This window comes from Zootoca vivipara, chromosome 7 (genome assembly GCF_965207765.1).
Source record: "Zootoca vivipara chromosome 7, rZooViv2.hap1.1, whole genome shotgun sequence".
NCBI classification, from domain to species: domain Eukaryota; kingdom Metazoa; phylum Chordata; class Lepidosauria; order Squamata; family Lacertidae; genus Zootoca; species Zootoca vivipara.
The window spans coordinates 88,332,522-88,476,700 of NC_142590.1; the positions used below are offsets into that span (position 1 = coordinate 88,332,522).

A 144,179-nucleotide genomic window follows, 5' to 3' on the forward strand; every position below is an offset into this window, starting at 1 on the left:
GAGATTGATTGTGGCATAAGCTTTCATAAACTGGATAGAATTAAGTTCCTTAGAGGCTCAAAGTATCCTCAGTTGGGGGGGGGGTGCATGTATATTTGGGAGGTGGAGGATTGTAAACCTTGGGATCAAATGACAATGGAATTGGGAGGGAAACATGCATTTCATGCACAGCGGCAATTCTACCTACAGCTGAAGTTAAACTTAGTGACCTGTGACAACAGCAGTAATTGACAGTGATTTAACACCACCATTCTAACAATGCTAAGTTAAGCATCAGGCCTTTCCCAAGAGTATACCCTCTTATCTGTGGCAGAAGCTTGCTCATTTATCCAGTCTGTATCTCGGAATAGCTCTGGTTTCTCAGCAAGGAGCGGAGAGCACTTTATACATGATCAGAAGATCATTTCCCTATTGCTTCATGTAATCCCAGGCTGCATCACCATAGCGCTAAATCGGGTTCTGGAGGAAAGCTTTGCCTTTGCACTTTGTGGTCTGTTAAGCACCAACCTATCCTACCTCTCTGTTATTCTCTTGGTACATAAATTGAGTTCTTGTCTAGGCAAGAATTTGAAACCCAGTCTGATACGTTTGCACCCCCAGTGAGGTCTGATTGGATTGCGGGAGGCTATTAAATTACACAGTGGTCCATGTTTTGCGAGATGCCTGAATTTCCAGAACAAAAAACAAACAAACAAAGTGGTGGTTGAGAGATGGAGTGATTAAAATGGAAGGGGTGTAGAGCATCTGTTTTGCATACACAAGGTCCAACACTCCGTTCCCAGCATCTCCAGGTCCCTTGCCTGAATCCCTGAGAGCAACTGCCAGTTAGCATACCCTCCAAATTATTATAATCACAATTTGGGGCATGGCCTGCCACCATGCACCACCTCCACTGCCCCCATCACCACGGCCGTCTTACCCTTGTCTTTATCTGCTAGCACATCCTCCTCACCTGGCGCGGCTCGACCACCCCTTCTTGGCCGGTGCAGTCAGACCTTCTCTCTTGGTCCTCACCATGTGGGCAGGCCGTCTTGGTGCTCCTTGGCCGACGCAGAGTGGGCCTGGCTCCTAGTTTCGTTGTCTCTGTTCTTCACCACCATTGCTCTGCTGCCAGCCCATCACATCAGTGTTTTTCTGCTCCCCGATGTCCACTCTGATTAGAGGAGAGTGAGGCTTCTCCCAACAGCCACTGCTAAAATTATTAAGACACTGGGAAGAGAGAAAGTCGTGCTCCTCAGCAGCGGCTGCCCAAGAGAGGATGCATGGATCCGGGGACATTCCGGGATTCAATCAGAAGCCAGGGAGTCTTCTTTACATTTGTGATGTCCTGATAAAAAAAATAGGACACTTGGGCCGTATGAGTCTGTGTAGACCATATTGACTCAGCTGCATAAGTTCCTATGATAGCATTAGGGCTGCCATCTTCTTCTACAGCAATGTACAGCAAGCACTAAGATGGCGGTGCTTATGTAGAAAACAGCCTCTGTAGAAAATGGTCTCACTCTGGACTTGTTTTTTTTAACATGCCCAGCAGGAGACGACCAACACAGAGCCAACAATCCAATCCAAGATGGCTGCCCTCATATTTGCATATTCATTAGAAGAGAATAGCTGAGGCAGGGATGTGGAGTTCAACACAGCTGCCTGCTATAATTTCCGCATTGTTCATAGCAAATGACGTCAAGCCAGGAAGTCACGCACTGCCAAGATTAAATCACCAATTTAAAGAAACAGTGGAGACTGTCGGGTAATTTATACTATGCTAATTTATCACCACTAGTAGGTTACTGAGTCACTCTATATTTATCTTGCATATATAGAAATGTGGCAAATGTTATACATTTCAGGGTCTAAAATGATTTACACTTCCCCCCACCCACCGCTCTTTCTTTCCTGAATTCATGCCTTTGTGTGCACAGCGGCAGACGTTGGTTTTTTCAGATTTCAACAATGTCCTGTACAATGCCAAAATATATTATTATTATTTATTGTTATTATTATTAATGCCCACTAACTTGGAAGAGCACTTCATAGCTCCGACCAACTGAACTCCAGCTCATGAAAATGTGTGTTGCAATGTCAGGATCTTCCTCTCCCTTTTTCCACCCCAAACAGATATGGTTGGAAGTTGCAGAGGCTTAAAAGCAGGGGTCAGCAGGGGGCCGGTCCACTGTCCCTCAGACCATGTGGGGGGCTGGACTATGTTTTGAAGAGAGAGAAAAAATGAACAAATTCCTATGCCCCACAAATAACCCAGAGATGCATTTTAAATAAAAGGACACATTCTACTCATGAAAAAACACGCTGATTCCCTGACCATCCACGGGCCAGAATTAGAAGGCGATTGGGCCGCATCCGGCCCCCGGGCCTGTAGTTTGCCTACCCATGCTTTAGAGGAAAGTAAAGGGGCTCACACACACACACGTAGAGACTAGGAATGTTTATGAAATTGTCCCCTGCCCAACTTCTTCCCAGATTTTGAGGCTCTCTGGCTGCAATCCTATGCCCCACAGAACTCAATGGAATTTAGGAACAGACACATGCCGTGCTTTATTCGCAGAGCATCACCACTCGGCCACTCTTACTTACAAACAAATAATAAATAAAAACCAGAAATTTCTAATGGACCACTGTGCCTATTTAGTTGCTTCTCACAGCTTCCAATTCCTTCTCTTGCTTCGTGTTTTGTTTTTGCATGCTATTTGCTAGAACACAGTACAAAACAGAATATGGTTGTGCACATGAATCCTTATTAATATTCCTTTTTCTGTGCTGTGTTGCCATCAGTGAGCACAGGCTGTCCCAGGAAACCGCCACAAACTCTGCAGGCACCAAAATCTGGAAGCAACATTAGAAATTCACCACGTTAAATCAGCACGATGGTGGAACAAACACAGAGAATGACAGCAGAATAATAGAACAGGAGATTTGGGCTTGTCTGTCCTGGAAACTCACACTTCGCAAAAAGTCACCTTCCCTTAAACAGGAATCAACAAATACCCACCTGACCAGCTGTACTCAGTGTGCAGTTTAGGGTGGGATAGAAATTCAGTCCAGTTTGTATCTTTATCTACCTAATTCAAAGTTCTGAAACTTTATATTGTTCGTGGAAGGGTGGTTATTATTTTGTTTTGCTTTGCTTTGTTTTTGTTCTAACTTTTTATTTGTGCTTTTATTTTGTATTTTTATCTTGCAAACAGCCCTGATATCTTTAGATTAAAGGAGGAGGAAGAAGAAGAAGAAGAAGAAGAAGAAGAAGAAGAAGAAGAAGAAGAAGCTTTAAAATGCATACTTATCTGAATTTTGCAATGCAGTTTTTTAAAGTGTTCCAAAAATTATGGAAAGTGGGCATATCGTTGCATGTGTTCATGAAAAAAACAGACAAAAATGAAATATTAGGGAACATTGCTTTCAGAAAATGTGCATAGCCACAACTGTGTACAAAAATGTGCATTTTTAAAAAATAAATGTGCTTTTCAAAATGCTGGTGAATGTTCACAAGGATTTAAGGTTGCCATATTTTGAAGAGCAAAAAAGACTTCTACTTTTATCTCTAGATCGCTATGACGACTCATCTTACATACCCATGAAAAAGAGGACGTGTCCTGGAAAAGGAGGACATATGGCAACTCTGCAAAAAGAAAAAGCAAATATACATGGAATGTCTGAAGACTGGGAGAGAGAGAGAGAGAGAGAGAGAGAGAGAGAGAGAGAGAGAGAGAGAGAGAGAGAGAGAGAGAGAGAGAGAGAGAGAGAGAGAGAGAGAGAGAGAAAGAAAGAAAGAAAGAAACTGAATTTGACAGACCTGCCAGTCCCTTCAGGAAACTATGTCAGGTGTTAGAATTCAAGCAGCACCAGATATTTTGTGGGGAAACTAAATGAATTTACCTCAGAGAGCACTCACTTTTTCCAGGCTACCTGAGAATATTCTGGGGGGGGGGGGGAGCTCAGGTTTTATCCAAGCCTTTTCAAAGTTTGAGAAAATTAAATGCAGCGGGATTATCCCCATTATTCCTGGCAAGACAGAGGTTCTGTGAGTAAGTGGTTCATGGGCTGACCTCCTTTTGAAGACGCAGGTGCATAGTTTGAGGGTGTTCCTGGTTCTACCAGTGAACTTTATGGCCTATTGGGGATTCAAATCCTGGTCTGCCAGCCCCTAAACCAACTCTCTAAACACCTCACCAGGGGTGCCAGGTATAGGGGGCAGAATGGGTTTCAGCCCCCTCTGAATATTTCTGGGCAGGGGGCTGAGTCTCCCAATATTGAGGGATCCACCGTCCCCCACCTCCTAGGTGAGCACTGGTGGGGGCAAGGGGTTCCCTGCTGCTGATGGGCGAAAGCTGGCCCGCTGGGTGGGGGCAGAATGGGTCATGTGACACTGGGACCCCTCAATGTGTGGGGGGGCTAGTCGGCACCCCTGCCCTGCCCCTTACTGCACTGGCTGCCTTGAACTGGTTCCAGATTTTGCACCCAGCGAGGCTCCGATTCCCCTTTGCCTTGCTGCGACTGAACACACTATGAATCACCCCAGAATGTGTGAATTTCAGGATGACTCAGGCAACGGGGAAATGTTATTCATAGTAGGGAGGAAACAACACAATTCCTTTGAGAAGCAAAATGGAAAGATGCAGAGGAATGTAATCTTCTCAAGGACTTTTTTTCACTATGCCTCTCACCTTCAATGGCAAAAAGTTGTTTTCCGACAGTGACAAAGGCATTGCTGGAAATTATAGACGCAGAAACACACACAGATGCTGACATTTTGTTATAAGAATGAAGCATATCAGTTTTGTTAGCCAGTGTCCCCATTAAGGGGCTTTGGTGATTAACTGCATCCTTCCAGGGGGGGGGGAATGTCTAAAGTGGGTCTTTTGATGCTTTAAAGATAAATAAATGTGTTCAGTATTGTGAACCCACTATTATGAAACTCCATTCCAGGAAAGGACAAAAAGGCCTTCTTCCTGCTGAACTTCCAATTCCCATTGAATATTATTATTATTATTATTATTATTAATTATTATTACCTCACCCATCTGGCTACATGCAAGCAACATTGAGATAACGGATGCACGCACAATGCCAGTCATTCTGATTCCATCTGAATTTGTCGGGAAGAAACCTCTGCCTTTTCCTGTCTCAGCCAATCCATCAGCCATTTCCCCATGACTTTTCTTTGTGTGTTGGTCAGCGGTGACAATGTTCTGGGTCTGAATGTGCAAGTGAAATGGAGAACGCTAAATACTTTGCCATGAAAAGGGGAAGGCTCTGCTCTGTACAACCCAATGCAGAAAGAGGGATTTTTAAAATAATATGCTCCCTTGGAAATGGCTTTGACCATCTTCTAGCGCAAATAGTGGAGCAGAAGACAAATTGTGGGGAACTCAGTGTAAAGTAACTTAATCCAGTCCAGTCAGCCAATCAGCCTCAGAGTAGTGGCTCACTGGAGGGCATTCGTACTCAAGCACAAACTCCATCGCCAGATCTGCTTTTTAATCAGTGTGTGAGTTGAGAGTTAGCTAGTGGGGAGCAAAGGTACAGTTGCCTCTTGGAATCGTTCCTCCACCTTTCAAGGGTTCCACAAATATAATCTTGCTTTTTCCAGACACGTATCAGTAAGAGCTGTTCGGCAGTGGAATTTGCTGCCAAGGAGTGTGGTGGAGTCTCCTTCTTTGGAGGTCTTTAAGCAGAGGCTTGACAGCCATCTGTCAGGAATGCTTTGATGGTGTTTCCTGCTTGGCAGGGGGTTGGACTGGATGGCCCTTGTGGTCTCTTCCAACTCTATGATTCTATGATTCTATGATTCTATGATTCTTAGAAACCGACAAACAGCCTTAACTCAATCCAGCAAACCAAGACCGCCAGGGGACCGGCTAATACGTTTGTCATTTGGTTCCAGAAATATAATCACACCAGAGCAGCAGCGTGGTGACTTTGTGGTTTGTTTTTGAAATAGGAAAAAATAATCAATCAATTGGAAAGTTTTGGGAAGAATGAGAAGGAGGGGGGCGGTTCTTGGAAGTGCAACATTCTAGCAACATGGGGAACTGATTTATAATGAGTCAGAATATCACTCCACCTACCGTAGTTAAGAACTTAATTCGTTCTGGAGGTCCATTCTTAACCTGAAACTGTTCTTAACCTGAGGTACCACTTTAGCTAATGGGGCCTCCCACTGCTGCTGTGCTGCCACCGCTGCGCAATTTCTGTTCTCATCCTGAAGCAAAGTTCTTAACCCAAGGTACTATTTCTGGGTTAGCGGAGTCTGTAACCTGAAGCGTCTGTAACCTGAAGTGTCTGTAACCCGAGGTACCACTGTACTGTCTACAATTCTGATTTTAGTTCACTGTGGGTTTAAATTTCTTTTGAATGTTTTAAATGGCTTTTTAAAAACTACTTTACCGATAATGTTATTCTTTATTTTTTTTTATAAAAAAAAACACACACACACACAACCCTGGCAGCTTTTGTCATTTTGCATTTTACAAAAGAAAGACCTTGTGATTCAGATCAGCCTGAAAGCTTGCCTCTTTGGCAGAGTCTTCGTAGAGCACGCTTTGGTTTAAAGAGGGTTTTTAAAAACAAAAAGCAAAACAAACGTAGATTGGAAATTCAAATCGGCCTTTTCCATCAAATCTCTGTGCTGTTTTGTTTTAGAGGGAAAGGAGAGGGACAAAGAGGGACAGCTGGATGGTGCTGTGAGTGTTCAGGTGTTTTTGAGAAAGGGAGGTCTGCTCACCTTCCCCGGTGGGCGGTGTTGTGGCCGGGCATCCAGGACCTCTCAGTGATCCAGCTGGGGGGGGGCAGAGGGTTGCCACCCCCATCACGCTGTCTCCCGGCCGCATCACACCCTGTTGAACAATCGGCACAATGGGGGTGGTGGTTGTGGGTAGCACCACGGCCAGGGGGGTTCCCCCTTTTGCCTCGTGGCCACCTCCACCTGCCCCTCCCTGTTAAAGGGATCCAGGGATGTGGATCCTGTCCGAAGCCTGGATGTGGGTTAGGGCCATGCCACAACCCCAATGGGGACCCCTCGGGGTGCCCCTATTTGATGTAAGTCATAGGGTTCCCTCTACTGGTAGTTTACTGGGCAGGAGTCGGTATATAGCCCGGTTTCACCCCATAGCTGCCAAGTTTTCCCTTTTCTCGCGAGGAAGCCTATTCAGCATAAGGGAATTTCCCTTTAAAAAAAGGGATAACTTGGCAGCTATGTTTCACCCTATGCCTAAGCCAAACCGTTCACATCTGTAACCAATAAAGTTGTGGCCTAATTTATCCTAATTTATGCTCATAGAGGGACCCAGGTGGCACTGTGGTTAAACCACTGAGCCTAGGGCTTGCTGATCAGAAGGTCGGCGGTTCGAATCCCTGTGACGGGGTGAGCTCCCGTTGCTTGGTCCCAGCTCCTGCCAACCTAGCAGTTCGAAAGCACGTCAAAATGCAAGTAGATAAATAGGAACCGCTACAGCGGGAAGGTAAACGGCGTTTCCATGTGCTGCTCTGGTTTACCAGAAGCGGCTTTGTCATGCTGGCCACATGACCTGGAAGCTATACGCCGGCTCCCTCGGCCAATAATGCGAGATGAGCGCGCAACCCCAGAGTCGGTCACGACTGGACCTAATGGTCAGGGGTCCCTTTACCTTTATGCTCATAGTTAGGCTGCTTCTACTGTATAGCTCCGTTTCAGCTTCTTATTACTGGAGGAGGCATGCTGCTGGAAACCAAGAGAAGGGACAGTTCTCTTGTGCTTGAAAAGTGATGGACCTACCTTTGGGGGGCTCTGAAGCTTGAACTGTCATGGGTAACAAGGTCTGGGTAACCGCTGTTATCTTCTTTGATGGCAGATCACCACATAATAATATAAAAACGAACCACTACATCTTAAAATTGTTGTGCGGGATTATCTCACAAGTCAAAGTCACTGGTGTGAATAAATTTTTCCCTATGCCTTACAGTTCTTGAGTTGTGCAACTTAAATTTGGTCTGCTAGACCGCATTTATATATATATATACAGTCGTACCTTGGTTCTCGCACGGGATCCGTTCTGGAAGTCCGTTCGACTTCCGAAAACATTTGAAAACCAAGGCACAGCTTCCGATTGGCTGCTGGAGTTTCCTGCACTCAATCAGAATCTGCGTCAGCCGCGTCGGAGATTCAGCTTCCAAAAAACATTTGCAAACCAGAACACGTACTTCCGGGTTTGCGGCGTTCAGGAGTCAAAACGTTCGAGTCACAAGGAGTTCAAGAACCAAGGTACCGGTATATTCTTTAATGAAAAATGAAAAGTACAAAATTACAGGCGCACAGAGTAAAATAAGACACACACACAAAAAGAAACCAGAAATAGTACCCATACAGAGAACAAAACACAACAACAACAACAACAACAACAACAACAACAACAACAGTATTGAGTACATTACAAAAAGGGAGGGGGGTTGTCTTTGAATTTACCAGACCTTAACCTAATATGGTATTTGCAATGTGGACTAAAACCACTTCTGGGGCCCCTACAGGATTAGGGGCTCTGGAACTTAAGCTTCATTAGTTTCATAATAGATCCACCTCTGTGTTCGAATCCTGCTTGTGGATTTCCCACAGGCACCTGGTTAGCCAGTACGAGAACAGGATGCTGGACTTGATGGGCCATTGGCCTGGTATGGCTGGCTATTCTTATGCTCTTACAACTGCAACCCCAGAGCTCTGTGTTCCCCAGAATACAGCATGATCCCTCCCTTTGCCTTGAATTCCTGTCTTTACCCCTGCCTTGCCTCGCCTTGTATCCTGCCTGAACCTCTTCCCACCTTGCCTTACACCCCAGTGGGACTTTATGCTGCTCAGCATGGAGCGAAAGTCCTTCTTCTCCCCCCACCCCCTGCCTCGCAGAGATCCTGGACAGAGGAGAGAAAGATGTGCAAAGCCCGGGACCTCACCCCGAGCAGCTTGCTGGCACCAGCTCACTTCTGTACCAGATTAAGTTGCGTGAGCAGCCGAAGCTTAGCAGATAAATATAGCAGCTTCGTGGTCATGTAACTAACTTAATGCACTTCCAGAAACAAAGGCAGCTGTGACGTCAGCCAGTGGTCTCCTCAGAGTTCCCACTGCAGATGTTCCAGCAGAGTTCTTTTGATGCAAGCCTCTTTCCTCAGAGGGACAGCATGGAACTGATGCAATGCAGCCTGTTGTGCTGTGATCTTACTTTTTGTGGTGGTGGTTGTTGCTGTTATCACTATATCAAGAAAGCCATCAACCTCCAGTTTTTAATTATCATTTTGATTTTGATTTATATGCTGCCCTTTATCCACAGATGGCAGGGCAGTGCACATCATTAAGAACATAATTTACAGAGCATAATAATAAAAACGTAATACGGAGCATAAGAATAGACAGCAAAATAATAAAATACAGTGGAACCTCATGTTACGGACGGGATCCGTTCTGGAGGCCCGTCCATAACACGGAACTGACACAAGCCGAAGCGTTGCGTCTGCACACGCGCACAGCGCGATTTAGCACTTCTGCGCATGCCACGGGACACAACACAAAAACACGTAACCTGAAACAGACGCAACATGAGGATGACTGTAATCATAATAACAGTCCACTCCCACATCTTCAACAGGCCCTAGATTACAGTGGTACCTCGGTTTATGAACACAATTGGTTCCGGAAGTCTGTTCATAAACTGAAGCATTCATAAACTGAAGCGAACTTTCCCATTGAAAGTAATGGAAAGTGGATTAATCTGTTCTAGACGGTCTGTGTAGTACTTAAACTGAATCTTTTCTGATTCACATAGAGAATGAGTTTAAGCTTGTGTGCATAAGAGGTCTTCTGCTGTGTCTTGGGTGGTGGTGCATGGGAAACTGTTGATGGTTCCCAATACCCTTTGACATTCCAGGTGACGCTTTTCATCTCAGTATCCAATGGATCTCTCTCCTCCGTGTGATTCCTTCCCCCTTCTTTTGGCAACTGCATACAGAAGGAGAATCAGGCAATGGTCACCGGGAGATGTGTCAACACCACCATGCAGGGTTGTGGCTGTAGGCAATTCGTGTAAGAATTCTCTCTCACTCTCTCTCTCAAGCTCTGCTGCGTGGCTGTCAAAGCACACAGCTTCCGTGATTTGTCATGCACGCTCCTTCTGTCTCCCTAGGGATATCCATGGAGACCGTCATGATACATCAGGGGCAGGCATGAGAAGAAGAAAAAAGAGTCTGTCTCCTGTCATTTAGGGTGTGACAAAGTAAGGCTGTTTCACATCAAAGCCTAGAAGTTGTACTGCATCTCAGTGCTGGAGGACAGTCAAAGATGATAATTTTTCACCAGCTGCCAGGTGATATCAGGGTCCCCCGCGGCTGAAATAATGACAGTCTATGATGCCACACAGCTCTCTGCTCATTTAACGGAGATCTCTGTAACAAACAGAAAACATGGAGGCCAGCCTCAGAGAGCACTTGAGAAGATTATGTTGTCGATTTGAAAGCACGCTCCGAACTTTTTGCTATTCCTAGTGCATCTCAAAAATAGCGCACTGTTGACCAGAGATATAGTTCCTTCTTTTCTCCTGAATGAAGATTAGTTTTAATTTTTTTATAGCAGAGCCAAACTCCCCAGAAAACATAAGCGTTGAATTGGAGGTTGGAGGGATCGGGGCCAAATTGCCCCCTTGGTTCCTTTCTGGTCATGACCAACAACAGCCCGTCCTGCCTTTCACCCCATTTTGCTTCCCCCCCTCAGAGGGCAGTATCCAGTGTGCTCATTCCGTTAGAACAAGTATTTATGCTTACACAACAGAATATTTCCCTGCTCCCATGTGCTCTCTCCAATCTGTTCAGTGGGGGGTTTGGGGGGAACCAGAAGAAATTTAGGAGGGTGCCAGAGGAGGAGACAGGATAAAGTTCCATTGTGCAAGTGTACATTCCGTTAGGGTAAATTGCTTGCAAAAATGTGTATATTAAGGCAATGTGTGTATTGGAAGAAACTCGGATTAAAATGCTGATGAATGTTCATAAAGGACTTTTTAAAATGCAAATGGCTGCAGAAATGTGGCAAACTGAACTGAAAAACGAGGAATACCAAATCTACAGATTTATCCATCTCTATGCAACTGATAAATCCTTCTATTCATGTCCATCAAAACATTTTTTTAAAGGTGTATGGATTTTGCACAAAGAAAACCAAAAGAAGCAGAAATCTTGCAGTTGTTTCCCTTTCCAAAGTGAAATGAAGCAGAATCATAGAATCATAGAGTTGGAAGAGACCACAAGGGCCATCTAGTCCAACCCCCTGCCAAGCAGGAAACACCATCAAAGCATTCTTGGCATATGCCTGTCAAGCCTCTGCTTAAAGACCTCCAAAGAAGGAGACTCCACCACACTCATTGGCAGCAAATTCCACTGCCGAACAGCTCTTACTGTCAGGAAGTTCTTCCTAATGTTTAGGTGGAATCTTCTTTCTTGTAGTTTGAATCCATTGCTCCATGTCCGCTTCTCTGGAGCAGCAGAAAACAACCTTTCACCCTCCTCTATATGACATCCTTTTATATATTTGAACATGGCTATCATATCACCCCTTAACCTTCTCTTCTCCAGGCTAAACATACCCAGCTCCCTAAGCCATTCCTCATAAGGCATCGTTTCCAGGCCTTTGACCATTTTGGTTGCCCTCTTCTGGACACGTTCCAGCTTGTCAGTATCCTTCTTGAACTGTGGTGCCCAGAACTGGACACAGTACTCCAGGTGAGGTCTGACCAGAGCAGAATACAGTGGTACTATTACTTCCCTAGATCTAGATGCTATACTCCTATTGATGCAGCCCAGAATTGCATTGGCTTTTTTAGCTGCTGCATCACACTGTTGACTCATGTCAAGTTTGTGGTCTACCAAGACTCCTAGATCCTTTTCACATGTACTGCTCTCAAGCCAGGTGTCACCCATCCTGTATTCGTGCCTTTCATTTTTTCTGCCCAAGTGTAGTACCTTACATTTCTCCTTGTTAAAATTCATCTTGTTTGCTTTGGCCCAGTTGTCTAATCTGTTAAGGTCATTTTGAAGTGTGATCCTGTCCTCTGGGGTATTAGCCACCCCTCCCAATCCCGAACTATCACCCCTACTGGCGGCTACAAAGTATGAGTGTAACCTTCTGAGACGGTTTGCTCATAATAATTGTGCAGCTGATCAATTGCTGGGATAATAAAACTAGCCCTTGTACAGCAGAGCTGCTCTATATCTGCCTCTGTTATCAATAACATACTTCATTGATTTTAGTCCAATCCAGCATAACTCCTCAGATGTAAATCCCGCTTTGTTCAATGGGTCTTAATCCCAAAGGCTGAGGTTTTAATTTATGAATTTGAGTCAGCCTGCTGTTAAAAGAGACAAGCAAATTGGCCTTTGAAAGAGCAAGAAAAGTTTAATCTGACTTAATTTTCAGTACCCGCCCTATTCCCACAAGGCTGTAATTTGTTTGAACCTGCATTCAATTTTGAATATTAAGTTGCTGCAATCTGCCCTAGGACCAGGCAGTGAGAGGTGGGTAAGGAATTGTACAAATCAAAATAATTCCCACCCGTGGGAACAGTCTGGGTGCAACTCAGCTTGCAGAAGAGAGATTTGCGTGGGGTTAGGACAGATAGAGGAAGGGACTTTCAGATTCCCAGACTATCCCTAAACCTGTGACATCTTACTGACTTCTCCATCTCTTTAATGTTTAGACTATCCTCTGAGAACAAAGGAGCAAGCATGGCTGGCTGCCCTGGTCTTTTTCAAGATTAGCTAGTTAGGTTAGAAGCTACCAACATGAGTCTGACCAAACTGCGGGAGGCAGAAGCAGTGGAAGACAGGAGCGCCTGGCATGCTCTGATCCATGGGGTCACGAAGAGTTGGACACGACTAAACAACAACAGCAAAGTTAGGTTAGAACTATAAACTTTTCAACCCAAGTTATGTACTTCCTAAAATAAACTACTTGGTTGCTTTCTTACTCTGCATGTGTCTCTCTGTGTGAGATTGCAAACAGGTAAAGTCTGCTCTCTCTCTCTCTTTCATAATTTTTGTTAAACTTTCTGTTTCACATTTTAGAATATTCATTTGAACAACCTTAGAATATCAGTGACTTCCCTTCTTCCCTTTCCATGGTTCCTTTTGCATAACATAAATCCCTGCATATTTTATATAAACTAAACCATTCAGCATTCCATTATTACATCCATCCAAACTTATTCACACTGTTGTATTTATCTTAATGCTGCCCACATTTTCAGATATACACAGTCCGTCCGTCCCCCCCAATATATTCAATAAACATTTTTCAATCTTCTTTAAACATATGTTCTTCTTGATTCAGGTAGGTTGCTATGTTGGTCTGACGCAGTCAAAATAAATAAAATTAAAAATTAAAAAATTGTCCAGTAGCACCTTAGAGACCAACTAAGTTTGTTCTGGGTATAAGCTTTCGTGTGCATGCACACCTCTTGTTCTCTTATTCTATATGTTACATCCGCAAGCTGCACATATTCCATCAGTTTAAGTTGCCATTCTTCTTTAGTTGAGACTTCGCTGGTTTTCCATTTGGGGGCTAACAAAACATGGCTGCTCTCTAACCAGATTCACAAGCCGTACACTGCACGCTTGGCATCCCAAAGAGCTCCAATACAGGTGCTTTCCTGGAAAGGAAAGCTTCCTGTTGCACAAGATACAGTCCAACTCTCTAGCCACTGAACCGCAGAAATCGGCTACAGAGACAGGCAGCAGTCTGTCTTGCAGGAAGCAGCTTCCCTGTGCAAGATCCACTGTACAGCAGGAAAGGATGCAGCTGAAGGAAGCTTGCAAATGAAAGGCCAAGACAACAGTTTGCATTAAGGATGAGCAGCCCTGAATGGCAAAGAACACGGCTACATCTGTCTCTGTTGGGGTGGTGTGTTCAAATGGAGCAGAGCTGCTATTTCTGGCTTGCTGTTTTGCAAAGAGTAAAAGGTTGAGTGCTATTTTGGGAACCAGCCCCAAAAGCGCTTTAGATTCATTCTGATTTGGGACAGCCGAGGGGGGATAATCTCAGAGATACCTTGCAAAGCAGCAAAGGTGAGCAGGAAAATCACATGAGAGAGATGGGCAAATACCGTAGGTGTTTTGGGCAAGGCCCAAAGCCTGCCCGCTTTAGGATCCAACCAGCCCATCCATGATGCCTCTTCAGGACTCCTGGCACAGAGGAGCTTTCAAGCCTTCAAAAGGTCTCCCCTCCCCATTGTGGAGCTTTGCCCTGTAGCTGTTTTCATTACACAGTTTTAATTGGTGCTTGTTTTAATAGCTCCGTGTGAGCCACTTTGCGAGGTACACCTGAAAAGCCGGATATAAATATCACAAACAAACAAGCAAACAGCTGCTTGGCAAACTGCAGGGTGGCAACTCACATGGGCAATTCAGTGGCAGAGGGAATTTGGTAAGGGAGAGTACGGAGTACAACAGGACAGCTCCCTGCCCCAAGGCGCTTACAGTCTAAATTCAATGAAGGGGGGAAACAGCAGAGGAAGAAGAATGAAATGGAGGCTTGGTACACAGAGAAGCCAAATGTGGTTCTTTCAGTACCTGTCTTAGACTTGGGCTGCATAAAAATGACATTTTATTCTAGAATCAATGGAGATTTGAGTACATGCTTTTCCTACATTGTCTATGCACAGTCTAGATCTGTTGCATATCTTTAATTCCATTGAAAAGCACTTCTTAACAAACTGGTTTCATTCCTAACTCGTTGCAGATTGATTCTGTGGGTGGTTCATTGCAATGGAATTTATATCCACAGCTGCCTAATGCTGTTGTGGGTGGGTGTGTGCCAATATCACAGTTCCCACTTCCTGCTACATTCACCTGGGGCATATGGGGGGAAGGAAAGGTATGGGTAACTTAATCAGGGGGAGGGTTTTCAAATGCATATCAAATAACCACACCCAGCCTTATAGGTGTCCGGAACTAAAATCAATCTAGGTCAAAAGCGTTAATGATTCTGGATTGAGATATAACAAAGCAAAGATGAATTTTAACAGGGAGAAATGTAAAGTACTACACTTGGGCAAAAAAAATATGAAAGGCACAAATACAGGATGGGAGACACCTGGCTTGAGAGCAGTACATGTGAAAAGGATCTAGGAGTCTTGGTAGACCACAAACTTGACATGAGTCAACAGTGTGATGCAGCAGCTTAAAAAGCCAATGCAATTCTGGGCTGCATCAATAGGAGTATAGCATCTAGATCAAGGGAAGTAATAGTACCACTGTATTCTGCTCTGGTTAGACCTCACCTGGAGTACTGTGTCCAGTTCTGGGCACCACAGTTCAAGAAGGATACTGACAAGCTGGAACATGTCCAGAAGAGGGCAACCAAAATGGTCAAAGGCCTGGAAACAATGCCTTATGAGGAACGGCTTAGGGAGCTGGGTATTTTTAGCCTGGAGAAGAGAAGGTTAAGGGGTGATATGATAGCCATGTTCAAATATATAAAAGGATGTCATATAGAAGAGGGAGAAAGGTTGTTTTCTGCTGCTCCAGAGAAGCGGACATGGAGCAATGGATTCAAGCTACAAGAAAGAAGATTCCACCTAAACATTAGGAAGAACTTCCTGACAGTAAGAGCTATTTGACAGTGGAACTTGCTGCCAAGGAGTGTGGTGGAGTCTCCTTCTTTGGAGGTCTTTAAGCGGAGGCTTGACAGCCATCTGTCAGGAATGCTTTGATGGTGTTTCCTGCTTGGCAGGGGGTTGGATGGGATGGCCCTTGTGGTCTCTTCCAACTCTATGATTCTATTCTATGATTCTATGATTGATTGATTGATTGATTGATTGGCGCTTCAAACGGGCTAACATGTGCACAACCTTAGCTGCAGCTCGGATTACAGGAAGGCATAGAACCTAGAGGTTGCAATGACTCTTAGCCACAATGGCTGCATTCTGCCTGCTTTCCATGATGACTCTGAACGCCGGTTGCCGGGAATCACGAGCGGGGAGAATGTTGTTGCACTGATGCCCTTCTTGCAGACTTGCCTTGGACATCTACTAGGCCACTGTGAGAGTGGGTCTTTGGCCTGATGCATCAGGGCTCTCTTTGCATGTTCTTAATAGAAGTGGGGTTAAGAGAGGTGGCAGCATGAATATATTCTGGGAGGCCGTTCCAAGCACATGCGGCAGCACGGCAGAAATGGAGGGGCTATTTGACGGAGCTAGAGACCTCCAGACTGGCTGTCTTAAGGGGAGGGGCATTGCTCTGTGATAGAGCATCTGCTTTGCACGCAAAAGGTCAGAGGTTCAATCCCCAGCGTCTCCAACTGGGCTAGGAGCAGTGCCGGAATTACGTTTAAGCTAAACAAGCTACAGCTTAGGGCCCCACTCTCTTGGGGGCCCCAAAAATAATTAAGGAAAAAAACTGGATGTACATTTCCAAAATATAAGATAAAAAAAGAAATAAAATAAAGCCTACATGCAGCAACAGTGTTTTGTGTTGTGTAGGCTCCTACGATATAATGGCCCTCGCCTGCTAGCCTGCTCCCTTAAAACATCACTGGTTTGCTCATTACTATATATAGGTTTCCTACATTATGCATGGACTGGTTGCAAGGCAACATGGGCAAATGGCTTGAGATACCTATTAGGTCCATAAATGGCTATTTGGATATATTCAACACAAAAAAACAGAGACAATTTGTTGTTGACAAAGGACAGCTGGACATATAAAGGGCCCCAATACCTTCAGTAGCTTAGGGCCTCATCAAACCTCAATCCAGCCCTGGCTAGGAGAGACCTCTGCCTGCAACCCTGGAGAGCGGCTACTAGCCTCTGTGGGCAATGTTGAGCTTATGTAATTGCCAACTTCTCACAGGAACAGAGGAAGATGCCTTATACCATGCCTTAGACCATTGGTACACCTAGCTCCTTATTGCCTATTCTGACTACCAGCAGCTCTCTGCGATTTCAGGCAGGTGTTTCTCCCAACCCTACCTGGAGATGCCATCAGGGGTTGAACCTGGGAACTTCAGGTGCTCTACCACTGAGCTATGGCCCCCTCTCCTGCCATGGGACATGTATCTAATTGGTCCCTGGTAGTTTTTGCAAGCACCTGGGAATTTGCAACTTCCCAACCTTGCAGCTTAAGCAATGCACCTCTCACATCTCCCTCTGCAAAGGGCTGTTTCAAGGCAGGAAAAAACAGGAGCTGTTTTCGAGGGAAATGGGTGCTTATGGTAAAGAGCATCTTTGCACCAAATGGTGGCTTGGCAGACATGTGTCCTTTGCATGTGGCTCTGACGCAAGTCGATCCTGCTGGCAGGAGGACCAGAGCACGCCAGGCACTCCTGTCTTGCATTGCCTCCTGCGGTTTGGTCAAACTCATGTTCGTAGCTTCGAGAACACTGTCCAACCATCTCGTCCTCTGTCGTCCTCTTCTCCTAGTGCCCTCCATCTTTCCCAACATCAGGGTCTTTTCCAAGGATTCTTCTCTTCTCATGAGGTGGCCAAAGTATTGGAGCCTCAGCTTCACGGTCTGTCCTTCCAGGGAGCACTCAGGGCTGATTTCCTTAAGAATGGATAAGTTTGATCTTCTTGCAGTCCATGGGACTGACTATCTATCTATCTATCTATCTATCTATCTATCTATCTATCTATAATTGACCATTGATAGCTTTATCCTCCATGAGAACAGGAGGAGCTGTGATATTGTCACTGCCATTTATCTAAACTTTTTTAAAAAAACTGGTATGCTTGGAAAAGCTTGGGCCAAAAACCATTAAACTGGTACTGCCCCAAGGACATCTTGCTATTTTAAGTCTTTCTCTCTGTGTTTATATTTGTAATTTGCTAGTGTTATGCTTATCAGGCAGTTATACAATCCTGACCGACAGGCTTTTAAATTTGATTGCCGCTGATAAAAGTCTTTCCCGCCTCCCCAAGTGTATTTGTTGTAACATGATTTCTCATAAAATGCAATATGGAAGTGGTAAATGTGGAGAAAATAAACTGTGGCCGCAGGCTAATAATCTTTCATAGGAAACAAGCTGGTGATTTTAAAGCCGTCTGCAAATGTAGTGCAATTCAAATATTACACATATTATGGTGTGATTTAAAATATTTGTATACTGTGAATGGAAGAGAAGTAAACATGGTAGAATACTGTTCCCATATTCTGCCACCAATATGCATCCAATTAAATTGCTTTAATAATATTTTCCAGCGCTATCCTCCTGATCACAGAGGACTAGGCTATCAATGGTGATTATCCATGATGGCTGAGCTCTGTCTACATGGTTCGTAATAGTAATATTGCGTGTGGAGGTCCCCAAAACCACCCCTCAAATAACTCACACCATAGACAGAATTTTAGTTTAATGGTTTTTGGCATGCATTTGGCCACAGCTTTTATTGAAATACAAATCAAACAAGTGAGTGGTTGCGTAGGCATTGGTTCTCCAACTGTCACCTAAGGACAGAAATAAACTCGCCTTGTCAACAAGGGGAAACCCTACAGGGAGAGACAGGGAGTCGGGTCCAATAGGCTCTCCCCTCTCCCCTCAGGCTCCCAGGGGCTCATGCGTGTTGCTGGTCCCCTACCGGGGATATGGACACTGCATAGAGCCCCTGTATTCCTAACCGGAATTTCCCCTAACTCAGGCATTAACACAAGGGGCCAACGAAGTCAACAGACCCCAAATACAACCAATAACCAACGCCTAACCGCCAACCTTACAAGTTGTGACTTATTTGCTGTGCAGTAGGCAAAAAACCAGATGGCACCAGCCAATCAGCCAAATGGGAAAAATTCCTACCAGACCCCTGAATACAGGCGACCCCATGAGAGGCACAGCAATGTCAACACAGAGGCCTAAAAACAGCGGAGGGAGGGTGGGGATCCGAAAACGCAGCCAAAGAGAAAGAGAAACCTCTTTCCTTGGCTTTTAAACCCAGGGGGCTGACCCAACAAAATCGCAACATCGGAATTTGCCCAGCAACAGGAGTGACCACTCATGCCCCCACCTTTGGACTCAGGAGTGGTTTGATTAGCCCCCCACTGCAAATCGTGCTCACCATGATGGTGAACCCGCATTTCTGAATACCAGTTGCTGGAAACCATAGGAGAGGATCGTGTGGGTTCTGCTTGAGGGTTCTTTTATATACAAATAATTTTTATTACCTTTTCTGTTTTACAATTTAGAATATTCATTTAAACAACCTTAAAATACCAGTGACTTCCCTTCTCCTCTTTCCATGGTTCCTTTTGCATAGCATAAATCCCTGCATATTTTATATAAACTAAACCATTCTGTATTCCATTATTGCAGCCATCTAAACTTATTTACACTATTGAAACTATCTTAATGCTGCCAACGTTTTCAAATGCACACAATTCCCCCCAAATATATTCAATAAACGTTTTCCAATCTTCTTTAAACCTATGTTCTTCTCATTCTCTTATTCTGTAAGGTAGATCCGCAAGCTGCACATATTCCATATTCCTTTTTTGACACCTGGGAATTTCCATGTGAATTATCCCCCGCTCGAGGGTTTTCTATAAGCATCCAGTTGGCCAGAACTCTGGAACAAGATGGGTCTAGATGGTTCATTGGCCTGATCCAGCGGGGATCTTATGTTCCTATGTTTTCATTTTGCTGCAAGGGAAAAAAAAGAGGGGAATATTGTGACATTTCAAAGACTATATATCTGGTGAAAACATTCTTCCTCAAAGAAGAACCAGCGTGGAATAATGTCCTCCCAGTGAGAGAGGGAGGGCAGGATCCATGCTGGGGCCTGAGCTCAAGTGGAATAAAAATCGAGATAGGGCTGAAAAGTGAAAACATAGCTGGATGGGACTGTGCTACAGTTAGAAAATTGGGGGGGCAGCAGGGGACAAAGAAGGAGAGTGGTGGATAGGTGGCGAAAGAGTGGGAACAGGGTGAGGAGCAACAATGGGTTATTTTCTGATTGATTAAGATGGTCCGAAACTGGAACGTTTTATGGAGCTGGTTGATACATCTGGGAGATCCGGAGTCCAGGGGAATGGGGGTAGATTTAGATAAAAGTGGTTAAAGGTTATTATGATAGAAGAAATAATATTTGAATGAATGGAAAAAATTGGGGTATAAATTGTGACGCTAAGGGAAGAATTAGAGATGGATGGGAAAATAAATTTAGATTTGGATTAATTAATGAATTATAGGTTGAGGATAGTTGATGTTTTTTTCTTCTTTGTGAAGATTAGAATTGGTTGTGAGATAATGGGGAAAGTGTGTTAGAATGATTTAAATGATAAAGGAAAATTGCTTAATTTAGATTTAAAAATGGACCCAGTGTGGGGGGAATCGAGGAAGTCTACAATGTCAAGTTAATGTAAGAATTGATGTTTTTCTCTTTTTTTCCCTTCTTTTTCTTTTTTGTTTATGTCATATTGTCTTTTTTTTGTTCTTTGTTTCTATTTTTGTGAATTTTTGTATTTTGAAACGTTTCAAAATCAATCAAGATTATTTTTTGGGGGGGGGAATATAATATGAAAACATGTCATAATAAATCTGTGAAGGAGCTATCCCAATAGAGCTCAAAGTGTGGACAGGCAGATCAGGCCCAATGCCATCACGTGAATATATTATCTGAAATCTATTTTACCCCCTGCATTTCTCATTCACCGATATCAAATCATTGTTCAAGGGATTTTTCCAGATCTGCTTGCTCTGTGATCCAAAGGTTTGCATGATCATCCATGCAGGAATCAAATCTCCCATGACCAGGAAAAGAGACTGGAGGATCTCAGAGTGGAAGGGAATGGTGAATGCAGGGATCACTAAGACACTATTTTAAACCTCTGTGATACTGGAATAAGTTAAAATGGACCCTTTAAAACATTGATAGCTTTCCCAGAGGGAGCCAAGCTAGAAAACCTGACCTGACTACAAGCTATTTAAATCTGCACTTGGCACCAGGCCTTTGCTGGAGCAGCATCCAATCTGCTCGCCTTGGGTGCTTGAATCCAGTCTGAATTTTTACCAGCTCCGTTTGGAGCTCTCATGGGCCAAAGGCCAGCTTCACCTGTTGAACAGCAGCCTGAAGCAGGAGAAGGTGGTGTGACTCCACCTGCAGCTGATCAGCCTTCAAGGACACAGAGACGGTGATGAGAACCAGCCTTCTTAAGCAGAGTTTCCAGCAGCAGTCAGATGCTAGTAACGTTTGTCGTTTCTGGCCCTACCTTGCTGCTTCCTGCTCATCTTGACTATTGACCATCAGATTCCCTGATCCCTGGACTGTCTGGCCATGTGGACTGCTGTTCACTCAACCCTAGGACTGGCCCTGACTCTGAATACTGACACTGCCTCCAGGCAAGTATACTTCAGAGACTCTGCTGGTTGGCTGGCCTCCCACTCCTCTGAGCTCTGCATGTTGTTGCTCAGCACGACGACTACGACAGGAGCTGTCTATGGTTCTGCTTCTTTGCTTGAGCTCTTCCCCTACTTCCTTCACGCTGCACATGAGCTCCGTCTGGAACAGGACACCAGAGCAACTCATAAAGGTGGAGGAACAACGTGATTTGAGCAATGAGGAGAAGCTATGGAAAATGGTGCCCCCAAGTGAGATTCTCCCTCTCTGTAATGGGCAGTTCTACTCACCCAGATCATCACATTGTGCACTTCCAGCAGCAGCCAATGATGTGGAGCAGTGAATGAAACACACAGCAAGATTCAGGGGTGGGGAACCCATGGCCTGCCACTTGCTCCTAGACTCCAGCTTCCATCAGCTCCAGCCAGCAAGGTGGGCATTGATGATGGGAGTTGCAGACATGGAAGAATTTCCTGACAGTAAGAGCTGTTCGGCAGTGGAATTTGCTACCAAGGAGTGTGGTGGAGTCTCCTTCTTTGGAGGTCTTTAAGCAGAGGCTTGACAGGCATATGTCAAGAATGCTTTGATGGTGTTTCCTGCTTGGCAGGGGGTTGGACTGGATGGCCCTTGTGGTCTCTTCCAACTCTATGATTCTATGATTCTATGAAATGGAAGCCTACAGATTCTCTCCCCATTAAGAGACCCATAGCATGCTGATTTATGGCAGGGTTTGGGAACCTACAGCCCTCCTAATGTTGTTGGACTACAAATTCCATTATTCCTGACCTTGGGTTGGAACATCTGGAGGACCACAAGTGGCCCATCCCTCGCATAATGATTTCAGAACATGGGTACTTCCATACATTGCAGAGGGGGCAAGAGGAGAATTCAACATGGGGGTGCCACCTTGGGCAAGAACTCCCATGTATGGAGTTGTTTTGCATGTATGGTTCCATCACAGTGTGGGGCACACATTGGGAACTGTTGGCTCAAAGGCCATATGGGGCCTCTCCATTTGGCCTGCAGCCTCCCCTCCTCACCCTTCCCCGCTACCACAGGGTCATCATTTTAAGCTTATTCCAGTGTGCAGGGGTTGGGTTTCTGCAAGGGATCACAGTTGAGAAAGGAAGGGTTAACTCCAATATTACCATTGTATTTTAAAAACAGAAATGGCATCTATATAGGTCTTGGTGCTCAGGCACAGCGGCTCCATTTATTGTTCTGAATATTTCCCGTCCAAAATCAAAGTACAGCTTCTTTATATTGGGAGAATCGATACATAGATTTTGGAGAAGATATCTTGAGCACATGAGTTAATTGCAGAAATACGGGCAATCTGAGATATTCTGAGCTCTGATCAGAGGCACAGACCTGAAACCTTATAATGGGGCCAAGGATTTGCATTCAAACCACATACTCCAAGAGAATCATATTTCATTGTACTAAATGTGTTGCTATAATTGCTGAGGATTATATACATATATATGCCATTTTGTTCCACCAACGTTCTTCAACATGTCCACTTAACCTTTTAACGAGGAATAGAAACTATTTTGGAAATGTCATTTTCCTTTGGGGGTGAAATTTCAGTTTTGGAGAAAAGGCCACAAGCATTTCCACCACGGCATGCGCGATGCAGAACAAAACGGTATGCTACTCTCAGAATCCCTGGTTGGCTGCCTTTAATGTTTTCATTGCCAACTGAAAATGAATGCCTGATTCATTAATGAACAAACTTAGAAGAAGAAGAAACCACCTTTCCAGGAAGCAGCTTTGCATTACAGCTGGAAGCTGGGCATGTGCTTGATTCTGCATATAATAAGAAAAGAGTTGCTGTCTTCCTTTTGTCGCGGGCTTTTACTTTCCTTCTCCAAATATACCTCCCAATCAAAATACATTCAGTGCCAACTTCATTAAGTGCATCTTGGCCGAACTCCTAAGGACACAAAAGTGGTTTTCTCCCAATGGGGAAATAACCAATTTGCTTTGACAATGAGACACACTAGACAGAAACACCCGTCTCTGAACTTACTAATAAAAACTCTAATGGGAACCAGCCTTAAATTCATGTTCAGCACTTGGGGAAAGAATCTTAAGAAGGTAAGAGGGTCCTACTGGATCCGGCTAATGGCCCATCTAATCCAGCATCCTGTTTTCACAGCGGCCACCCATATGTGTCATCAAGACAACACATGTCGCCAAGGGAAAGCAATATATGGGCTCACAATCACTTGGTAAATCGAAATATTTGTGCGTACTTCACTCTGCTTGAAAGAGTCAGACTTTCCAAGATATTTTGTTGTGGCACAGTAGGTGAACACTGAGAAGTAGAAAGGGAGAGTAGGAATGAGGGAGACATTAGAATTTGTTAGCATTTTAGTGAGGAACTACCTAATTTGCATTTCTCGAAGCAATATGTGAACCAAAAACACAACCATTCTTCAAAATTTGCACCTCGCTGAATTTTGCAATGAAATTCTCCAACCAAACAATATGCACAGTAATTCAGAGTAAGGTTTGCATAAACAAACATACATGTTTTTTTTAAAAATAATGATAACATACATAAATGCACACACACGCACACACACACACACACACACACACACACTGCTGCAGAAATGTGGGAACTGAATTTAAGTTTTGGGAAAATGAGAAACAGAGGTTGACTGATTCACCCATCCCTTTTGGAGAGTGTGTGTCCATAGCCGAGATTGCCAACTTTTTTGGGCCCATGTGCAAATTTGCAAACCAGATAAACCAGAGAGGGAGGGGGAGAGAGAAAGGGCAGCCTATTCTATTGGCTAGAACAGAAATCTTTCCTTTAAGTCTAATTTCAATTAGGGGACCTTGCAGTCACTAGGGAAAGTCTCTACAGGCACACATGTGAAGACCCCTGGTCTATATGGTTGCTGCAGGGAAGTGACAGCAAAAGTCTTATTATGCTCTTATGTTTATCCAGCTGAGTGGGAGCCTTGACATTTGTCACAAAGTCCTGCCCTGACTGAATCACTGCCCAGGTCCAGAGTTTGGCCCTTGCTAAGGCCTGAGACTCGTGGCCTTAATTTCAGCCAACACCTGGATTTTTTCTTCCATCCCTCTCCCATGTTAGCAATATAAACCCACACACTCAAACAAAGGCATGTGCCTCTGAAGCAAAAGAGCAGGAGTTTCAAGTTCTTCCTACAAAAGGACTGTGTTGTGACCTTTTAGAAAATAACAAAACCTTTTGAGCAATCATGTCCGTGATGATAGAATCATTGATATTTCTTGCGTGCTTTGAAGCTGGCACTCTGCGGTCCTTGGGGATTTCGACTAAAAACAGCAATAAGGGACCCGTGTCCATCAGTAAATAGTGTGGTGACCCAAAAAGGCATTGGGGGTGGTGGACATAGATGATGGGGGGGGATCAAATGAAGCTGAAGCTAGAGTGGATCCTAATTTTAATCTGGCTCAGAATTTGGGTTGAAATGTGAAGTTCTGATAAAATAAATGTCACACTGTTGAGATACAGATAGCAGATGGGCAGAGGGCAGAGGGACTTGTAGGATGTGGGCATTAAAGGTGGAAGATTGTTGCCAGCCAGAGGCCTCAACAGCACAAAATTATGACTGTTGGTTTTCATTTTATCTCTTTCCTCTTTCCCTCCACCGCATTGAAAATGACAGAAAGGGAAAACCAACAGTACAAACTTTGGTTTTAGAGCTGTATGGCTGTCCTGGGGTATCTCCCATCCCCAGCAATTGGGATCCTGGGAACTCTTTAGCAAGAATACTGCCTGTGGTCTTTTAGAGATTCCCTGGAAATGCACGCCCCCCCCCCTGGAAAAATGCAGTTCCCCAGAAATAGAAATTTCACTTAAATAAGTTTGAAGATGCAATCGTACTTACAGCTAGGACCAAGTAGCAATAGGATGTAACAGGATATAGTAACAGCCATGATGGGTCTCTTGCATTTACGTTTAAAGGGAGGGGGGTGTAGCTATGTGACTCCAATTCGGATCAAGGCACTGCAGGATGGGCTTAACCAATTTCTGAGCCAATTTCCCAATCTGAATTATCCACTCCACCCCACCAGAGCTGCTATATGCACTGCAGATTTAACCCCTCTCCTTCCCCCAGCACCAATCCCCAGTTCAGATCAAGGGACCCTGTGGTTGTATTTATCCTTTTTCATACGAGACCTAGCTCTAGTTGCAACCTTAAACACACACTTCCTCCTGGGGAATATAAGCTCCGTTGAAATCATGGGGATTTATTTGTGAATAGATCTCCACAGAACTGTTTGGCGTGTTGGTAGTGTACATCCATCTCAGGCATTCCGAAAGCTATGAGATGATCAGCCCGTTGCTTATTTTAGGACATGATTGCCCCTAAGACTCACAAGACATTGCAGCACCCGCCAGAAAGAAGACACAGTCATTTCTAGAAATTACAATATTTTCCTGTGAAAATTTACCATCTTGAGTGAGTACAGAGGTCCCTCGTTGCTTCTGCAACATTGCAAAGAGCAATGCTAAAGCACAACACCTTAAAAGTCGGGGGGATCACTTTGGTGGTTTGTTTTTCCTTCTTTTCTTTTCTTTTTTTAAAAAATGAGACGGTGCAATCCCAGTAACTGAGCTGCTCTATAAAGCCCAGAGATTTGGAAGCAGTCTTCTATCCCAATTGCTCCCCTGACATCCACAAAGCCTGCTGCGAGTGTGGGGAAAGTAAAGTTCCCTTGCCAGGCAAGGCAGAACTAGACGTGCAGGTGTTTGGGTCTGTGATGCTGACTCAGCAAGGTAATCAGCTTCCCCATCATGACGGCTGATCATTATAGCGCTCTGCTTTGCCTTGCAGAAGACTTCGCAAATCAAATCCAGCATGCATTTGGAGCGAGCTTATTGCCAAGTCAGCTAAATCTGATTGCACCTTGGAACTGTATACAAAATGCCACACGCAGGTGTGTGTGTGTGTGTGTGTGTGTGTGTGTGTGTGTGTGTGTGTGTAAATAATGTGGATGTCCAGCCCAAAATGGCACCTACGAATCAAAGCCTGCACAACAATAAACAATGCACAATAAACTCGCTAAATGGAATCCACACCCGGGACAAGCTAAAATTGCAATGCCTATTAAAAGCTCACTGGAAGGATAGATCGTGAAGCTGAGGCTCCAATACTTTGGCCACCTCATGAGAATCAGGCTGGCTCCTGGTTTGAAAGGGCCTCAGGCCCTGGCAGGCTGAGGTAATGATAGGCCGCAGAGCTCTGAGCAGCTTCATCCGCCAGAGTCTCTCTGCCATAAAATTTCCCACAATGCACCCACTCCTTCCTTCCCACCAGGCACTGGGCAAGCTGGTGTGTAAGGAGAGAGGAGGGGGAAAAAACCCTTTTCTTTTTGTGTTGCAAAAAGCACTTTGCACATCCTCAGAGGCACATTCGTCTTTGCTATCATGAGGGTGAAAAAATGAAAAGAGGAGAGCATGGGTCCCAGCTGACATGGATCTGGGCAGATAAAATGGAGAAATATTGATTTAAAAAATAATAATAATCAAGATCGCCGAAGAATGGATGCTTTTGAATTATGGTGCTGGAGGAGACTCTTGAGAGTCCCATGGACTGCAAGAAGATCAAACCTATCCATTCTGAAGGAAATCAGCCCTGAGTGCTCACTGGAAGGACAGATCGTGAAGCTGAGGCTCCAATACTTTGGCCACCTCATGAGCAGAGAAGACTCCTTGGAAAAGACCCTGATGTTGGGAAAGATTGAGGGCACTAGGAGAAGGGGATGACAGAGGACGAGATGGTTGGACAGTGTTCTCGAAGCTACGAACATGAGTTTGACCAAACTGCAGGAGGCAGTGGAAGACAGGAGTGCCTGGCGTGCTATGGTCCAGGGGGTCACGAAGAGTCGGACATGACTAAACGACTAAACAACAACAACAACATTAAAAGCTTAGCTTTGACATATAGCAGCGGGGATCTTGCAAAGCCCGGGAAAGAGGCTAAGGCTGCAGCCTTGTGCACAGGGAGGATGGAGCAAGTCCAATTTATTTTAATTGGATTTATTCCTGAATAAACATTCCTGGAATTGCACTGTCAAGCTCTGAGGGTGATAAATCTCCCCTGCGGAAGGGAGGTCCGTGGTTATTAATAAGCCCCTGCGAATGTGTTAGGCTGGGGCTGCTTCCCTAAGAAATAGAAGAAGCAGGCAGTGTGCAAAGTGAGCAGGGAAAAGACCCAGGAAAAGTCAGTTAGGCAAAATGAGGGCAGGGGAAGAATGCTTTGTTATAGCATGTCAAAGAAGAAGAAAAACTACCAGACTTTTATAAGACATCTGAAGGCAGCCCTGTTTAGGGAAGCTTTTAATGTTTGACTATTTTATTTTAACATTTTGTTTGGTTCGAGCTCTATGTTGGGCAAAAGATTCCTGCATTGCAGGGGGTTGGACTAGACGACCCCTCGGGTGCCTCCTAACTCTACAATTCTATGATGCCCAACGTGAGACTCAAACCCACAACACATGCATGCTCACCCTGAGAATCTTGCAAACATTCAGAATTTTGCTGATGGTCAGAGCGGGATGGAAACATTAGTATCATTATTCTTGTGTCATTTGACCCTCTCTTCATCAAATCCGAACCCAAAGAGTGCTCATCAATGGCTCCTCTTCATCCTGCAGAGAAGTGACTAGTGGGGTGCCACAGGGTTCTGTCTTGGGCCCAGTCTTATTCAACATCTCTATCAATGACTTGGATGATGGGCTTGAGGGCATCCTGAGCAAGTTTGCAGACGACACCAAATTGGGAGGGATGGCTAATACCCCAGAGGACAGGATCACACTTCAAAATGACCTTAACAGATTAGACAACTGTGCCAAAGCAAACAAGATGAATTTTAACAGGGAGAAATGTAAAGTACTACACTTGGGCAAAAAAAAAAATGAAAGGCACAAATACAGGATGGGTGACACCTGGCTTGAGAGCAGTACATGTGAAAAGGATCTAGGAGTCTTGGTAAACCACAAACTTGACATGAGTCAACAGTGTGATGCAGCAGCTAAAAAAGCCAATGCAATTCTGGGCTGCATCAATAGGAGTATACAGCATCTAGAATCAAGGGAAGTAATAGTACCACCACTGTATTCTGCTCTGGTCAGACCTCACCTGGAGTACTGTGTCCAGTTCTGGGCACCACAGTTCAAGAAGGATACTGACAAGCTGGAATGTGTCCAGAGGAGGGCAACCAAAATGGTCAAAGGCCTGGAAACAATGCCTTATGAGGAACGGCTTAGGGAGCTGGGTATGCTTAGCCTGGAGAAGAGAAGGTTAAGGGGTGATATGATAGCCATGTTCAAATATATAAAAGGATGTCATATAGAAGAGGGTGAAAGGTTGTTTTCTGCTGCTCCAGAGAAGCGGACACGGAGCAATGGATTCAAACTACAAGAAAGAAGATTCCACCTAAACATTAGGAAGAACTTCCTGACAGTAAGAGCTGTTCGACAGTGGAATTTGCTGCCAAGGAGTGTGGTGGAGTCTCCTTCTTTGGAGGTCTTTAAGCGGAGGCTTGACAGCCATCTGTCAGGAATGCTTTGATGGTGTTTCCTGCTTGGCAGGGGGTTGGACTGGATGGCGCTTGTGGTCTCTTCCAACTCTGATTCTATGATTCTATGAAATCAGAGCACCCTGTATGGGGTTTTTTTTAAAAAAAAAAATGTTGAGGAGATGCACTGACACGAACAACTTCTCAGCCCTGCTTCGTTCAGGCCAAAGCTTGGCACAGCGACTGCTTGAAAGGAGCAGCGGTCAACGGAGAGAGAAAAGGATGCTCTCCAAAACAGCCTCCGAAAGCTTTATTTCCCCGATGTTTTGATTAAATAAAGATACTGCTTATCAGATTTACTATGTGCCGCGACTCTATTATCCTCCAGTCACTTGAGTCAGCAGCCAAATCAAAGTGCACAAAAGGAGACTGAGTTATTGGTCTGACTGCAGGCGAGTTGCTAAAGAGGAGAAGGGTGAAGAATCCCAGCTGCATTCTCCATCTCTCCAGCTCCTGGCAGCGGGTGCCAAGCTTGAGGGGGCACTCGGCATAATGCCCCTCCCCTGATGCAGACCCCCCCCCCCGGCCCCCGCAGTTGATGATCAGTCCCCCTGCTACCCAGTCAGGCCACTGCCGGCAGCAGCACTCTCCTGATGGGAACTGAGAGGCCGGCAGGAAAAATTGCCCACACTGCAATGCTGCTCTGGCCTCCCTTGGAAGAGCACCGCCACCCCAGGTAAGCTTGCTGCTGGATAAATCTACTGGCAGCAGGGGGCCTCCAGGATGCCAGCCCTTTGGCGATAGCTCAGCTCATCTGCTTTGAATGTAGAAGGTCTCTGGTTTAATCCCCAGTGTCTGAAATCTTGGAGAGCCATTGCCGGGATGTAACATGTAGCAGTCAAGTACAACATTTCCTGTTTGCCCAGAGTGGACACACAGGGGGATGTGACTCCAGCCAGGAGGACTTCCTGTCATACATGTCTGGAGCATCCTCCCCCTGTGTGTGACCAGATGGGTGTGACCCTGGCAGACCCTACAAAAGGGCCAGTCGTGCAGCCATCTTCCCTTCTTCTTGACTCTCCATTTTCCTGATGTTATTTTGCTGTTTGCTGGCTCTCAGCCAGCAGCACATGGGCTCAATCCCTATATATGGGATGAGCCCAGCGCTTTCTTCCTGGGGGGGACGGGACGCAGGGGTATGCATACCCCTAAACATTTTGTGAAACTAAGTTTGGCATCATTGAGGGGCAGTATTTCAAGATGAGTAGGAAAATGAGAGTAAGGGAAAGGTAAAGGGACCCCTGACCATTAAGTCCAGTCACGGATGACTCTGGGGTTGCGGCGCTCATCTCACTTTATTGGCCGAGGGAGCCGGCGTACAGCTTCCGGGTCATGTGGCCAGCATGACTAAGCCGCTTCTGGCGAACCAGAGCAGTGCACAGAAACGACGTTTACCTTCCCACTGGAGTGGTACCTATTTATCTACTTGCACTTTGACGTGCTTTTGAACTGCTAGGTTGGCAGGAGCAGGGACCGAGCAATGGGAGCTCACCCCATCGCAAAGATTCAAACGGCCGACCTTCTGATCAGCAAGCCCTAGGCATCATTTAAACCACATCATTTGGCATCCTTGAGGGGCAGTATTTCAATATGAGTAGGAAAATGAGAGTACCTACCCCTAAACATTTTTTAGGGGGAAAAGCACTGAATGAACCCACACTCTCTTCTGTAACCACAAGCTATAGCCTGCCCTCAGGATCATACTGTGAACTGAATGTAAGTAAACTTCTTGTTACTTTTAAGAGAAGACTGCTGTGTCTTTATTCTTTTTTAAGAGGGATTAAAGGGGAATTCACCAGGATCAATCCAATCTGGACAAGCCAGACTGGATTGCTTAATTTAAGAGATTCAAACAAATCTACCAACTAGCTTCCTACAGGTTAATGTACTCTGCTACTGACTAGCGTGAGTGAGAAAGTATAATATTTAATCAATATATCCTCTCCCACTATCCACAGCACTCTCACAAATATAGACAATACTGAACTACACAACCCAGTGAGTTGGGGCAGCTCCCTATGTTAGAAAGGGTTTCATGTTTTTGTGGCCCAGAGGGACTACTTTGTAAGAGCCAAGTAACATAGAGAATCATAGAATTGTAGAGTTCGAAGGGACCCCCAAGTGCCATCCAGTCCAACCCCCTGCAATGCAGGAATCTCAACTAAAGCATCCGCCCAACCTCCAAGGAAGGAGAGTCCACGCAACTTCCCAAGGGAGTCCATTCCACTGTCGCACAGCTCTTACTGTCAGAAAGTTCTTCCTGATATTTAGTCAGAATCTCCTCTCTTGTAATGGGTAGCCATTGGTTCGAGTCCTACCCTCCGAAGCAGGAGAAAACAAGCTTCGATATGAAAGCCCTTGAGATATTTGAAGATGGCTCTCTCTCTCGGTCTCCCCTTTTCCAAACTTAACTTACCCAGCTCCTTCAACCACTCATCATAAGGCTTGGTTTCCAGACCCTTGACCGCACAGCAGGGGTTGGTGAAACCAGAGGCAAAAGTAGGCAGGGCAACAAATGCCTCCCCCCACCCCACCCCTTTGTTCAGTAAGGTAGTTTGTGCACACTCTCTCGCACGCCTCTCTAACCTCCATCCAGGTGAGCAAGAGGCATTCTCGGAGTTCGAGGACCTATCCCAGCCAGGCAAGAACACACAAGGTGGGTGCGAAGCCAAGCCAGTGGCCTGGAAAGAATGGGTGTGGCAAGAGTCCCAAGGGCCAGATGGAGAGGTATTGAGGGCCACATTTGGCCCCTGGGCCTGCGATTCTCCTCCCCAGTCTTACTGTATAGCTGCTCTGTCATAGACACTTCAGCTAAGATTCCTGTATTGGTTGCCTTCCAACTCTACAATTCTATGATTTGATGAAAAGGCTGGGAACTGTGATTCTTTCTTTCTTTCTTTCTTTCTTTCTTTCTTTCTTTCTTTCTTTCTTTCTTTCTTTCTCTTTCAGATATCAAACACTGAAACAGATCTCTCTTCAAAAACGGGCCTGATCTTTGGGAGAGTTGTGGACAGATCTCCTCTTTTCCCCCGGCAGTGTTTGAAATGTAACTAGGCAGACCAGCCAGGGTTCAGAAGGAAGTTTTTAAGTAATACAGCCTGATAAATAAATCATGGGATAAGAGCAAAGTGGTGTTTGCCTACTTCCTTTGCCCTTGATTTGAAGCGAAAGAGGTCAGGCAGGCTCCTCCTGGAGAGGTTAAATTGGAAACAAAGGCTACATGTGAGCAAAGGAAGGGGTCCTTTGATAACATTTCAGGGTGGTGGGAAGGCTGTGGTAGGGCAGAGATTTTCTTGATAATTATTTTTTTTAAAAAATCAATATTTCTCCCTTTTATCTGCCCAGATCCATGTCAGCTGGGACCCAAGCTCTTCTCTTTTCATTTTTTCACCCTCGTGATAGCAAAGACGAATGTTCCTCTGAGGATGTGCAAAGTGCTTTTTGCAACACAAAAAGAAAAGGGGATTTTTCCCCTCCTCTATCCTTACACACCAGCTTGCCCGGTGCCTGGTGGGAAGGAAGGAGTGGGTGCATTGTGGGAAATTTTTATGGCAGTGAGACTCTGGCGGATGAAGCTGCTCAGAGCTCTGCTGCCTATCATCACCTCAGCCTGCCAGGGCCTGAGGCCCTTTCGAACCAGGAGCCAGCCTGGTCTTCACAACGGATTCTTGCATTCCAGGACTTCGCTACTAACCATACCTGCCAAGTTGCTGTCCGAGAAATAAGGGACCGGGCCAGAAGTAGCAGACCGGAAGTAGCAGACCGGAAGTAGCGCTGCCACCATTTTAGAACTGGGCGGAGCATGCTCAGAAGTGACTTTTGATGCTGCTTTGCCCAGTTCCAAAATGGCCACCACGCCAGAAGTCGCACTGCAGCCATTTTGGAACTGGGCAGAGCAGCATCAAAAGTCACTTCTGAGCATGCTCCGCCCAGTTCCAAAATGGCCGTCGCCCCAGAATAAACCGGGGAAAAACAAAAAAATCTGTTTTTTCAGCTAAGAACAGCTGGAAAAACGGGGATTTCCCGGAGAATACGGGAGACTTGGCAGCTATGCTACTAACTTCATGCTGGGAGGCAGGGCTGAGACCCTTCTGATGCTGGCCGAAATTTAACTTTCTGTGGATTGTGGGAATGCATACGGAGTTAGAGGTTTAGGTGTAATCACTTGCTTATGATCTCATCGTTATCTCTGTAGCGAGGAAATTCTTCTGTGGAATTCCCCTTCGCATGCCCACACCCTGAACTGAACACACTGGCAGCAGCTAATGGCCATCCATTCCAGGCAGAAAAAGAAGAGGGGAAGAAAACTTGCATTCAGGTCCTTCATTTGCATTCCTCCTTGCCTTGAGCAATGTCTTATATTTACAGTATAGCTGGCCTGAGGGAAAATCTGTGGGGCAGATCGCATTCATCACCGACAAGCCGCTGGCTTGATTTGGTTGCTTGCGTGAGATGCAAAAAACAAATACCCAAATAAAAGGCACGGTGGGCGCAATTTTGTTTCGTCAACCGTCTCTCTCGACGCCCCCAGCACCCCCCGCAAATTACGGCAGAATGCACCTGTATCCTCCTCTAGCAGAAAGAGATTCCTCTGGCGAAGTGTAGCTCAATTCTCGTGAATCAACTCCGCCATCTAGAGGGCATTCGTGGGCACTGGTTTCTGCCATTGGAATTTGTTTTTTGATCCTGTTTCGAGATTGGAATTGGACTAAATGGGGAGGGGCAGTGCTTTTTTTTAAAAAAAAAATTAAGCGTACTCTCATTTTCCTATTCATATTGAAATGCTGCCCCTCAATGAGGCCAGACTTAGATTCACAAAATGTTTAGGGGTATGGGTACGCCTGTGTCCCACCCCACAAAAAAAAGCACTGGGGCGGGGGGTTTCCTACACACACAAAAGTAAAACATGTGACTCCAGTTATATAAAGAGAGTGCTGAAACAGTCTGACCAGGTTCCTTTGTTAAGTCAACTTTGTAAAGCCCTAGCACAGCCCATAAAATATCTCTTTGTATTGTAGAGTTATGTAAAGGTAAAGGGACCCCTGACCATTAGGTCCAGTCGTGACCGACTCTGGGGTTGCGGCGCTCATCTCACATTATTGGCCGAGGGGAGCCGGCGTATAGCTTCCAGGTCATGTGGCCAGCATGACAAAGCCACTTCTGGCAAACCAGAGCAGCACATGGAAACGCCATTTACCTTCCCGCTGTAGCGGTTCCTATATATCTACTTGCATTTTGACATGCTTTCGAACTGCTAGGTTGGCAGGAGCTGGGACCAAGCAACGAGAGCTCACCCCGTCGCAGGGATTCGAACCGCCGACCTTCTGATCAGCAAGCCCTAGGCTCAGTGGTTTAACCCACCGCACCACCTGGGCCCCTGTAGAGTTATGTAGTTGCCACATAAATCTTTCCCCCCACTTCCCTGCCTGGAGGCAATGTCATCAAGGTGTCTGCATGGGAAAGAGAACGAAAGAGACTGGCCTTCTTGAAATTGAGTCAGAAAGAGAGACAGAGGGTTGCATACTCTCCAAGGCTCCCCATTTTCCAGGAACGGTCCCGGAATTACAAAATCCATCCTGGCTTCTGATTTGATCCTGGAATGTCCCTGTTTCCCCTGCCAGCGCTGCCACCACCAAGTTTGGAGAAGAGGATGAGCTGGCACATATCCCGGGTGGCATATGTTTTTCAAGGAGTGGTGGAAATTGTTAAAGAATGGTGCTTATCAATAGTGTGCAATGTTGGCTCAGCCCGACTGCAAATTCTCCTAGACCAGAAATACCTCCATAATATGTTGCAAACCTCGTGGCAGTAGCAAGAGAGGAACAGTATGATCAAGATTTGTGTTTCTCTGTAATGCGTTTGGAATGCAGCTTCTTAGCTCTTCTCACTCTTTAGCAGCAAATAGCAGGCGGCTCATTTCTCCTTCAATAGAAAACCGTCATCCTATTTTCCGGCAATGATTTATCAAGGTCAGTGGCAGAGCAAGCTGATTTTGATGACTTCTGCATATGTCAGCACCGAAGTTGCTGCGTGATCTGAGTCACTGAATCTTTCACTCTGCTCAAACGGATATATCTCCTCATCCTCAATCATCACACCGTGGTTTTCTCTCACATTTTATTCTGTGTTTCTCCAGTTAGCACTGGCTTGTTAACTGTGTGGTATGAGATGAGGGAACTGAAAAATAAGGCTGCATCCTGGATTCTTCCTACAATGGAATATTAGTTTAGGGTTGCTTTAAATGTCGGGATTTTCTCATGTCACAAATCTAAAAAAATGTAGTATGAACACCAACAATTGGGAAACACTTGCCTGTGAGTGCTGCAGTTGGAGAACAGCCTTTACCAAAGGTGTCAGGGGCTTTGAAGACACTCGAACTCAGGACACAAGGGAGAAATGTGCTAAGAGGGAGGCACGCTTGGCAAATCCACACCGTGATCAACTCCCGCCCGGAAACCAATGTCTCCACTGTGGAAGGACGTGTGGATCCAGAATTGGCCTCCACAGTCACTTACGGACTCGTTGTTAAATCCGTGTTTATGGAAGACAATCTTACTCAGCTACGAGGGAGTGCCAAAGAAGAAGACCAGTGGTGTGATGCGACAACACCAAAAGTCATCAGGCATGACATATCCTTCATGAGGATATGGGCCTCTATTCCCCCATGTTCCAGCTTGTAAGCCATTTCCCCATGTGCATTTTTGCACGCTATTTTCACAATTTTATACATAATATATGCATTTTTGCACACAATGTTTGGTTGGAGAACTGCATTGTGAAATTTGGGGAAGTGCACATTTCAAAGGATAACCATGCTTTGGTTCGAGGGTCAAGTTTGAAAAGTGCAAATTTCTCATTAAAATGCAAACCCAATTGAATTTCTTCTCAGTCCCTTCACAAAGCAATCTGTGTCTCCCACAAGTTTTTGCAGCATGGCGGCTCCAGTTCCATGGAATTGTCTTCCCTTAGAAGTTAAAAAAGCCCCGATGAGGTTATACTTGTGTAACATTCCCAAATTAGACCGCTTTATTGCTGCCATTTTAAATTCCTGATGCTTTTTTATGTTTTAATAATGTCTCAAGATCCGTATTTTGTTTTATGTAATATTTCTGTGCTACTTTTTGTGCTGGTTTATTGTTTAGTTGTACTGCATTTTGCCTTTTTATATTTTATTGTAAGTGGGTCTTGGTTTTTAATGGAGATAGTAAGTCGATTTGTGGAGGAAGTTCATCAAAAAGTGCTGTGTGTGTGTGTGTGTGTGTAATAATAAATAAATGGTGGTTGTTTGGTTCCAGTTAAACTTGAGCTGAAACAGAAGTTAGTCTCCTAACTTCTAGGCTTTTAGGAATGGGTTTTGCTGCCCCCTGCTGTCAGAAACTTTATCTTGCTCCTTGGCAACAAACCTATGTTTACAAAGAGACCATCAGAATCTGAGATACTACAAAGCAGATTCCAACACGGTCTTTCTTTACGTCATCACTGTTTCTGTAATTAAATTGTCCATTTAAACAGATCACTGTGCCTATTGTTTTCTCTCCAACCTTATGATGAGGTGTGTTTTTTTTGCCTACCACATTTTATTTTTGTCTGGTTTTATAAAACAGCCTACTGCTTTTATTTGAGGTGGTTGTTGCACTTGTTTTATATTAATGACTGTTAAGCCAATACTGAAAAAGTAAGAAGGTAAGAAAAATTCAAAAAAAAAATATTTTTGTCTACATAATAAAAAATATCAAATAATCTATTGCTTAATTATTAATAAACTAATTCATTTCAGCTACTCTTGCTGTTGAATTACTATAATCATCCCATAATCACAGACAACTGGGAAACACTGGCCTGTGAGCGCTCCAATTGGAGAACAGCCTTTACCAAAGGTGTCATGGGCTGGGAAGATGCTAAAACTCAGGACGAAAGGGAGAAACGTGCTAAGAGGAAGGCATGCTTGGCAAAGCCACACTGTGATCAACTCCCGCCTGGAAACCTATGTCCCCACTGTGGACGGACGTGTGGATCCAGAATTGGCCTCCACAGTCATTTATAGACTCACGGGTAAGTCCGTGTTCATGGAAGACAATCTTACTCGGCTACGAGGGATCGCCAAAGAAGATCATGTATTTACACACACACACACACACACATTTCTAGCCAATCTTTTGCTGTCATTGTGTGGGGATTTGTAACCCACTGCAAACTCTATGTGCCATAGCACAGTGGCAGAGCATCTGTTTTCCATGCAGAAGGTCCCAGGTTCAATCCCTGGCATCTACAGGTAGGTCTGGGAAAGACTCACAATCTGAAAGCCAAGAGAGCTGCTGCCAGTCAGTGCAGACAATAATGAGCTACAGGGGCCAATGGTCTGTCCTGGCATAAGGCAGTTTCCTATTAGAGGAATTCAGTGCTAAGCAGATTGCTCTGTCAGCTCAAGCATTTCTGCATACCTGATGAAACTATTCCACTCCCCCCCCTATCCTCCTCCTGCATGTTATTCTGGGATTCTCTAATTTGGGGTGCATAGGGGCACATGAGGGGAGAAGGGGAGAAAAGCCCAGTTTTCCTAGTTGAAATCATTGTGTGGGTTTCTGCTAGCATGACCCATTAGCTCAGGCATAGGCAAACTCGGCCCTCCATATGTTTTTGAGACTACAATTCCCATCATCCCTGACCACTGGTCCTGTTAGCTAGGGATGATGGGAGTTGTAGTCCCAAATCATCTGGAGGGCCGAGTTTGCCTATGCCTGCATTAGCTGAATCCAGCCCTACGTTGCTATAAGACAGCTGGAGGTCCAAATACAGAAACATAGCAAATTTGAAAATATCCACTGGGTATTTCCCCCCCCCAACCTGATATATTACAGACTTAAAAAATAATAATAATAACAATTACAGAATTTGAGGAATTGCCTACAGCTGAACTTGAGGGGTTGTAGTATTACATTCAGAAAAAATCAGAGTGGCTTTCCGTTGGGAGTGATCGTACCAAAGAAGGTGCTGGGATGACTGATCAATGATCAATCATGTGATGGGAGAAAGGATTCTTCTCTGTTGCTCTCCAAGCAGAGGTGGGCAACCCTTTTCTATGGAAGGCAGCATTTCCTTAGGGTTAATATATTGGAGGTCACAGTGGGTGGAGCCAGAGCCCGTGATAGGCACAGCCTATCCAGAATAAGAATGGACCTGCTTCAATTTTCACTAAGGCTAACTGTCATAGAATTCCCTGCAAAGGTCCACTCAGACCTAACCCCATTGAGACCTAACCCCATTGGCTACCTACCCATTGAGTTTGACAGGGTTACAGTCATATCCTGCTTGTGGGCTTCCTATAGGCATCTGGTTGGCCACTGTTGGAACAGGATGCTAGAGCAGATGGGCCCTTTGGTCTGATCCAGTACAGCTCTTCATACATTCCTACGGCAGTAACTGTTTGACCTTCTACTGTTTATGAATAAAGCCAAGACCCTTTGGGCTGATCCACATCTCTTAAAACACTTAGCTGTCCATGGTGCTGAAGGGTTTACATTCTGTGGTTATAGAGAAGAGGTGTGAGACCTGCAGTTCTGGCCTCATTTTATGTACCCCCTGGTGTTTCCTTAAGCTGCCCTGTTCTTCCACCCCATCAGAGATCCCTCCTGTTTGTTTCTTCCTTATTTTTCCTGAGTTTTAAACATGATTCTCCATCTTTCTACATAGTATCAGAACAATTGCAAAGGGCAGAGAGAGAGAGAACAACCCTACTGTTTCACGCTCTTCTTGATTTGGTGAAAAGAATGCTTGAGTGCTCCACAAAGTGTACTAGTCTTTAGGGTCTATAGAGTCTATAGGGTGACCTCCATTCCACTCACCGCAGGGTGTTGCAAATATCCTGGATTATCTGTTTCAACTTGACAGACTCATATTGCCTATGTATGTTTGGAAACCAAGCCCTCTATTCCAACTGCCTTGAAACACTACAGACTTATTTAGGCCCAGCGCTCTTGACCTCTCAAAGAGAATTCTCTAGCCTTTATTGCCCATTTCTAACACAAACCTCTGGGAATTTAGCACATTTCTCTGGCACACTGTCAGGACACATGTGAATACGGGATGCTGGAAGCCGAAAAGGAGTGACCGTCTGCACTTTTAAGTTGTTTAGCTCCAATTGCAGCACAGGGGGCTTATCCTCATGCCTATATGTGTGCATGTGTGTATGTGTCTGCGTAGATGCACATAAATGTTTGCATGTGTGTGTATGAGAGAGTGTAGGTGATCTCATCTACACTCTTTGTTGCCTCCATCCATCACTGGCATGTGGCACTCAGAGGTTTATCAATGAGGGAATGTGAGTCTTCAGCTGAAATAGTTTATCAACCAATGCTCTTGGCCAAGGATGGCGAGCCTCAGGGTGGGAACCAAATCTCTCCAGGCCTCTCTGTTTGGCCTTTCCATCACTATTGCCCTTGTGGCTTTCTGACAGGGCCTGAGTTCAACAGCCCCCACTTGGTATTCAGAAGCATTCCTGCCACCAGCAGCAGAGGAAGAACATAGCCATCATCTAGTAGCCTCTGATAACCATCTCCTCCATGAATGAGTCCAATCCTCTTTTAAAGTCATCCAAGTTGGTGGCCATCACTGCTTCTTGTGGGAGAAAATTCCATGCAGCGTGGGAAGACGTCATTTCATTGGAAGTCCATGTGTTCTAGTGTTAAGAGAGTGAAACTTTGCTCTGTCCACTCTTTTCACACCCAAGTGTAATTTTACACACTGCTCTCATGTTTCCTCTTACTTGCCTTTTCTCCAAGCTAAAAAACATTTTTAAAATGTGTGATTTGTATTCCTTTCCCCCATCTGGAGGAGGGAACTACAGGGTACTAGTATCTTGCCCCTTGGTTCCAGTCTTTGCCCTGATTAAATGAAAATGTCCCTACCCCTGGCAGTGAAAACACACACATACCATTCTGCCTTGTTATGCTTGGAGAACGGCCATAGCTTAGTGGGTAAAGGTAAAGGGACCCCTGACCATTAGGTCCAGTCGTGACCGACTCTGGGGTTGCACGCTCATCTCGCATTATTGGCCGAGGGAGCTGGCATACAGCTTCCAGGTCATGTGGCCAGCATGTCAAAGCTGCTTCTGGCAAACCAGAGCAGCACACAGAAACGCATTTACCTTCCCGCTGTAGCGATCTCTATTTATCTACTTGCACCTTGACGTGCTTTCAAACTGCTAGGTTGGCAGGAGCTGGGACTGAGCAACGGGAGCTCACCCCATTATGGAGATTCGAACTGCCGACCTTCTGATCAGCAAGCTCTGGGCTCTGTGGTTTAACCTACAGCGCCACCTGCGTCCCCAGCTTAGTGGGTAGAACAATCCCCAGCTTCTCCCTGAAGAAGTGCTGCCAGACAACACAAAGTTAGATGGACCCATGACTATGTATAAGGCTGCTTCCTTTATCCTTTGTTGTTTGGCCCTAATACTTCCTTGTTTAGGTTGACCTTAACAGTCAGGGTTAAACAAGTGAAAGTTGCATTTTAATTCCATAATGTTTTATTATTTTTTTCCCACTTGTTCTTGTTGGTGTTGGTGTTTACTTGCCCTTCACCCCGAAGCCCCAACATTATTGTACTCTGACTTGAGAAAGGATGGAATAAAACAGAAGGAAATAATCCATACTTTTTTCTTCTTCTTCTTCTTTTGAAATTTACAGTAAAAGTTACACATTCAACCAAGGGAAAATAATAAAAGTTTCCAATTGCTATATAATACAAGATAAAGTGTGTCCCATTCGATACAATACAAAAAAATGTCTTAAAATTGTACATCAGTACCAAAGGCATTATGAAATATTCTTTGGAGCAGGAACGAATGTGCAAGAAAGCCAAGGCAACAGAGCAAACGAAAGGAAGCAGATCAGCCGTCTTCGCTGTCAAAACGGCGACTCCAGATTGGATGCTTGGTTGAGTGTGTGCGGTGAACAGCGTGCAATAGAGAGGGCTGAGGGAACCCCCTTGGTGGGCAAACCTAACAGAACAGCAATTTCACTCTGCTCAGAAACCCATCACAATCCATAAAACATGGTCATTATATTACATCAACCACTGAGCCATCTCACTCACATTGCCTAATAATGCAGGGGTAATTGCCAATGTGTCAAGTTCGAGATGTTGCCGGACTCCAACTCCCAGCCAACTTGGCCAATGGTCAGGGATGATGCGAGTTGTAGGCCAGCAATATCTGGAGGCCACCTTGTTGGATACCCCTGGTAGTAATGGATGGATGCCACTATGGAAAAACGCACCCGATTAGTGTGTGATACATCCTCTGTGCTCCACATGCAAAGGTTTCTGATCATAAGAGACTGGTGGGGAAGTTGTAAATGATGCTGCTATTCAAATAGCATAGGACCCACTTGCCCTGGTCCAGCTATACTCGTGGGCAACCATGGATGTGTTAACAACTGCTGGCAGTATGTATACATACACATCCGATCAACAGACTCAACTGGCCAGTTCAATGCATTTCCATCACAGTGTGGGTGCCCCCTGCCCCACCAGTGCATATTGGCACCTCATGTGGACAGCTGCATAGGCTGCTGTCTTGCTGTAGAATGATAACGGTTTTAGGAGGACTAATATTCAAATGTCACCGCCAAGTGCCGAGAGTCACCTCCAAATTCTCTAGATACGAGGGTGGGTTTCAAAATATGTGCAAATGTTAGCACAGGAAGGCCAACGCAAACATCTCTTTCCCAAACACATCAACCCTCCAAAGCTTTTGCTGAATGGAAGCATGTCCTAGGAAATAGGATAGGCGAGTTCTCCTTGCTATATTCCCCTTGCAAGTTTCTTGTTGGCTCTTGTGTTCTACGCCCCCCCCCCCCGCCACTGCAACTCAGGTTTGTGATAGGCAATGGGCTTAGGCTGAGGGGAAGGGCTGTCAATCAGGAGTAGAGGACATGCATGTAGAAGATCTAGAGTCAAACCCCTGGAAAGGACTGGAAGAGAGTCTGGCCTGAAATCTTGGACAGCTGCTGCCAGTCTTTGTCAGCAGTACTGAGCTAGGTAGACCAGTGGCCTGCCTTGGTATAAGGCCACTTGCAGAACCTGTGGGCTTGACTTCCATCGGTGGAGAAATAAATGGGTTTCTCCTCCTCTCAAAATATGAGCTCCCATCTAAAGACTGAAGTGGTACATCCCAAACCACAGGTGTTACCACCTCAACTCTGCCCATGTGTTTCTGTTGAGGCATATATTAAGACTTGCATCAGATCTCTACAGGTGGTACTGCTTAATTTGGCAGCCAATGCTGTGTTGTCTTTAGGCAGAAACCGCCAGGAAGTTATATGGCACAAACCCTCTGTTAAAGCTATCTAAGTTGGGGGTCATCCCTGCACCTCTTTATAGCTAGAGCAAAAAAAAAAAACATCCAAGGACTATTTGGGCAGGAGCTGTGGAAGAACAACCTCTATCTTCCATTTCACAGAATTATAAATTTAGCTGCTGATGGTTTACTGGGGCTTACCCTTCGGCCAGAATGTGTGGGGAGACGGGGTATTTCTAATAAGCACATTTCAAGGGGGCTTGTATAGGGATTGTCAATGGCCCTCTCCCCGCACAGAGCTGTGAGCACATTTGCAAAGTTGTGCCCAGAGATTTCCACGAGCAGGAGAGCAAGCTGCCTCGTCTTCCTGGATTCTACACTTGTGGGCAATGCCTGGTCTTCTTTCATCATTGCCCCCCGACTGATTTCTCTTATGGCTTCTGTCGCTCCCTCTTCTCTTGCAGAACATCAGAGGGGAAATGCAGACAGATTCTTTCTCATACAATAATTCACAGCCTTGATGAGAAGCAAATTATGCATACACAGAAACACAATATCGACAAGCAGGCTTCTTAACAGTCACTCTTCTGCTTTCCTATCTATTTTCCTATACATTTCCCCCCTTTAAACAGTCCTCCTTTTTTTGCTTCTTGTTAAAAATATCGTTCCATAGGTAAATATAAGCATTCAGATGCAGCATTCCTCATAACAACAACAAAGGGAGATATTCCTCTTTCTGTCCAGCTATGTGGCTTGTACACACAACTGGCAAGTTATGTTTTAATACTGTATACATTATCTGATGGTATCTATCAAATAATTTAATCGGAGGCTTATGACATGTAAAGAAGCACACTGGAGAAGATGCAATCTCTTTTGGAGAAGGGCAACCTCTGATTCTATCCCTAGAATCATTAAACCAGGAGGTTCCTCAAAGATTGCCAGTGCAGGCAACACACTATATGGAATAGCAAAGTTGGAATAATTCCTTTACTAATTTAAATTATTTTATTAAGCCCCGCTCAATGCCTTGTTACTCTTAGGATCAGATCAGAGAGGTCTGCCTTCACTTAAGGTGTTGAACAATGTTACTGGCAATTAGGGTAGGTTTTGCAAGAGCTCAACAGCTAGATTTCAAGGAAACTAGCTGGATTTTTACATAAGAATGAAAGAAATCTGCTTATCAGACAATCTAGTCCACTGTTCCCAACACTGGGCACCTGGATGGTTCTGGAAAGCCCACAAACCAAGCATGAAGACAATAGCCACTCTCTCTGTTCTGTTCTCTCCTCTCCCCACCCCAAAAAACCCTGGTATTCAGAGATGCTAAATGGAGCTTCAGTTTAGCTATCCAGGGCCAAGAAAACCGAGAGATTTTCTATTCCAAAAGTTTGCATAATCTGTTTTAAGTTCATCACCTCATCTTGTGGCATTTCCACAAGTTAAATATGCACCGTGGAAATACGCTCTTATGTCTCTCTCCTGAATCTACTGCTTATCAGGTTTATTGCTTGACTCTGGTTATAAGAGGGTAAAATATTTCTCTCTATTCATTTCTAAAAATAAATAGGGGCATTGGTCAGCATCTACAAGAGAAAGGGGCCCTAATGCACAACACACAAATGTTTCAACAGAGGTCCTTATGCTCTCTAGTCACATGTCAATGAGGTGGCCATGTGTGATTTGTGAATGTTAATTGGAATGCGGATGCTCATTGGAATGACATCTAAAAGTGGATCACATTCAAAACAACAGGGCTGAGGTCCAGAACAGCCCATGTTGCTTGTGCAAGAGAAACCATCTTTATGGCACCTCCCAGTGCTGAATGACAACCATTTTTAAAAAAAACATGGAGTTGAAATAGGGATAAACCAAAGATACCTTACAGGATTTTTGTAAGGCTAACCACAGTAATCTATGCAAAGCACTTTGACCATTCCAAAGTGCTACATGTATACTAACTACTACTACCATTTAGGTATTAGATGTCTCAACTTATCCAACGGAGGTTTATATTTAGACATTTTCTTTCACAATAAAAATCTGATGTGCTGCCATCACAGATGGTCAGTATATCAGTATTGCTTGCCAAACCTACTGAGTTGGTGGATTTGCTTGCTAGCATTTGCATATGAATATTATGTTTTGCAATCTTCTCTTGGCAAAATTTTGGGAGTGCAGAGCTTATACACGAGGCATTGTTTCCTACGTGTCTTGCTTGGCATGCCTTCGCGGGCCAAAGCTGAATGCTAGCCTGAGAAGCACGCACTCATATAAAATGAGTTTTCTAGGGCGTTTCAGCAGTGGGGAGAGTTTATGAGTGGCATTATCTCAGAACTAAAAATATAAGCTTGGTTAATAAGCTATCAAAAGATTGTGTTTGTCTCCCTTTAGACTTACTATAAGGCACATAATATTGTGCCTACAGAGGGTCAACAACTATACTGCAGTGAATAAATACAGCGTATTTATATTCAGTATTGACTCTGCCCAAAAAGCATCCTCCCGGAAACTCAATTATCACAACCAGCTGAAGAAGATTCTAGGATTAAGGAGAAGACTTCTTATTTGACCTTCCTAACATTCTCATAATGAATATGTCTCAGGTTGGATTTCAACTGGAATGCCACCAACACCATAACATTGCACTGTGCTTTTAATGTCATTATTCCTTATGTCAAAAATTCTTGGTAGTTGTAAATTTGCTTCCTCTCTTTCTTCTTTAAGGAAAGTTAACAGACAAACATTGTTATTTAAAAAAATCATTTTGCCAGCCTGTAATAGCACCATGTAATGGATTTGCATTAAACATCAAATTGATTTTTTTTTAAAAAAAAAGTGGCTCAGGGAACGGGAACTCTTGGGATGTGTTTGCACAGACAGGTTTTAGGTTAAGTTCACCATTAGAGGACTGAATAAAACCCCAGGCGCTTGCCATCACTTGCTATCAGCAATGCCCCAGTACGGTTTTCATGGGACAAACAAGACTGTCCCTGTGCAAGGCAGATCAATGAGCTCAAATCATATAGGGCAGCATAGGCAAATCAGTGGGGGGACATTTCCATTTCCAAGAACTTTCCATTTCATACTTTCCATTGCAGATCACTATAAACCAAGCAAAGGAAGTTTAATAGGCAGCTAGAATGTGAGGCTGCTGTAATGGAAGCCTGAATCGCAATCTAAGTTAATTAACTCTCATAATAACTTATGGTTGGTGTCAATCTAATTGAACCCCCCGTTTGTAAGGGATGGCTGTGCTTTGACCAACCTATACCTATGGTTTCATTGTGACAGAAATGTATTTCTTTCAGTCGGTTGACTCGTGTCTACTTTCCATATGTGTTTATTCCTACAGTTTCCAAAACATTTTGTCCTCTCCATCATATTAGTCGCAGGCATGCCTATGTATGTATGTATGTATGTATGTATGTATGTATGTATACACATACCATACTGGTGCAATTTTTAAATAGTGATTACATTTAAATGCCTTAAATGAATAAATATTAGGGTAATGTTTGGGCTTGTGCTGATTTTTTTCTTGCTTTATCCTCTGTATGGTGTGTGTTTATATGCACACTGCTTGGAAATACTAATAAACCAATATTTAAAAGCCCGCCTCCTCTGCACCATGGGAGGTTTTTATAAGTAGGGAAAATGTCTTATTTTAAGGGAAATTACAAATTCTTTCTCTGACAGGTTATTCCTCCTTTTATCTCACCAAAGAGTAACTATAGCTTCTTCTGAGACGGTGATTACTCGTGTATTTGATAGAGTTTTTAATTCTTCAGAACTTCTGTTTTATTTATTTGCGTGCACATTTATGCAGATTAAATCTCAAATGATTAATTGGCTAAGATTTCTCTAACTGAATGTAATTTTGCCTCCCAAAACACATGCGACAATAAATCTATTCATCTTTAAAATGTTCTAAGAGTCTCTTGGCTTTGTTGTAGCAGATTAACATACTGGTAACCCTTTATCTGGGCTGTTCTCATTTGTACATTCACTACATCACTTCCTGTTAGGGTGATCTCATGAAAATCCGCATCATGGGAAATATTAAAAAGCAGAACAAGGGCCTGCCTTTTTATGTTGTGAACCTTCTGGACTACTAAACTGACTTGACTTGCTGGGTGGCCAGATCTGAAAATGTCTATGCTGACCAAGAGAGTATCAGAGCTGTCTTCACATACCTCCAGGATGCTATCTGGAAATGCCAACGGGCATCACACTTGGAAACTGCCAAACTAATCTGTGTTGCGATATTACGCTTTCATCTGCATCATATATATTTGAGAGTGAAGGCTAGCAAAGGAAATGGGAACTGGGGTGTTCCCTCGCTGTTTCCCGCAAAGTGGATTTTGAAACAGCCCAGACCATGCCGAAACTCTGGAAGACAAGTCTTGGGAGAAGCCCGCAATGTGAATCTGCTGCCAGCAGAAAGATAGTGCCCCCCTCAGAACTACACCAAACATTTTGATAAGGCCCCTGGAAATTCTCCCTACTAGCTTTGCACATCTATTCTCCCTCCTAGCCATTCCCTATTTGAACATTTCCAACTTTTAAAATAATCGGGGGAGTGGGGGGGGGGAGCAGGACATTTCAAGTAGCAATGGTCAAAATTAGATCTGGGTTAGAAGCTGAAAGGAAGTCCATCGGGCAAAATCGAGGCAAGCAGCTCTAGACTTGGGACAAGGTTAACAAATGAGAGACATCCATCTATAAATGGGTAGGCTTAGAAAGAAGCAGATTTCTTCTCAAGAAGTGGGGGTGAACGCTGAAGCTTTCCTGCTGATTGCAAAGTGCAGAAGTCACCAGCTTCTTTCAGCTATGGAACCCAGCAGCCCTTAGCTCAGTTTTAATCTTCCCCCTCTCACAACTGGAGTCTTCTTGCTTTCGCAACTCCTGTGGGATTTCTGATCTCGGAGTCGCTGCCACACCTTCTTATGAAATTTCACGCTTCTTATGTGCACTGTGTTGGAGGGCTTGCAAGGCATTATCTTCATGTTGCCCTTAAGCCTGCTTCTGCGAGGAAGACTTGCCTCTTTTTTAAACTCGCAAACGAAGCCACTGTGGCACCTAACATGAGGAGCAGCCACCCTAAACTTGGAACAAGAGACCCTAGAAATGTGGCTATGAAATGTGCATGAGCTGGTGGGCACATCATTCTGGCCCTGTTCTTGCAAACTGACCTAGGACCTTTCCCAGCTTCAAAAACACTTTCTCTACCACAGCAGATGGACTTGTCCTCCCAAGGAGGTGTGTTCTCTCCTGATTAGAAAACAGTATTCCAAAGAGTGCAAAAACATCTAAACCTCTGAGCATGCAGATCAATAACTGTTTTGATACTATCCTGCAGATGTGATTGCTGCTGTTGTTGTTTTTAAAAGGGATGAAAGCATCTCATGTGAAAGCAGTCTCACATCTCACACAGACTGCTGTTCTTTGAGCTCAAGCACACCTCCTAAGGCTGTGGTCCTGTCTCCAATCCAATGCCACAATTTTGTCTCTGAAAATTGGCCCTTTGGACACCAATCGTTCATTATACGGCTCTTCCCGGCTAATTTCTCTGCAATCATAATTAAACTGTCTTTCGTCAATGTACATTACAGCTCTGTTTCTCCCTCCCCACAAGGCATAATTAGTGACACGCTTCTTTTGTAACGCTAGCATGTTTTTTGTGTGCGACCTGATAGCTCAAGTGCCATTGCCTACTCTTAGTAAAAAATAAGAAATTGTCTCACCAATTGCTCAACCACTGTGCCCTCTTAGCTTAAAAGATTACCAAGAGTCTAGGCTACCTAGCCTGGAGTAAGATCACAGTTTCACCTATCTAGTTTAGAAAGATGGTATGAAAGAAATCCAGACATTTCGAATTTATTCACTACAATGCCCCCTCTCTCTTTTTTGGAAAGAACAAGCATAGCTTCTGCTCCCACCACCCCCGGACCAAGCTATGGCAAAACACCCACAATTTTTGGGTTGCAGAACATTAGCTCCCAGTCTCCTGAAGATGTCCGGTATGTGGACAGCATCGTTGCCCCCATGCTCTTGAAGTTGTGTTCAGGTGGCTTTCTTTTCCTTCACTGCCTAGGAGCTGACCAGCCCATGTCACTGAAAGGTCCCTCGCCGGTTGCTGACCTCGGCGGAGGCCCACAGGGTGTGCAGAGGTCAGAATCCGTATCTGACTCCCCTTCTGCTATGTAAGGTCTGATTTTGGCCACAGCGGTGTAGCAACCGTTGTTAAGGACGTCCAAATTTTCTTTGGACTGCGAGATGCTGAACCCGCTGAAGGAACGCTCCAGTTCCTCGTGGTCCACCGATGGGATAGAAATAGAGGTGTCGCTGTCCCTCAGAGCACTCTCTGGGTGCTTAGCTGTAATGTCTTCGTTCTTTGCGTACTCAGCGCTGGCCCTGTTCCCACCACCGTAGGCAGAGAAGGAGCGCTCGTGAGAAGGCGGAGGTGGGATTCTCACCAAAGAACCAGCATCGCCAACCGGGGAGGTCCCGTGGCTTTGCCGTTGATATGTCTGCCAAGAAGTGGAAGGGGGGCATGAGTTGTTTGGCACCGTTGTGGCAGGAGGTGCAGAGAAATTCTTCTGTCCCATCGAACTCGTGGAGCGAATGATCTTGATGATGCAGCCGTTTTTGTCAATGTGCTCCCTGCTGTCTTCCGGGCTGTGGTAGGGTGGTGCGGGGTCGGGTTCCTTCGGCCCAAAGTAGGCTTCTGTTTCGTTTGGTGGAATCCCCATCCGTTGCATGTAGATGTTCACCAGGAAGTCCAGCTTCTTCTCCATGGACTGGACCTGGAAAATGCCACACAGGACCCAATGCATGGGCACCCACAACATTTTAGACCCAAGCAACTTTGGATTCACCCCAAACTTCATCTTTAAAATGTTATTTTGCAGAAAAGTCATCCCCTGATCCATGACCACAAATATGTATACCAGGTGGGGAAAACATTTGACCCTCCAGATGTTGCTGGGCTGAAACTCCAATCATCCTCAGGCATTGACCATGTTTGATGAGGCAGATGGGAGTTGTAGCTCAGCAACATAATAATAATAATAATAATAATAATAATAATAATAATAATAATAATAATAATTTTATTTATACCCTGCCCTCCCCAGTCAAAACCAGGCTCAGGACGGCTAACACCAATAAAATTACAATAAGACATAAAAGAAAAGAAAAGAAATAATTAAAATACAGATTAAAATACAATATTAAAATTTAAAATTTAAAATGCAGCCTCATTTTAAGTAGTCCATAAATCCAAACCATGAGGGAGGGAAAACATATGGGTCAGACTGAATCCAACCCAAAGTCCAGGCGGAACAGCTCTGTCTTGCAGGCCCTGCGGAAAGATGACAAATCCCGCAGGGCCCTGGTCTCCTGTGAAAGAGCGTTCCACCAAGTTGGGGCCAATACTGAAAAGGCCCTGACCCTAGTTGAGGCCAATCTAGCCACTTTATGGCTCGGGATCTCCAGAATATTGTTGTTTGTGGACCTTAAGGTCCTCCGCGGGAGGACAGCTTTTGACAGCTAAAGGTTTTCCACACTTGATGTATATGCTTCCTTATTGCACCTCTTTGGCTTAAGCCTTCCATCTGCATCTTGGCTCATACAAGAGCTAAGTACATGGTAACAGCATTTGCTTAGATTCACGCTTGGGTAATAAGTTTTTAAACTTTTTCCCCCTTTAATGGGCATTCATCAGGACATATATACCAAAGGAAGAGGGAGGTGAGAATCAGAGGAAGAAATCGGACAGAGGCTCCCTCTCTATCAGATCAATTGCCATTTAGCTCCTCCCTTCCTTCATCAGAGACCAGTCTACTTGGCTTCTTTAGAGGGAGAGGTGACACAATGAGGCTTCCTTCCCTCCTTCCTTCCTCCGCCCCCTTTCCCCCACAAATTCACATTAATGAATTTTTAAATTATTATTACAAATTTTCAACATACCTGTTTTTCCACCTTTCCAAGTCTGCCCATCATACTTGGATCTTCAGGAGGCTCCCCTTCACCTGGGCCTTTGGTTCGGTCCTTATCTGTCATTGACGGCCCTCTCCCAACAATCTGGTCAACTCTACCAGGAGCACAAACCCCACCCCAGAAAAAGCCATGAAGTTAGTAAGCTACAATCAAGGATCTAGAACTCTGCTCTATTCTGACTCCTCTGTAGGGGAAAGGAAATGTATTCCCCTTAACTGATACGTATTACACAACTGTTTGCCTAAATAGAGGGAGGCAGTTAAAGATAAACTTGGACACAAAAACATATCTCTATTTCTGTTCGTGACATATATATTGGTTCATAACACGTGGCTCCACTTCTAATCCGGCATATTATGCATAGTAAACTTGCCCTTTGAGAAGAATTTGGTGTCAAGCCTGTTAATTACCAAATAAATTAGGATGTTTTGGGGCAGTTGCTTGTGGATAGATTTTGTCTATATATTTAATCTGAACATTATTTCTGTTCTTCTCTGCCTAAAAAGTTCTGAAGAGTCCTGCAGCACTTATTCATGTTTAAAAGTATCAGTTTGGAAGTTAAATGTTACAGGTTTCCAAAAACTGACACCGACATAATAAATTAAAGGTTTCCAGTTTGCAAGATTTGAACTTTCCATTGCACCATAATTTGGTTCTGGATTTCAGGAGACTTTTGAATTTCAAAATCCCTGAATCCAGATTACATCCTCGAAAGCTGGTACTTGTCTCAGCTGTCCTTGAGATACGGGCAGCTCGTTTTTAATTGCCCCATATTCATATCGTATCTCTTCCTGCAAGAAAACAGCATCACCAATAGCTGTGGTGGTTGGGGCTGATGGAAGTTGCAGTTCAACAACCAACACAATGGACCATATACTTCTAATTCTTGGCATTGATAAAATGGAAGCGTGGCTTAACACAGACAGTTCTGTTTCCTAATATATTGTGTCAGCCCCACCTAATATAGTAGGTCACACACTTCATTCTACCCCAGAATATGGTCATTTATATTAGGCAGGCATTGAATTGCTTTTTATATTTAATAAAAAGCCTATCCAGACAAGTGGTTTTATTATGTACATATGTGTTTTTTAAATTATATATATGAGAGAATGAAACATTTATTATGTCTACTGTTTTCACTCTGTTTTTCCTGCTATTTTAAAATGAATATCTCATACTATTTTGCGTAAACCGCTTAGTTTTTATTATTATCATTATCATTATGTGGTGTATATATTTTGCTGAATAAACAAACCCTGAGCCATTAATTAATCCTGGCCAACTTTACCCTTGCATAATATGCCAGAAGTGCGTAGGTGACATAGAGAAGAAAACAAGAGCAGAAAAACAAGTACGTTAAATTTGTCTGGAACCAAGTTGGTTTTCAGAAAAAGGAACTAAAACAAGGCTTCTTATGCAGTTCTGCAGTGTGGGCAACAGTTCCATGCACATAGAGATGAATGAGAGTTATGAGTTCAAATGCAGACAGGGGAAGGGGAAGAGGGGATTAAGAAGAAAAAGATAGTAAAGCACTTTGCGAAATTAAAAGGTGCTCTCTCGGTTACACATTGTCATGAAAACCAAGGAAAGGGGCAAAACACAAGGCCATTTTCAACCATACAGCCAACCAAGATGCTTTAATCTGACAGAGAAAGGGTTAGAGTTGTATTTGTACCTGTTTTAGGGTGTTCAGAACATGAAGACTGCAAACCAGGAGTGGGGAACCTTTGTGGCCCGGTGGGCCAGATCTCCCCACACTTCGCAGGCCAACTTTGACAAGTAGATGGACTGCTCACCTGTCAATCATCGGACATCACAATGACATCAGGCAGCTGATAGGTAGGCGGCGCTGCCCACCTGTCAGCTGACCCACAGGGCTGAGGGGACGGAGATGCTTCACCAAGGAATTCACTCATGAAGCAGCCCCCAGCAGGATTCAAGTTCAATCCTGCTCCCTGCAGGGGTCTGCACCACCCTGCAGGGGTCTGCACCCCACCCATCGCTCGATGTCACTCATTGAGTGATGTCAGCTGATTGAGTGGCATATTCCCCAGGGTGGCTGAGGAAACCCAGACAGATGGGTGGGGTATAAAGAATAAAATTATTCTTCATTCTATTTATGACAGGTGGGAGCCATTTGGGGAAATGGTCTCATGGGCCAAAGTAGAGCCTGTGATGGGCCAAAATTGGCCCATGGGCCAAATGTTCCCCACCTGTCAGGAGTCCAGCTGGATAACACAGTAAGCATTGATAATTAAAAAGGAGAATTTATTGCAAAAACAGATAGTTCCGGACGGCTCTAACAAAGCCTTTGGCATCATTATTCAAGATGACCCTTCTGAAGACTCCTTCCGGTGTCTATAGAATATATTGAACTTTCGCACCTTAAGTCTCTTGTTTTGCTTCCAGTCTAGCAACCCTCCCATTCGTCGACTCCTTGGACTTATTGGATCATCTCCATCCTCTTCCTTTTCCGAGAGACTCTCTGTGTGTCTGTTCGCTCCTGTTTGATCTCCCTGAGAGCTTTGGCTGTGTTCCAGCCCGCTCTCAGCTACTGCCTTATCAAGGTCAGGAAGAGCCGAAGTCTGCAGCCTGACTAACATCTAAGCCTCTCTGTTGCTGGCTGCTTTCTGCCATCGGCTGCAAACCTTTGCTTGGAGCTGGCTTATTCCTGACACCACCCCTGCTGTAAATAATCACAAGGGAATTTTCCAGTTCGCACAACTCACTGGGCGTCTGTGTTTTTTCAGAGCTGCGTGCCTCCCCACCCTTCCCCATGCATATGAGATGGGTGCTCAATGCTGACACACAAAAGCTCTTCTTCTTCTTTTTTTGAGGGAGAGGAATGACACAAGCGGAACCTCTGTGCAATTAACCATCAAAATGAGGAGCACAGCATGGTGTAAGGGGGCAGGGCATCCTCTTCCCACCAAAAGGAGGCCCATTAAGTTGCATGGATTTGGGCACTGAAAATTCTTCATATATCCAGTGGGTGTTGTGAATTATAGAGCAACACAAAAGTGAACGCTGACAAGACCAGGCTTTGTGCACATTCCCTTGTAAAAGTCAATAGTTGCTACATTTTGTGGATCAACAGGAACATATCCTTTCAAAAAAGTTCTGCTCAGTGGGTCACAAGTTATGTTCTTTTGTGAGAAACCATACATCTAGTATTCTTTCTCTGATAAGGCAGGAAAACCAAATAAATGCATCTAAGAGGTTGGAAGATAAAGGTCATGAGTGTGGGGTCTATATGGAACACCCCTATCTAACGGCATTTATTTAGATGCAAACACATTATGAAAAGAACCATAAATCAATTGTGAACTTTGATTTAGTCGCATCAAAGCCAATGTGTGATCTTGTGCCTTTATACATTGTCCTTTCAGTATGTGATCAGGTATCCCCACATCAATGAAGTGGATTATTTTGGGTGGTGGGGTTAAGAATGCATCTCTGTTACCCAAAGAACAAAAATGGAGAGTGACCACCTTCTCTGCTCCCCTCTGGAAACTGCACATTTGGTTCAAAACAGGAGCTTCAAGCTCCAGTCTAAGGGATCATTTACACATTACAGTGGTACCTTGGTTCTCAAACGCCTTGGTACTCAAACAACTTGGAACCCAAAAGTAAGTGTTCTGGTTTGCGAACATTTTTCGGAGTGTTACGTTTCCAGTTTGAGTGCCGCATATCCGTTATGGGTGTTACTCTGAGGTCTGTCGGTTTTTGCTATTTGTTTTGCGGTTTTGTTTACGCTGCTCTTTTTGTTTTGTTTTTGTGACTGTGTGGAACCCAGTTCAGCTACTGATTGATTGATTGATTGTGTGACTGCAGTACATTGTTTATTGCTTTCATTTTATGGATCAATGGTCTCATTACATAGTAAAATTCATGTTAAATTGCTATTTTAGGGGTTGTTTTAAAAAGTCTGGAACGAATTAATCCATTTTGCATTACTTTCCATGGGACAGCGCGCCTTGGTTTTGGAACACTTTGGTTTTGGAATGGACCTCCAGAACAGATTAAGTTTGAGAACCAAGGTACCATTATATAGTACTCTTCTACATGAAAACATCTCATGAGCACACCTAAAAACAGAATGTGTGAATGCAATGAAAATATTTTTGCAAACGCGTAAAGACAAGGACACTCATCAGGTAGCCAGGATTAATGGCAGCTCCCTGCTGAACTGCACTTGATAGAATACCAGGTTTCTCACTGTGTCTTGATGGTGAAATGTCCCTAAGGAGTGTAGAGTCTTGCTCTCTAATGTGACCTCAAAGTGAATGGAAGGAGACACCATCTGCACAACAGGAATTTTAAACTGCTGCTCTGTCCCAGCTCCTGCCAACCTAGCAGTTTGAAACCATGCCAGTGCAAGTAGATAGATAGGTACCACTGTGGCAAGAAGGTAAATGGCGTTTCCGTGCACTCTGGTTTCTGTCACGGTGTTCCATAGCGCCAGAAATAAGCGCCACACCCCATAGTCACCTTTGACTGGACTTAACCGTCCAGGGGTCCTTTACCTTTTTTTACCTTTATAAACTCTACCAATACTCTATGGATGTTACAATTCCTACTTGTGTATATGAGGTGAGAAGAACTCTTTTAGATCAGAGTAATCGCCCATCTCACCAAGAATTCTGTCCTCCAAAGTGGCCAACCAGGTGGTTGTGGGATGATCACAAGCAAAGCATGGAAACAGCAGCCCCCTTTCCCAGCAGCTGGTACCCAGGGGTATATAGCCTTTGAACCTGAAGTCTGAGTGACGTCCCCCTCTGAGAAGGGGTGCAAAGACCAGTAGTTTCAGTCCTAAGCATATCAGCACCTTCAGTTGGTGCCAAATCTGTGGTCTGTTCATTAAAGTTTAAGTTGATTTCCGCACACCTTAGCTGCACCTATCCAAACAGTGATATATATAGATTGATTGATTGATTGATCATTATGCATTACTTCTAAAGAGCCAGTTACAGGTAGGTAGCCGTATTGGTCTGATGTAGTAGAAACAAAATAAAAAAATTCCTTCCAGTAGCACCTTAGAGACCAACTAAGTTTGTCATTGGTATGAGCTTTCGTGTGCATGTATCTGAAGAAGTGTGCATGCACACGAAAGCTCATACCAATGACAAACTTAGTTGGTCTCTAAGGTGCTACTGCGAGGAATTTATTTATTTTGTTTCTATAGAGCCACTTGCTATTCAGAGACAATACGGAGAAAGTTATCTCGTTGCACCCTGCTCTGTTTTCACTGCTGACTTGGGATGGAAAAATACTTCACTCCATGTTAATCGTTTGTAAGTGACTTTCCTTCTTTGAAACGATGCGGAAAGAAATTATATATATATATATATAAATTCTCAGCTCAGCCAGGCTGCAGGTATCTCTCATGCTTCGTTATGTTCCATGCTTACGGAAACATGCAAATAGGAGTGTTCGTAGGTTTATCCTCTGGCCAAAAGCGGATAGAGCAAAAGTCAAGGCTACTCAAATGAGGCACAAAGAGAGAGAGAGGGGGGGGGAGAGAGAGAGATGAATTTTTAGAATGAAGGTATATTTTTAAAAATTGCCTTCTGAGCACAATCCAGGCACTGGAGCCAACCCTTTTCATCCATGTCACATGACTGGCTGCTTACCCTCAGACTGGTTTGAAATATTTGTTAGGTTATCCCTGGCGACATGATGGTTTATAATGGGGCAAATCCCCATGTTGCATGAAAAACAACCAGTCCGGACACACCTTAATAACTAAACTACACATTCAGAAATACCATGCATGTGGCGATGCCCTCCTGGGACTGTTCCTTTTTCAGAATGGGGGAGGTTGTGCTGATGGCCCCTCACACACACACACACAAAATAATCCCTGAACGGGGAATGCTTGCACATTATGAAGAGGGGTGCACTGGAACTATTCTTCATAGTCTCTGTTTATTGTTACCTTTTAGCAGACTTATTCCATACAGCCACCATTTGATCCTCACAACAAATGGATGGACAAATTGAGGGACAGTGACTGGCTCAGTGTTGCCCAGTGAGCTAGGTGGGGATTTGAACTCAGGTCTCCTCAATCCTAGTCCAATACTCTTCTAGCTTCCCCTGGTAAACAAATAAATAAGCACCAAATTATGTGATTCTCTTCTAAAGCCTGAAGTAGTACTGTGCAAGGGGGACTGTGCCATGTGACTTTTCTGAAAGTGAAGTTCATTCTCTTAATTAATCCCTTTTGGTCCAAAGGGAATACCAGCAGCATACCTTTCTGAATTTTAGTGACAATAAATGAGATTAGGAAATGTGGTTCTCTGTTCCGAACCCTAGAATTAGGATGCACTGTCAAAATAAATTTGACCTGTTTTGTGATCCATAGTAGGCATAAAGGTAAAGGGACCCCTGACCATTAGGTCCAGTCGTGACCGACTCTGGGGTTGCGCGCTCATCTCGCATTATTGGCCGAGGGGAGCCGGCGTATAGCTTCCAGGTCATGTGGCCAGCATGACAAAGCCGTTTCTGGCAAACCAGAGCAGGACATGGAAACACCGTTTACCTTCCCGCTGTAGCGGTTCCTATTTATCTACTTGCATTTTGACGTGCTTTCGAACTGCTAGGTTGGCAGGAGCTGGGACCAAGCAACAGGAGCTCACCCCGCCACAGGGATTCGAACTGCCGACCTTCTGATCAGCAAGCCCTAGGCTCAGTGGTTTAACCACAGCGCCACCTGGGTCCCAGTAGCCATATATATATAAAATATATATCTGTCTTCAAACAACAACCAATAGATTCTTGAGGAATGCCTTTATTACAATAGGACTCACATTCTAATAATCCAAATGACTTATTTAGGGGCACATGACAGCTTATGTGCCCCCACTGGGATCTTTGATCTTGCTACTTAGAATGGGAGGTCCCATCACTTGGGTATCCAAATCTGATTTTCAGACCACCCTCCCATTTCAAAAAGCACTTGGTATGTGGCCAGGGGAAGCGAGCGTGGTGCTTGTTTTGAGAAACACAAATCCAGGCTCCCTTGGCCAAATATAAGATAATTCCTTGGATGCTGGACAATGGCAGCAAGCCAGGGAGGTATAATGGGAGCGCATCCAACTGGGTGTGAATGAATACCTTGTACAGTCATACCTCGGGTTAAGTATGCTTCAGGTTGAGCACTTTAAGGTTTAGTACTCCACGGACCCAGAAGTGTTTACTTCCGGGTTCCACCACGCGTGCAGGCGCAGAAGCATTCTGTGCGCTTCACGCATGCACAGAAGTGATCTATCAGTGCTTCGTGCACGTGCACTATCGCTGTTCGGGTTAAGTACTTTTCGGGGTGCAAATAGCACCCCGGAACCAATTAAGTACTTAACCCAAGGTGCCACTGTAATTTTTTTCATCTACAATACTGTCTTATTTATTTTATAGTACAGTACATTGATTATTGCCTTCATTTTATAGATCAATGGTCTCGTTAGACAGTAAAATTCGTGTTAAATTGCTGTTTTAGGGGGTGTTTTTCATCGTCTGGAATGGATTAATCCACTTTCCATTACTTTCAATGGGAAAGTTTGCTTCAGGTTAAGTACGCTTCAGGTTAAGTACAGACTTTCGGACCCAATTAAGTACTTAACCTGAAGTACCACTGTAATCCATTTTCTTTTCAACAGCAGCCTGCGGAGGATATAAATGACCCTTGGAAGCCATGACTTGGCTACCAACAATTTACAAAGTGATATGGAATGCAATCACTTCTCCCAAAACCTAGCACAGTTAAGCTAGCTGTACTCACTCGGGACTTTGGATTTGCTGTTTTAAACTAATTACAGTGGTGCCTCGCTAGACTAATTTAATTCGTTCCACGGGTCTTTTCTTATAACGAAAAATTCGTTTAGCGAATCCCATAGGAATGCATTGAAATTTTTTTGATTTATTTTTTTTTTTGCCCATAGGAACGCATTAATTGAATTTCAATGCATTCTTATGGGAAACCGCGATTCGCTAGATGAATTTTTCATAAAACGAATTCGTCTAGCGAGGCAACCTCCGCTCGAAAAATCCTTTCGTTAAGCGGAAATTTCGTTAAGCAGGGCATTCGTTAAGCGAGGCACCACTGTAGTTAACCAAGTGACAAACATATTGGCTAGTGAAATACAAGCATCAAGAATCTCTTAAGGCCTTGGTATACACAAACAGTGGCAAGAGGCAGACCACGCAACAGATCACTCACATGCCCTAACTCACTGTATGGGCCCAGTGGATTTCATACTGCAGTATCAGAAGCATATTTTGTTGTTGGCATGCCATGCTAAACAACTGGCCGGAAACCTGTGTTCATGTATATTGTTTTACACCGCTGGGACCTGCTTAGCCACTGAAACAATCCTGTTTCACAATGGATTTCTCTCACTGAGCTCAGATGCCGAGTTAACATATCATCTCGGGTAAGTGGTACCCGATAGTAAATGTCATGGGATGTGAATTCAATTGGTGCGAGCAAGTTGGTGTGGGGGCCTGGATTGTATTGTTTTTCAAAAATCCCATAGTACTACCTACAGTTTAGGAATGCTGAGGTACTTAAGCTGGTTAACTACTGATAGAGTCAGCGATTTAGCTCCTCTGGCGCTGTGACATTCAATCCCTATCCATTTTAGATCTCTCTGGTACGGAGCCAAGCTAAAGCCATGGCTGTGAGATGTAACATGTTCCTTGGTATTAGAAGTCCATTCTACCATAACTCAGAGCAGGAGTTTTATTGTGGCTGCCCATTCTATGAAGCAGCATTCGTGTGTTGACAATCAACTGAAGACATTTTTGTTCCAAGCTAAACAGGTCTCTACAATGGGTGTATTTCAAATTCATCTGACGCTGTTTTTGTGTGTAAATTCTCAACTGTTTTTAGCGCATTCTGCACATCGCCATGAGACATGCATGGAAGGCGACTGATCGATTAACTAATTCATAATTAAACAGCAGTCTACATTGTGGGATGCGGGTGGCGCTGTGGGTTAAACCACTGAGCCTAGGGCTTGCCGATCAGAAGGTCGGCAGTTCAAATCCCTGCAACGGGGTGAGCTCCCGTTGCTCGGTCCCTGCTCCTGCCAACCTAGCAGTTCAAAAGCACATCAAAGTGCAAGTAGATAAATAGGTACCGCTACAGCGGGAAGGTAAACGGCGTTTCCATGTGCTGCTGGTTTGCCAGAAGCGGCTTTGTCATGCTGGCCACAGGACCCGGAAGCTGTACGCCGGCTCCCTTGGCCAATAATGCGAGATAAGCACCGCAACCCCACAGTCGGTAATGACTGGACCTAATGGTCAGGGGTCCCTTTAGCTTTACCTACATTGATGTAATTACAGTTTACAAGTTCTTGGTTGCACTAGATAAAATTACTGTGTTTAAGGCTCTTTAAGCCACAGTTAAATGTTATTAACTAGAAATAAGTGAGAATAAACCAGGGGGTAATTGTAGCCTCTCTAGTATGATGCATTTCAGATTTTATATACAGTAGTACCTCGACTTGCGAATGACTCGGCAACCGAATTTTTCGACTTACGAATGGGGGTAATGGCCGCACGCTTATGAATGTCTTGACATCCGAGGAATAAATGCGGCAGTTTTAGATAGGGATTTTTCGACTTACAAATTTTTAGATAAGGTTGCTTCGACTTACGAATTTTTCCATTTTCAATGCATTCCTATGGGAAATCGCGTTTCCAATGGCGTTTTTCCACTTACGAATTTTTCGACTTACGAAGGTGCCTTCGGAACGGATTAAATTCGTAAGTCGAGGCACCACTGTATATATTCAGGGAACGTTTTCCATATTGACTTGACTGCCCACATACCCTTGTGTGTCTGCCATAAGAATGCTGGGTTATGTTTCATGGAGAATATTCAGTTCTTGCAAGATGCTGTCCAGCATCATTAGAACCACTGCTATTACTCCATGTGCAATGGGACCCCATTCAACACTCCCCTGTAATTCCAGATGAATGGATGCTGTGAGCAAGCTCTCTTTCAGGGAAGCTTCTCTGCCATTTGTAACCTTTTCATTGGAGAACCTTGGATAAGCTTTTAGAGCTTATTGGGGAAGCAATGTTCTACCATTTTGTGCAGGAAGAATGTTGCAAACCAAAGAAACAATGTGATTGGGATTATCCACAGGGCAATGGGCAACGTGGTTTCTCATCTCATCTATCGTAGAAGACACTTTGGGGCACATGGGAATTATTGAGTTTCCCCCTGTTCAAGGAAGAGAATGGGTCCATACTGGATCTCAGCCTGCACATAAGCCTTGAGCCACTAGTTAAAAACCTTCCAAAAGTATTTCGGCATCATTGCAAACCTATCTGGGCAATTTCTCTCCATTAGAAGGAAAGGGCTCTCCTTGTTCTAAAGGAGACTGAAATTCCTGCAACACAAATGCCGTGATTTTTACCATTCTAAGCCTAAGAGCTGAGAGAGCCTCGAATGGCTCCATCGAAGGAAAACGATGGGAAATGATGATGATGATTGGAGAAGTGTCCTTTGGCCATTTCCGGGTTTGCACTGCTGTGAAGGCCCACCTTTGGTGTCTCTAAAAGTAAAAATAAATTAAGCACATCCAGGAGAGCAAGCCATTCGGTGCAATATGCGTCAGCAGCACGTGACAAACGCCGTCATTGAACGTGGCATGAAAAGGGGTTGACAGGAAGCAAATGAAAGAATCAGGGAAAAGAGGCATTTTGGCAAGTCCTAACCTAGGCGAGTATTGGGGTGATCCTTTGGTTGAATACTTCTTATGCCGGGGAGTTGAAGGGGGCGGGGGACCCACAATCATATCTATCCTGGCGAAAATAAATGAGAAGAAAAAAAGACACCAGCAAAACGCATAATGAAGCAACATGTCGGAGGAAAACTTGGTTGGAAAAGTTGCAGAGACAGGAAGAACAACTTAAAAGGAAATCAAAGGGAAAGAGAAGTTGAAAAAATTATAATCCGCTCAGAACAGAAGGCAGGTAATCATAACAACTTGATCATTTGGGAGCACACCAAATTCCGACGATTAATCGAAGGACTTGCAGAATTTCCAGCAACAATGGAATAGCTCTTCTTGTGTCGGAAAGGGAAGCTGCTCCGCGATGGAAAGGCAACACATGCTACACAAGCTTGGAACGATTATGGCAATATTCCATTGGGAATGTAGACTTCTCACCTGTCACATTACATGGAACACATTCTCAGCTGGTTTGAGAAAACAAGCTTTGAAGGAGGCAAACGCACACCCATGGATGGGATGGGGTGAGAGACGGAAACAAGGCGTAGGGGAAATAACAATGTTACAACTTATGGCACACACCTCACAAGAGCAGCAACAAGTATCATGAGTGGTGAAGGAGGAAGTTGATAGGAGCAAACCTCCCACCCCACCCCCCCAAAAAAGCCAAAAATATTGGAACAGTGCCCTTTGGTGAAATGTTCATTTGAAGACAATTCTAAGCATCTCAAGTTCAAATGACACTTTACATGAAGTACAGTGTTTCTCTCCATCACATGTATTAAAATTCAGAATAGGCTAGGGGCAAGTTGAGAACCTGAGCAGAAGCAGCACAGAAAGAAGGTGCTGGGGCCCTCCCCCTTCCATGAATTTGTCAGCTCAAAATTGCCATCCATATACTGTTTTGTTTTGTTTTTAAAGATGAACAAATTATTTATTAACATTTTGAAAAATGAACAATTGGGTTTTTTAAAAATAAAAATAAAAAAATCACCCACAGGGGGGAAAGATAAAGGGCCCCCAGTTCTTTTCCCTGTGGGTAAAAAAAGCAGGGCAGGGCAGGTGACGTTAAGCTTTAAAAAATGAAATGAAGAAGGGTGAAATATTTCCTCCAGCCTTTCTCCAGTCAGGGTGGCAAAACGAAAACACAGCAAAACGAAAACACAGGCCAACCTGTAAAGTGTCGTTTGACACTCTGCTAAACTTTAACCTCGGCTATATCGAGAGGAAACAGATAACCGTTTCTCCAGGGGACAACTTACCACAATGTGAATATCATCCTGCCAAGACGAGAGGGGAATTTTGCCCCCTCTCCTGCTTCCCCCATATTTCAGAAATGTGGTAAATGTCCTCCCTGTTGACCGGGACGAAACAAACGACTGGCCTCCCAGCTTGTTTACCTGGTAAACCATGGCCGTTCACATGGTATGTTGGGTTTGGGGAAACGCTGGTCCTCTAGCTCTTGTTGGACTCCAACTCCCATCAGCCCCAGCCATCGTGGCCAATAGTCAGGGATGATAAGAGCTGTAGTTCAATAACATAGTTGCATTTGCACAATGAATGATGCGTTTCTCTAGTTCTTTTGGGTTCGGTTTTAGAGTCAGATGAAGAGTCGCACAGCCAACAAAGCCAGCAGCAAGAAGCGTGAGGACTTAAGAGTCCTCTTTGGACCCATCAGTCTTCATGGACTGTTCTCCTCTGGCCCATAGAGACACATAGAGCCACTAAGACACATCTCTAAGGGGTTCTTAGATCCATACTGGCAAAGGAAGGCTGAAACATTTTCTCCACGCACTGATGCAACCAAGAGAGTGAACCCTTCACATTAGCAAAAACCTAATTTGTTGGGTGGGGCATCTACTGAGCTTCGGTGTCCACAGAAACAGTCCTAACACGTATCAATTCAGTGAAGGAACTCTTGTTACAGTTCCGATCTGTTTGTAACAACCTTGCAAATGTCTGAAGGTTAAGTTAAAACCTTTCCAAGAACAGATTATTAGACTCCTGGGAGACAATCTTTGTCCGCAAATAGGGGAAAAGGATAAAGCCATGACTTCTCTCAGATATGTGCAAGATATAAAAAGGAAGACCTGTAGAGATATAAAGTCTCATGCTACTAAGGACTGTTGTATATCACAGGTGAATCCTACGTTGTTCCATCTCAAAGTTAACAGTGTGTTTTGAATCAGTAACCATATATTTATATATATTTTTAAAAATCCTTAATTTTCATTGGCCTTTTCTTTGCTTCACTGGCCTGAAATAAAATGTCCTTTCTGCAAAAAATAATTTCGCAGTTGGATAGCAGAAATATATTCAAAATTTCTCTTTCCCCAGTCCCTTTGCCACACACAGGACATAAGGACATCTTCAGACTCCTTAAATTTCAATCTGAAATTTTTTTTACATTACCCTTGGGAACCTTAATGCAGACCAGATTATGCAGTCCCCACCCATCCCGGCATGGCTGCCATTCTGAAAATATTTGGGCATATAGGGATGGGTCTGTGTAGGGACACTCACTGCTTGTCATACCCACTGAGACTCCAAAGAGCCAATCTGAGCCTCGTGCTTTATACAGTAGTACCTTGGTTCTCGAACTTAATCCGTTCCGGGAGTCCATTCGACTTCCGAAACTGTTCGAAAACCAAGCATGGCTTCCGATTGGCTGCAGGAGCTCCTGCACTCGAGCAGAAGCCACGTCGGACATTCGGCTTCCGAAAAACGTTCGCAAACCGGAACACTTACTCCCGGGTTTGCGGCATTCGGGAGCCGATTTGTTTGGCAGCTAAGCCACTCGGGAACCAAGGTTTGACTGTACTACAAATCCAGTCCCTGCAACCCAGATATAAGCAGTCCTTACTCACACACACACAGTCCTTACTCCTGGAGGAAAAGAAAGAAAACGTTAGGTGGGCGACGGTCAAAAAAGGTCACCCTTCCACCATGAGAACACTTGCCCAATGGAGAGCGGGAGGCAGGAGGTTGAAAGAGGGGAGGACTCTTGCCTGGACTGGAGGTTTTTGATCCGGGAGAGCATATCCAAATGTCCGGCTGAGTACTGCTCAATGACGTCCATTACATCGTAGGGCCGCAGGCTCTCCTTGAACTTCCGCTTGGACACCAGAAATCTCATGACACTAGAAGGAAGAGAGTGACAACGGGAGGCCTGCAGCCATGTGGGTGTCCCTTTTTACCATCCCTTCCCCAGCTCCGCCCCCCAACAATGCATTAGTTTCTGCCCCATGCAAATCTATACCAGCCCCACTCTCTATGCTTGTCAGACTTGGAGAGCTCTCCCACCTCGGCAGCAGCTCCCCCTAGTGTGAAAGAAGGTGCTGGAATTTAAAGGAGCTTGCATGTATGCTGCAAAGACCAAGGACCAAGCATGGCTCCCTTGCATTGTATGGACAGTGGACACAGTGTGCAGGGAATCATAGAACTGTGGAGTTGGGAGGGACCTGGGGGGTCATCTAGTCCAACCCCCTGCAATGCAGGAATCTCAACCAAAGCATCCGGGACAGAGGGCCATCCAACCTCTGCTTGAAAACTGCCAATGAAGGAGTCTCCAATAAAGAAGCTGTACAGGCACTATTTCTATAAACTTTGAAGAGGTCAGCATTTATTGTGGTTGGGGCTTCTTAAGTACGAATCAAGGGCACTGAATTAGCTCAGTTGGTTGAACATGAGACCCTTAATCTCAGGGCCATGGGTTCGAGTCCCACCTTGGGTGAAAGATTCCTGTATTGCGGGGGGTTGGACTAGGTGATCCTTGTGGGGTACTTTGAAGTGCACATGAGCTAAAGTCTTATAGATTGCTTCGTAATATTTCAGGGGGGTTGGACTAGGTGACCCTGCGAAACCCTTCCAACTCTACAGTCCTATGATTCTATAACTTGGGCTTTTGGTATTCAAGAGGAGGGCAGGTCACTATGCTGTCATGGCTGGAAGGAAGGAGGGACTATATTCCTTAGCATTGAGCCCAAACCATCATAGGACCTTGATCTACAGATATCTGCTTAACTGCTGAATCTCGTCTCCCCATTTTACTCCTTCCCATGCCAAACTGAAGTCTTCTCTCACCAGAAGTGGCTCATCGGGTGGGCCACTTCCTGGCAGGTGGGTTACGGGGAGGAAGGGTGGGGTGGGGTGGTTGGCATGGTGCAAGCACACCAGTGGAGCCTTCTGGCTTTTCTGCCAGCGCATCTGCACCACACCGACCTCCCTAAACACCTCTCCCTCCCAGTAAGCAACAGAGACCCACCTGCCAGGAAGCGAGCATGGCAGGTCCAACTCACCTGGCCAGCTACTTCTTCCTCCAGCCGTATTTTATGCACGATGGAGAGCCATGCAGAATCCTGCCTGTAGCAACTGAGTCCCTGGCATTGTTCAGCACTCTTTGGACTTCTCATGGTCGCACTTCCACCCACGGCCCTTGTTTGCATGCACATATCGCTCCTCTCCCTCCCTTACCACACTGCCCTGATGCTGACTTTAAGGCCCGGTGTCAGATCCTCAGTCACAAATTCGCAGTTGCAGCTTTTGTTGTCGGCATCAGGCATGTCTTCTCCAGGGAGGCAGGCATCTAGATCAAGGAAGGATAAAGGGATCGTAAGCTATTGCTGCAGAGAGTGACTGATTCCTGGCAAATTGTGCAGGGGATACAAGGCAAGTGTGATTGCAGTTGTTGTTGTTGTTGATGATGATGATGCTAATAATAATAATAATTTATTATTTGTACCCCGTACCCCGTTTTTACTATAACTGTTTTGCGTTGGATCATAATGTTATTAGGTGTGTGATCTTTGCTGTCAATTTAATAATAATAATAATAATAATAATAATAATAATAATAATAATAATAAATTTCTACCCCACCCATCTGGTTGGGTTTCCCCAGCCAATCTGGGTGGCTTCCAACAATGATTAGAATACATTAAAACATCACACATTAAAAACTTCCCTAAACAGGTCTGCCTTTAGATGTTTTCTCAATGTCAGGTAGTTGTTTATCTCTTTGACCTCTGATGGGAGGGCATTCAACAGGGCGGGCGCCACTACTGAGAAGGCCCTCTGCCTGATTCCCTGTAGCTTTGCTTCTCGCAGTAAGGGAACCGCCAGAAGGCCCTCGGCGCTGGATCTCAGTGTCTGGGCAGAATGATGGGGCTGGAGACCACCTTTTCCCTGTCTCTTTAAGCTAGGTTTAGATAGTAGCTTTGGTTAACTGAAATGTATGCTCCCCATCAGCGGATCCAAAAATCTGCAGGCTGGCATACAACATTTTTTAAAAAAATAATACATCCTTTCCAATTAAACCACATTTTAAAACAAGCGTTGCCTCAGGGATAATTAGTCAGGGGCTGCATGCTAGCAGTAATCAGTACCCACTGACTTGCAGAGTATCTTCAGGAGAAGAAAGGGATGAGGAGTAATCTCTACACAAATCTGGAGAGGAGTTCCTAAGACAGTTGGATGGGGCCTTGTATGCCTCCTTCCAGCAAGTCCTGCAGCTAAGCTGGTGCCAAATGTCTTGTTCTGCTTTCCTTTGGACCACATTATTGAGGCCGAAAGTGTTAGTAATTTCATTCTCTCATTGCTGTTGGATCTCGTGATCCACCGTTTACATTCCATAGTGATAGGGGTGTGAGAACGGAACTCAGACACATTGCACTTCCGTTTTGTGTGCTTTTGTACTTCCATGGCTGCTCATACTCAGCCATGTTTGTTGTTTTGATCTGCAAATAAAGAAGCTTTCACAATGCCAAATACCTACAGCCTCGCTTCTTGCTGATACTCTGCTAATGGTAATAGCGTGCCCACAGCTCCACTGGATGTGGGTCGCTGGACACCTGCATACAAGGAAGGTATGTGTGCATAGAGAGAGGGGTCTTGTCATCTGGGCAGCCCAGGACCTCCACACATACTGCCCAGGCTTGCACCACAGAGAGGTCACCGGTCACTGCCTCTCACCCTAACCTACCTCACAGCAGGCATGCCGCTCCTAGGGGCAGGTCTTCGGGCGCCTCAAAATCTGCTGGCACAAGGCCAGGCCCCCTCGATGTTGAGGGGGCAGGGGAGGCCGATCACCCAGCCAAGCATGGCATGGTTCAGGAGCTGGCTCCTCCTGAGCATGAGAGAGGAAGTTGTGCCGTGCTGGGCACCACGCTCGGCCTCCTCCTAATAATGTGATGTTGCACGCATTATGTCACATGCTGACACCTCACATGGGGGCGGGGCAATCTTGGACACAAGATGGCACCTCTGCCGCACAGGGTTGTGGGGATTAAATGAAGCGGGAAAGAACCACGGGCACTGCCTTGAGCTCCTGGGTAGGAGCAGAGAAGGACTCTCAGAGAACTGCCTGCTGAGAGCCTGAAGGGCCCTGCTCTTGCCTCTCTCCACCTGGCTTGGGGGGCGGGGGCTTGTCAGGCTTCACGAGGACTGTGGCTGCTGCTCAGCAGAGAGGGCTCCTCTTTTCAATTGTTTATCATTTTTATCTGTGTCGTTTAAAATGAGACCATCTTGGCCTTACCTTCCAAGTCCCGGACTGCAGAATCCGGGACCGGCAGCCGTGTGACACCGGAAGTTGCGTCGACGTAACTTCCAGTGTCGCTTTGCCCTTCTATGGGCACCAAAAATGGACGCCGCCGGCTTCAAAAGTAGTTTCTATGCATGACCAGAAGTGCGTCGACGCAACTTCCAGTGTCGCCCCGCCCATCTATGGGCACCAAAAATGGCTGCCGCCGACACCGGAAGTCCCACCTACGCACTTCCGGTCATGCGTAGATGCGACTTTTGAAGCCGACGACGGCCATTTTTTGTGCCCATAGAAGGGCAAATCAGAAAGAAAAAAATTGGCCGCCGGCAGGAGAAAATAACGGAGAAAAACGGGAGACGAAGTGATACGGGGGACCACCGGGAAAAGGTAAGTAAAAACAGGGGGTTTCCCGGGGAAAACGGGGTACTTGGCAGCTATTATCTTGGCTGTGAGCCCTGGAAGACCTGCACCCTGCCTGGCTGGCCTTTTCCCACCTGGCCTGGGAGACTGGAGTGCTGACTGACTCCAACTACAAAAGCTGAGGCTGTTGAACAAATTCTTGGGCCAGAGTATTGTTTACCAGGGGTTGAGAGAGCTTGTTGCTGTTATTGATATTACTGTTGTATCTTTAGTGTTAGATCTTAGGATTTATGTAGAAATTGTTTCCATTGGGTTGTGTGCTTTTTGATGTGTTTTATTTATTGCTTATGACTTCTGTTATGTTTGTAATTATGTCAATCTTGTCATGTTGTCAGCTGCCTTGAGCATAATTTCAACTATGGAAAGGCAGCATACAAATAAAATGATGATGAGGATGAGGATGAGGATGATGAAGCATGGGTTATAAATGCAGCGAATCGACTCATAATATATCACCACCACTCTGAGCTGCCTCACCTTCTGAATTTTGACGGGACGTGGCTCCCTTCATGCGGAAAGCCTGCCGGGCTCGGCTCCTGTCTCCAAAGCTCCAGCTCTTGGGCACTTTGCTGGGACTGTCTTCGATGCTCTGGTCCGCACTGGGGGACCTCCGTATCCCCTGGGCCTGAGGAGAACCTTTACCTTTTGTGGCCGCACCTCGAGGGCTGGAGAAGACACGATCTTTCAAGCTGACCTTTTGACTGCGCACAGAGACAAACCAAGACAAGAGACCAAAAAAAAGAAAAAAGGGGAGGGGGGGAGACAAGCAAGGGGAAGTCACTCCAAAAACACCATGGCGGCTCCCCTTCAGCCATTCAATATCGATTGTCTTTCAAAGCAGTGGCAGCTGAAGCGTCGGCAGTGAGATGTGGCTTTTAAGACACTAGGCCGGTCCGGAAAAAAGGCATTTCGGGGAAGGTTTCCATGGCGATGGATGGAGATGAGGTGGGGGTCGTTAATCGATGAGCATCGATGAGGAATGGACATGTAAACAGAAAGTGGTCTTGGGATGTGAGGGTCTGACGAGGGCAAATGGAAAGGCGAGGGGCACAAAGCGGTGGGGTACGGTAGCTGTTGTAGACAGGGGAACGCGAGTAAGGGTCAACTATTCAAAATCTGGACCTTGATCCCTGTCTGAGCGGGATAGTGAAGAAAGACTCTCCTAAGATATACCTGCAGAAACCATTTCTGCCAATAAGAGTCTAGAGAGCCTGGATCAATCAACCAGGCTCACACAATGTGGGTGCAAGACTCGAAACCTTCCTGATTCTCTCACTTGCTTTGTGAAGTGGGAAAAGAAGACCTTAGAAAGTGGGTAACTGGCCTCATTACCCACCATGCAAAGTTCTGTGTCACGGCCAAGAAGGAGGCAGCCATCTTCCATAGCATTTTACGCATGCATTTTGTCAGATGGCTTTGCCTTACCTAGTTCAAAGGTATTTAAGGGCATTTTGTAAGCTTGATCTTTTAGGACAGTTATTGTATTTGTTAGATTTGTATACTGCCCTTCATCATAAGATCTCAGGGCGGCTCACAGAACAAAATACAAGATAAAAACATGAAAATAAGTAAAGCAAAACAGCGAAACGATAACCACCACCCTCCCCACAGACACATTTAAAAGGCTGTAGAATATTAGTCAGCCAAAGGCGTGGTTGAAGAGGAACATTTTCGCCTGGCGCCTAGGATATCCAAAACTTCCTGTACGCCAACTTTTCTGAATGCTGCTTTTTCTTCCTGTCCCCCCACCTCCACCAATACCCGCTAGTCTACTTTACATTGATAACATCTGCTTTCCTGCATATCAAAAGTACCTGCGCACAATCACATCACCGAGGATTTCTGGGTCAGATTCCCCACTTTACGTTACTGAACATTTAATCCCAGAGTTATGTGCATCTGAGGATTAAGCTGTGCTTTTATTTAACCTCCCACCACCACCACCACATTAAGTGCTAAACTGTTCACCAGCATGAAAGCCTTTCCTGGAAAGACAGAATAAATTCACGTAGGATGTTTCCCGGTGGCTGCTAGCCATGATACCCAGAAGGGCCGCCTCTCTGCCCAGAGGCTTGAAGGTGCTAGAGGTTTATCAAGCGTGTGCAGGTGATCCTATAACACTCTCTTTGTCGGGGGCCAGGCTAGAGCCAAAATCCAGAAATCAAAGCTCTCCCGTTTCATTGCTGCTGCTTCATTGCTGACCAGACAAGAGACAAGGCTTTCAATATATATTGATCAGGCTTCTTCCTGACTTCCACCTAGCAGGACCCCCTTCCATAAGCCTGCTGAAGAGGAAGAGGTGAGACCACAGGACCTCTCCGTCAGCTCAGGTGATTGACCAGCAACTCCTCCTGTCCTTGAAATCTCCATTCCAGCTGATTGCTATATAGCAAAGACCTAATCCAGGCATCCCCAAACTGCGGCCCTCCAGATGTTTTGGCCTACAACTCCCATGATCCCTAGCTAAGAGGACCAGTGGTCAGGGATGATGGGAATTGTAGTCCAAAACATCTGGAGGGCCGAAGTTTGGGGATGCCTGACCTAATCCCAGAGTTTGCTTTGTTCCTTCACCCTCCTCCTCCCCTTTTCTTTTTGTGTTGCCTGAAGGCAGGGATGGTCTTTTTAATATCTGCAAGCTGCTCTGTGAGCCTTTCCCCCCCCCCTTCAAGAGTGGGGTAATAAATAAATATGGTATATATTTCTTCACATTTTTAATCAACGCTTTGTTAAAAAAAAAATTAACCCAGGTCTTTCCCGAAGCGACTCTTATAGAGACTTTTATTTCTGCAACTGCCTGCCTTTCCCTTCAGGAATTGTTTAGTAACCTCTCACTGTGCTTGGTTATGCTTTTAAAATAAAATCTTACATTAATTATGGGGAGCTGCTAATGCACTGAAATGCAGCCCCTGAAAGCCCATTACTCATAATGAAAAGGAACTCCCCCCCCCAAAAAAAAACCAACCTCCTGGCGTAATGGAAAACAAACAAGTCTCTAAGGACAGAGGCAGACCCCCGGCTATGTTAAGGTTTTTTCCTTCACCAGGGACCTGTTTTCCAGCTCAAGCAGCTGCAACATGCAGGGAAATTTCTACAGGGAGAACAAGAACCGGAAAGGAGGTGGGGCAATGGCAGGCATTTGCAGCTGATTCAGCAGCATGTCTCCATCTATACAAAGTCACAGAATCATAGAATTGGAAGGGAGCACAGAGGTCATCTAGTCCAACCCCCTGCATTGCAGAAATCTTTTACCCAATGTGTGGCTCAAGCCCACCATGGGTGTAGCCTGGGAGGCAGGGAGCAGCTGCCCACTCCCCCCGCCAAAAAAATCAAGTCAATAAATAAAAATAACTAAAAGCAGAAATAATCAGAATATTTGAAATGCTCGCTGGCGTCACTTGCTTTACGTAATATAAAATGTTGGCTGCTTCCAACTTTCTTGCAAAAACTCTCTCATAGGGCTGCATCTCTCTGCACAACATCTCAGGGAACATTTTTGTTCTCTCTTTACCATCACTCTGCTAAGGATTCCCCTGAAATTTACTTGCATTTTGGAGCAGGGGAAAAGCACATTATCTGACTTTTTTTTTTTTTGCTCTTACCAACTGCTAGTATTGTCAGGAGGACTAATTCCAAATTACCAGCATATAACCATAGTTTATCACAACTCTTAAAAACCACAATTTTATCCTGAACATTCAAAGATACTGTGGGAAATGATTCTAATAATCATACTGCGTGCAAAGTAACCCTAAGCACCATACAAAGTATAAAAGTAGACAAATGCCTGCTAAATCTTTCACCAGTGAGCTCACGGATTGCAAAAGAATGGGGATGAATAAACAAGCCTTCTCTCTCCACAATTCTGAGGAACATTTTTTATGGGCAGCTAAAGACTCACAACTCAAGGAAAGGAGGAATCAGGCAGGTCATATGCTTAAAATCCAAAACCAAAGCACTGGATTTAAGACCAATGCGAACCCAAGCTTATCTTCCTAATGCAGGCTGCAACTCAGTACCTATTTACTTGGGAGTAAGTCCAATGTATTCAATGGGACATACATAGGATTGCGGTGGTAGTCTCTTGCCTCTGAATGGTGGGATACTTAACTGAAAGAAACGAAAAGAAACGAAAGACTGATGGTTTGAGGAGCTGGGTTGGATCCCAAAAACGGACAAACAGATCACATTTTGCAATTGACAAACATCAATCACATTTCGCAAGCATCCTGTGGCATTCTAAATCAGCCTTGCACTGGCAAAGTCCACACTTAAGTGCAAAAAAATAAAAGATGAGTCCACTGTCCAAAGCATGCAGAGGGAAGAATTAGTAGTTTAATAGCCCTAAGAGAAGACACATGGCTGCAAAGTCTTTCAAGCTGATTTAACTGTCGCAGAGACAGACGGATAAGAGATGCTGAATGAACTGGAATCTGGGATCAGTCATCTGAGTTCCCACTCTCCATCAATGCCCAAATCTTGCTCAGTGGTACTTGCAGTTAGGCAGTTAGGGGTCTTGTAGCTACAATGTGCGGAAGATTAGTGGTCTGTGACTGCAAAGCAGAAGTGCTGGAAAAGCCATGTATGTTTTCAAATACCATAATCCAGAGCTATTAAGGAGAAGCCCATTCACATGTATTCAGTCCAGCGGGCTTACGATACAATCAATATACAGTGGTACCTCTACTTACGAATTTAATGCGTTCCAAACACACATTTGTAAGTCGAAAAAAATTGTAAGTCGAATCCCATAGGAATGCATTGGGAGAAAAAATTCATAAGTAGAAGCAACCCTATCTAAAAATTCGTAAGTAGAAAAAAAAATCCTATCTAAACCGCATCCAAGATGGCGGACAGAGCTCCATTCGTAAGTAGAAGCATTCGTAAGAAGTTATTCGTAAGTAGAGGTACCACTGTATGTACTTCCAAATTTGAATTATTTAATAATAAACTAGAAAACCCCAAGTTGCGAGTGATTAGAGCGGGTTTGGTGTTGTTCTTTTTCAGGGTTTATTTTATTTTCCAGGGTAGTGTTTTCCCCGAATACCCTCTCTCTTTTGTCACTATTAACCTTATTAGCTTGCTAAGAAAGACTCTGGCTAAGGCAAGATCACACCTCGCGGTTTCCGCATTTGGTCTCATTGGGAAAACACAGAAGCAGGCAATGTGGGCTGGCCGCCAGAGGACATTCTGGAGGGCCTCCCTTTGCACCTCTATTAAGCAGATGAGTGGTCAGAACAGAAGGCAGCAGGGGAAAGAAAGAGACAGAAAATAGAGAGGATGAGTCGTGCAGCTTTGGATTAGTTCAGTGCAAAGCAATTCCCGTGGTACCTAGAGTTTCCTGAGCAGCATCCACAAAGTGACTTTCTGGACGGATTGCTTTTACTGGAAATGAGGGGAGAGCGGAGAAATTAGACCAGATGGCTCATGCCAAACAGGAAACTTTGATCAACTGCAGAAAGTGATGTGGAGGGGGACACATTCATTGGGGATATTATGGATCCAAGATGGGGTTTTTGGTTTGTTTGTTTTGTTTTCCATCAAATGCAAAGCACAATAAAAATGTGGCTTAGGGACAGCTTTGCAATAAAAAATAACTCTACAAACTGTCCCTTCTGCATCAGAAATGCCTTCCTCGGCCGCAGCCTCTCTAATGGTACACGGAGCCCTTGAAAATGTTTCTCAAATCAATTAGAAAATTTTCATTGTAATTTCCCGCCTCCCAAATATTAATCCTGCCATTTTCCATACTTGCTAAAAACTGGCACATTCCACCTCCCGACACATTGGAGGAAGAAGCAGAGATACTTTCCCATTTCTATATAGTCAGTATTTACTCTCAAGTTACCTTGAATTCTGCAGTTTCTGCCAGATATTAATTATCACCATTTCCCAATGCTTGCAAAGATCTACTTATGCAACTAGCAAAACTTAAAGGGGATAGCTTCCCGCTGAATTCAACTGAATTATATATTCCACCTCTGCTCTTATTTTGTCATTTTTGTTTGTCCCTTCTAAGTATCAATTACTGGCGTTTTTTGTTGGCATTTGGCATCTTTTCTCCAATGTTTTATACCAAGAGAAAAGCACTAGGCCTAAAAGGTGTGAATTTCACCCACAGAAAAGAACAAGGCAGAGGTACACATTGCGCTATCAATCAAATTAGCATTTATGCATGACCCAGAACTGCCAAAGCTCTGCCACTATTGCTCCTTCTCTCTGTGGAAACGTGTGGTTCAAATGTCTGATGTGATGTCACTGAGCTTTACACCTCCCTCCTCTGGGGTCGCAAAGATGCAACATCTCTTACAACATCTGGTTTGGCCCAACGACCCACCTTCCTTTCTCTTCTTGTCCGCCCCAAATGAGCTGTTTTAATAAGTCAAGAGGGCACACCCTGAGAGCCGGCTCAGTACCATTAGCAACCTCTCAGCCAAATTTAAAATGCAGAAGGGGGTAGCCTCTTTGGCTTGCGCTGGGAAGGGGGCAGGGAGAAAGGGAACCTGGCAGCGTAACGCTTCCATTCCAGTACCGGAAGGGATGTTGAGCATCGCTCCTTCTGCTCGGCAGCCTCTGCTGCAAGTTCAAACAGAATCCGCACTCTCTTTCTCAAGAACGCCCGGCTCCATTTTCCTGGCAAAGCACCAGAGGTGTCTCTTCTTGAAAGAACAAGACCACTCATCAAATACAGTAGGGTAGGGGGTTTCCTGGCACAGGGCCAGACTAACATAGAGATTCTGCGAGTCTCCTGCAGGCACCCCAATAATACGAGGGGTTTAAAAACAAATGGAAGGGCTGCCTCTGTCATTTGACATTTTCATCAACAGCCCGACCACAAGTCCATCCGCAGCTCCTTCTGCCCCCAATCTCTGGAGGGAATAGTTAAAACCTTAATCTACAGCAGGCATCCCCAAACTTCGGCCCTCCAGATGTTTTGGACTACAATTCCCATCTTCCCCGACCACTGGTCCTGTTAGCTAGGGATCATGGGAGTTGTAGGCCAAAACATCTGGAGGGCTGTAGTTTGGGGATGCCTGATCTACAGCATCCCCTGCCAGGAACCAGAATTCTCTGCTAAACACAACCCCATGTATCCCTATTAATTTTCCTATGCTGATGAGACTGCCATTTGAAATGATTGTAGAACTTTTTGAGCAAACCCAAGCTACCTAAGATTATCACCAATTTGGTGGAGGGGGGTGTCAGTTGCCCTGTGGTGTTTCATCTTCACCCCCACCCACCCCCACAATTTTACATTATTATTAATTTAAATTGCATTTGATTTACTAAGCTGGGGTTAGCTAACATGGCGTCCTCCAGAAGCTATTGGACTACAACTCCCATCATGCCTGACCACCAACCATGCCAGCTGGGGGTGATGGGAGTTGTAGTCCACTCACATCTGGACAGCACCATGTTGGCAACCCCTGCGCTAAAAGCAATCTGCCCCTACTGAAACGGATGGGGAAAGGGAAACTACCATACAATAGCCAGCCCAAGAGATTTTGGCACCTGAGGCAAACTGCAAAATGGCACCCCTCTCACCACCAAGGAAGAAAGGGTGAGTGGAGATCTACATTGGGAAGATGGGAGGAATAAAGATCTATATGAGGATCTACTGCACCGGCCGCCTCATCTCACCTCATGGGAGGGCTGGCCCTGCACTGAAGATAAGTGGCATCCATTCTGTCCCCAGCAAATTCTCAAAATAGGGCAAGGGAAATCTTAGAATTCAATTTATATGTGATCATATCACTTCAGGAGCACAGAAGTAGACCTTTCTATTTGGAGTGGGCGAGTGGTAATATCCTGCACGTTCTCTACCTGTCTTAAGTTAGTTAAGTCCATTGACTTCAGTGGGTCTACTCCAAGTAAACTACCATGCACTGTTTTTGGGATGTGGTACTAATGTGATTAAGTTCAAAGGCCAATTAAGAAATGCTAACCTGAACTCAATCCATTTTCGAACACACAGTGCGGTCACACCTTGCACGCATTTAACATGTGCAATTTCAACTTTATGCACTTGAAGTTCGGCTGATTGAAATCACACAAATAAAAGGCATGGAAGGTGGAGAGCTTAAAAGGCCTTCTTTTTTTCCACAGGGTTTTCCCAACATGGAAGAGCTTTTAAGCTGTCAGATTTGCTTACTGGGCTGTGGGAGGCTCTCGCAAGATCTCAGATGGCACCATGATAGTGGTGAGACCAGAAGAAACAATGAAGCCGGTGTGCTTCTTCAGGAAATGACAGGGAAAAGAGAGGAGAGCAGCAGTAGATGGTGCTGCTCGGGGCCATGAGAAGCAGTGCAAGTCTACGGGGGGTGGGGAGCCAGGAGTGTGACAGCTGCAGCCAAGCAACTTGGGGACCACACAGAAAGAGATTAGGGGCTACATAAAGCCCACAGTCTGCGGGGTGGGGACCCCTGCTGTAGAGGGAAACCACCTGGGTGCGCGCACACACACTCCGGCCCACCGCGGCGTCTGTGGGACCGTGAACTGGTCCAAGCCACAAAAACTTTGCCGCCCCCTGCACTATATGGTGAGCGCAGAGGGTTGAGAGTGTGTGTGAGCTAATGGACAGAATGCCACACTGTCAGTTTGCAATTTCTTTTTGGTACAGAAAGTACTGGCTTAAAGTGTAGAGATCTTTCCTATTCTATTCAACTCAAGAGGGTTCTGGAAGCTTCTCTGTGTGATACAAGCTGGTGCAAGCTGGAAGTTTCTGGCTAACAAGCAAGCTTCTGTTCCGCCTACAAAGAAGCAGAAGGTTCCTGATGTTTTGGTTATTCCTTCAGAGAAGCTGAGTACAACTGGTTTAAACTGGTTCTGTTATCTCTTTCACTCAAGGTTATGCTGACTATAATAACAGACAGCAAAGACCTCCGGTGTTGTGAACAGAAAAATCTGGCAACCTTATAGCAACACATCAGGCTAATAATTTGATTACAGTGGTACCTCGGTTTATGAACACAATTGGTTCCGGAAGTCTGTTCACAAACTGAAGCGTTCATAAACTGAAGCGAACTTTCCCATTGAAAGTAATGGAAAGTGGATTAATCCGTTCCAGACGGGTCCGCGGAGTACTCAACCTGAAGCGTACTTAACCCGAAGCATAGGTGTAATTGGTTCCGGGAGTCTGTTAATAAACTGAAGCGTTCATAAACTGAAGCGAACTTTCCCATTGAAAGTAATGGAAAGTGAATTAATCCGTTCCAGATGGGTCCACGGCGTTCATAAACCGAAAATTCAGAAACCGAGGTGTTCATAAACCGAGGTTCCACTGTACAACTAAACTGTACAGCTACTAAATTGTATCTTCATTCAAATAAAGTGGCATACAATTTATACAAGGTAACACCAACTAATGTAACTTAAGCGAATTTCCCAAAGTAGGGGATTTTTTGGATGGCGTATCAAATGGAGAATAATTCAAGTTTGAGGCAACATGCCTTCCAAAATAAGTAGCCTATAAAGTCCCAACCACAGCACAGATGTGCCTGGTTATATAGACGACCTATTCACTGAATCAGTGAAAGCTGAACCATTTGCAACTTATGTAGCCTCTAGGCACCCCCAAACACCCTCCAGATGTTTTGGCCTACAACTCCCATGATCCCTAGCTAACAGGACCAGTGGTTGGGGAAGATGGGAAGTTTGGGGGTGCCTGCTCTAGGACCTCTTATTTGCCGAGGAACAAAGTTTGAAATACAAAGTTTGAAATAGTCGGTTATCCAGGAAGTACTGTCCTGCTCCTGCCTCTGGAACACCAACACACTGCTAAATATATGAATAAGATACAATTTAGTAGCTACATAAAGTGTTGTAATCAAATTATTAGCCTGACGTGTTGCTTTTAGGTTGCCAGACTATAATAATAGGCCAGAAGGAGCCTGGGTTTCACTTTCTGTCGCTCTTTCCTTCTAGTGTGGGGTTCTCTACATAGTATGCTTGGTGTTGAGGTTTTAGTCTTATTATAAGTTTAAATTAAGTATGCTGCAACTAGATTTCTTATGGACTCTGCCGATCCTGAAGGTGTATGGATTTGTGACCATTATGTTCATTTGCCTTCAGTAAACTCTGCTGGATGAAGAACTGATTGCCTCTGGTCTAATTTTTTTTTTAAAAAAAAATCCTGCAACGTTTTTATGTTTTCACTCTGCTAACTACACATTGGGGTCGCCTCTGGATCCATATGAGCAGAATTCATGACACACACTTGGATGGAGGAAACCTGGGTCCAAATGCCTCACTAGGTGGCCCTGGGCTGGTCAGTTTCTCTTGGCCTGGCCTCTCTCACAGGGTTCATGTGAGGACAACAGAGAGGAAAGAGGAGAGGAAGGAGCTAGACTTCTTGGAGGAAAGGTGAGATAAATCCACAGTCAATAAATAAAGCGCAAAAACTACCAGACTGGAAAAAGGTAGGTCAGGGAATAGCTGTATCATCCCTAGGAGCTGTTTGAAGTGCATCCAGTGCTGGCTCTAGGTAGACCCCCGGTGGCGTGGTGCGCTGGTGCACCAGGGCGCCGGGCCGGTAAGCAACCATGCTGCGCCCTGCGAGGGCGGGGGCGCCGGAGCGATCTCCGCCCCTCAGCGCCAGGGCGCGCAATCTGCTCGAGACTGCCCTGAGTGCATCCACCCACAAGCTCAGCCTGGCACATTGACAAGAGTAGTTTTCTACGCTTAACTTGTCTCCCAGGTTGCTAACTCACTGGGGTATCGCACTTGTGCAAAAAAAAAAAAGGCAGGTGTGATGTCCACAGCCCTGCCACTACTCATGCTGGCTAGGGCAGAAGGGGTTACAGGTAGGTAGCTGTGTTGGTCTGACGTGGTCAAAACAAAAAAATAAAAAAATATCCTTCCAGTAGCACCTTAGAGACCAACTAAGTTTGTCATAGGTATGAGCTTTCGTGTGCATGAACAGTGGAGAAGCCTGAATTGGGTCCATTGTTGTCACACGAGGGCTGGATTTTCTGGATCCTGTGCTGGCGCAGTCCCTCATCCCCCAACACCGTTTCAGGGGTGTTTCTGTTGGCTAGTGCCAACAGGAATGTCACTGGTGGTAGCTCCCACCCCACCCGACATTTCAGCGAGCACATTGCATGCTTCTTCTTAGAAGAGCTTCTCCACCAATGGTGGAGTTCTTCCAACAGTGGAGGCCAGCAGAGCTGGGCAAGGCTGGGTCAGAAGGACGTCATCCAAGCTCCCTCCAGCACAGCAGATCCTGGGCTTGGATTGCTCTGCCAATTTTGAGATGAGCAACTGAATCATGTTAGTATAAAGGGGTTGGGGAGGAAGACGCATGAACTCCTTGGAGGAATTGTCAGATATACAGCTAATAAATGAATGAACTTGTCACCCTGCTAGTCTTGTAGCTGGAACATACAGGCATCTGTTGCAAACTGTTGCTTGAAATTATTAAATCACCTGAAAATATTGAATGTCTGTGGCAGAAAGCCAACCTAGACTTTAACACAGGCAACATTTTCCTCATATCCTCATAATGTCGGGGGGGGGGAATGTACGGTGTCATATTGTCAGGATCAGTCCCCCCACCTCTTGTAAGCAGCAGCCAATGAAGCAGAGCAGCAGAGGGAAACCTTGAACCCGATGCAACAATACACTGCATTTCTTTTAACTAAACATTGCTGGAGAAACACAGGTTGATACACTCATATAGCAAGCAATTAGTTAGGCCCACAGATTTCTCTGAAACTCTTCTCTCCAAACAGTTCTACAAATATTTAGTATTCCCAGAGATTCTAAACCCAGGTGAATAACCAACTGATTATCTGGTTTTCGCTGCAGTTTTACCTGTGTTCCAAAATCCTATATCAAAACTGAACAAAATCTCTAACCAGAGTCAGTAGCTAAGAGCGATGTTTAACTAAGCTTTCCTCAAACTAGACCCATTGAAACTAATGACTGAGTTAGGTCCATGAATTTCAGTGGGTCTAAGAAAAAAATTAGTTGAATGCCACCCAAACCAGCACCATATGAACCCAGAACTACACAGTTCCTGCAAGACTAACTTTTTAGGAGCTATTGCAAGATTTGCAAAGTAAAGAAATGGAGTACAGTGTTAACATCTCATGTGGGAACAATGCTATGTCTCAAAGCTCAACATATACCCATCAGATGAACCTCCAAAACGGACTTTCCTCTTCAACATCATGTCAGCTACTATTGTGCACCGAGCTGTCTTAAAACTAAAGCACACTTTCAGTCCGTAGATATCTGCCTGGCAGAACACTAGCTTTCTTGATTGAGAATCAAATCTGAAAACATTGTAAATAAGCTACGGCAGGGAGAACCAATGTGGTTTCCAGATGCTGGTTGACTACAACTCCCATCAGCCCTTGCCAGCACAGTCAATGTTCAAGGGTGATGGGAGATGAAGCACAGCAACGTATGGAGGCCACCATGTTGCCTACCCTTGATCTATAGACTTTGGTGATTCTGCAACATACCTGACAGATCTAACACTCGCAGAACGTGTAAGTCGCCATTGGTTGCAATGCATGAATAGCATCACAGTAACTAAAGTGCCCTTTTGCAAGCCTGACAAGTAGAAAACTCCTCTACCTGCCTTTGCTATGGAGATGATGGCACCACCTCTGCTTGGTCCCTAGCCCAAAAGGTTACTAGCAGGGAGGCAATTCATGGTTCCTCCACCCTCCATCAGTGCTACAGAAGTAGCAGCAGAGCACTGTTATCCTTACCAGCACAGCTGCACCAGGAGATGCTCAGGTGCCAGGTGTGACAGAAGCCAACAGAGGACCAGCATCATGCCTGACCCTCGGCAACGCAGTGAGCCCCAGCTTCCACAATCAGAATGTAAATGTGGAAATGCCAATGTGTGTGTTTTTAAGCGCAATGGGGAATGTACTTTGTTTTTTATTGACCTGTACTAGCCAGATGTCTCTACAAAGAGGGGCTCGTACATTTTCCTCTCTCTCTCTCTGCCAAGGTGGGAATCTACTTGCTGTAAAACGATGATGTGTGACAAATGTTGGTGGGTACATGAATATCCTTTCTTTCATTACTGTCATGACCAAAAGAAAGGCAGAAATATACAGGGGAGGGGAGACGGGAACGTGGAGAATGACCACCACCTCTTTATCACACAATTCGGGAAAGGCAAGTTGAAAGGGGCTCCTTTTGTTTTCCACATGGGGATAATAGCTCTTTCCCAGGTTTTTCAATCCATTTCTGATGGATATACATGCCACATCTCAGCCTTAGTTCTGATGCTGCCGCAGCAACCCACTCCAGAGACTCCACTCAGTCAAATGGCGTGTTGCCATTGGAAAGAAGGGAAAATAATCAAGGGGCCATCTTTACGGGCATTTACAAGGCATGCGGACATCATCGGTCTCATCATTGCAAGCACGTCGAAGGTTTACAATGTTTATTTGAATGGCTCTCAGCTCCTTGTCGCCACGAGCATCAACACGCATGACACAAAGGAACGGAAACTCGGAGAAAGGGAGAGAGAGAGAGATAGAGAGATAGAGAATAGTGAGAATGCATGGGGATGAATTCTCTGAAAACATACAGACCTTGGAGATGGCTCAGGCTGCTGCTCTTTCCTTAAAACAGAAGCAAAAGTCGATTAGCAGTGGAGTCAGGCAAAAGAGGGAGAATTGTACTGTATTCACAGTTGAAGACAAAGAGGAGAAGATGGTGACAAGGCGGGGGGGGGACTATGGGGCACACAGAGATATTCAACGTAGAAGCAGCTCGTCAGATGTGGCAGAGTGGTTTTGCTAGCTTTCCGGCAGGTGGGTTACTCTTGCTTACTGAGAGGGAGAGAAGGAGGAGCGAGGCAGCAGGAAAGTTGGTGCGGTGCAAATGCAACGGCAGGCACACCAGAATTGGCTCCGCTCCTGTGTCTGCACCACACCAACTTCCCCGCCGCTTTGCCCTTCCTCCTCTCTCACCCGGTAGGCAACAGGTAGCCATCTGGAAACTGGCACTGCGGCTCCATCCCGCCCAGCGAGTCGCTACTTGCGCACAAAACAAGACTGAAACAAAAGATTGAAGCACATTTCAGAATCAGACTCTTTGAACCATGGGGTTGGATCAAGGTGACTGGTTTTTGTTTTTGTTTTTTAATAGAGTCATGCTCCTTCTCAGTATACCAGGCTAGAAACATCACAAGGGAGCTGTTCCCTCTAACGCTCACGCTTTCATGTAACAGCTTGAAAATAGCTCCATTTAAGACTGATCCACATTTCTGTGTGATGCACTTGCAACATAGAAACTTCGCTCTCCCAACAAAGTCACACAGAAAAAGAGAATAATCCATGAATTTATGGACCAGACAGACAGAGCAACACTTAACATGTTAGAGGTGGCCTCGTCTGGATTACACAGTCTTGTGGACTGAATCAAGAAGACATCGTCAAAGTCACAGTCACTTCAGGGTGAGCTCTGCTTCCCTCCCCCCTCAAAAAGAGAATATAGAATTTGTAAAGTTTTAGAAGAAAACTTTCAAGAAATCTTTGGTGGAAAGAGGACAGGTGGCATATGTGCAATAAAACACTCCAAAATCGCCCTGCACAAAAACAGAAATTGCTTCAAGCAATGAAGGAAGGCCAAAGGAGAGAAGAGTCAAAAACTGATTTCAAACAGAGAATATATTATAGCAAATAAAAATTCCCAATGCATATCGCCAATGCATTTTCTTCAATGGCGATAGTTCTATATAGTTTCCTGTTTCAACCAAGAGCTGCCAAGAGTTCTGGTTTTCAAGTGAAATGTCTCTCAAAGGAATGTCAGGAGACTCACAGAGATAGACTGCCCTTGAAAAAAAACACATTGGGGGAAAACACATTATTTCAGCTAATTATTAATTTGGCACCTGCTGAAGTTTGTGTCTATCCTTAAAAAAACCCAAAAACAATTATACTCTCTTCTTTTTATTTTCCTAGTTGAGGTAACTCTCTTAGCAATATTGTAATAGACTTTGGCAGAAAAACAAAACTTTTCCTTAATGCATCATTATTTCGGCTTCCTTAACTTTCCTGAAGAACCAGTTTAATAAACTGTACCTCTTAACTAAAGTCTTCATTGCTATAATCTCATGGAAGTATATTAATATGAAAACATGAGTTATATCCACGCTTCTTCTTTTTTAAGAAGCCGGCTGATCTTTACCCCTTGCAATCTGTTTTTACCTAAGCTATATTTGTGTCAAGTCAGTGTTTTGAAGCCACAAGCAAGGTCAGACATACACTTGCCACACATTTGCAAACTCAGGAAAAGTAACATATGGTTCACATATGGAGGTCAAGAGAAAGAAACTCAATTGTGGCCTAAAAGTCATAGGATTTATTCTGAAATTCTTCAGAAGCTGGGAAATGAATATTATTTCCAGGTCATGGCTGGGAATTTTTGTAAAGTCAATAGTCCATGGTTTAAAGTGTATTCATTTTAGTTCTTTTCTTTGTTGGCCATCCCATAGGAATCAAATACAGTGGTACCTCTGGTTACGAACTTAATTTGTTCCGGAGGTCCGTTCTTAACCTGAAACTGTTCTTAACCTGAAGCACCACTTTAGCTAATGGGGCCTCCCGCTGCTGCCGCGCGATTTCTGTTCTCATCCTGAAGCAAAGTTCTTAACCCGAGGTACCGTGTTTCTCCAAAAATAAGACACCGTCTTATATTTATTTTTCCTCAAAAAAACAACACGGTGGCTTATTTTCAGGGGATGTCTTTTTTTTTTAATTAAGTATGGTACAGTTCAACCTACAAGGTTAAACTACCTATCACTATGGCTTATTTTCGGGGTATGGCTTATTTTCGGAGAAACACAGCACTACTTCCGGGTTAGCAGAATCTGTAACCCAAAGTGTTTGTAACCCGAGGTACCACTGTAGAGGGAATTTAGATAGCAGCTAGGTTCTTCCACCAGAACCTCCGGTCGGAAAGAAAACACATTTCTGCATTTAAACCTCTCCTCTTTGGGACAGCTCAGAAAGATCATGGGGGCGTGAGATTTTTGTAAATTAAGAAATGCATGTTCCCTAGACTCCCTTAGAAAACAATCAAAATGTTTTTAAGTTCATAAGTTGAGGTACCACTGTATATCGCCAGCTAAACATGACAATATACTGATGTATCACATTGTCTGAAAGAAGGATTTACTATGTAGAGACAAACAGGGCAATGTCCCAGAAACTGCTTCTAATTAAGGGTCTTAAAAGGGATACATTTTTACTTACCTTGACATATTGTTACAACTGTTATTTTATTGTACAGGGCCGGCAGGAATCATGAGAGAAGGGGTGACCGGCTTCACGGTTTTTCCCTTATCACGATTTGTTACATAGTGCACAGACACGTTGTGATTCGTGATACGTCGCCATGTCAAATACAGTGGTACCTCGGTTTATGTTTTTTTTAAAAAAAATAAATTTTTATTCCATTTTCCAAATTTGACAAATTAATATAAAAAAAACCAATCTTTTATACCAAACATCTTATGTTTTCATCTTTTACCATGCTCCGCCGAGCTATGACTTCCCCCCCTCCCTTCATACGGGTTTCTTATTAAATCTCTTTTTTGCAGTTCCTTTTTAACTTATTGATCAATTCGTAGGATTTATTTCAATCCTGCGAGAGTTTTTAACGATCTACAGTTTTTCTCCATGTAGTCCACATATTTACTCCAGTCCTTTTGAAACCCTGTCTCCCCCTGGTCACGGATCTTGCAAGTCAATCTAGCAAGTTCAGCATAGTCCATCATTTTTGTCTGCCACTCCTCAATTGTAGGTAATTCCTGTACTTTCCATTTTTGGGCTAGCAAAGTCCTAGCCGCGGTTGTTGCATACATAAACAGTATTTGATCTTCTTTTCTAATCTCTCCTCCCATTATTCCTAACAAAAATGCTTCCGGTTTTTTTGGAAAAGTATATCTAAACATCTTTTTCAATTCATTATATAACATTTCCCAAAATCTTTTGACTTTTTCGCATGTCCACCACATATGATAAAATTCACCATCTCTCTCCTTACATTTCCAGCATACTTTATCACTCATTCTATACATTTTAGCTAATTTAACTGGGGTTAAATACCATCTATACATCATCTTATATACATTTTCTTTTAAGGCAGTACATGCTGTAAATCTTAAGGTTTGATTCCATAATTTCAACCACGCGTCATATTCAATATTATGCCCAAGGTCCTTTGCCCATTTGATCATCACCTCTTTTGTTAACTCATCTTTTGTATACCACTCTAACAACAGATCATACATTTTTGCCAAAAGCTTTGTTTTGCCTTCTAGCACTTCTATTTGAAATTTGGATCTTTTGTCCTCAAAACCTATTTTTCTGTCCTCTCTAAGCACGCCATTTATTTGATGATATTCTATCCATCCTGTTAATACTCCTTTGATTTCATCAAAAAGTTTTAATCTCCATCCTTTTTCAGTTTTTGTCAAGATTTCCTCATACGTGGCCCGCCTCCCCTCCATATTTACTTTCTTAACTGTTAATACCTCCACTGGTGAAACCCACCATGGTGTTTTGGTCTCTAACAGCCTTTTATTTCTTTCCCACACCTCGTACAGAGATCTTCTTATCACATGGTTCGTAAACCCTGTATGAGATTTCTTTTTATCATAACATAAATATGCATGCCATCCAAATCTATTATTAAAACCTTCCAAATCTAGCAAGTCCGTGTTCTTTAGAGTTATCCATTCTTTTATCCAACAGATACAAGATGCTTCATAATAAAGTCTCAGGTCTGGTAGAGCGAATCCGCCTCTTTCTTTCTTATCTACCAAAATTTTATGCTTTATTCTAGGCTTTTTCCCCTGCCAGACAAATCTTGACAAGATCTTTTGCCATTCTTGAAATTGCCTTGTACCCTTCACAACAGGTATAGTTTGAAATAGGAATAACATCTTAGGTAATATATTCATCTTTATTGCTGCAATTCTTCCTAGGAATGACATTTTCATATTAGTCCATCTTTCCAGGTCTTTCTTTATTTCTCTCCATACTTGTTCGTAATTATCACTATAAAGATTAATATTCTTTGCTGTCATCCATATTCCCAGGTATTTTACTTTTTTAGCCACGTCGAATCCATATTTTAACTGTAATTCCTGTTTTTCTTCTTTCGCCATATTCATTGCCATAACCTTTGTTTTTTGTCTATTTAATTTAAATCCTGCAAGTTGGCCAAATTTCTCCATTTCTTCTATTGCTTCTGCAACACTTTCCTTTGGATTTTCCAATGTTAAAACTAAATCATCTGCGAAGGCTTTCACTTTAAATTGTTTTGTACCGACTTTAATACCTCTGATTGTCGATAGGTCTCTTAGTCTATTCAGTAATATTTCCAGGACCATGATGAATAATGGTACCTCGGTTTATGAACACAATTGGTTCCGGAAGTCTGTTCATAAACTGAAGCGTTCATAAACTGAAGCGAACTTTCCCATTGAAAGTAATGGAAAGTGGATTAATCTGTTCCAGACAGTCCGCGGAGTACTTAAATTGAAGCGTTCATAAACTGAAGCAAACTTTCCTATTGAAAGTAATGGAAAGTGGATTAATCCGTTCCAGACGGGTCCGCGGAGTACTCAACCTGAAGCGTACTTAACCCAAAGCATGGGTGTAATTGGTTCCGGAAGTCTGTTCATAAACTGAAGCGAACTTTCCCATTGAAAGTAATGGAAAGTGAATTAATCCGTTCCAGATGGGTCCGCGGCGTTCGTAAACTGAAAAATCGTAAACCGAGGTATTCATAAACCGAGGTTCCACTGTATTATGAAACCGTTAGCATGATGTGGACTTCAAACCAATTTTGGATGATGTATCAATACATCGCCCAGTCCTAACACACACACACACTGCATGTTCACATAACACATATAAAGGGTGCCTGTGGAAGGAGTCTAGTGTTGCCTATGACACTTTCTTTGGGGGAGTGGGCTGGATCCACGACCCTCTAACTCACCTGAAAGTCAGTCCAGATTTGCTCTTCAGGTTCCTCAGCAGCTCCAGCTGGTTCAAAGGCGGGATGAGCCTAAAACGGAAGAAGGAGAAATGAGAGGAGGAAAATTCAGACTGAGACAAGAAGCCGAGCATTTCAACTTCTTGTTCTTGAAACTCCTTCCCTCCCCTGCAAGTCTGCCTTGGGAGTACAGAAGGAGAGAGACAGCTTTTAATAGCTTAGGCACCCCAAAAGCGTGGGGGGGGGGGTTGAGATAAAAATAGCAAAATGGGGATGGGGAAGGCTATCCCCCTATTCTCTTGGCTTTAAACTCCTGAAGAGAGGAGGAGGACAGCAAGGATTAATTAAACCTGAACACAGCAGTCAGCGGTGTGTCACACTGCTGTTTCTCAGGAGGCACGGCTGACAGCGAAGCTTTCCCACCCTGTCCTCAGTTTTCAGAGCCTTCCCTTTACCATACCTGCCAAGTTGCTGTCGGAGAAATAAGGGACCGGGCGGAAGTAGCAGACCGGAAGTAGCGCTGCCGACATTTTGGAACTGGGCGGAGAATGCTCAGAAGTGACTTTTGATGCTGCTTTGCCCAGTTCCAAAATGGGCCGCGCCAGAAGTCGCACTGCAGCCATTTTGGAACTGGGAAGAGCAGCATCAAAAGTCGCTTCTGAGCATGCTCCGCCCAGTTCCAAAATGGCCGCCGCACCAGAATAAACCAGGAAAAAATCCGTTTTTTCAGCTAGGAACAGCTGGAAAAACGGGGATTTCCCAGGGAATACAGGAGACTTGGCAGCTATGCCCTTTACATGACAGTTGCCTCGGGGGTCCATTTGGCCTCTGGAGCTTCCTTCCGCCTAAGCCTCCTAAGCTCTTCCTTGGACTTCAAGGCTGACAGAATCCTGGTGGTGTCCATAGGATTGAGTGTGATAAAGAAAAGAGTCTTCAAGTGTTGAGGATGGAACCTACAGAGTCCTCAAATGGTATTTTTTATGACATCTGGCTTCTACATTAAGACTACATCAGGGCTGGAATCAGCTGTAGTTTTGCCTGCACTCTTATTCAGAGCTCTGAGGGCCAAACTACATGTTACACTCAACACACCTTTTTTTTTTTTACTAAACACTATCTCCATGTATTATGTGGGGGGGGGAGCATTTTCTTCCTGATCATAGCTGGGGAGGGAGAGATTAAGCCTCACCTCTTCCCAATCAGAATAACAATTGGGGCTTCCTTCACCCCCAAATCGAGGGGAAACAGAAGACGGAGCTGCATTCTCCTGTGAGGAAAGGCTGCAAGACTGGGGCTTCAGGGTTTGAGCGGGGAAATGAGAATAAAGGGAGACATGATTAAGGGGAATTATGCATTGTGTGGAGAAAGAGGGTAGGTATTTTTCTACTTCTCTCATAACACTAGATATAGTAAAGGTAAAGGGACCCCTAGCCATTAGGTCCAGTCATGACTGACTCTGGGATAGCGGCACTCATCTCGCGTTATTGGCCGAGGGAGCTGGCGTACAGCTGCCAGGTCATGTGGCCAGCATGACAAAGCCACTTCTGGCAAACCAGAGCAGCGCACAGAAATGCCGTTTACCTTCCTACTTGGAGCGGTACCTATTTATCTAATTGCACTTTGACGTGCTTTCGAACTGCTAGGTTGACAGGAGCAGGGACCGAGCAACAGGAGCTCACCCTGTCACAGGGATTTGAACCCACCAACCTTCTGATCAGCAAGCCCTAGGCTCTGTGGTTTAACCCACAGCGCCACCTGCGTCCCACTAGATATAGTAATGACCGCCAAATCAGATAGTTCTAAAAGGGGGTTAGACCAATGCATTTGATAAGGCTATCAAAGGCTAGAAGTCATGCTATCTCTATGCTGCCTCTACAATCTAGCAGTTGCTATGGGATAATTGCAGGAGAGGACTGTGTTGTATTCATATCCTGCTTGTGGGCTTCGCAGAGGCATAAGCAGCATATCCAAAAACAAAATGTTGGACTAGATAATCTAACAACTACACTACACTGGCTTCCTAGAGTACTTCTGCTATGGGGCAGCTCTATAAATTAAGTCAGTGAATAAATATGGAGAAAGCAGAATGCCCCTTAGAGAAAGATCTGAAATATTTTCCTGAAAGCTTGAATTTGTTTTATTCTGGGTGGTTTTATGGGATGTTTCAATGTGTTGTCAACCGCTTTGAGATGTTTTCTTCACAATCTAAAGCAGCATAGAAATGAAAATAATAATAATAATAATAATAATAATAATAATAATAATAATAATAATAATACAGTCTTTGGCCCGATCCAGCAGCCCTCTTCTTATATTTTTACAAGTGCTTAATGTGTGGTTTGACTCTTAAGGTAAAGAACGGAAACTCTGCCTTGAAACTAGAAAATATGGGCTGTAGTGGCCTTGGCAACTAGTGGTTGCCAAGCAACAGAGCCTGAGGCCTTCCTTCTTACTGGCAGCACTGGGTCTTTACTGGTGGTTGCTGGGCTACATAGTTGGACTGAAGTCCTCTCTCCCCGCTTCTGCTTGTTGCTAATAAAACTAATTCTGGCCATAATCAGGGCAAAACAGGTTGTAGAAATCCAGATATGTGACAATAAGTGTAGACTGGAATCCAGTATTAGTAATACAGTATACCCAGTGCTATATTTTTCTAGAAAAAGAGGTGCCGGAACTCACCATGAACACCTCCCTCGTTCTCTTAGAATAGCAATGGTGCCCAAACTGAGTTCCGGTGAGTTCCGGCTGGAAAAAAAAGCCCTGAGTATACATTATTTTCAGGCAGAAATTAATTGGGAAGGGTTTTGAGGGGCAGTTCTCAAGCAGATTTTTTTTTTTTTTGCTTCAGTTCCCTTGCAAAAATGCTCATGTTCACCATTCCCAATATTGATTTTATTGCGCAGACCAAAACATGGAAAGCATCAAATTTGCCAAGTTGGACGTTATTGCCTTACATAATTCAAGGCTTTGATGCATCCCTCAAAAATTAATGTGGGAAGAGAGACAACATGCCCAAGAGCTCTCTTGTTTTTAATTTAGCCTGGACAGCTCTGTCGTTGCATGCTTGGACTCAGCGATATTTTAATACCCTCTCTTTTTCCGGAAGAGGTGTCACCTTGTTGGAAAGGAGCATGCTTCACTTAAATAACGAGGCACAAAGATTTAAACCATCAGGATGAAAACACAGTGCATGCAGCCCAACACAATCAAGTCTTCGAATTCCTGCCTGGTTCATTGACTTCATTATGCACATCACTCATGGGAAGCTAAAAGTCGTCATTAAGATGGACAACCTGCTCTTCGACTGCAGTAGCGTGTAAAATAGGATACCAGTTGCTCACTGCCCATAGCAAAAGGGAAACACAGGTGGCTAATTACTGAGAAGCACACACATCATTAAGGGAAGGTCAGTAACACTGGGCCATGCCTCAAAGCGATCAGCTAACGATACCGTACACAAAAAACACAAGAATGGGTTGAACGAAACAATACACACTCCCACAAATGCACACGTGCACACACCACAAAGGGTTAATTTTATTTGTTACACAAGAAGCAGCTCCAAGGGCAGGGGAGAGGGGGGGGAGAGGGGGGTGGGTGGAGGAGAGCAGCTCAAAGAAAGAGTTCAGAGTGGAGAAAGGTTGTGAAGGAATGGAAATCAGAGCCAGGTGCAAGGCTATTTTGAAGACTATTCGTACAATGTCAATAGGAAGCTGCCTCCTACTCCTGCGCATATATTTTGTGGGATGAGCACAGCTACTTACCCATTTTAGAGCGGGGAAAACAATGCAGAGAGAGGAACACGGCTGCTCCTGGCAGATGGAAGTGGCTAAAATGGTGCAAGGCTCATCGACTGTTGCAGCACAACCTACGAACGGGTTGCGACCTTACCTAAAGTGAGTTGCACCAATGAAGCCACTAACATCTACCGGAGAGAAAGGCGAGGAGAAAGACAGATGTAATATTTGGAAATGGGGACAAAGCAACTGGATTAGCTTTGCCCCCCCAAAAAGTGATTTATTTATTTTTTAAACAGGCGGCAGGATGGACATAGAAACAAGAGGATGTACATTTGCTGCTTAAAAGGGAAAAACAGACAACCTACCTAATCCTAGACAGCCCTGATCCAGGGCTGGAATGTATGTACATCTACAGTGGTATCTTGGTTCTCAAACTTAATCCTTTCCGGAAGTCTGTTCCAAAACCAAAGCGTTCCAAAAGCAAGGCGCCCCTTTGCCATAGAAAGTAATGCAAAACAGATTAATCCATTCCAGACTTTTAAAAACAACCCCTAAAACAGCAATTTAACATGAATTTTACTATCTAACGAGACCATTGGTCCATAAAATGAAGGAAATAATCAATGTACTATAAAATAAATAAGACAGTATTGTAGATGATAAAAAATTATCATCCACACAGCCACAAAAACAAATTAACCAAAAAAAGCCTCAAAAACAAAAACGCAAAATAAATAGCAAAAATTAAGGCGCTAAACTTAATCCGTTCCAGAAGTCCGTTTGACTTCCAAAAAGTTTGAAAACTGAGGCACAGCTTCTGGTTGGTGCAGGCGCCCTGGAAACAATAGCCAATAGCCACATCAGACATTCAGCTTCCAAAAAACATTTGAAAACCGGAACACTTACTTCTGGGTTTTCGGCATTTGAGAACCAAGGCATTTGGGAACCAAGGTATTTGAGAGCCAAGGTATTTGAGAACCAAGGCATTTGGGAACCAAGGCATTTGAGAGCCAAGGTATTTGAGAGACAAGGTATTTGAGAGACAAGGTATTTGAGAGACAAGGCGTTTGAGAAACAAGGCGTTTGAGAACCAAGGCACCACTGCACTATGTTCTTTGCAAAGCAGGGTTTATATTTTGGTGAGAATAGCCCACTGGGTCTTAAATTACAAATATTACATCTGTCTTCATTCAAACAGAAAAGGATTAAGAAAAGAAAAGTGAAAGGGCGAGTGAGATGTGAGAAGAGAGAAAGATAGGTACATTGGTAGGCAGATTTTTTAAAGAAAAAATTGTCCCATGTTGCCAGAAGCTGTTGGCTACCTGTATCACCCATCTTTCCTTCATGACCAAAGGTGTAGATCCAATTCAAACATTACCAAGGTGCCAAGGAAGCAACCAAAATCCCACTTCCCACTTTGCAGTTCTACATCACCTCAATGGCAATGAATTACGTGGGGTTGTGCTGATTACAGCATTCCCCGGCCCCCAAACACCACTAGGGTTGCCAGACTCAATAGTGGACAGGACTTCTGCACCTTTAATTGCCCTGCTCTCTTTTGAATCTGGAAAGCTTAAAGAGAAACCAGAAGACCCTTTGTTTAATTTCCAAGCAAAGGGTCTGCTGGTTTCTCTTTAAGGTTTCCAGACTCAAGGCAATTAAAGGCACAGAAGTCCTGTCCACTATTGAGTCTGGCAACCCTAAACACCACTGATATCCAGCTTTATGGGATGGAACAAAATAAATGAGTGGCCTTCAACTTTTACTCAAAACAGACCTGTTGAAATTAATGAACATGACTAAGTTGGGTCCATTAATTTCAATAGGTCAACGGTGAGTAAAAGCTGAATACCACCCAATCCAGATGACACACACCCCCCAAAATCAAGTCTTTATACATTATCCCAGCTGCACAGAACCTAATAATAAGGAAGTGAATTTCTGGCGGACTAGAAATAAGGACCAGTTTTAATGGAGGTCCATCTGTTTGCTACTTTATACATTCCGCTTTACACAACTTTGCTTTTTAATTTAATCCTCCGCCCCGGGGCATGGTAAATAGAGATAGAGAGGCAAAATCTCTCTTTGACACCAGTAGGAGTTTTGAAATTATTGCTATTAGAGTTGTCAGACCTCCTCCGGCGCTGGTCTGAAGTCACCGGGTTTGCCTGTTCCCCTCCAAGTGGCAAGGGGAGGGTTTGAATAACCAGGTGACATAGATAATACCTTAAAAATGTATATATTAAGCAAACTATGTGTGCAGTTCCAAGCTTCAGACTGGTAGGAGCTGGCTGTAAATTATTGTGTGTCTTGGGGAGCAGTTCTGACCTCCACCGCTCCCTCCCCCAATTAACCTCCATCTCCAGGACTCAGTGGTGGGAGGGAACACATAGAAGGATTGTCCATGACATCACCAGGGTCCGCCTCCCGTGACAGCCCCTGGGGCCACCCCTTGGTCTCAGTTTGGGGCCCTGAAATCTCAGGCTGTGAGATGCTCCTGACCAATCAACCCTTAATTCCTATGTAATATTTATTGGGGGGGGGAGAATGATTATTTTCAAATTGCAGCAGATAGGTGGATGCATTAAAACACCACTGCATGGATTTTGGCCCAATACAGATCCCCATGCAGTTGGTTTTGATTTTGAGAACCTTGACATTACATCACATGACACATTTAGAGTAACATGTAGTTAGGCCCGAAAAGACACAGTAAGAAGGTCCACTGCCTGGCAACTCTCATTAAAAAGAATCTCAGGCAGCGGGCTTTTCCAGTATGCCAGACAGCTGCTTCCAGCTAGAGTAGACAGTATTAGGCTCTATGGACCAATGGCTATAGGGTAGTTCCCGGCATTCAGTGGCTGCATAGAGGACAGAAATAAGAGGATGTGAAGATTGTGTTGGAGGCAGGGAGGAGGTTAGTAGATAAAGGAAATGCAGAGGAGGAAGGAGGAAACAGCAGGAGTGCTATAGAAAGCCATCAACTGACAAAAATGTAAAACACACTTAAAAGGACTGGTGCGAAGCACTGTGCCCAGTTATAAAGCAGGATTGCCCTCACAGCAGTGTCTGCTTATTCATACAGCCACAGGCCAGGTTAATGGTGAAGATCCAGTTCTCCCCTAGATTTTAGGGAAACCCAGTCACCATTTGTAGATGTATAAACACAGGGTGCTTAAAACGTTTGCTGGGAAAAGACAAACTCGTTCAGCCCTCCGTACTCACCAGTTTTCTTCTTAATTTGAAAGAGCCATTTCTCGACCCATTTTTCTATGCAAAGCGATATCTGATACGTTTTGCAGAGAAGGTGCACAGAATCGTAATATTATGTAGGTGTCGGTGCCTGGCTATGTGGCTTTGTCGCCTGCATTGTGCAGAGGGTCTCTCTTTTCATGTGTCTAAAACCAAGCTTAGCAGGGTTCATTCCCAACAAAACAAAACAGAAAGACCACAAGGAGCAACATGACACACGGACTTCAATCCACATGCATCTCCATACCTGGACGCCCCATAGGTTTGCGTTTGTGAGCTTTAGGTTTCGAGTGTTTTCAAAAAAGGGGGGGGAAGGTGGGGTAAGAAAAAAAGAGGACAGGAGAAACCAAAATGGGAGAAACCAAAGGTTTTTTTAAAAAAAGGAAGGTGGGAAGAAAAGAAACAGAACGAAGAAAATTAGCACATGAGCTAAGAGAGTTCCATCGAGCAGGTAAACTCTGAAAGGGGCCTAGATTCAGCATAATATTTTAAACACATAAATCCATCTGTCGTGATGCACACTAGTTTTTGCCTCAAAACTTGTTTCTGGATTATGAGCAATTGGGGTGGGTGTGTTGGGTGCCAATGAAAAATCAGGAGCGCATTTTTTATGCTCCTGTGGCAGCCAAGACTTTGCCTGCTCCACACGTGACATCACATAGGGCATCAGGTAGCTAGCTACAGGTTGGGTAAAACAGCCTCACAGGCCAATTTAGGACCACTATTGGACCGCATTAGGCCTGCAGACCATAGGTTTCCCCACTACTGATGTAGAACATGCAAGAACAAACCGCAGTAAGGTTACAGCAGAGGAAAGGATTCCTGTAAGTGAGCCGATCAACAAACTGTTGCCCAAGGCCAATTCAACCTCACCCTCCAAAATGATCTCCTTTATTACACCCCTCTGCTGTTCCAACATCAATAAAGACCATAAGAATGAGCAAAACCTGCCCACTTACAGCAGATTTGGTGCATGAAGCCAATGTTAAGATTCCCCAAAGGAGTACTCTTCCTCTCAAAGCCATCAGGGTGCCACCATGACCACATCTACGCAGCATCAGCTACCATCTGACATCAGCTTTCTACAAATTCTGATGTTCCAAAGGATCGTCAGAACTGTAGTTTGGGGGGAAAGGCTGAGGATTTCATCATAGCGATTCCTAACCCGCGAACGCATGCCCTCAACAGAGCTACAGCCTCCAAAGTCCCTTGGTGAGGAAGATGTTATTGTTAAACTGGTTTGAACAGGGTAGGTGTGCCCTAAGTAGCTGTGAGTAGCTGGAAACCCCATTCACTGTCCCAATAGTTAGGCTATTAAAATTCAAAAGACCCTGGCGCCACAGCTCAATGATAAAGCATATGTGTTGCATGGGAAAGGTCCCAACTTCTATCCCAGCATCTCAACATATTACATACACTTAACGGGGACCAAAGATGGGCACGTCCACAACTGCAAGTTTGTCCACACTTGTCTATTGAGCACCATTTACAAGTGTCCCTTGGAACATCTCAGGCATGCGCTTAAATGGCCCGAAGGAAGAGGGCAGAACAGGGTGGAATGAAAGCGGTTATCTCTGTAAAAGGATGAAAGCTTCAGCCAGGATGGAGCGCCCAAAGACTCCAATTAACTGGAAGTTATAACCGCAAATTGTGAAAATTGGAAAGCTGTCTTCAACAAACTCGCCAGAAATTCTGCTCACCACACACTGCGAAATTCAAACATTGCCTACGATGGCAGGTGTAATTTTTTTAAAAAATCTGATTTGAAACCACCCAGAACTTTGCACATTTGCATTTAAGCTGATGTACATCAACTCTGCACACCCTGAACAAGATTTGAGTCAAGCAAGCATTTGTCTTTAAACATTCAAATCCTTAGATCTTCAACCCCACCTCTTCCCAGTGTTCTCATCAATTTTCAGCTGGCTCATAAAATCAGTGCAGATGCATGAAAGAATTTGAGCTACTTTGCATATATATATTTTTAATCACAGCTTATTTTGCTCCACACAACATTGTTCTGGTTTGGAATCCCTCGTGACCTTTTCTTACATATTTAGCAACAGCAGAAACGATAAAAAGTTGAGCTAGATGCTCTCTCTGAAGAGATAAACAGGAGACAGGCTTCTACTATATCATGCTACAGGTGGGGGCTCCAACAATAAGACATAAAAATCCCCGCAAACAGAAGATAAGCATGTCAGAAAGAAAGCTAGGCTAAATCCTGATTGGGGGGGGGAGTGCTCCCACCTTCCTTCTGAGGCAGGATAGGCTGAGAAGAGCTTGCTCCTTAAGGAAGCAACAGCATCACTAAAGTTAGACATCCTAGATCTGAGCACAAGGAAATCCAGACCTTCAGGGCAGGATTAAACCAAGGGTTCATCTGGATTTCCTGCATTTCTAGGCACAGGTCCACTCTTTACTGCAGAATTGGAGCAAACAGCAATCTGCAGAAATCCCTAATTGCTGTTTGTTCTGATTCAGCATTAAAGAATGAGTTTTCACAGGGAAAGGAAGGACCACACTGGGAGGGAAACCTGTGTCTAGAAAGCATGGGGGGGTAGTAAGTGTGAATCATAGAATTGTAGAGTTTGAAGGGGCTACAAGGGTCATCTAGTCCAACACACTGCAATGAGGGAATCTTTTGCCCAATGTGGGGCTTGAACTCACAACCCTGAAATTAAGAGTGAGGCCTAAGTTGTTGCATGTGTGGAACAAAGTCCATAAGCACAACAAGACTTCCCACCTTCTCTTCCCCCCTCCCCATAACCTCTAAATCTGCTCAGAAGGGGAATCCCCAGTACATTCCTGTTGCCCGAGCAGACTTTGTTCTGCACATGCATTCCCCACTTAACGCTACATTGAATTGCACCCATAGTATCTGCAGGGAGGAAGGACAGACCTTAGGAAAATACTTTTAATTCTCCAGGTAGAATAAGCAACAGAGCTCTTCTTGTGTCAGTATACACTCTAGATTAATAATAATAATAATAATAATAATAATAATAATAATAATAATAATTTATTTATACCCCACCCTCCCTGGCCAAGACTTTTATACATCAGGTATAAAAGCAATTGATTCAAATACAACTTAAAAACAGGATTAAAATACAACTAAAATGCAGCCTTATTTCTGTGGAAGCCCAGAATCAAATCTGTTTGGGGGGAGAAAACGTCAAATCTTCACCCAGGCCAACTATCCAGACTGGTCCTATGTGGACCAGAAAAAAAGCTGGGGAAGTCCCCAAATAGGGGTTCCATCACAGAAGGTAAAGGAAAGAGGGGGAGAAAGAAGTCAGATCCCGCAAGGTCCTAGTCGCATGAGACAGAGCGTTCCACCAGGCTGGAGCCAATGTTGAAAAGGCCCTGGCCGTGGTTGAGGCTAATCTGACTTCCTTAGGGCCCGGGACCTCTAGAATGTTGCTATTTATGGACCTTAAGGTCCTCCGCGGGGCATACCAGGAGAGGCGGTCCGGAAGGTATGAGGGTCCTAGGCCGCAAAGGGCTTTAAAGGTCAACACCAGCACCTTAAACCTGACCCTGTACCCCACCAGGAGCCAGTACAGCTGGAAATGCACTGGGTGAATGTGGTCCCACGGCGAGGACCCTGTAAGGAGCCTCACCGCGGCATTCTGCACCCGCTGGAGTTTCTGGGACAACTTCAAGGGCAGCCCCACGTAGAGCGAGTTACAGTAGTCAAGCCTGGAGGTGACCGTCACATGGATCACTGTGGCCAGATCAGGGCGGGAAAGATAAGGGACCAACTGCTTGATATGGCGGAGATGGAAAAATGCCGCCTTTGCAGTAGCTGCAACCTGCGCCTCCATGGATAGGGAGGCATCAACGGTTACACCCAAATTCTTGACAGAAGGCACTGGCACAGGTTGAGCCCCCGCAAGAGATGGGAGTTGGTCCCCCAACCCCATGCCGTCCCGGCCAGAGGACCTCTGTCTTTGAAAGGTATAACTTCAACCGGCTCCCACGCAAGCATCCAGGCACAGCTTCCAGACATCTGGTCAGTGTGTCCGGGGCCGAAGCAGGACGGCCATCCATCAACAGATAGAGCTGGGTGTCATCAGCATATTGATGACAACCCAGCCCGAAACTCCGAACAATCTGGGCAAGGGGGTGCATAAAAATGTTTTAAAGCATTGGGGAGAGGATTGCGCCCTGCGGCACTCCACACACCAAGGGGTGCGGCAACGACATCTCTGTCGACCCTGTGTCCCCGACCTGAGATAAAGGAACGCAGCCATTGTCGGACTGTGCCCTGAATCCCCACATCGGCAAGGCGGTGGTCCAAAAGATCGTGATCAACCATGTCGAAGGCTGCTGACAAGTCTAAAAGAATCAGCAGTCCCGACCCGCCTCGGTCCAGTTGTCTACAGAGATAATCTGTTAGGGCGACCAGAGCCGTCTCGGTCCCAGGACAAAAACCAGACTGCAATGGATCCAAAGCCGATGTTTCCTCCAGAAACCTAACAAACTGTTCGGCAACCACTCTATCAATTACCTTACCCAGGTACAAAAGATTCAAAACCGGGTGGTAATTGGATAGATCTAAAGGATCTAACAATGTTTTCTTTAAGACCGGACACACCACTGGTTCCTTCAGCTCCCCTGGGAATGTCCCTGTGCCAAGGGACAAGTTGATGATCTCACCCAGGGGGACCCGCACCTCGTCTGGGCACGCTCTAATCAGCCAAGACTGGCATGGGTCAACGAGGCAAGTGGTGGGCCTTCCAGCTCAGAGGAATCTGTCCACATCGGCAGGGAGTATCCAGTCAAAACGGTCCAATACTGGACCCGAGGACAGTCGAGGGGCCTCCAGTTCTGCTACTGTATCCAAATTGGCAGGGAGGTCACGGCGGAGGAGCAGAACTTTCTCCGCCCAACTCAGGAAGACAAATTCTGCCATTCTGTGGTGGCTGAGTTATAGTCTGCTACAACACTTTTAAAGATTTAACCAAGGTAGCTTTCCTACAGATGAAATCACTGCCTATAATAATAAAGAGGCTCTCTGGTGACTTACAAGAATTAATTAATCCTCTTCATTTGAAAGGCAAGTGTTATTAATCCCAATTACAAAGAAGAGACTTAAACCTCCACAGTGTGTGACCTTCTTGGCATCACCTTAAAGATCAGGCAGAGAGGACTGTGAGAAAAATCTAGGTGTGCAATTCACAGAAAAATGCAGAATCCCTCCATCCGGTGTATATTTTTAAATGGCATTTTGTAAATCGTAGCTTTCGTGCATCTAAAATTAAATTCCGCAATCACTTTGGAAACATCTATGCAATATCCATTGGGAATCGGAGCAGGGCATGGATTGGGACTCTAATATGATGGACAGGTGCTCTCTCTTTGCAACGCTCTGGAGTTGCCTTTTTGCAATTAATAAAGGGCAGGGGGGTTGGTTGTAAGCAGAGGAACATGGGAGGATCGTCATGTGTTGAGCTTGTCCTTTATTTCCATGAAGTTCTGCACCGTCCTACCCCATTGATGGAAACTGAGCAGAATGTTTCAGTCTATTTTCTGAATGACTTTTGTACACGCATGCATTTAACCTTCTGGGTGGCTGCCAAAATATATAACAACATAACAAAACATCGTACATTAAAAAGTTTCCCTATACTGTACAGGGCTGCCTTCAGATGTCTTCTAAAGGTTACATAGTTACTCATCTCCTTGATGTATGATTGGAGGGTGTTTCACAAGGTGGTTGCCACTACCAAGAAGGCCCTCTGCCTGGTTCCCTGTAGCTTCACTTTGTACAGTGAGGAAACTGTCAGAAGGTCCTTGGAGCTGGACCTCAGTGTCCAGGATGGTGGTGGAAATGCTCCTTCAGGTATATAGGGCTGAGGCCATTTAGGGCTTTAAAGGTCAACAACAACACAGCTTGGAAATGTACTGGGAGCCAATGTTGGCCCTTCAGGACCGGTGTTATATGGACCTTCTGGCTGCTCCATGTCACAAGTCGAGCTGCCACATTATGGATTAGTTTTAGTTTCTGAGCCACCTTCAAAGGTAGTCCCACCTAGAGCACAATGCAACATTCCCCCCCCTCCTCTGCACCCCACATGCCCCCCCCAAAAAAATGGTCAGGGAACCCCCCAGAACAGCACATGAGGTGGGGAGCAGAGGGATCATTCCTTCTGAAATGGAATAATTTATTTATTCTGATGGAATAATTTATTTAGCGTTACACTGAATTCCTCCCCAGGATACCAAATCCAGGGGGAGGGGGGAATCAACAACGAAAGTAAGTTATGTGGGATGCAAAGGGTTAAGTGCAGTCAAGTCACAACAATCCCTAGAGAGTCCACTTGGAGGACTGTGTGGGAACACATGACTAGCTTGGTTTCCTGATCCTTCACATGCAAATGAGTTGGGGAAGTGGCAGATAAATTCACTAGCGAGAAACCATTTCCTCCTCTTGGACCAGACCTCTTGGACTACACACATCTAAGAAGCAACATCTTAGTGAGTCTCCCTCTAGGCTTCCAGCCCAGAGAGAGATGAGATGGAGTCTCACTTCCTATAAGTGAACTTCACAATGTATATATTACTTTTTACCTAAGCAAGTCTACCTCTTGAGTGTGCTGTACCTCGAGATGCTTGTAAGTAAACATCTTTTATACTTTTAAGAGCATTGTGTCGTGTCTTTTCTTTTAAGAGGGGAAAAGGGGAAAATACCAGGAAGATACACTTTATTTTATGGGCTTAAATCAAGCCTGCACAAACGCTTTTCTGCTGTGTATTTTGCAATAGGGGAATGTTTTTACTCTGCTAAAGTTTGGTGCTTGCTAGCGCAAGCGGGAATAGGATATATTAAACAATATATCCTCATCCACATCCCTGAACATTCCCACAAGTTATGCAATCCCTGTGAAAAGCCTATGAAAAGCTATAGAGAAACCGATAAAACTTTGTCCCTCAACTCCAGCTCTGCAAGCCCAAAAATGCACCTCCGGAGGCGAAATGAACAAGGTGTTTAGAAGCTCTTGTCGGCTTTATATCACACATCAACTTCAGGTCTGCTGTGAAGGCACTTCTGTGGACTCATGGGTCATTCCTTCCTGTTTGCTTTTGCGACTAAATCCTTGGGCGCAACCTTGCTTAAACTCCAGAACTGTGTGCAATGCTGCAACTAATTGATGGGGGAATTGAATTGATAAAGGACTGTCTGCACTGTGGAGGTGAAACGGGCAAGAGTTCCCCCATCCCCATACCGGAAAGACACTTTTCCCACTTCAGAAACAAGTGGGAGGTGGTGTCAGTTTCACAACAGCTCTTTTTCACCTTGGGACTTACTTAAATCTCCTGCCAGCCCCAACTACCGGAAGTGTATTGTACTCCAAAGTATCCGGAGAGCATCAGGTTGGGGGAAGACTGACCTATTCACACCACTATCCTGACTCTCTCCCTACCATATTGTGAGTAGCTCTTTGCAATCACCCGTAAGAGCAGAGATACTTTGGACCACAGATCGCCAGTGTTGAAGCAATGATTCTTCAACATCAACTTCGTTGGACTGGTCATGTTGTGCAGATGCCTGATTATCGCCTTCCAAAGCAACTGCTCTATTCTGAACTTAAAAATGGAAAGCGTAATGCTGGTGGTCAACAAAAGAGGCTTAAAGACTGTCTCAAGGCAAATCTAAAAAAATGTAGTAGAAACACTGACAACTGGGGAACACTGGCCTGCGAGCGCTCCAGTTGGAGAACAGCCTTTACCAAAGGTGCCATGGGCTTTGAAGACACACGAACTCAGGACGCAAGGGAGAAACATGCTAAGAGGAAGGCACGCTTGGCAAACCCACACCGTGATCAACTCCCACCCGGAAACCAATGTCCCCACTGGAGGGCCGCAGTTTGGGGATGCCTGGTTAAAACCATGTTTATGGAAGACAATCTTACTCAGCTACAAGAAGAAGAAGAAGAAGAAGAAGAAGAAGAAGAAGAAGAAGAAGAAGAAGAAGAAGAAGAAGAAGAAGAAGAAGAAGAAGAAGAAGAAGAAGAAGAAGAAGAAGAAGAAGAAGAAGAAGAAGAGCAACAGGATATTTTGTTAAAAAGACGGGAGCGGCCGGGATCCAAAGATCTCCTTTGATCCTTGTTTGAAATCCTTATGTGATCCTTTCAAGCTCTAAAAATAAGAAGCAAAGCGGCTCACAAAACGGCACATCTACAAAAGGGCGATGTTAAACTAGAGGCTGACGCCAGGAGTCACCTATTTAAATCCTGTCTTAAAAAACCACACATGCCAAGAAAAGAGCAGCAGATAAAACAGAAAACCCAAAAACCAGTGCCGGGCCAAAAAATATCAATTTAAAAGCTTTTTCTAAACCACTTAATGGTTTTATAAAGAAAACCAAGTTATATAGAAACAATGGATATTGAAAGAAGGATGCAACTTCAATCAAATAAAACAGCATAAAAACGTAGAAAAGCAAATAAAAATCAAATTAAACAGAGATTTATTGGATCCCTGTATCAAGGTCCAGTCATATAGGTCAGGGGAACCCTGGGCAAAAGATACATCTTTACGAGACGTTGGAAGCACCTGATGGGTAATATTTGCTGTATGGCAGAGGGAAGAAGGGAATTCCATAGGATTGGGGCAACAACAGACAATGCCCTCCATAAAGAACTTTCAGCTTGAATTTTTTTTTGGGGGGGTGAAACTAGAGAACTAAACCCCCCTGAAATTGGAGAGGATGAAGACAAAACTCATTGCCCTTCACTAGAGTTTCTGTGTCGCTCTCAAAGCTTACCAGCTGCCTTCCCCCCCCCCAAAAAAAAAGCCCTCAGCAGAGTCTGTTGTGTCATCCTGTAACCCGGTTCCCAGTGGAGCTGGGTTTAGCCACCAGGAGAAAACCCCAGCAGAGGGCAGTAGATGTTGCTCCCCATTAGCACCAGTTTTAGGGTGGCACGAGACATTCCCCCAAACAGGGCATTGAGGGAGCACGAAAATTGAGAAAATCCATGAACTCAGAAGAGGGTACAAGCCCCTCTTGAAATGACCGAGCTGTAAGATCTGGATTCGTTCCATGCAGACTGAAGGTGCAAATAGGTGACTAAACCACATTTCTTACAGCTACGATAGTCTCCACTGTGTCTCGATTCTCCAAAGAAACCCTGGGTGAGTGTGGGCCTGTAGCCCCATGGGCTCTTGCCACCGCTTGGCAGAGAGAGGAGGAGGCACCCAACTTTTGCAACTCTATTAAAAACCCGCCCCACGCAATGTAGAGGCACGAGGGATATTCAGCATCTCCTAGAATGCCACCTCGGGTATCGGACCCCTCCGTTTAACCTTTGAGGTCGCCCGCCCGCATCCAACCGGCAAGGAAAGGCAGCCATGACTCAATAGATTCATGCTATTTTTTGCAGGGCATTTCACGCAGTTTGCCAAATAAGCACATTAAATATGAAAGAGAGCCTGCACATTGTTGGCCCGGGGACGAATTGCACGCTGTGAAAACCAGGGATGTGGAAAGCGACATGGTCTGCTGTGTTTAGCATCCTGGGGAATACCCACCCACCCCTCACACACACCCCACCCTGGCTCAGCTCAAGTCAGGATATTGTGCCATATTGTGTCATCTGCCCGCAGTGAAATGACGCAGCCTGCTTCTCAGCTAGAGAGACTTCTGGAAAGAATCCTTCGTTCTGGGAGTTTCTTCTCCCCAAGCGTCATCACGGGGATTCCCTGCGATTTTCATCTAGGCAGCCTGTGCAAGAATATTCCACTGGCCAAGGAACGAGCACTCTGGAGAGTCCTTCAATGCTAAGCTGCTGTCAGTAGAAACCATCTCAATTAAACTCGAAAAATGAAGGGTGCCTTTAGGTGGTTAGGAATACGGGAGATTTGTTTCAGCGCTGGCCAGCTGACAGCACAACCCTGTTTACTTGGAGCTAAGACCCACCCTGATCCATGGGGCTGGTGCCAAGGTGCAGGATTCCAACCTAAGGTCTGTTGGGCCCCTTGTTTACGAAGCATGGATCACATTTATGAACTCTGAACTGCAGCTGCCATGGGGGGGGGGACTCAAGGAGGAAAGAATAATTTTTATAGGGTTCTGCAAAGGAACATAGATTGATTGAACTCTGTGCGTGTTTGGAATTCAGGTTCTTATGGCATCTAACAATCAAATACAGTAATTAAAAGGGAGAAGTGGATGAGGATGCTGAGGCTGGTGATTGAGAGCCCACAGGAAAACCTACTTCACAGGGCTGTTGTGGGGGTTAAATGGGGGGGGGGACATATATGCTACTCTGAGCTCCTCGGAGAAAAAGGTGGGCAGGAAATGTAATACAGAAGCAATTAAAATCTAAATGTATGTCAGCCAGCATATTTGTTCTTACACAAGGAAGGGATCTGGTGCTGTACTGGAGAGTCCTGCATAATGGGGGGTGGGGGGCTATTTGATTGAGAGTCACATTTCCTTGTATATAATCTGGGAGGAACCAGCTGGGAAACCACCAAAAGAAGAAGGCTCAGAGCTCAGGGAGTGGGGGGGGGGGGCAATGAGGGGGGGTCAGAGGGAAAATCTTTAGTCTCAGCAACTGTTCCATGGAGGCAAGATGTCAGTTGCTGTGCCCACTAGGCCTGACACTCCCGTGCAGATCCTGTTTGGCTAATAAAGAGTTAACTCCAGCTTGCTCAGTGTGATTTACTGCTGCCTCCCTCCTGTCACATGCTGGCCAGTGAGCAAGACTAGAGGTAGTGGTGGGTGGGGCACCCTCTTTTCTCTCTCTCTCTCTCTCTCTCTGTCTGTCTGTCTGTCTGTCTGTCTGTCTGTCTGGAACACCCCCCCCTTTTGCCCCATTTTTTTCATCGCCTTGGCAGCCACATGAAATGAGGTTGAGAGCCCATAGCCCAGACAATGTGAATGAGCATTCCCGGTTCATTCAGCGTGCCTGGCTGCTTATTCCCTTCTTGCCCTGCCCACCAGCTGCTTCTGCCCCTGGGATGATTCTCTGTTGCCCTACCCAGCCCTGCCTTGCTGGACCTTGTGCCCTGCAAGGACCTTGGCACGAGAGCACGTTAGGAAACGGTGTCATCGCATCAAGGTTATAAGTCGTGCAAACAGCCCCATTGTGTGAGCGCTTGCATTTCACACGGCCCCTGATATCGGACAACATCCGTGGTCAAAAACACACTCAGAATGCCTGCTTGGATATGCCACGCATCAGGAATCAGACTGAACGCAGCTCAGTTTTTATTTCTAGCAGACGTCTCGCTCTGGCCGATAGCAACCCAGCTGCCACTCAACTGGACAAAATCCAATTTATCTCTTACGTTTTTTTAGCCTGGCATTCAGCCGCTCAAGGATAAATGAGGAGGAGGTGCTGGACAATGTAACATGATCGTTTGCTTTACGGTATGGAAAAGCTTTAACTACACTGATTAGGATTGTTTTTAGAAAGGATAGACATGCACACCTTTCTGTTAGGCATTATTTGCAAGCGTCTTCATTCTGTGTGAGAGTTATACCTCCATCCTCCTTTATGCTCTGTGTGTATGTGCGTCCGTGCAAACGAAGGGAAGGCTGCAATCCTAGATATACTTCCCTGCAATCCTAGATATACTTCCCTGTGAGTAAGCGCCACTTGAACAGAATTGCACTGTAAACATATGGCCTCACTGCAGACACTCTTGAAGCTTGCAAATTTAAGGAACACGACTAACCACAGAGACTTTGTGTCTCTGGAGATGAATTGGTTGAGGCTCTCCCACGCTTTCTGCTCTGCAGTCCTAGATGCTAAGCTGTTAGAACAAAGTATTCAACCCAGATTTTGAATAGAGTCAGCTCTGCACCTCCACAGCTGGAAATAGTCACATTTACCTGCTGGTGTTAATAGAGGTGCAATGCTCAAAGGGTCTATTTCATAGAATCATAGAGTTGGAAGAGACCACAAGGGTCATCCAGTCCAACCCCCTGCCGAGCAGGAAACATCCTCAAAGCATTCTTGACATATGCCTGTCAAGCCTCTGCTTAAAGACCTCCAAAGAAGGAGACTCCACCACACTCCTTGGCAACCAATTCCACTGTCGAACAGCTCTTACTGTCAGGAAGTTCTTCCTAATGTTTAGGTGGAATCTTCTTTCTTGTAGTTTGAATCCATTGCTCCGTGTCCGCTTCTCTGGAGCAGCAGAAAACAACCTTTCTCCCTCCTCTATATGACATCCTTTTATATATTTGAACATGGCTATCATATCACCCCTTAACCTTCTCTTCTCCAGGCTGATAGTGCTGTTAGAGCCAGATTTCATCAGATGTTTTTAAGATGTTAATATGGCAGACTGTGAAAACATCGGGACTGAAATGGTTTACTGTATTACCCACATGCAACTCCCCAGACCTTGAAATCTGTGGAACTCCCTGCCAGTTGATATCATAGTACTGTACTCTTTTCAGTGCCTGCTAACACCAGCTTTGCTTAGACAAACTTACCCGAGGTGCTTAGAAATAAGCTGGTGATCTGTCTATTATTTGAAAGTTTTAAATGATTGCTGTAATTTTTTTCTTAGTGGTAATTTTTTCATTTTTATCTTTTTTGAAATCATGTTGAGGTTTGTGGGGGGTGTTTACAATTACAATTAGGCAGTGTATAAATAGTAAAGGTAAAGGGACCCCTGACCATTAGGTCCAGTCGTGACCGACTCTGGAGTTGCGCGCTCATCTCGCATTATTGGCCGAGGGAGCCGGCGTATAGCTTCCAGGTCATGTGGCCAGCATGACAAATCCACTTCTGGCAAACCAGAGCAGCACATGGAAACGCCGTTTACCTTCCCGCTGTAGCGGTTCCTATTTATCTACTTGCATTTTGACGTGCTTTCGAACTGCTAGGTTGGCAGGAGCTGGGACCGAGCAACAGGAGCTCACCCCATCACAGGGATTCGAACCGCCGACCTTCTGATCAGCAAGCCCTAGGCTCAGTGGTTTAACCACAGCGCCACCTGGGTCCCTGTATAAATATTAGGAAATAAATAATAAACAGCTGGTTGCCCGCAGAACAGAGGGTGTTTTCTGTGGCGTCCCTCTCCTGGGACGCTGGTTATCATAGGCTGAGATTGCCTCTCCTGCAGCTGGTCACTCATCCAGACCATAAACTCACCAGGTAATCTTAGGAAAGTCATTCACACTCAGTCTCAATATTCGCCACCTGGAAAACTGAAAGCAATGCTGGCTTCCCTAACAGGTTCTAATTGCTTTTATTGATATTGGCCAATGGCCATTGCAACTTTGCAGAGAATAAATTTCAGAAATGCAAACTCCCAAAAATTCAGTGCCTGGGTTTTTTTTTATATAAAAAAACCGCACACCTAAAAACTGAAAATTAAAACTTCAAAACACAACGAACAGCACAACAGCAAAATAGATCAATGGGTCTGTCAGATTAAGACATTGCCACAGCTACTAACTATGGAGTCTAAAATAGTTATTGCTGGGTTCTCAAGGCTGCCAAGGCATAGAGGGAAGCTCTGTGAACTGCAAAAGCATGGAAATCAAACAGAAGGCAAATCCTCTTTCCCCAACTGTGCTAAAATGGCAACAAGAAATTCAGAAAGTTGTTTGGAGCACAAAGAGCGGAACAGAGGGCAGAAATCCTTGCAATCCATGTGGGAACTATCATAATTGCAATATGGGGCAACTTCCCAGTGGTAAAATAGACTCTGAACCAGCCCCTTCATGAGCACACCAGGACAGGAAGAGCTACAAAGGGCTTCCTGTTTGGGCTGGGACTTTGCCTGAGCAACGGCAACCTTCCTTGCTCTGCTATCCGCCTGCCACACATCTCCATATGACTCTATCCCAACTTCTGGTAAGCAGGAAACCATCGTTTGCAGGCATGTCCAAATGTGACAAACCATGGCTTGCACAAAACGCAGCTTGCGCTCAAAGTCAGATCCCAAACTGCAAATAACAGAGCACGGTGAGCCCTCTCGAAACGTGTTGTTGTTGCTGCAGCGGAAGGGGGCTACAACATAGTTTGTCACACACAGCCTCCAGGCCATGGATTGCATTGGCCCTACTGGCAGCCAAGCCACACAGATATTTCACGAGTTACAAATCTCAAACCCGAGACACCAGCCACTTCAGCTGCACATTTCTGCAGCCAACTAGATCTCTGTGTCCGTGCCCAAGCCACATTCCCCAAGCTAGGCTTAACTTTCTAGCTAAAAGTCTCTTACTAGAAGAAGGTGAGCTCAATTACCTGGACACGCTTCCTGCTTTCAATCTCTTGCACATTGAAAGGCAAAGGAACTGCGGTCACGAGAGGCTATTCCAGGTTGTTTGAAAAAGCCAGGCTCACCACAAAATCCCCTATTACACTGACATAACAGAGCAGCGCAAAATGCCCGGGGAAATCAAGAAGAGGGTGTTTTTTAGGGTGGGGTTTGAGTGGTGGTTTTTTAATTTTTTTTTACCTTTCGGGGGAAGCCCTTCAGGAGGTCTTCTGGCATTTGCTGTGGCAACTGTCACAGAACAACACCAACAACGAGTGCGGAAAAATAAAGATGAAAACCAACACAAAACGTACACACGGACACACACATACAAGAAAAGAAAAGAAATTAATACAATGGGCATGGAAACAATGGGGAGATAAATCTGCAACAATTGAAAAGGAAACTAAACTCGCGGAAACGCCAGCGGCTGCTCCCGGCGAGCTTTGAAAAGAACGGTGAAAGCAGAATGGTTTGCTTCAACGTAACAAAACAGAAGCATGCTGGATGGAAGTGGTCACCCACAGAAGAAAAACGAAGCGTAATAAGGAAATACTGACCTGTACATGGGGACGGTCACGGTTCGCTCATAGTAATTCCAAGTCGAATGCAAATCGGTTCGAGTGAGGTTTGTGGCATAGAACCTCCACGCAGCCTGCGAAGGGAATTATTATTATTATTATTATTATTATTATTATTATTATTATTAATTGAATTTATATACTGCCCTATACCTGGGGGTCTCAGGGCGGTTCACAGAATAAAATCAAGATATACAACCACAGAATACCTAATAAAAATAAAAACAGCAACTCAATCCCCCCTAAAAAAACACATTTTAAAAGGGCATAGGATGTAAATCAGATCAACCAAAGGCCTGGTTAAAGAGGAACGTTTTTGCCTTGCACCTAAAGGTGTATAATGAAGGTGCCAGGCAAACTTCCCTGGGGAGAGCATTTCACAGATGGGGAGCCACTGCAGAGAAGACCAGTTCTTGTGTTGCCACCCTCCGGACCTCTAAAAGAGGATGCACACAAAGGAGGACCTCAGAAGATGATCTCAGGGTCCGGGTAGGTTCATATGGAAAGAGGCGGTCCTTGAAGATGCAGGTGTAATTTAAAGAGGGGTGGGGAAGCAAGGAGAGAGATCTGGTTGCTGCAATCTGTCGTTTACACCAGGCCTGGGGAGCCTGGGGCCCTTTGGGCATGTTTAGACTACAATTCCCATCTGCCCCAGCCAGCAAGGTCAGTGTTCAGGGATGTCAGGAGCTGAACAGCACCTGGAAGGCCACAGAATCCCTGTCCTTAAAGAGGACAGAAAGACCATCTCAGATATCTTCTTCAACATATCAGTTAGCTTGAAGCTCAGCAAGGGGAAAAGTTAGTATCTTTCCCCCTGCAGGTGAAAAACCATATGGAGAGGGGGGGGGGAGATTCTGATCAGAAAAAGAGCCTATGGAGGAATTGGTTAGGCAAACACACACATTCTCTCTCTGTCTCCACACACACCCTTCAGATGTGAAGCTCCTCACAGCTTGAGGTGTTTACTTCGTGCAGCGTCTACTTTGGCCTCATATGCCCTGCATAGATCCATATCCTTCCTCTCTCTCACTCTGGAGAGCTCTGCCAGGGAATGAGGAGCTGTTCCCCACCAGTGCCGCTGGGTGATTTACGCAGCTATTTCCAGTCCCTCTCCCTCCCTCTCCCCACGCCAAGATTTCAGTTCTCCTTATGATGTGGGGAGGGGAGAACATTGATCTTAAGTTGGATTTTTTTAAAAGAGAGAGAGAGAGAGAAGATGAAAATGTACTCTTGTCTGTATGCACACAGGGATCTGTTTTTGGAGCGGCACTACCCCATTTGCCACAACAGACCAGCTACCGCCGCTTGCACCCATTCCTCAGTTTGCAAGGTTCAAAGACTACTTTCCAAGCAAAAGGTTCACACTGATCAACTCTTTTTAAAGGTTAAATCTTTGCAAGAGGGATGCAGGGTGACACAGAGTTTTGGAGCTTAGCTGCCCTCTCCCCCACCTGGCTGGGTCAGTGCCAGGAGGCAAGGGGCAGCCCCACGGGAGTCGCCCCGAACTGGGAGAAAGGGTGGCATCCAAATGCGGTAATGAGTTCCGAGTGCCGAGAGGCCTGCGATTTCGTCTGATTGCAGATTCAGCATTTCCCTGGCACAGCCTTTGCTATGTGTCGCTGCAGCATATAAATAGAAGTCGGATTTATTTATTTTTAAACCCCAGAGTCCTGCACACAGCAATCAGGAGGAAATTATTAGCTGGCATGCTGCGCCTAAGAAAAACAGATGGAACTCTGGGTTCTGGCTCAGAGTCTGGTGGGAATTGGTCCACCAGGGAGGAGCAAGTGCCTCGTGGCTATAGAGGAAGGAAGAAAAATCGCCCAACGCTGTATTTTTAGTCTCGAGAGGAAGGCCAGAGCAGAGGAAGGTGGAGCTAAGCTACTCTTGTTTTTCTTGCCCTTAGCTAAGCATCTGATGATGCCTGAAGTCCCCTCATTAGCAGAAAACTATGAAGGCAACGTGACATGTGTAAAGATACCTAAGTACCTATTTATCTACTCGCACTGGCATGCTTTCGAACTGCTAGGTTGGCAGGAGCTGGGACAAAGCAACAGGAGCTCACGCCGTTGAACGGATTCGAACTGCTGACCTTCCGAACAGCAAGCCCAAGAGGCTCAGTGGTTTAGACCACAGCGCCACCCGCATCTCCTCATTTTGCAAGACACTGCTCATGGGACTTAATTTATTTAAAAATTTATATCCCACCCTTCTGTTGCTTATGTTCCACTTGGGGCAGCCAGTAATTAAAACCAACCATAAAATACCATTTAATTTTTTTGTTTAGCGTCAGCTTGAGGCTCACTTCGCTCTCTCGCTCTCTTCCCTCTCCACCCCCTCCCCGCTTTTTGCACCCCTTGGGCACAGAATGCAGAGCCTGAGCTTCCTGTTCCAGCCCCCTCCAAGCACCCATCGTTCTAGCCTCCTCACCTGAATCAGGCCCGCTGCAGGGTTCCTCCTCTTCTCAAAGTGCTTTTGACGGTGCTGCTCTTGAACCTTCAGCGCAAATCCAGAACCTAGAATACCCTGGGAATAAGGAACAACGCTATTTCCAGTCAACATGGTCAACGGACTCATTCGCCTGTCCCTTATACCAGATTCCAGGGAGGATTCCCTTTAAGAATCACTAGTAGAAGGGAAACATGGCCTTCAAGTATCTAGAGAATAAGTGAAAAATACACAAAGGAGGACCTGAATCTATAGAGGCATCTAGGCCAGCAACAGATCATGTGATCGGGCAGTGGCGGTAACATGACCTCCCAACAGCTGTGTTGCTGCTGCTTACTCGAAAGGAGGGAGGGGAGGTTGGTGCAGTGCAAGTACACCAGCCCTTAGGTTGAGCATCAGTTACCATAGCTGCCAAGTTTTCCCTTTTCTCGCGAGGAAGCCTATTCAGCATAAGGGAAAATCCCTTTAAAAAAGGGATAACTTGGCAGCTATGCAGTTACTCAGTTCGGGGGGCAGCACAGAAAGCAGGGTTGGCAGCCCCAAATGGCACCAAACCAACACACCGCTCTGGCACTGGTTTGGAGTCAATTGGACAAGATTGGGATGTTGGCCCTTCACTTGTGACCCCAGTTTGAGTGTCAATTGCTCAGTCTTGGGGGGGGGGGCTGCACAAAACATGGGGATTGCAGCACAAAACTTGCACATCGGTTTGGCGGGGGCAGGGATCTGGAATTTTGGAGCCCCACATTAATGGAGCTGACCGATCTTGAAATCCTCTCTTTGCCTCTTCGGTGCTGCGACGGTGCAGCCCTGAAGGATCTCGCCTCTCCTGTAAGGTGAAAAGGCTGCATTCTCAGATGAGACCTCCTCACGGGAATCAATGGCAGGTTTGTGGCTATCAGAAACAGTAGCACCAGATTGGCTCTGCCAGCACATCTGCACTGTGTCGACGTCTTAACCACTTTGCCTGTCAGGAGGTCAGGGCATCAGTCTACAACTGATCCAGACTCCCTTCTCTTTTGCCCTGGGAATTGGTGTATCTGTGATCTACAAAAGTGATTTGAATTAAAAAAACTAATCCCATGGCTGTATGACCTTCCGTGTAGGTGGAAAGCGTGGTGGAGCTGGGACCATGCACCAGCGACATGTGCAGGGCAAGATCAGACTTCAGAAATATCGTCTGAACTGGACCCAACTGCTGATGATTCAGGAGAGCAACTCCAAACTCACCAGGGGTGAGCAACTTCAGGGGTACCTGTCCTTGTGAAACAGGGTGAAGAACCTCTTTGGCTCCCCAGGCTAGATCCAGGCCAGGTTAGGATTGGCCTCGCTGGCCAAAGGTGACATTGTTAGGACACCACATGATTGGCAGGCAGGTTGTCCCGCCCACCTGCCAAAATCCATTGAATCAGTAGAACTGCTGAGCCGAGGATGGCTTAACTAAATCGCTTCTTAGAAAGTTTTAAGTTGAGAATAATGAGACAAATTCCAGTAGCAATCAGGGCCCTGTTTCGGTTTATTCTCCATCAGCTCTAATTTCATAGTTTCAAGGTCAAAGCGTACCATTCATGCTTTGACCTTGAAACTATGAAACTAGAGTTGATGAAGAAGAAACCGAAACAGGGCCTTGTCCTGGATTTCTAAAAACTGGATTGCTACTGGAATTTGTCTCATTTTCTCAACTTAAAACTTTCTAAAAATTATTCCTTTACCTGGTCAAAGCTCTTGGAATCTTTTCATCTAATTTTCTCAACTCTCCAAGGACTCCCAATTTATTTAGTATTAACTAAATTGCTGGCTTGATTCCTCCCCTTTTATGTAGAACAATGAATCATACAGAGTTAAAAAAAAGTCATTTCCCGCAGCATCATGCCAATGCTACTTTCGTCACTGAGCTTAATAAAAAATGTGTCTTGCCTAGTGCCTACTTACAGCTGGAAGAGCGAAAAAAGAAACTCCAATCAAGGTGAAAGTTGCAGCAAGGAGGCGCCCATTCCAGGTTTGCGGATATTTGTCCCCGTAGCCAATGGTAGTCAGTGTAATCTGAGGAAAGGCAGACAGCATCAATAGCAGCTCTTCGGTTCAGTGTCTAATAAACTGCACACTATTTCAAAAGAATAAAATATTTCCATATGAAATTTCACTCCCAATAACTTTTTCCTAAGAGAAAACAGACAGCATCAATAGCAGCTCTTCGGTTCAGTGTCTAATAAACTGCACACTATTTCAAAAGAATAAAATATTTCCATATGAAATTTCACTCCCAATAACTTTTTCCTAAGAGAAATTAATATTACGTCCTCTGACTTTTTAAAAAAACAACAACTAAGAACCTAATGCTTAATTTGTGCTGGCCTACATTCATAGGCATTCGTTCACAAGTTTTGGACAAAAAAATATATATTGGGGCAAACCCAGCCCCCTGGATTTTTGGCAAAATTATCTGAATTGGGAAAACGGTGTCCTCCAATTTATTTCGCTGTGTTCATCACCGGTTTGCAAGGGGAGAAAGCAACTATCACCAAATGAGAAAAGTATGATTAGTTACAAAAATAACCTGTCTCATCTGAGCTGGAACCTTTCTCCCTGGTGCTAAACTTGTTTTCTCTGTGTTGTAGTTGCTTATTTTCAAAAATATTCCAACAAATGAATGTTCCCACGCCCACCACATGTTGCAAGCTGAAATGGTCCAGGCCAGGTAAACCTCCACTACATGACTAATCCAATTATCTGTTTCTGCGACTGAGCATTTTAACCACTTGTTTAACTCTCTCTTTTTCCTTGCTGCAATTCTTCCAGGTGGTCATTTTCCTATGTACCGAGGGGAAAGAGGAAAGCACAGAATGCATAATTTTGGGAGGGGGGTGGACTTTTGTCCATGGCAGTCTTTCCTCATCCTTATCCACCCCTCAAAAAGGGACGCAGGTGGTGCTGTGGGGTAAACCACAGAGCCTAGGGCTTGCCAATCAGAAGGTCAGCGGTTCAAATCCCTGCAACGGCGTGAGCTCCCATTGCTCGGTCCCTGCTCCTGCCAACCTAGCAGTTCGAAAGCACATCAAAGTGCAAGTAGATAAATAGGTACCGCTACAGCGGGAAGGTAAACGGTGTTTCCGTGCGCTGCTATGGTTCGCCAGAAGCGGCTTTGTCATGCTGGCCACATGACCTGGAAGCTGTTCACTGGCTCCCTCGGTCAATAACGCGAGATGAGCGCCGCAACCCCAGAGTCTGTCACGACTGGAACTAATGGTCAAGGGTCCCTTTACCTTTATCCGCCCATCACCTCACTTCTATTTTAGCTTGTAACCCCCTTGAGGGCAGGAACCCATCTATTTTTGCCTGTGGAGTGGAGATTTGAACCCTGGTCTCCCAGGTCCTAGTTTGGCACCCAATTCCCTGCACCACATTTGCTCTCAGTTGCACTGTTTATCACACACAAAAGAAACCTGAGAAGGCCACCCTCTTGATACCTGGAGAAGAAGTGGGCATGGTTTATAGATAGTGAAGATGAGGGTGTGGGTTTGAAAAATCATAGAATTGTAGAGTTGGAAGGGACCCTGAGGATCATTGAGTCTGTTATAACAATTTTAAGCTCTCAGATATAGAGGAAATATTCATAAATGCACACATATCTAAATATATGAACCATGTGTCTGAAATAGTATGGGAGAGCAATCCTGGAGCCATTTTGACTCTCCCAATGACCTCAAATATCCCTCTGCAGTAAGGGAGGCAAATGAGCCTTCCAATTGTCCTTTGCCGGAAAATCGTGTCCTAAGGCCGTATTTGTGTATGAATAGGGTGAGCCTGTAACCTGGATTCAGGAATTAAAGTATTTACCATCACAAAAGAATGGCCAGGCCGCCCAGGTAAAGCAATCAGTGACCATTATCACGTATCCTGGCAGACAGGATTTCTGCTGTAGACCGCCTCCTTCTGTGATGTACGGTATGTACGATGTTTTTTTTGGGGGGGGGTCTTGGGCTACAGGGTGGGCAATTACAAAAGTCTATATAAGGGCTTGCACACCATTGTTCAGGGTTCTCATCCCTCCTGTGTGTGGTGAGTGGGGACCCTGTTGCAACAGTTTATTTCCTTTAATAAAGATCGGGCTTAATTAGCCGCTTTGCTTCTCAATATACTCTGGTTGGCCTCTGTTATTTCCTCCTACTGATAGGGAACCCTCAAGGACTCTATGCGGGCTCCGGAATACCCCATAAGGGAAAGGGAGCAGTTGTTGTTTTCTTATAACAAGTCCAACCCTCTGCAATGCAGGAATTTGCAGCTGTCCCATACAGAGATCGAACCTGCAATCTTGGCATTTTCAGCACTGTGCTCTAACCAAGTGAGCTACCCAGTGCAGAGGAAAGGTGATTCCAGAATGGCTGAAAGTTAATCAGGAGTCCTTTCACCCCACCAAACGTTATTCGACTGCCATGCACTCCAAGTCTATCCAGTGCGAATCTCTCCAGCAACTCCTGCTGACCTGCATCCCATTTTAAACAGCTCATTAGCCAGAAGGAGCAAATTAATGGCTGCCTCACACCCCCTCATTAAAAGCTCAGATTTGCTCCCTTTCTTTCCAGCATTGCAGTCCTAAAATAGGAGCTAGAGGAAGTGGGAAGAGTATTCAGGCATACGGCTAGGGACCTCCCCACTTCCTCTTCCTCTCGGTTACCAGGAGCAGCCTCTACAACAGGAAGCCAATTCAGCAACACAAGCTCAGCCAGTGCAAAGCATCTAACATCAAAGAAGAAATAATAATAATAATAATAATAATAATAATAATAATAATAATACTTATTCCCCACCCATTTTGCCGGGTCTCCCCAGCCACTGTGGGCCGCTTCCAACAGGATATTGAAAACACAATAAAACATCCATCCTTAAAAACTTCCCTAAACAAGGCTGCCTTCAGATGTCTTCTAAAAGACAGTTGTTTATTTCCTTGACATCTGTTCGGAGGTGCCACTACCGAGAAGGCCGTCTGCCTGGTTCCCTGTAACCTCACTTCTCACAGGGAGGGAACCGCCAGGAGGCCCTCGGCACTGGACCTCAGAAATACTTCTCTTGCAGCAACACCACATTTCCCCAACACTCAAAATGCAGCATTTTGGGACTGTGTGGTTGTGTTTCTTTTTTTTTTTCTCCCACGTCACGCTTCAGTTGTAGAAATGCGTAGACGATAGGTACATTGTTGGCACCTACCAGATGGTGCCCATCACATCCCTGGTAGTGAGTAATGCAAATCTCCTCCTACAACATCCATGCCATTTTTAATACTATTTTGAACTTATTATAGCCCTGAGCCGTCTCCACACTGTGATGTTATAATACAAAATATAACACCCTTTCTAAAAGTCACAGGCAGCAGCATGACTACCCCACAAACCCCACCCCACCCCATCCTTGTAAAAGACCTTTGGGATTTTCATTAAAGTCTACAGACTCCACTCCCCCTTGCTGCTTTGCATTCTGCTTGCAAATCTTGGAGAGCAGGCTGCTTTCCCCACCCCCTATGGCTGACTCTGTTGATGTAACAGACCAACTGATTCATTTTTCTTTCCCAAACTTGGGAGCCGTTGGAATTTGATTCGTTCCTCCATCTGTGGCTTCCACGCACTTTGCAACGAAGGGCCAAACTCCTCGCCTGAACAAGATTGAGAAAAATGGGGACGGACGGACGACAAAAGGGCAACTACATCTGCCAGAGAACCTCGCTAATTGTCACTTTGTTATTCTCTTAATCTGAAAATCTGCGCACAGGAAGACAAAAGGCAAAACAAAAGCACCATCTCGCCTTGCTTCTGTACAAAGCTCACAAGTGTCCATGCTCTTCTAGCAGAGAGACTCCGTTGATTTTACAAAGCACACTCGCGACATATTAAGCAACACATTAAGAAGTGGGGTTGTGAGGAATAAAGCCAAAAACACAGTCTCCTAACCAGTGATCACATGTTGTTGTTGTTGTTTAGTCGTTTAGTCGTGTCCGACTCTTCGTGACCCCATGGACCAGAGCACGCCAGGCACTCCTGTCTTCCACTGCCTCCCGCAGTTTGGTCAAACTCATGTTCGTAGCTTCGAGAACACTGTTCAACCATCTCGTCCTCTGTCGTCCCCTTCTCCTAGTGCAGGCATCCCCAAACTACGGCCCGGGGGCCGGATGCGGCCCAATTGGCCTCCCAATCCGGCCCGCGAAAGGTCTGGGGATCGGCATGGTCATTATGCACTTTTTAAAAAATTTCCCAGCGAGAGCCATTTTACCCCCCTGCGTCGCCTCTTCCTCGCCGCCAGGAGCCTGCGCCTGTCCTGAGCGCAGCAGCAGCGCCAAGGAAGGGAAGCATGGCACGGGCTCCTCCTGGGCGCCGCCTGTGGCCGCTCCTCCTCACGCTGCTCCTCCACGCAGGCCCTTCTTAGCCATAGGCTAGTGGCGCAGCGTCTCTCTCCTTCTCCGAGGACTCCGCGCCGCACCTCCTTCTCCTTTCCCCCGTGCTGGGTTCCGCTCAGTCGAGCTTCACCCACCAGCGCGCGCACAGCTCTTGCTGGTCCCGCGGTGCGTGCGCTGATGGCGAAGCTTGACTGAGTGGAACCCAGGGCTGGGGAAAGAAAAAGGAGGCGCGGTGCGGAGTCCTCGAAGAAGAAGAAGAGAGACGCAGCGCAGCTTCTCAGCCCGGAGGAGAAACCTTCCCCCCTCCTCCGCAGCTCGCTTTAAAGCAGCGAAGCTGGGCAGGAGCCGGGCTGCTCGTTCCTCCCCGCCCCTTTGCTGCCTCCCCCAACTGCGGCTCCTGTGCCTGCGCTCGTGAGAGGCAGCAGCAGGACAGGAGCCTTTTCGGGCTTGCAAGAGCAGGCAGAGGAGCCCAGGGGGTGCCCAGGAAGGCGGTGGGAAAAAGTGGCGCTGCGCCTTTAAGAGGCTCTGAACAGAGCTTGGCTGCTTCCGCTTGCTCGGCTGCTTCGGTCGGCTCCTCAGCCCCAGAGCCGAGTCCAAAAGGCAGCTCCACTGACTTTTCTCCTCCTGGCTCCGCAGCCCTGGGCAGCAACTGACAAAGGAGACCTGCCTAATCTGCCCTAGGACCCCAAAATATCAATCTCCCGCTTTTTGTGTGTTTTTTCATCCCGGTGTTTATCTCATTCATCTCTTAAGGCAGCTGGGTCTCCCCCCTCTCTCAGTGCCAGGCTAAGAGCTCAGTTACTTTGCAGTAAGTTCAACGGGAATCAGGTAGGGCTGCCCATGAAACGTGGCTAAAGCCATTTGTCTCTTCCAATGTTTTTTATGATGATGAAATTCAGTTTTAAACTTTCAGATACAAAGTTCCCCCTTCCCCTCTCCAGACGCCAAAGACCAGTACAGTTATAGTTTTTTGCCATCTGTTTTTAGAGCAATACTGTATTATAAAGAATTAATGGTGTCACTTTGGACTGCTTTGAATGAATGTGGCAGCATCTCCCTCCCTGACCCCACACCCCCAGTCTTCGCTCAGTGAAGGCAGCATCTCCCTCCTTGACCCCACACCCGAGGGAGAGGTGTGCCCGTGGGGGGCTGAGCCGCCTCTTAACAACTCTGGAAAATGGAGTCTCTGTCCCTCCGGACTCTCTCTCTCTGCTACCCACCCTGAGAGAAACATGGGGTGGGGTGGGGCGCAGCAGGGGTCCTTGCGCCAAAAAAATATATAGTCCGGCCCAGCACAGGGTCTGGGGGCGGTGGACCGGCCCCCGACTGAAAAAGTTTGGGGACCCCTGTCCTAGTGCCCTCCATCTTTCCCAACATCAAGGTCTTTTCCAAGGATTCTTCTCTTCTCATGAAGTGATCACATACCCCCCAACATTCCTCAGCTGGAAATACAGGATCGCAGCTCCTAAAGACACACACACTGCCTTCCCTGCCACAGCCCCTACATGGCAGCTGCTCACTCCCTTCCTCTGGCCGCCAGGATGGTTTATGTAATTCCAGGAATGTCCCAGGAAAATAGGGACACTTGCAATCAAGGGGGGAAAGTCGAAGTCCAATTCTTGTGCTCCCACTTCCGCAACGCAAGCTCTGGGAGGAGACACAACAGAGAGGGGACACACTCTCCAAATTTGGGGGATTTGTGGGCTTCCCTCTCTAGAATCCCAGTAAAACTTCACTGCTTTGTGTCTGGATACCAGAGCCTCTGCTCACGCAGTACAAATGGTACCTTGGTTCTCAAACTTAATCTGTTCCAGAAGTCCGTTCCAAAACCAAAGCATTCCAAAACCAAGGGACGCTTTCCCATAGAAAGTACAGTCATACCTCGGTTTAAGTACACTTCGGTTTGAGTACTTTCAGTTTAAGTACTCCGCAGACCCGTCTGGAACAGATTAATCCACTTTCCATTACTTTCAAATGGAAAGTTCGCTTCAGGTTAAGTACGCTTCAGGTTTAGTACGGACTTCCAGAACCAATTACAGTCATACTTCGGGTTAAGTACGCTTCAGGTTGAGTACTCCGCGGACCCATCTGCAAGGGATTAATCCACTTTCCATTACTTTCAATGGGGAAGTACGCTTCAGGTTAAGTACAGACTTCCGGAACCAATTGGGTACTTAAACTGAGGTACCACTGTAATGCAAAACAGATTAATCCATTCCAGACTTTTAAAAACAACCCCTAAAACAGCATTTTAACGTGAATTTTACTATCTAATGAGACCATTGATCCATAAAATGAAAGCAATAAACAATGTGCAGTGGTACCTTGGTTTACAACCATAATCCGTTGCGGAGGTCCGGTTGTAAACCAAAATAGGTTGTAACCAAGGCGCACTTTCGCCAATGGGGTCTCCAAAAAAAATTGGTTGTAATCCCAAAAAATGGGTTGCAATCCACACAAAAAAGGGACACACACTTCCGGTTGTAATCCAAAGCAGTTGTAATCCAAAGCGGTTGCAAACCAAGGTACCACTGTACTGCAGTCACACAATCAATCCATCAGTAGTTGAACTGGGTTCCACACAGTCTCAAAAACAAAACAAAAAAGCCGCAATACCACAAATGCAAAATAAATAGCAAAAAGAGACAGACCTCAGCGTAACACTGAAAATGGAAGTGTGGCACTCAAATTGGAAGTGTAACACTCAAAACAGAGCACGTTTTGCTTCCGAAAAAGGTTCGCAGACCGGAACACTTACTTCTCGGTTTGCAGTGTTTAGGTTCCAAGTTAAAACAAAATTTTAAAAATCCTTCCAGTAGCACCTTAGAGACCAACTAAGTTTGTCATAGGTATGAGCTTTCGTGTGCATGCACACTTCTTCAGATACACTGTGTATCTGAAGAAGTGTGCATGCACACGAAAGCTCATACCTATGACAAACTTAGTTAGTCTCTAAGGTGCTACTGTAAGGATTTTTTTATTTTGTTTTGACTACGTCAGACCAACATGGCTACCTACCTGTAACTAGGTTCCAAGTTGTTTACCGTAAGTACCAAGGCATTCGAGAACCAAGGTACCACTGTATCAGCTATTGGCAAGCATCCTGAAGGAGATGCACAGTTCACACCATTACCTCACACCAAGTTTGGCCCTCAAAAGAATGTGAAAGTGCAAGCTGAAATCACAAGAGAAAGAGGAGGAGCAGCAGATATCCACATAATGCAAGGCCAAGGTTGGACCCACCATCAGGAGTGCATAAGAAACTAGCATTTCCTAGTGTTTAAGACTAGGGGTTGTAGCAGCTACTTCACTGTCACGGCAAGAAATCGACCTCGAGGGAATACTCACCAAGCCCCACCAGAGTGCATCTGCATAGGTGTCAAAGTGATCGTTTTCTCCCTTCTCAGCCAAGTACACCAGGAAGGAGGCTAGAATGAGGCAAAGGAAACCAATATACCAGGCAGTAATCAGCTCCTGCAACACAATGAAGGGGAAAGAATGGAACGTCTCAAATGCAACAGTTCTTCCGTAATGCACAGAGCAACCTTTGCAAAACAGGTGCCCTCCAGATCTCTTGGACTGCAGCTCCCACGAGTCCTATTTGCAGCAGTAGAAAATGTTTGCTCATTTTTTAATGCTCTTGTGATGATCGTCAGCCACGGCTGTTGGGAAAGCAGCACGCAACTTATTAAATAAAATCAGGCTATATAACAAGGGCTGCTTGTCCAGGTCTCTGTTGCTCACCTTGCTGTGGGCATACACCACCGACCCAAGAAGCTTCCAAGTGCCTCCTCGGCGGTCCATTCGGATCATGCGCAGGATCTGCAGAAACCTCAAACTTCTGAGCGCAGAGGTGGCAAAGACATTCCCCTGGGACCCAGCAGCCAGCACAGCGATGGAAGCAATTAACACCATGATGTCTGCGTATGGATAAGCAAGGATGGAAAGAGAAGAAAGGCTGTTTTTATTATTTGTATTTATATTTGTACAGTGGAGAATTGGTTCTTGAACTTAATCCATTCTGGAAGTCCGTTCAACTCCCAAAATGTTTGAAAGCTAAGGCACAGCTTCCGATTGGCACAGAAGCCCCAGAAACAATAGCCGACAGCCGCTTCGGAAATTAGGCTTCTGAAAAACATTCAAAAACCGGAACACTTACTTCTGAGTTTTTGGTGTTCGAGAGCTGATTCGATCGAGAGAGTTCGTCAACTAAGCCATTCCACTGCATTTGTATACCTCTTTGCAGAGTACAGTGGTACCTCGGTTTATGAACACAATTGGTTCAGGAAGTCTGTTCATAAACTGAAGCATTCATAAACTGAAGCGAACTTTCCCATTGAAAGTAATGGAAAGTGGATTAATCCGTTCCAGACAGGTCCGCGGAGTACTCAACCTGAAGTGTACTTAACCCGAAGCATGGGTGTAATTGGTTCCGGAAGTCTGTTCATAAACTGAAGCGTTCATAAACTGAAGCGAACTTTCCCATTGAAAGTAATGGAAAGGGAATTAATCCGTTCCAGATGGGTCCGTGGTGTTCATAAACCGAAAATTCATAAACCGAGGTGTTCATAAACCGAGGTTCCACTGTATAACATTTTCATTTAATCCAACTTCTTCTGTGCTTCTGTGTCATTTTAAGCTTTCAGGTGCATGTTATGGGCCAAACAACATGTTACATTAAATGCTTCTTCCACATTTGGGGGTGTTTGGCATCGTCTAGATGCATCACTAGACTACGGTTTAGTGTGCACGTGTTTAGCCTCCTCCTGGTGAGGAAATCAGTCATGCAGCCAATCCAACCACATCAGGCATCAGGCTGGTGGGCATGGTTTGGTCGGAAACAGTCTCACTGGCCTAACTGGGACCCACGCTGGGCAAAATCTGACCTGCAGAGCAGCGGTTCTCCCTCCCTGCTCTATCCAGACAAGGAAGAAGCATTATCAGAATTCAAGGACCTATTTCAGGCAAGAAAAATCCATTTGGGGTGCAAAGCATTGTCAGTGAGAGGCACAGCAATTCATCCCTGTGCAATGTTTTCCAAGTAAAGAGGCTCTGCAACTATTACTACAACCAACAGTCATGTTTTAAGTCTTCAAGTTGGCTAGGCATTATGCGAGCTGCTGTGGGCAGAAAGGATCCACAAGGCTCTCATAATCTATTACTTTTTAGATCAGAGCTTTCCAAACTGTGTGTCATGACACGTCATGTCATGTGTAGGTGTTGTGTATGTGTGTCACGCAAAGGTTCTTATAAGGGGTTAGTTTAATCTCCGGTTTGCTAGTCAAACTGAATTACGGTGTCGCGAAATGATGCGCATCTAAAAAGTGTGTCGCCAACATGAAAAGTTTGGAAAGCTCTGCTTTAGAGACTCTTCTCCCAGCAGGCAGATGAAACAGTTCTTTGCAACCAGAAGCAGTCAACTCAGCCAAAAAGCAGTTCTTACCAATGACACAAAAGGGTTTCCGGGCAAACTTCAACCTTCCTCTCCAGCCGCGGTATCGGCAGCAGCATCCGGCAGCCCAGATCCTTACAAAATACTCCACACCGAAGACCACAATGGTGACTATTTCCTACAGCAAAGAAAATACGATAAATCCAACATGGCAACACAAGAAAGGCAACAGGCTTTTGTTGATATTTATGGTTGCTGCTATTGTTTATTGCTGGTGGGGTTTTTGTTTGCTTACCGTATTTCCCCCAGAAAATCTGTCTCAAATGGGATGGAAATACGTTGCCAACATCATCACATGGCACTGGAGGGAGAACATCCATGCCTTAGAAGCACCAAACTCGCAATAAACTCTCATCTGGAAGCACCCTCGGTTTTGCACTTTTCTTTCCCCAGAGGTCAACTCCAGAAAGAAACAGGTATTTTTTGGACTGATCCACAGCCAGGGTGTTTTCAGAACTACCTCCATGTCTTAAAAACCCAATTTGGAGAATATAAACCACAGAGCCTAGGGCTTGCCGATCAGAAGGTTGGCGGTCCGAATCCCCGCGATGGGGTGAGCTCCCGTTGCTCTGTCCCTGCTCCTGCCAACCTAGCAGTTCAAAAGCCCCTCAAAGTGCAAGTAGATAAATAGGTACCGCTACAGCGGGAAGGTAAACGGCGTTTCCGTGCACTGCTCTGGTTCACCAGAAGCGGCTTAGTCATGCTGGCCACATGACCCGCAAAAACTGTCTGCAGATGAACGCCGGTTCCCTCAGCCTACAGAGCGAGATGAGCACACAACCCTAGAGTCATCCGCGGCTGGACCTAATGGTCAGGGGTACCTTTATGTTAGAGTTATTTATTTATCCATAATCAACTGCAATTCCTTCACTCTTTTTTTTTAAATCTAGAGGTAGCTCTCTTTTTTTAGTGGATTACCTTTAGGGGGTGTCATTAGGGGAAATGGTCAGGGAGTCGGTATCCTTTCCTGGATCCCCAAGAACCCAGGAGCTCACCCCATAATAATTTGCTATCTCTTTGTTGGTGAATGGGTGTGATTCTCCAGTATCTGATAGGAGGTCCCATTGCTTTCATGGAAATCTCGTCATTCCCTTTCTCCCGTGGCCACTGAGGTGAGACTGTCAGAAATATCGAGCTTTCCTCCCCATATTTCCTCTCTCCTGAGCATTGTAGTTCCTCTGATGAAGATCTTAATGTTATTAGAGGGAAGTATCAGGAGCCACAAAGCATTCTGGGAGGCCTGTGAAGTGTCTGTGTCAGCAAGAATCCTCCTAGCTATCACTCAACCTGCCACCAGCAGCCTAGGAAGCAGGGCAGAGGAAAGTCAAGCTGTTAAAAAGATGCAAAACTAGTCAGCTTTGTGTCAGATCACATGAGCACCACGGCACACATCGTGGAGGAAGAGAGCTCTGCTTTGATTCTATGAATTATGCTGTTTTCCCTACCCAATCATCACGGCGATGAAAGCAGAAAATTTAGAAACTATGAGAAGCCAACAGATGCAAATGCAGACATTTGTGGCCGCAGCTGCAATGTCCATTTCTGAGATTTCTAGATACCCAAAGCAATAATCGAGGCTAAACTCACTTCTTAAAGGATATAGCAAATATAAAATTCAGCTGCAAATAGTTAATTTGCTCCATATGATCTTTAAGCTTAAAAGACCAAGAGTCTTTAAGTTTAAAGTTTAAAGACCAAGAGCAGTGCTTCCCAAAGTGGGTCGTGCCAAGAGGCAAGGGGGCACTGCAGGTGTCAATCACTGTCAGACACTGGATCAAGTTCATCCATCTTATCAAATTAATCAAACTCAATACAGTGGTACCTCGGTTTAAGAACACAATTGGTTCCAGAAGTCTTTACTTAACCTGAAGCGAACTTTCCCATTGAAAATAATGGAAAGTGGATTAATCCGTTCCAGACGGTCCGCAGAGTACTTAAACTGAAGCGTACTTAACCTGAAGTGAACTTTCCCATTGAAAGTAATGGAAAGTGGATTAATCCGTTCCAGACAGGTCTGTGGATTGCTCAACCTGAAGCGTATTTAACCCAAAGTATGAGTGTAATTGGTTCTGGAAGTCCGTACTTAACCTGAAGCGTACTTAACCTGAAGCGAACTTTCCCAATGAAAGTAATGGAAAGTGGATTAATCCGTTCCAGACGGGTCCGCGGAGTACTTAAACTGAAAGTCCTCAAACCGAAGCGTACTTTAACCGAGGTATGACTGTAGTTTTCAGTGGATTTTGAGTAAATGTGCAATTAATTGTTACTGTTTCGATTTTTATTGTGCTATTTTCTTCCTTAGTGACTCCTGCAAACCACTGTTCTGAATAATGTTTTTTTATAGGGTAGGTGGCACTGGGGGGGGGGTGAGTTTGTGGAACCAAAGGGGCACTCCCCCCCCAAAAAAAAAAGAGTTTGTCCAAGAAACACTGTCTGAAAAGTCAGAAACACATGTAAAAGAATGTGCTTGGAGATGGGCTCAAAATCCCGCCAAGTTCTTCCCCAAAATAAACTCGATTCATATTCAGTTCACCCAGCAACTACAGGAAGTGTTTCGAGGTGTGGTACAGGGATATCTGAACTGATTCAGCGAACTTTGTCAAGCTGAAACCGTTCAACCCAAGCAATGACTGTTTCAGAACTTCAGCCCCGAGTTCTGTGCTTTGCGTTTACTCACCAGAATGTAAAGGGCCCCCTCAGAACTGTCCTCATATTCCTCGATGGTTGAAAAGACGGAGAGCACCAAGCAGGAGAAAACGAGAAGAAAACTGAAAAGCATTGGGCGGGGGGGGGGGGGGAGAGAAAAACAAATGGTATTAATGCTGCAGCTGACATTGCTTCCCGTCCTGCTTTTAACCAGTGTTGTCTAACCATTGCCTGACGCCGTCCACCCAGGGGGAGGATCAAGCAGTGGTGTTGCTTCAGGTCAAAAGCCTATATGAGGGTTTTCTTTTGCCCAGTTCACTGCAATAGAGCCTCCCCAAATAGCAGAGTTGGGAGCTAAGCATTTTAAAGTAACTAAGTGCTGGTTAACTGAAAAGGCTTTGGAGGCGCAGGAGCCCCTTCGGGAAAGAAAGATGGCAACGGGCAACTTCGGCCCAGGATGAAGTTTGCCTTTAGTCACTGGCATAGCAAGGGGGTGCGATGGGGGCGGGCCGCCCCGGGTGCCACCCTGGAGGAGGGTGACACTCGGCGCCCCCCCCCCTGCGACTCCCAAGCCGAGCGGCGCTACTCCAGCGCCGTGTGGATGGTGCCGGGATCCGTTATGTACGACACATGCATCGTGCGTGGCGATGCCGCACATGCGCACTGCATGGCAATGCCCCACACCCGGGTGCACGTCCCCGGGTGCCACTCCGGGCGCCCAAGTGGCTTGCTTGCCACTGGCTTGAGTCCCACTTTTTCAACTCCAAGCCTACTCAGAAGATTAAAAAGAAGCATAATTGCAGTGGAGAGTTTGGCTCTTTTTGATATTATTTAAACAATAAGATATTAAAAAACCTATCTCTAATCTTTTCCCTCTGAGGAAGATAGCTCCAATGAAATGAGAAAATAGCCGGCCCCTCGTTAGGTGAATTGATTTATAGTTTATTTTATTAGCATTTAAGTTTCTTCGTTTGATTTTGGTTTGGGAGTATTATACCTGATAAATATTTTGGAATAGTCCTCACTAGTTATAAGTTAGTACACTATATCTCGTATCAGGGAGATTGTCACGGTGATTTATCTTAGTGTTTTTGGCATACTCAGAAGATTAGGCATACTCAGCTCAGTTATGGAAACCAGTGAAACAGCCTGCAGAATATTCCCTGGGTGTGTGTCGTCAGCTGAGCATTTTAAAAACTCCTCATAAATCTGGCACGGTGAAGATGGAAATGAAAGTCAACTTTCAGCTGTATTACTGTCACTTTCAAGGAAAGCTGGATCACCACAGCTCTCCTTTTTTAGCTCAGCCTATTTTTTTGAACTGTGAGAAGCCTGTTTCCATACATGTGGGTTTTTATAAGAACCTTGTGACAAGAATTCTGTGTCTGAATTTCCTTGTTTTCCTCTTCCCTCCCCATCAGTTTTTCCTCTTGTGCTATGTCTTTTCATATTCTAAGCCCGAAGGCAGGGACTTTCCTATTTCTGTTTATTTATAAACCATTCTGGAATTTTTTCTGGGTGACAGTAGAGCATAAATACTTTGAAAGAATGTCTAATATTATCTTCTGACACATGGAGATCTGAAACAATTTGCCTGCTGTGCTGAGATGAAATCCACCCCCCGTTTGCTGAAACTGACCTGACAAGCAGGTCAAAAAAATCAACAGACAGGAAGGACAGCAGGTCAAACAAGCAAGCTGGCCTAAATTAATTTACTAAAGATGGGAGCGCAGCCCTGGGAAAGCAAGCCTGCTTAGTAACAAACGGAAAAACCTCACATTTTGTAAGAAGCATTAAATAATTCATCCCTCTGGCTTCAACCATGCGCTGCCGCAATTTCAATTTTGAATATTTATAAGGCTCCATATATCTGGCTGGTGTCATGACATTTTCTACGAGAAAATGGTTAGGTTTCTTTCTATCAAAAGGGGGCAGAATTGGATGATGGAAGATGACAGCTGCCTGTCCCTACAGAAAAGGCCATCAACAGAGCAACAGGTAGCCATCAATGCAAACACAGAGAACATTATTTTTACTCTGATAGGACTTGAAAAGTTTGCAACCCTCCTGGAAGTGTGCGGACAGAAGATGATCACTGAATGTTCTTTTAAAAAGCAAAGGCACAACACCCCCCTGTTGTGTTTTTTTCTTTTTTCCAACATTCTGAATGGAATGTCAGATTTCCCACAATCTGGGCCACACGGGGTAGTACCTCCGGTGGGAGACACATCAGGCTCCTCCTGGGGCTGTTTGTCCACCTTTGGTCCTCACCAGGTTTGTCCACCTTTGGTCCCACCATCAGCGTGCGACAGCAAACACACCCCAGGAAATGGCTTCAACTGGCCAGCTAAATCAGGTGAGGGTAGCCAATGGGTCTCAAACCCTCAGTCAGTTAGAGACTTCCCCTGTGTGCGAAGATAGGCTCCCGCAGATTGAGTGGACAAGACCAAGAAACCAGCACGATCAAGTATTCCAATAGGACTGGCGTAAATTTATACGATATTTGAAAGATTTTTGTAAGCAGTTAACATCACTAGCAGGGTTGTCTGAAGACTTGCGATGAGAAATTTTCTGCCTTTCTCTTTATTTAAATTTTGAGCCATTTTGTAATGAGTACAATTAGAATTGGAAAACACACAAAATGCAAAGACATAAAGGTGAGTTTTGAAAGCCATGAGGTGGGAGGAAAGGAAGTCATTAGGCTCTAAAGAGCCAGGGCGGTAAAGTGGATAATGATGAAGTGAAAGTATATAATCAAATGGAAAATAAATTTAAAAATTATATATATATATATATATAAGAGTGGGTCCTACGATCAAGAAGGCAGTTTCTGCCCATGCTGTAGGGGGAAGTGAGGGGCAGATGGGACCCCAAAACCTGGGAAGGGAGCCCATCTAGGAGAAGGAAAACTCTGGTCCTAAACCTCCTCTGTAGTATTATATCCTGGACAATCTATTCCTATGATTTAGTCTGATCAGATGTGTCGATGATTGGTGAAGCCTGACCAAGGTGCACTTGGTGGGAGTTGTAGCATAGAGAGTTGGCTGGGTCAGACTGAATGATCTTCGGATACCATTGTTCTATATAAGATATGTTCATATCATTTCATTTGGCCATATATGAGATGGGAAGGTTATGCAGCCTCTGGGAAAAATTCCCTGCCCATTTGGCTTTTTCTCTCTGCCAGCCCTTTCTGCCAGACCTCCTGAAGAAGTAGATCTCAATCTCTAGGAAGAAGCGATAAATGCCTACCTGTCTTTCCTTTCCTGAGTTTATTGCCTACTTGGATGTATTTCCTGCTCTGAGGTGTAGAAACCTGATCCTAGGTCATGTGAAAAGCCCATGAGAACTGCATGAGGACTGTGTGGGGAGATGCTGGCTCAAATGTGATTGGAAGATTTGAATTGTGGGAATGCCACCTTTGGATGTTAATAAAAAGAGCCTGCAGGGAAGGAGAAGGGGCCACACTCTCCTCTTTCCCTTCCTGAGAGCTTTGCTGGTAAAAGTCTCTCTTTGTCTTTCTTTATCCACCCCATTCTTCTCTTACTCATGAGTAAACGCTACATCCTCTGCCTTGTGAAAAATCTTTGGGAGAAGAAAAGGCTAAGGACCGAAGCCTGCACAAATCCAGTGGAGTCCCTAAGAATGGTTGGGTGGTGCCTTGTATATGCCTCCTTCCAGCAACTCCTGCAGCCCAGCTGGTGCCAAGCGTATTGAAGAAGAAGAGTTTGGATTTGATATCCTGCTTTATCACTACCCGGAGGAGTCTCAAAGCGGCTAACATTCTCCTTTCCCTTCCTCCCCCACAACAAACACTCTGTGAGGTGAGTGGGGCTGAGAGACTTCAGAGAAGTGTGACTAGCCCAAGGTCACCCAGCAGCTGCAAGTGGAGGAGCGGAGACGCAAACCCGGTTCCCCAGATTACGAGTCTACCGCTCTTAAGTGGCTCTCCTTTCTGCTCTGCTTTCCTTTGCACCACATCAGCAAGGCTGAAAGGGGATCATGTCGTCTACGCTGTCCAGGACCTTTAGACACACTGCCAAGGCTTGCGCCCCCAAGGAGGTCACTTTGTTGCTACTAACACCGGTTTGACTTGCACCACCCCCTACCCCTCCATTTGACTCCACACCCCCACACCCCCACCCCGGCACACTCCATTGTCTCTCAAGACAGACAGGTGCCAACAACTGGGATCGCTGCAAATGAATTAAAGGACCATTAACAGTGCAAGCCAACTCCCTTGTGTGCCAGGTTTGGAGGGTGGGGGTGGGTTAGGCAAAGGTTTCTCTGGAAAAATGAGCAGCACCATCCAGGCACTCATGCAAGGAGGAGACATAAATTTGGGTCACCCAGCTCTTCCTGACCTAGATATCCCTGCAAACAATTGTTTGGGATTGAGAAATGCACTCAGCAGCCGAAGAAAAAAACTGGAGCAGAAAGCGGGGGGGGGGGCACACACAGGATGGAAAAGGGGAGGAAAAAGGAAACAAATGAAATTCTACAGGACTTGGCAGCATTTTAATTAATTGCAATACTCCTGTCCTCTAAGCTTAAAAAGGGTTCTCAAGAGGTCGTTCATCCATGCAACATAGCATCTGCCTTCGAACTATTTCATGAGCCTGTGACCATTTAGATGTTGCTGAACTGCACCTCCCATCATACCTGATCATTGGCCATGCTTGCTGGGGCTGATGGGAGATGGAGTCCAAACAAGGAAAGTAATAGCACCTCTATTCTGCCTTGGCCACACCTGGAATACTGTGTCCAGTTCTGGGCAAATAATTTAAGAACAGGTTTGCAAAGGAGGGCAACCAACATGATCAAGGGTCTGGAAACCAAGCCTTATGAGGAATGGTTGAGGGAGTTGGGTATGTTTGGCCTGGAAAAGAGGAGACTGAGAGGAGATAGGATAGTCATCTTCAAATACAGTATCTCAAAGGCTAGGCTGCATAGAAGATGGAGCAAGCTTGTTTTCTGCTTATCCAGATGGCAGGACTCGAACCAAAGGCTTCAAGTTACAAGGAGATTCCAACTATACATCAGGAACAACTTTCTGACAGAAAGAGCTGTTTAACAGTGGGATGGTCTCCCTCGGCAGGTGGTGGAATCTCCTTCCTTGGCAGTTTTTAAGCAGAGGTTGGATGGCCATTTGTCATGGGTGCTTCAGCTGAGATTCCTGCATTGCAGCGAGTTGGACTAGATGACACTTGGAGTCCCTTCCAACTCTACAATTCTATGATTTTATGAACATGTGGAGCACTACTGATTCCCCAATTCAGCTTTAGACCATTCTCTGACTTTATAGCTGAGTTTGCAGAAGGCCTGCGCCGTTCCACTGGGAACCTCCCAAGGATCGCCCTCCTTCCCCTTATTTCTTTTTCTTTTGACAGCTGTAGACATGCAATTTCTCCAAGGTTTTTAGAACTGCGTCTATTAAATAAATAAACTTTGGGCTGCTCTTTTCGTGTCTGCTTTCATGCTTTCGTGTCCACATTTTGTATTTTAAGGTGGGTATTCTATTCCTGCTTAGCTGGCAGTGAGCCCAACTGAATAACACAGAATATACTTCTGCATGAAAATTGAGGGTTTCCTCTCTTTTTTTTGTTTCGACGCACATCAGCTCCATCGCCTTTTTTGCTTTTATTTCATGCTCAAGCTGGTAGTGCTTGAGCATGAAATAAATGGATAAAATCCCATAAATAAAACAAAGAGGAAGAGAGGGAGGGGGGGAGAGGGGGAGAGGGGGAGAGGGGGAGAGGGGAGAGGGGAGAGGGGAGAGGGAGAGAGAGAGAGGGAGAGAGAGAGAGAGAGAGAGAGAGAGAGAGAGAGAGAGAGAGAGAGAGAGAGAGAGAGAATGACAGAACAAATCCTTTCTTTCTCCAAAAACGTCTTCTTTGTGTCAGGCTGTGCATACAGGGCAAGTGTTCGTCTTGGTAATTGCAGGAGCTGGGGGGGGGGGCGGCAGGTGAGAAGTAGTTGCACATATAGTGATTCCTGCACGAAGGAGCATTGTTACACCATAATGTTTCTTGCAATGGGAGCTCACCCCATTGCAGGGATTCGAACCACTGACCTTCTGATCGGCAAGCCCTAGGCTCTGTGGTTTAACTCACAGCGCCACCCACGTCCCTCCCTATAGAATACCATAGACCAATGACTGCTGCTGTGCATTAGAATGCCCCCAACTCTGCCATAAAACCTAAGGAGAACCCTGCCAAATCTGCCTAGTGACCCATCTAGGCCAGAACCCTGTGCTCACAGAGACCAACCACATTCTCGTTGGAAGCCAGAAAGAAGAACCTAAGTGCTGTAGCACTATTAAAATATATATAATAGTAATAGAAAAGGGGCACAGGTGGCGCTGTGGTCTAAACCACTCAGCCTCTTGGGCTTGCTGATCAGAAGGTCGCCGGTTCGAATCCCCATGATGGGGTGAGCTCCCGTTGCTCTGTCCCAGCTCTTGCCAACCTCGCAGTTCATAAGCACACAAGTGCAAGTAGATAAATAGATACCGCTGCAGCGAGGAGGTAAACGGCGTTTCCGTGCGCTCTGGTTTCTGTCACGGTGTCCCGTTGCACCAGAAGTGGTTTAGTCATGCTGGCCAAATGACCCGGAAAGCTGTCTGTGGACAAACGCCGGCTCCCTCGGCCTGAAAGCGAGATGAGTGCCGCAACCCCATAGTCACCTTTGACTGGACTTAACTGCCCAGGGGTCCTTTACCTTTCTTTACCTTATCACCGCTGTGGGTTAAACCAAAGAGTCTAGGGCTTGCTGATCAGAAGGCCGGCGGTTCGAATCCCTGCAACGGGGTGAGCTCCTGTTGCTCGGTCCCAGCTCCTGCCCACCTAGCAGTTTGAAAGGTACGTCAAAGTGCAAGTAGATAAATAGGTACCACTCCAGTGGGAAGGTAAACGGCGTTTCAGTGCGCTGCTCTGGTTCACCAGAAGCAGCTTTGTCATGCTGGCCACATGACCCGGAAGCTGTCTGCGGACAAACGTCGGCTCCCTTGGCCTATAGAGTTGGACCCAGAGTTGGACACTGGACTGGACCTGATGGTCAGGGGCCCCTTTACCTTTACCTTTACCTTATCACAAGGTGACATCCTATCAACCCTGCAAAATCCAGAAATTGTACTGTCAGTTGATCCTGCCCATGAGAACTGGCACAAAGTGGGGTGCCCAAATCAAATCATACGCCTCCAATCATATCAACGAGGGGAAATATAATTTCAGACGGAGAAAGAAAAAGTATTTAGAACCAAAGCAGGAAGCCTGGCTTAAGCTACTTTTATTGACAGCAGAGCAAAGAGAAGGAGAGATGATAACGAACAGCCCAGGAAACAGAGTATACCAGCAAAGGGCATAAAGGGTGGAATTAAGAAAAGTACAGTAATGCATCAAGCAGTATATCTAAACAAGGCACATATTTCAGGATGCAGCCCTCTGGCTTATATTAATAGACAGTAAATAGATCAGATATACTATAAAATCCATAGAAAGCAGCATAATTAAAAGAGCCAATTCCATTTGTATTTTTCATTCTCCAAAGAGGCAGAAGCTCTCAAAGATTCCTAGCAATCCACAGAGAAACAAAATACAAAAATAGCACCTTAAAGACCAACTATGTTTGTTATTGGTATGAGCTTTCATGTGCATGCACACTTCAGATTGGTTTGAGAAAATGCACTTCCATCTCCCAGACCACTGTCTGAGGGAAAAAGTGGTCCCTGAGAATAAAAATTCCGCCATCTCTGCCTATTAGGCTGTCTGTCATTATGCTCTGTAGGGACGCAGGTGGCGCTGTGGGTTAAACCACAGAGCCTAGGGCTTGCTGATCAGAAGGTCGGCGGTTCGAATCCCCACAACAGGGTGGGCTCCCGTTGCTTGGTCCCAGCTCCTGCCAATCTAGCAGTTCGAAAGCATGTCAAAGTGCAAGTAGATAAATAGGGACCGCTACAGCAGGAAGGTAAACGGTGTTTCCATGCGCTGCTCTGGTTCGCCAGAAGCGGCTTTGTCATGCTGGCCACATGACCTGGAAGCTGTACGCCGGCTCCCTTGGCCAATAACGCGAGATGAGTGCCGCAACCACAGAGTTGGTCACGACTGGACCTAATGGTCAGGGGTCCCTTTACCTTTACCTTTACATTATGTTCTGTAATTTGTTCTTAACGTTGTAGACCACCCTGGGATCTTCTGAGAAAGTGTGGGATATAAATTGGAGGAGGAGAGGAGGAGGAGGAGGAGGAGGAGGAGGAGGAGGAGGAGGAGGAGGAGGAGGAGGAGGAGGAGGAGGAGAAACTTCAAGTTTTTATGGAAGGCAGGGTGCATTAAGAACAGAGGAAGCTGTCTCATACCGAGTTGGACCACTGGTCTATCGAATTCAGTATTGTCCTACACTGACTGGCAGCAGCTCTCCAGGATTTTATGCAGGATGTCACTCCCAGGCCTACATGGAGATGCCGGGGATTGAACCCGGGACCTTCTGCATGCAAAGCAGATGCTCTGCCACTGAGCTATGGCCCTTCCTATCTGCAAACATTCCACAACAGAAACACCAGAAGGGGACATGAAAGTCCCAAGGCATATGTTCCCTGAAGGCATGGGTCACTATCTCGCCCCAAAGCTGTCCTGTCAATACGAAAATGATTCCTGTCATATTCAAACCAACTGGACTGATGGCTACTTGCACACTGCAGAAATTCCAGCATGATTTTTTTTGGCCCAGAGAATCCAGTTCAGGGCAGGCAATAAAGAAGGTGAAGCTGACATTTACAAGGTGCTTGCAAAACTCCGGCTTAATTCTCCCAAACCCTCATTATCAGCACTTTGGACATTTATAGGCAGGCTAGAATAATCAATACCTTGTTAAAAATCCTTTGCATAGATTAAAAGTCTAGAAATTGGGTGCATTTTTAATTTATTTATTTATGTACTGGTCTACATCCAGAAGCCAAACTGGAACTCTGCCCTGCATTTCACAGAACCAGAATGCTGTGGGGATGAAGAGATTGTCCTAACTTGGAGTACAATGGTACCTCGGGTTACAAACGCTTCAGGTTACAAACACTTTGGGTTACAAACTCCGCTAACCCGGAAGTAGTACCTTGGGTTGCAAACTTTGCCCCAGGATGAGAAAGGAAATCGCGCACCGGCGGCACGGCAGCAGCGGGAGGCCCCATTAACGAAAGCACACCTTAGGTTAAGAACAGTTTCGGGTTAAGAACAGACCTCTGGAACAAATTAAGTTCGTAACCCGAGGTACCACTGTATCAACATCCTGAAGAGAGAGATTGCTGCCTCTCCTATTGCCCATCACGCACATTCAGACACACTCAGAGCAAAGACTTAGAATAATAAGTTGTTGTTATTATTGTTGTTGTTATTATTATTATTGGTGATCACTGCACGACCGCAGTCAAAAGACTCCACAAAACATGGAACATCTGAAGCTCTGGGATAGCTCAGTTGGTAGAGCATGAGACACTTAATCTCAGGGTTTTGGGTTTGAGCCCCACGTTGGACGAAAGATTCCTGCATTGCAGGGGGTTCGACTGGATGACCCTCGTGACCCCTTCCAACTATACACTTCTATGATTCTATGATCTTTCTGAAGAGTCCCTTGTTTGCACTTAGAGTGGGACCATTTGGTCCCTATGAAACTGCCCTTGAGATATTTGAAGATGGCTCTCGTATCTCCTCTCAGTCTCCTCTTTTCCAGACTAAACATACCCAGCTCCTTCAACATCCTTCTTAAATTGTCAACATCCTTCTTAAATTGTGGTGTCCAGAATTGGACACAGTGTTCCAGGTGGGGTCTGCCCAAGGCAGAATAGTCTACTTCCCTTGAGCGGGACACTATACTTCTGTTGAATGCCGGACTAGATGGGCCAGTGGCCTGATCCAGCAGACACTTTTCATACCTTTTCCAGAAACCCCCTAGTGACAGTACCCATGGCGTACTGTAAATAAGGCCACATCTGCACAATGGGTTGTGTTCAACGTTGCTGGAATCACAAGACAGATAAACCAGTAGGAGAACACTTCAATCTCCCAGGACATTCAATACAAGATCTCAAAGCAGCTGTCTTATTACAAAAGAATGTCAGAAATAGGCTTGAAAGAGAAGTTGCTGAATGACAACTTATTACTAAACTGAAAACTATGGAGAGACCTGGTCTGAATAGAGATACTGGATCCTTGTCTCATTACACATGCTAAAGCTAATTTTGGTCATCTGCATACCATCCCTTGCTTTTTCCTGTAGGACTAATTGCAGTCGTTAACAGTTGTCAACAGGTTTACCACACCAAGCAGCCAATCACCCATTCCCACCACCCTTCTGAGCAATACCCCTCCCCACCCTCTCACTATATATAAGGGTCTGGTGACTTCTGTTTCAGTGTATCTGAAGAAGTGTGCATGCACACGAAAGCTTATACCCAGAACAAACTTAGTTGGTCTCTAAGGTGCTACTGAACAATTTTTTTAAAAAAAGAATTGGTTGCTTGTTCCATTAGCATCAAGATTTTTCCTTGTGCGATGGAACACTCTTTCCCTCTCCTCCCCTTAAAGCTGTTCAAGGGGATTTCCCAGATTTAGAAACTCCTATGCACTGTGGATTTTTAAGGATATACTTATTGAGACCATTTCAGGACACAATACGAGGTATTGGCAGCCACAGATTCTGCCCTGGCAAAGCCTGGCATTTAATATAATGAAACCAGAAACCAATTTCCGATGTTGTTGTTTTTTATTGACACATTCTGAGTCCTCACTGCTGTCTTCAGTACACTTTCATTACACTTGAAAGGTGTTCGCTATATGGTTATTATTCAAAAAGATTATTCTGCCTATCGACCTGGTGCAAAGTGTGTTATGAAGCGGATCAGCATAAAGAGGCAGAGAGAGAACTAGGCGGCTGGCAAAAAGCAAGCAGCATCTGGTTTCGGCTCTAACCTCCAGGCTCCAGAGCTGCATAGGGTTTGAGAACAAGCACGTACATACAGCTCTGGGAGCATTCGTGGCGGAAGACGACAGGCGGAAGACGACGCAGGCTTATGGTGCGCATTAAACAAGGGTCATGTCCAGAGCTCAGAGGAGGGAGAGAGCACAAAGCAGCAAGACTCCTGGGGAAAATAAAAGGCTCAGTCCCTAGCTCCCAATGCCAGCTGGATCTACAGCAGGCATCCCCAAACTGCGGCCCTCCAGATGTTTTGGCCTACAACTCCCATGATCCCTAGCTAACAGGACCAGTGGTCGGGGAAGATGGGAATTGTAGTCCAAAACATATGGAGGGCCGAAGTTTGGGGATGCCTGATCTACAGTCATATTTTCATCACACATCTGGACATGAAGTTAGCAGAATTCTCCTGGCTGGGAAGATTGCACAGATGAACAAGATATCAATGGCTGCCCACCATCTACCAGGCTAAATCCAAAGTGCTGGTTTTGGTGCATCAAGTTCCATATCAGGATACATAGAAGATTATCTCACCACTTATATTCCCAATTGATCACTGTGCTCCTGCAGATACCAACTTACCAGAAGGCCCATTCCACACAACGGGAGTTGGAATCAATGAATCATAGAGTCATAGAGTTGGAAGGGACCACAACAAGGGTCATCTACTCCAACCCCCTGCAATGCAGGAATTGCGGTTCTGGCAGTTCCCTCCCTGCGAGAAGTGAGGTTGCAGGGAACCAGACAGAGAACGCCTTCCCATCAGATGTCAAGGAAATAAACAGCTATCTGACATTTAAAAGACATCTGAAGCCAGCCCTGTTTAAGAAAGTTTTAAATGTTTGATGTTCTATTGTGTTTTAATTCTGTTGGGAGCTGCCCAGAGTGGCTGGGGAAACCCAGCCAGATGGGTGGGGTATAAATAAAAAATTGTTGTTGTTGTTGTTGTCGTCGTCATCAACAACAACAACATCTCAGCTAAGGCATCCGTGAAAAATGGCCATCCAACCTCTGCTTAAAAACCTCCAAGGAAGGAGAGTTCACCACCTCTCATTAGAGGCTGTTCCACTGCTGAACAACTCTTACTGTCAGAAAGTTTTTTCGAATGTTTATTCAGAATCTCCTTTCTTGCAACTTGAAGCCATGGGTTCAAGTGCTAACCTCCAATCCAACACTCTTAGTCACAATCTCCTTTCCTGGAGTCCAACAATATTTGAAGAGCACCATGTTGACTAGCCCTGCACTGATGCTTAAAAAAATATCTGACCAGCCCTACCATTTCCCCTCTTGTCCAACAGTCCAATGCAACTCGTACGCTTGATAGCTGTGAAGGCAGCCCCATGGATTAAAAGCAAAGAGGGGACGTATGGCTTCTGTTCACAGAGTGTGTGGATCGGTAAGTCACACACAGTTTCAGTTGGAGCTAACCCTTTCTGAGCAAAAACATGATCTCCACAGACTTGGCTGAGCGTCAGGCCTAATTAACACAGTAGCTCATCCCCTGCGGGTCTCCCTCCATGAAATCAATTGTTGAGACTGAAAGTCCCTGCCTCTCCACAGCCGTCTAGGTCCCCTCCTCTCCTGGGATTTCTCCAAGCGATCTGAGACTGCGCCTCCAGCCTTTTCATGCCACTCCCAGTTCTGGGAGACAAAGGGCTTACTGCAGAAATATGGGAAGGCATTCGTGCCTCTTCACCAGCCTGACTCATCTCTGCCTCTTGGCGTCCCTCCTGTCCTGTTTCAGCTTCTGCCTCCGATTCTGGGCTTCTCTCTGCCACAGACTCTCCCAGCTCGCTTAGCCCTGTTCCCTCCTCAGCTTCCAACACCTCCTCTTCCCAGTCTTCCCCCTCTCATTGTTGTCCCCCCACCACTCCCTGGGCTCTGAGTCATCTTCCCTTGGTGGTTCCCCAGCTGGTTCCTCCCACCATCCCTTTGCATCCAACCAGCCCATGATGCTTCTTTCTGGATATGAATTTGCTCATGGTGAGGAAGGGAAGTCTCAATGGATAGTTATGAAAGGTTTGCCTGACTTTACAGATGACTCATGCTGAATATCTCTCTTAGCAATTTAATAACATTTTTTATGGGGGGGGGAGGTGTTTGGAATGCAAGTCGAACTGCAAGGTCGATGTGCTTCTTTCCTGACCCCTCTCTTTCAAGAGTCCTCGATTCCCAGCTGACCAAGCTGGTCATCAGAGTGAGAGGATGATTACTGTGGAATAAGAATGCGACACCCCCTTTTTGTGGATCAAAACCATCTGCACGATTAGATCATTCCCAAACAGCTTCAAAACAAACAGCACTTATCAGCACTTAATGCCTGCAGAATTCCCATTCTGAGGACCAGTTTCCATGTATCGCAGAATAAAGTGGTACAGCTCTCCCAGGGCCCTGCCACTTCAAGCTGAAGGTGGAGGGGTAGAGTTTGCATGTGCGAATGCCCTCCCAAAAATAAAAATAGATGGCACTCCTCCGTTTATAGGAAAAACAGTGTGTTGTGTACAGAACTGTGCCCTGATTTGGGTGCCGCGAGTTAAGCAGGATATAGACCGGGAATAGGGAGCTATGTTACCACTTTAAACAGTCATGGATTCCCCCAGAGCATCCTGGGATCTGTAGTTTGTTAAGGGTGTTCAAGAGTTGTTAAAAGGTAAAGGTAAAGGGTCCAGTCGTGTCCGACTCTGGGGTTGCGGCGCTCACCTCGCTCTATAGGCCGAGGGAGCCAGCGTTTGTCCGCAGACAGCTTCCGGGTCATGTGGCCAGCATGACAAAGCTGCTTCTGGCGAACCAGAGCAGCGCACGGAAACACCGTTTACTTTCCCGTCGGAGCGGTCCCTATTTATTTACTTGCACTTCGATGTGCTTTCGAACTGCTAGGTGGGTTCACCCCGTTGCAGGGATTCGAACCGCCGACCTTCTGATCAGCAAGCCCTAGACTCTGGGTCCCCTTCGAGAGTTGTTAGGAGACCCCTAATCCCCTCCCAGAGCTACAATTCCCGGAGAACCCTAGGGAGAGGGACTAATTGTTAAACCACTCTGGGACTTGTAGCTCTGGGGAGGAAATAGGGGTCTCCTAACAACGCTCAGCGCCCTTAACAAACGACACTTCCCAGGATTCTCTGGTGGTTCGATTTGACTGTTCAAAGTGATACCATAGTGCTTCACACACCAGTGTGGTGTAGAGGTCAGAGTTTCAGACTAGGACCTGGGAGACCAGGGTTCAAATCCCTACTCAGCTGCGAAGCTCACTGGGTGGCCTTTGGGCCAGTCACTGCTTTTCAGCTTAAACTACCTCAGGGTTGTCGTGGGGATTAAATGAGGAGCGGGAAGAAGCTTGCACATTACCTTGAGCTGCCTGGAAAGTAAAAAGTGGGCTATAAAAATCAACAAATAAAGAAATAAGGTATGGTATGGCCAAACTCTGGATATTTATTTGCCACCTGAAATGGTACAGCCTCAAAAAGGCTTTTATCACTTCATGTTGCAGAATGCATAATTTGGCCACAATTTATTTATTGTTGCATTTATATCCTGCCATTCCTCCGAGAAGCTCAAGGCGACATCTCCTCATTTCCACTGTCGTCCTCACAACGATCCTGCGAGGTAGGGCTAGGCAGAACAAGAGAGGAAAGGCAGATTTGTCAAAGCTCCTTGCAAGGATTTTTTGAAACTTGAGGCGGTCAGTTCCTTAATACCGAAACGTCACACCTTGCACTTAGAATCATAGAATAGAATCATAGAATCATAGAGTTGGAAGAGACCACAAGGGTCATCCAGTCCAACCCCCTGCCGAGCAGGAAACACCATCAAAGCATTCTTGACATATGCCTGTCAAGCCTCTGTTTAAAGACCTCCAAAGAAGGAGACTCCACCACACTCCTTGGTAGCAAATTCCAGTGCCAAACAGCTCTTACTGTCAGGAAGTTCTTCCTAATGTTTAGGTGGAATCTTCTTTCTTGTAGTTTGAATCCATTGCTCCGTGTCCGCTTCTCTGGAGCAGCAGAAAACAACCTTTCTCCCTCCTCTATATGACATCCTTTTATATATTTGAACATGGCTATCATATCACCCTTTAACCTTCTCTTCTCCAGGCCTAAACATACCCAGCTCCCTAAGCCGTTCCTCATAAGGCATCGTTTCCAGGCCTTTGACCATTTTGGTTGCCCTCTTCTGGACACGTTCCAGCGTGTCAGTATCCTTCTTGAACTGTGGTGCCCAGAACTGGACACAGTACTCCAGGTGAGGTCTGACCAGAGCAGAATACAGTGGTACTATTACCTCCCTTGATCTAGAAGCTATACTCCTATTGATGCAGCCCAGAATTGCATTGGCCTTTTTAGCTGCTGCATCACACTGCTGACTCATGTCAAGTTTGTGGTCTACCAAGACTCCTAGATCCTTTTCACATGTACTGCTCTCAAGCCAGGTGTCTCCCATCCTGTATTTGTGCCTTTCATCCTGTATTTTGCCTTAAACTTCATCCTAGATGGGAAGAGGGTTCCTTGGGGCTTTTTGCCTGAATGACAACAGGAACTAATGAAATGGTGTCATTGATTACTCAAAGGCTAATAAACTGCAGGGCAAAAAAGCTTCTGCGAGAGGACAGGAAGAAGCAAAAACCATTGAAGGCTGCAATTAATCACATTTGCTCATCATCCAATTTATTTAATTCACTGAGTTCAAGAGGAAGTTTTTGTTTTTTGTTTTTTAAAAAAAGACTCAGGCCTTTAGCATATCGCAGAGTCAGTAACTCCAATGTCTGTTTAATTGTACTTTGCTCCCCTCTCACTTTGTCTGTCAGTGAAACCATCTCAGCCCCAGCAGCAACACTATTAATTGATAATATGCTCATTATATGCCCATCAGAAAGTGGAAACTACTTCTGCAAGAGGAGCCACAGAGTATATAATGAACGGTAGGCTGCAACAGAGCGAGCCAACCACAGCCAGCGTGGTATACTGGTCAGAGTGTTGGACTAAGACCTGGGAGATCAGGATTCGAATCCCCGCCCGGCCATGAAGCTCACTGGGTGAGCTTGGGCCAGCGACTGCTAGGAAGCCCAGCCTACCTCACAGGGCTGTTGTGTCGATTGCATGAGGAGGGCAAACCATCAATGCCACCTGGAGGGAAAAGTGGCAAGCAGGATTGGAGCCCAGGAGCTCTCTCCCCTCCTCTGGTTACCAGCAACTGTGGAAGCAGAGCACCGCCATCTTGGCTAATAGCCCTCTCCCCCATCCTGTTTTAAAGCTCTCTAGGTTGGCGGCCGTTACTGCCTCCTGTGGAAGTGAGTTCCATAGTTTAACTATGTGCTGCTTGAAGAAATACCGTATTTTTCCATGTATAAGACGCCCCCATGTATAAGACACCCCCTATTTGGGGGGACTCAAATTTAAGAAAATGGGGCGCAGAGTTGCTGAGCTTTTTTTGCAAAGGATTACTCAGGGTTGTTGAGCTTTTTTTAGGGGGGATTGCCAAAAATCGCTCACCCACTCATGTCATCTGTCCCCTCGCCGGCACAGAAGCTGCCAATCGCCTGCCCAATTGCCGCAGCATCAGCCAATCAACACCACCCATTGACGCAGCAAGAAGTAACAGGTACAATAGCTGCGGCAGCAACCACTCAAACGTCCACCCTATGCACCACCCTTGTATAAGACGACCCCCATTTTTTAGCATGATTTTTAAAGGAATAAACCATAGTCTTATACACAGAAAAGTATGGTAATTCCTTTTATCTGTCCCTGGATATCCACAAGTTCTGGCTTTACTCTCTCCACTTTCTCTCTCCACTTTCTCCATGCCTACAAGGTTCTCATGCCAGCCATAAATTTGAGGCTTCGCAGCTCATTGTTGCGACAGGGAAAGAGAAAGTAAATAAAATACTTGCTCATCAAATTAAAAGTGTTTTGTAAGCCGGCTACTGGACTGATAGGCAATTTAGTATGGAGGGGGAACCCTAAAAATTAATGATTGTAATTTATCTTCTATTTATCTTCTCTGATACTGTTCTCGTGGATGTCTTCCACCTCCCTCTTCCTCATCTCATCATCCTCCCTCTTGAACGCATGCCCAAAGTGATCTTGGCACCCCACCAAAATTCTACTGATAATGAAAACTGAAATTCCTTTAACCTGTGGGATGTTTAATGGCAGCTCTGAGAAGCGACTTAGCTGGTGGTAGTGATTAATTCCTCTATTTCTTTATTTCTCTCTCTTTTTTCTTCTTTTCCCCCAAATATGCTTTGCAAAAGAACAAGGAATACACAAGAACAAAGTAATCTGGGTGCATTATCAACGTACCATGAACACAAAACATAGTACATACAAACAAACATACTCGCCGTCTCTCTCAAGCCGTTGGGAAGGATCTAAACTTATTTAGACCTTGATTAAACCACCGCTTCCAGAAATTAATAAAGGGCAGCCAACTTGATAAAAAAGCTTTCTCCGTTTCTTTCCACTTTCTCTTACAGCCACAAATCCAGGCGTGTTTCCGTACTTTGTGGGCCTCTTTAAAAAAAGAAATAAACTTTTCGGCTGTTAAAAAGTTTTCAGGGGACATTCAAGCTACTTTTATTTATTCAACTACCTATAGAGGTTTTAAACAAAAAAACATAGCAGCATTTCCGTGGCATGTCAAGAACAACACAATCCAGCCTCAAAAAGTGAGGGGACGGCATTCTGCATGTGATGAAGGGTATTCTTCCCTTTAGTCCTTGCTAAATTCGTGAGGTGAAGGGACCCAGTTTTGGCTGCTGACAAAAATGCACAGCCAATTATGAAGCTGTCATGGTCCAAGAATCAGATCCCCTATTGCCCAAGGAGGGGGAGACAGTCTTGAGTCAGAGGATGGGAGCACAGGGAATCTGCCTTATACCGAGTCGGACAATTTGGTCCATCCAGCTCAGTCCTGTCTCAACTTACTGCCATCAGCCCTCTCTCCCTGCCCTGCCTGGAGATGCCAGGAACTGAAGCAAAGATTGTCTGCATATCCCCCTGCAGGTGTACAAAATGCCTGGGCAAGAAGGCATACTCTTGGGCAGGCATCCCCAGACTACAGCCCGCGGACCAGATGCGGCCCGAAGGACCAATTTATCCGGCCCGTGTCACACACCCCCACGGCCGCCCGCTGCCACCGCCCGCTCTTACTAGCACAGCGCACGCACGGCTGCCCACTTCTGGATCGCCAGAGCACCAGAAATAGCTTGCGCTCATGCGCAAGCATCATTTCCTGGGCACTTCTAGGTCGGAGGAGGCCCGTGAGCATGCACACAAGCTATTTCCAGTGCTCCGGCGACCCGGAAGTGCGCCGAAAATAGCGTGTGTGCACATGTATGGGCATGCGCTCCTGCGCGCTCCCCCGTCCTCCAGCCCGCCGTGCAATCGGTGCTTCGGGCACCGGCCCGAAGTGAGATAAGTTTGGGGACCCCTGCTCTTGGGGCAGGATGTAGCTCAGAGGCAGAACATCTGCCTTGCAAGCAGAAGGTCCCAAGTTCAATCCCCATCATCTCCATATAGGGCTGGGAGAGACCTCTACCTGAAACCCTGGGGAGCTGCTGCCAGTCAGTGTAGACGATAT

The 144,179-nt window shown here is 45.2% G+C and overlaps 1 protein-coding gene across 1 annotated transcript; it reads right to left on the reverse strand.

Annotated features, from left to right (window-relative positions):
• Positions 1 to 45,987: 45,987 nt before the first annotated feature.
• KCNQ2 (potassium voltage-gated channel subfamily Q member 2) lies at positions 45,988 to 111,418 on the reverse strand. The gene is made up of 9 exons (XM_035122638.3): positions 111,142 to 111,418; positions 108,691 to 108,785; positions 86,904 to 86,972; positions 81,482 to 81,511; positions 68,403 to 68,626; positions 65,441 to 65,552; positions 63,976 to 64,107; positions 50,193 to 50,316; positions 45,988 to 49,027 (listed from the first exon to the last, which is right to left on the reverse strand). The coding sequence occupies exons 1-9, from the start codon at positions 111,286 to 111,288 to the stop codon at positions 48,305 to 48,307; spliced, it is 1,656 nt and encodes a 551-aa protein (XP_034978529.3). The 5' UTR covers positions 111,289 to 111,418; the 3' UTR covers positions 45,988 to 48,304.
• Positions 111,419 to 144,179: the final 32,761 nt, after the last annotated feature.

Bases quoted from the DNA above. Each gene is read 5' to 3' on its own strand.
- KCNQ2 (XM_035122638.3), bottom strand. From the start codon at position 111,288: ATGAGTCCGTTGACCATGTTGACTGGAAATAGCGTTGTTCCTTATTCC. The intron at 68,627-81,481 runs GTCTGTATGTTT...CTCTGTGCGCAG, and splicing joins CAGCCTGAGCCATCTCCAAG to TCAAAAGGTCAGCTTGAAAG. The intron at 65,553-68,402 runs GTGAGGCAGCTC...TCCTTGATCTAG, and splicing joins GTCCCGTCAAAATTCAGAAG to ATGCCTGCCTCCCTGGAGAA.